Raw genomic sequence first — 144,179 nt, 5'->3', positions numbered from 1 at the left:
GGAAACAGACCCAGTGTAGCCCCCTGGAGCTGACAATCTATCAGGGAAGATAGGCATTTAACAAATCATGACATGGTTAATTAATTAATTTTGATGGTGAAAGTGCTATTAAATATAAGTTTGAAATAATAGAATACCTGATGAGGTCAGGGGTCAGAGGTGGTTTGCTTTTCTTGTCTAGAGGAAGAGATAATTAAGATCCAAATAAGGCCTTAATGAGGTTAAGAGGGTGGGATGGAGATGGACTCCATTTATTTAGAAAGGACTTGTTAGATGGCCTTGGGGGAAGGAATGCAGGAATTTTCCTTTCAGAAATGAAAGAAGGCCAGTGTGGCTGGGAGTCGGAAAGGAGAGAAGAACTTAGTCTAGTAAGGCCTTGTAGGCACAGTAAAGGTTTTCCTACTAGGCCCAAGTACAATGCTAGGCAGTGGGGATTCAGAAACGGAATTGCCATAAGAAACTCACTCTGTGGTGACTCAAAGACATGAGGATAAAAGGAATAGGCAAGAAAGAAAATTTGAACTCTACTTTCAAGGAGCATAGTTAAGACATATATTTGTGGCAAACATGTTCCCAGCAGTTCCAAAGACTTGTTTTTACTAAGTTCACATTGCTGTGCCTGCTCACTTGAACTGCAGTATCAGCTGGGATAGCTTTGGAAGATGTTTGAATAGCACTTTTGAAATATGGTAAAAGTCTGAGACTACAGAGCCAGTAAAGATCCACTGCTTAATATTCTGTAGCAAACTAAGTAAAATCCAACTTTTCAGTGGTAATGTTATTTCCAATGATGGGTACATGGAAAAAGGACATTTTAAAAAAATAGCTTTAACTATATAAAGAACTTTCCCCCAATGCTAGCAGGTTGTAGTTTAACTTGGGTTTTCAGTTCCAGTGGTCATGAACTCTGCATTACTCCTTATTTCTCTTTGTGGGGATTTACTAATGTACTATACAAGAGGTATGACTACACATTATTCGTGATTTACAGTGTTAAGCGCTTGTTCTTCACGGTGATTCCAAGAAGGGGACAAAATCAACTGGGAACACTTCTGGGTCCCTATATATAATTAATAGCATCAAATGTTTTGATTCCTGCAAATAAATTTACCTTGACCTTAAATGTCCTACATCGTCAAAAATACTCTAATCGCTCAAGAAACATTTCTGAAATTAAAAAAAAGTGAATGGTAATCAAGTGTCGTTGGGCTACCTCCGAACTTCGTGTTACAAGCACAAGCATATTTTGTATGACGTAATTTTCTATTTAGTATGTCGGGGGAAGTATTATCTTTAATACTAGTTTTTCTCTTCTTTCACTAAAGAAAGCCAGAATTTCAAATCTGCGAACTGCTTAAGGGCCAAAATGAAAATGCCGATTTTCCCAACGCAGCCTAACGCAGCTCGCTCGCAAACTCAAGACGGACCCACGTGAGGTCTGACACTCAAGAGCGAAGGGAAGATAGGGCTGGAAGAAATATCGCGAGAGATACGTATTAAACAATGTCGCGAGATTGTGATGCCCTGCCCCATCCCGTTCTCTCGCAGAATCCCGGTTAATCTCGCGATCTTTGGGAAGTTCCGTTGGGGAAGATGGCGGCAGCCGCGAGCACTCTTCTCTTCTTGCCGCCGGGGACTTCAGACTGAGCCTTCCCGGGAAGAGTAGGGACTGCTGGTGCCCTACGTCCCGGGAGCCCGAGCTAACTCGGTTCCCCCCTTAGTGGTAGGGAAGGGCTTATTTTCTTGTGCGGCGGACTCAGGCCCTCCCCGCCGCCAGGATGAAGGCTCAGGGGGAAACCGAGGGTGAGTGACTGAGAGTGGTAAAAGGAGGGGGTGGGACACAGCAGGAGGGGCCAGCCTGTGAGAGGGGGTAGGATTCGATGCTCTGCGGGGGCCACTTCCCGAAGGGCTCAGAGTCCCGGAGGCGGGATGTGTGTTAGTTTTGGACTCTTTGCCTTCCCACGTAATGGTGAAGATTCGGATTTGGGGTGATGGGGTCTCCTAACTTCTGGGAAGGTTTCCTGCTCAACTAGGGGCAATCAGTTGGGCCTCAGGACACTTTCAGCCTAAATTGATGAGCGATAAGGCGAGTGAACCTAAAACCTGCCTTACCCCTTGTGAAGAGACTCCTGAGTAGTGACTAGAAACAATACAGAGCATGTGTAAAAGTGCTAGAGGATGATGTTTCGGCGTAAGTGAAATGATTATGTCTTTCTAATGTTAAAAGCCGGCATTTCTCTAGAATGTCAGATCCTTATGCTAGGAAATGTTTTTTAAGTGCTTTGAATTTCATCCTTCCGATGACCGGACTAACGCAGACCTGTTGAGAACCGACTTTTCTGTGGTACTCTACTTAGACCCTCTAGATTTCTGCTGTCCAGTTCAAATGCTTCTTTGGCATTTTGGCCAGCTTACTGTATTACTTCGCCGCTGTATTCTGAGCTTCATAGGTCAAGGACCGTGCCTTGCTCATCTTTGTGTAGTCCCTGGCAAATAATAGTTGCTCAAAAAATATTTATTGATTTGGACATCCAAGTAAAGCTGTTTATTAGGCTTTTCAAGGCAAAGAAGTGGTGTGTTTTGAAGAAAGGAAAGTATGCTCTTTGGGTGTAGAGTAATGGCAAGCATAAAATGGAAACCCTGTGAGGCAGGAGTTTTGCACCTAAAATAGTGCTTGACAGAAAGAGGCTTGAAAGTAGGCTTTGGCAAAAATGTGTCCAGAATTCTAAATTGGCTGAAACAGCCCAAGAACCAGTTTTCCATAAAGTGAGGGCATTGGAAGAAACAGTCTTGATTTAGAAGATCTTTTCCCATTGCCTCAACTCTAATTGAAGACATTCTATTCATCTTTTAATACCAACATCAACTGCCACCCTTTCTGTCATATCCCCACAACTGATTATGAACTTTTCCTCCTTTGAATTTCAGTAGTAATGTGTCTGCTTTTAAGAGCATATCTCACTTTGCTTTGTGTGACTGTTACTTCCACATTAATTTATCCACACCACCTCACATATTTCATCTTGGGGTTATTGTGTGTTTTTGCACCTGCAGGGGTCTCCAGCACAGCTCCTAGCTTAGAAGAGGCAGCTCAGGAGCTAGAGGGTGGTTGGAGGGCAGAGGAGCACATGCTTAGCCCAGGAGCCAATCCTGTTTACATTTCTCTTACCTGTGTTAGAAACTCATCCTCTGGTCATTGATCTCTTCCCTGTCCATATAATTTTAGTTTAAATTCAAGTGGGAAATATGTGAATGGCTAATAGAGCCTATTTTCTCTATAGTACCTACAAACCAATTTCTCAAAATTTTGCCAAAAAATTATGGAAGTCAGTATTTCCACATTGAATACCAACTAGCCATAATAAGGCCATGTTCAAACATAAGCTCTACATTTATCATTCCAGGGACTTTTTGCATACCATGAAATGACTGTGTCACTAAATTGTAGGATTGATCCTGAAACATGATTAGAGATGACTCTTCTTTTGGTCCCCATGAAAACATTGAATAGAAAGCAGTCCTGTTCTACGGTGTTCCTTGGGTCAGACCTATAATTTGTGTTTTCCTACCATTAAAAATACTTTCTTTCTATGTTTTGAAGTAAATTATGTTGAAAAATATTTTATTTGAGTTCTTACCAGGATGAAGTTTTCTTGCAAGAAAAAACTGGAAGATCTCGATAAAAGAGTTTCTAATGTTGTTTTCTGATTTATATTGTAGAGTCGGAAAAGCTGAGTAAGATGAGTTCTCTTTTGGAACGGCTCCATGCAAAGTTTAACCAAAACAGACCTTGGAGTGAAACAGTTAAGCTTGTGCGTCAAGTCATGGTGAGGATTGTGGTACAATGGGTAAAGTGTTATGCTTAGAGAATTGTTAATAGGCTTCTCCTCCCGTGTGGACTTCTTCAAATTAGTTATTATAGTGTGTCTTCAATTTTGTTTATCATAAAACACCTGAGTGCTTGGTGGCTATCAATTTTAAGACTTCCTGGGAAGAAGGTATTTTTATAAAATTCTGTTCACGGTGAGTTATAATACACTAGAATACTTCGGGCAAAGGTGCTAAGAAATGCACCCATGAGGGTCATGTTTGATACACTAGTGTAAAGAGACATTCATTCTTCACTTCCTGTAAAACCCCTTGATTCTAATGTGACATTACTTTCATTGCATCTCTATTATTAGTAGAGGTTGTGATTCATTCTTAATACAGGTGTACTCTATCCACTCAGTCAGATTCTTTCTCAGCAGAACTGTATTTCATTCCCTTGAGATATTCACCATTACAGGTAGGTAGCCCTTAACCAGTTAAGTGGAAGACAGAGGTCCAGTCTCAGAGCTGGATATTAAAAGTCCATCTGTATGATTCCAGTAGTAGTCAAAGTATGCAATGATGTAGGAAAACTTCTGTTTTTTGTTTTGGGCCATGTTTTTATGAGTGTGTTCACTTTGTGCTAATTCATGGAGGTGGTTCCTATATGATTCATGTTCTTTTCTGTATATATGTTATACTTCAGTGAAAGTGCCCCCTCACTCCACCAAATCTTATGTTGGGTACAGAATAAGTTGAGTTTAAGAGATTTATTAGCATTTAAAATGAACATGTCATTGGTATAGCACTAGCAAAAAAACTAAAATTTGCTGTCAGGAGACCTATATTTGGGGCTTGACTCCAACACTTATTACTTATGTGACCTTGGGAAAATTATTTAATCTGAGTCTCAGTTTCCTCATCTGGAAAATGGAGGCACATGTTACAGTTTGCTTTTCTACCTAAGTTTTGTAAAGATCAAATGAAATAATGGATATGAAAATCTGTCACTAAAAGATTTCTGTAACTGTAAATTTTATAATTGCATGTGTATCTTCTGGCTCAGGTTTGCATACATAGAAAGTGGTTTGGTATTTTTTCAATTGTCTTAGTGAATGGCAATTTTTACAGAACAGGAATTGAGAGGTTGTCATTTTTTTATACTCCAAGGTAGCCATATTGTAGTTTGAAATATGTTTTATAAATGATATTGTCATTAGAGAGACATAACGAGATAGGGGAATTCAAGGGCAACTCAGGCCGTCTCTTTGGGTACCAGTATCTTGCTTTAGTCACCATGGCTTCCATTGTCTACTTCTCGGTTTTACAGATTCAGAAGCCTAATTTTGTTGGTGTATAAAGACTTTAAAGAGCTTTCAACATCTGACATCCTAACCAAATCATAGTTTAACATGTATATCAGAATGCCAGTTTATTAATTTGCAGCAGTTACCACAATACTGTTATCTACCGTCCAGGGCACCCCCTTCTCTATTAAAGTATAAGGGAGGATAGATTATTAACTAATCAAATGTTTGTTTCTGAAGGTGGAATTAAAGCAAAGAGAAATGGATTTATTTAAGGCATGGAGAAGCCTGCTAAACTATCCCTGTATCATAATACTGTTCACTCTTCTGGAGACTGAAATGTTTTGCAGAGAGAAGCTTCTTCCTTGGATAGGGATTTTTGTTCTTCGAGAGTTCTTTTTCTGAACAAATATTCTGTTTCTTGGAGAAAGTTTAAAATAGCTGATTGAAATTCAGCTTCAATCTAGTTTTTTTTTTTTTTGTACTTAACATTTTTATTTTTAACTCTGCTTTGCTAGTACAAAAGTCTTGAAAGTACGAACCAGACAGTTAAAAATACATTTAACACTCAAAATGGTGAAAAATACCCTTTACAAATTTTTACACCAAGGAAGTAGCCAACTCATTTATTATACCAAAATGCTATCCATTGTAAGTGTTTTGCATGGTAAGTTCATTGTGGATCCCCAATCCTAAAGAATGAGGGAAAGCTCAAAACCTGTAAACATCAGTTGCTTTGGGAACACTTAAAATTCTCATTAGATAATATAAACCAGTAAGAAGCTTACATGTTGAAAATACTGAATGCTCAATTTTTGGCATATTTGGAAGCCAACCAGACAAAAATTGCTCAAGTATTAGAAAATATTGAAATGTACTCTTGGTATAAATACAATTTTAAATGTTTTTGAGTATTTGCTAGTCTGTTGCATTGCTGTAAAAGGTGCTCTGACCTGAATAAAATTAAAAACTAATTAAGCCTTCAGAATATCTTACAAACCTCATCCCTGTTGAGGACATGTTATTTTGAAAGCAAAAAATGATGATTGTTTTTAACTGGTCTACACTGCACATATATTATTTACACTGATACATACACACACAGATTCCTATGAGCTTCAATCTAGTTTGACTAAGGTTTGGTTGTATTTCTCAGATTACAGGCAAATCACCTTTTTAGATTTAGGAATTGCTAGATCTCCAGAGCCATCCCATTAATTTAACTGACTAAAAGATGTAGTCACTTCTACGAGGCTGGTCTCATCTGTTGCATTTGATTCTTCCCAATTTTTCTACCCTCATGTGTATGGATGGACAGAGTAACAATTAAGTGTTTATAGACTATCTTGAAACAGTACTACTTGAATAAGGTATATATTTACCCGAAGCAGTGTTGGTTTGGTAAATTTTTACCTCAAGTATTTTTCCACTTGATACAGGAGAAGAGGGTTGTGATGAGTTCTGGAGGGCACCAATATTTGGTCAGCTGTTTGGAGACATTGCAGAAGGCTCTCAAAGGTTTGTAAGCACCTTTGAAATATACTGATTTCTTAAAATATCTGGTTTAAGAAATACTGTTTTACACTTAAAATAGAAATACAATTTGAGGTAGTTAACTTCCTATCCTAGGTATTGCTCTTGCTTTCATTTATGGAGTTGATATGAGCCTTTCCTGAACTTTCGAAATATTTATTTTTTATTTTCTTTTGGTGGTCTGCTAGAGACTTAAAAGATAATTAATGAAGGGTAAAGATAAGATAGCAGGGGGAAGTTCTCTTTTGTCCTTCACATGTTCTCTTGTGTTAACGCTCAATGAGAAGATAACATTTTAATTCTTTCTAAAAGGTTTTACAGTGTCTTTGGACAATGTTTTCAGGAAAGCAAACAAAGTTTACATCATGAACATGATTATTCATGCTCATAATTATGAAATTCGATTTGTTTTGGGGGAAAATCAAAGTTAAACAGATTTTACCTTGATCCACCACACAAGAACCCAGTTCAGCTGAGTGTTTTTATGTTGATTTTGATATTAATCTTACTCATTCTTGCACTAGCAGGTACATGTGTCATATTTAAGTTAAAGATAACTTGTCTTAAATAAGGAGTAATGAAAAGGGGAGAGGAAAAAGGTCCAATAATTTTTCAGTGTCTTTCTGTGATCCTTATTACTGCCGGCCATAACTAAACCTTACGATGATCATTGTGCACATTTCAAGCATTTGAACTGTTGAGAAGTGTATGGCTCTGGAAGGATACATAAGTTCCTTAGGATGATCTGTGTTTGAAGAGTGTAATTTAAGTTACTTGGAGCATCCTTTGTGATTTCCCTTTTTTACCCTTTGATAGTAACATCTTTACCAGCAATGACTGACCGTTTGGAGTCTATAGCAAGACAGAATGGGTAAGTAGTCTATCTGAAGGTAGAGATGTTTAACTTGGTGTTGACTTTGGGTGCCTTTATTTATTTGTCTTCTATTAATTTTTGTTTTGATTTGTTCCTGCTAGACTGGGCTCTCATCTCAGTGCCAGTGGCACTGAATGTTACATCACGTCAGATATGTTCTATGTGGAAGTGCAGTTAGATCCTGCAGGACAGCTTTGTGATGTAAAAGTGGCTCACCATGGGGAGAATCCTGTGGTATGTGTTGTTGATATTTCACTGGAATCTATGGGGTTTACTTAGGGACGTTAATTTAAAATTGGAATGTTGGGGTTTTGAATAGCTTGGGTTTAGATTTTTTCATGAGCCACTGTAGAGATGATGTGATGGGCTTACAACATCAGTAGCTATAGAATGGAATTTAGAATAATGTGGGTCCATCTTGGACATCATCTAGGGGCTTTCACAAGTGGAAACACCAGTGGAACCCTTATCATATCAACTAACATGAGCCTCAATTAAACAATACATGCTGGGGATACAAAGATAAATAATTTATGGTTCCTATCCTCAAAGAGATAATCAACTAGAACAGATAATATTGTACATAGTTAACTTCTCTGAAAAACCCTATAATAGAGATAAATGTAAAATGTTGTATAACCAGACAGTTGGATTTGGATTCCAAGGATGACATTAAAGAGAGATCCTAATGTTTTAATCAAGCTACTGAAATTTTATTCCTTTATAAATGATTCTGTATTTTTTTATTTTTAATTTCATGCCTGAACCCCATGGTTTATCAAATAGGAAGAAGATGCTTTTTGCTATCATAATATAAAGATCTTCTGTAGTTTTAATGTTTTTGTTAATAAAGCATGTGCTATTAATAAAAGAGAAAAACTTTTCATGTCTTTAGAGGTTTTAATATAGTTTAATTGTTTTAATGTAATTTCTTTAATTTCAGAGCTGTCCAGAGCTTGTACAGCAGCTAAGGTGAGATATTACATTATATTCCTTGATTTTGGCAGACAGTGCTGTTCCTCATAGCTAGGTTTGAAACTGATCAGAAGTTACTTTCCCCAGAACAAATTTATTTTCTTGGGCCAAGATCTTTCAAGGTCTGTACTTGTTTACTTTCCATATCAACTTAGCTTGATTTCTAGCTTGATTTCTTAGCCTACTTAGTCTATTCCAGGGTTTCTCAGCCTTGACACTATTGACATTTTGAATCAGAAAATTCTTTACTGTGGGGAAATGTGGGGTTGCCTGAGGCATTGTAGGATGTTGAACAGCATCCCCTGGCCTCTCCCTCCTATTTGGCAGTAGGTAAACCTCCACTTGTGATAATCAGAAATGTCTCCCAGCATGCCAAATGTCCTCTGGAGAACAAAAATTGTCCCTGGTTGAGAACCACTTGTCTAGCCCTAGGAAATGTGGTGGAACAAAAACAAAAAGAAATTAATCGTTGAGTTAGAGAGGATTTGAAAAATTGAGCCGGTACCATAAAAGGAACTTTTTTTCACTTATCTTTTGAGGAAAATTGTTATACATTTAAAGTTTGTGTTTGATAAATTCCTGTTATACTATACTATAAGATAAGGCTTGAAGACAGTCTCTTTTAGCAGTTCATGGCTTTTTCCACTGGCTTATCTTTTGCCTTTGAATTGAGTAAAAATTTCCATGCTTAAATTTAAACCCATAATTAACTTTCTGGGAATTTGAGAAAGTCATTACATCAATTTTATGTTTTAAACATAGCAGAGTTCTCAGATACTACATGGGAATGTCTTAGAAATAGCACATTGATACTGAGGAAGTAAGTTTTACACTCATTCTTCCCAATGATCAGTTTAATGTGTTTATAGCCAAATGTACCAAATTTGAACCAGCTTTTAAAAAACTGTAATACAACATCAAAAATAAGTTTTTATGGTTTCCTTAAATTAATAAGTCTAGCAAATGTGTTACCAGAATATTCCACGAAGAGCCAGTATTTCTGGCTCTGAACTGGAGTAGGGAACTACAACAGTTTATGAACTGGTGGTAATTTGTAAACTTGTTGGGAAGTGTTAACTTCAGAAAAAATGTTGAGTTGTACACCTTTACCTGATATTTTATTTTAGTATAGATGGTAATTTTAAGGCAGGGAATATAGTTTGCTATTTTATTGTTGTTCTTGTTTCTTTTTACTGTCTTCATGGCACTATATGTAGGAAGAGCTCAATAAATGCTGACAGAATGCCTGCCCAAAGGTCTGACATTGTCATAGCAGTTTAGCTCTCCAGAGCCATTTTTTTTTTTTTTTTTTAAATTTTGAAAGAGAGAGAAAGGTAGAATAGTTAGATTTGTGTTGAATTCCGAAGTCTGTCCATAAAAGCACCTTTGACTACGAATCCAAACCTGAATATTGAGTCCTATATAAAGCCAGAGGTCATGTTAGTAGTTTCTTTTTTCCTGGGGCGGGTCTGGTCATAGGAGTGTTTTGGAATATCGTAAGGTTTGTCTCCATAGATCCCACTCTTTTTTCTCTAGGTCTCCTATCTATCTCCTGGTATTCATTTTCCCTCTCACTTCTCTGCTGTGATGTTGCCGTAAATACATGCAGGTGTCCTAGCTTCTTGATTTACTTACTTCCCATTAGCTCGCCAATCAAAAGTTTTATTTCCTCAGGACATCTAATCTCAATTACACAATAAGAGGAAAGGAAAATGATTCATTAAAACCAGGTCTGATTATTTAGGAGCTAATGAGTATGTGAATTATCAGGTCTTTTTTACTTTCTTTTGACTTTTATACCTTTTTTTAGCACCTTCTCCAGAAAAGATGGGGCAGAGAGAAAGGAAAACATGTTGATTTCTTTTGCAACTTTTGATTGAGTGTAGAACACCTTGGTTGGAGGAAAAAGATTAAAACAAATTAGTAACTCAGAGTTTTATATAACCGTGAATTTTGACACAATTACTATACAGTTGAGTGATAATTGTAATTGTGTGTTGTATTCTCCCCCTTTCTCCTTCCTTGAACACCCTTTAGGGAAAAAAATTTTGATGAATTCTCTAAGCACCTTAAGGGTCTTGTTAATCTGTATAACCTTCCGGGGGACAAGTAAGTATTTTTATTTTCTTGCTTTCGTTGGAAAAATCAGTATAAATCTATGAATCATTTTGTGCTTAGAAATTTTCCAAATCTGCCCTACCTTATTCATTGATTTCTATTCATAACGAAAATCTATAACTCAGTTTTTGTTTTATGTATTTTGAATGTATTTTAAGTGGCAATATCTGTATTAATGGATTATAATGGCAGAAGACAGACTGTAATCCTTGATATGTCTTCAGCATGTTGATTTTCAGGCTGAAAGGAATTAGTTGTGTAACTGACTTGTTATTTTTGTGATTAACCTACCTGGGATTCTGTTAACCTGCTTAGGTCTTTTAAACAGAGATGAAAATTAGCTCTCATAGACCACTGTTGATTATTTTTAACATTTTAAAGGGTTTTCTTTTTACAGTTCATTGTTATCCTTTAGTGTTTGTGTGTGTGTGTGTGTGTGTATTTTTTTTCACCTATTTTACTCTTGTTCTCATCTACTCCAGCAAACTGAAGACTAAAATGTACTTGGCTCTCCAATCCTTAGAACAGGATCTATCTAAAATGGCAATTATGTACTGGTAAGACCAGCTAATGCATCAATTCTATATAACCCTTCTATGTACCTTGTTTTTTTATCCTTGAGGCTATTAGGGTCCTATTTCACTATATATCTTATTCAATTCCTTTTTCTTCCCAAATGATGATTGCATTCAGTCTTCTGAGTATCCATGTCACTAGCTATTGGTTGGTATTCCATAGGTTTTATCTGAAGACTCATCAAGCCTGACCTTTCAACTGATAAATAGTGGTCTGGCTTTCCTTTTTGCTCATCATATTATATAGTGGTGTGTTTTTGGACATAATCTCTCTACTTTGAAGGTGAAATATGCTTGCTGTATGTCCAGTTAAATGACAGTCATTAGCTAAATTCAGTATCACCTGTGCACTAAGACCTTCCAGGCTTAAATACAAGCAAACCCAGATATTTCTCTTGCAGGAAAGCAACCAATGCTAGTCCCTTGGATAAGATTCTTCATGGAAGTGTTGGCTATCTCACTCCAAGGAGTGGGGGTATGTGATCATATTTTGCTTATTTAGAAAAATATCTAACTTTAGTTGAGGGGATATTACCACTAATTTCACCTTGGGTTTATAAAGATACATGCAGTGGGAGGAAATTACATTTCCTTTGGCATTTATGTAATTTGTAATGATTTCTAAGGTATCAAAACCTGCCTTTTCCCCTCCCCCTCTTTTTTTTTTTTTTAAATTGTGTGAAGTAAATTGTTGCTCAAGAATCAATACTTATGCTTCTGTCATACTTCATACGCTGCTTTGGGGCATGAGTCCTCATATTTGCAAAAATATTTCCTTATGTATATGTTTACAGAAATGTGAATATTTTCTTTATTTGTAATTTACCTGATAAAGATGCATTGATGAGATTTATTTTTCATAGGTCATTTAATGAACTTGAAGTACTATGCCTCTCCCTCTGACCTGCTGGATGATAAGACTACATCTCCCATCATTTTGCATGAGAATAATGGTAACATTTTAACTGTGAAGCAACTGAAGGTTTTGTTTGGTGTTTAAAAATGTTTTAAAAAATTGAATGCCTCAGCCTGCCTGACCTCTGGTTTGCTATTCCCTAATGAGTTTGACATCTGTACCAAGGGGAAAAAAAATCTATGTGCTCTTATTTCCTCATATATATGTTTGTTTATGTATGCATGCACGTGCATATATATTTACATACACACGTGCATACACACACACACATATACATATAATAGGAGCTTAATAAGTGCTTTTGAATAAGTAAATGAGCAAATGAAAACATAAGCCATCTGACCTGAAATAACTATCTTTATTACTTTAAAGGTAAAGAAATTAGTGAGTATATTAAAGAATTACAGTAACAGATGTTATTTTCTATTTGCACTTTAATATGCCAAGAGATAATGAGATATGGCCTATAACCTCATTTGATCCCCTTGAAACTTCAGTCATTGATTCTGTCTCACAATCATAATTTTATTTAAATGCATTCTAAAGTTGGAGAAAAGAAAGAAATATTGGTAATGAGCCTTTTTAAAAAATTTCCTTTTAAAAAATTTGTCCTTGAAATGCATTGTTTCCTGTGTTTTGTTTTACTCGGTGACAAAAGGAACTACTGAACTACTGTTTAGAAAGGTAACTTCTAGCATTTCTAAATTAGATAGGCATTTACAGTATCTGATAAATTATGGCTGACAGGCAGAAGCTATCCTTTTTTTTTTTTTTTTTTTTTTAATGTTGAAAGCCCGATAATTTGTGTTACTTGGGAGAATAACATTTTTCTTTTCTATTCCTAGTTCCTCGGTCTTTGGGCCTGAATGCATCTGTGACAATTGAAGGCACATCTGCTATGTACAAACTTCCAATTGCACCGTTAATTATGGGGTCACATCCAGTTGACAACAAATGGTAAATTAAATATAATTCTAGGGTGGCAAAGTCCATTTTTTCAATTACAAGCTTAGTATAAAACAAGTATTACTTTCACCTGACTACTCCGACTTGAATTTCTAGAGATTGGCTATTTCTTTTATCCTTCTAGTTGCTCTTATTTTTCATTTGTTCAATATCTATTTGAATGTTTCTCTCTGAAGTCTTGCCTTATTACCTTCCTTAAGAGGGAAAGAAGAGAAATATGTGCTAATGTTGCTGGTTTAATGATTGCTCCCTTTTCTATTGGAAGACTTATGTAGATTTGGGTTATGCTGGAGTAATACCTGGAGATGTGCTTTAGGATAAATGTTTGACTAAATACCTTGGGGTTAACAAATAGGATGTTTAGAACTGGGGGAAAGAAGTTCAAAGAGTGAGCTTCTGGTAGATGTTATATGTATCTATGTGATATATTACCTGTCTATGGTTGGGTGTTTGGAGTTTTCATTTTCATATCAAGTCAAAATCCAACTCTTTCCACTCCTTTTTTTTTTGAAGGACCCCCTCCTTCTCCTCAGTCACCAGCGCCAACAGTGTTGATCTTCCTGCCTGTTTCTTCCTGAAATTTCCCCAGCCAATCCCAGTATCTAGAGCATTTGTTCAGAAACTTCAGAATTGCACAGGTGAGTTTTGAACATCCGTAGCTAACAATCACTTGCTGTAAATGTGAAAAGAAAACTTGAAATTCAGATTATCTTAGACCTCTTCCTGTCTTGTAGTCTTCAAAGAAGTACTGATTTGCATGAATGTCATGGTGCTTTGTATTAGAAAATGCTTAGCATGCACTTTTTGAATAAATGAGTTGATGGATGTAGAAATCATGAAGGGAAAACTATGCTGTCAATGTTTTGCTCTAAATGTGACTTCAATGCTTGTTTTTCCAGGAATTCCATTATTTGACACTCAGCCAACTTATGTACCCCTTTATGAATTGATCACTCAGTTTGAGCTCTCAAAGAACCCTGATCCTATACCTTTGAATCACAACATGCGATTTTATGCGGTAAGTAGGTCCTGTGGAGCCTAGGATGTTGTAGGTTATGTTTGGAGCCAAGATCAGACTCTTCCTTCATAGGATTGTTGAGGTCAGGTAACTTTTGAAATGCTGAATCACGTCCTATTTCCTCAGTCAGGCAGGATATTCCAGAAATCTCTGAAACATACTGAAGAAAGGTCATGAGCTTCCAAGTCAGGAAGCAACAATGTGTACATTTCATTGTTTAACTCCTAGATGAAAGCCTCTTAACATTATTCTGAACTTTTACAAATTTAAAGTGGGTGTTAGGAATTCATGTTCTTTAATTCTTTCAAGTTCCATGAATTTATAATCTGGAAAAGTCCTTCAACTGCATACAGAGAAGAAAGTGCTAGAATGAATAAATTACTTATGGAAGGTTCTAAAACCTCATCTGGGCTTGAATTGATTTCAATGTTTGAGGATGGTCTAGACTAAAGTAGTAGTTCCCAAATTTTGGCTGCACTGTAATTATATAAGGTATTTATTAAAATACACATTTTGCACTTAGGGTTTGCAAACCTTTTACACAGATTTCTGAGGTAATTTTTATTTAGGCTAGGGCAGGAAACCATTAGTATGGAGCATTCACTAAAGGGGTCTTTTCAGCATCAGCCGACAAAATAATTTACCAAGGAGTTTTATTATTCCCGAAGAATTTGCTGCTGATTTTTGAGGAGTAGGTTTTCTTTTCAGGATAGTTTGTGACTGGAGTGCGACGGGTGAGTTAATAGAATTTAGTTGCTTTGTTCTTTTTTTTTTTTTGAGATTGATTTTAAATGTTTATTGTGGCAACATATATACAACATAACATTTCTCACTTTAACCACCTTCAAGTATACAATTTAGAGGTATTAAATACATTCACAATGTTGTGCTGCCCTCACCATCATCCATTACCAAACTTCCCTCACTCCCAACAGAAACCTTATATCCAGTCCCCATCACCACCCCTGCCCCCGGTACCCTGTATTTTACTTTCTGTCTCTATGAATTTGCATGTTCTAGTTATTTCATATAAGTGAGATCATCATTAGTATAATAATCTTTCTGACTTGAAAAAGAAAATAAGACTTTGATGGATTAAAATAGAGCCCCAGCAGCTGAGTTGGGAACAAACTGAGCCTCTGTGTAATCTTGGGAGTCAGGAAATGGAGATCTTGGTAGGGGAACAAATGCTCCCTGCATTTGGTTTTTGGCTCCTTCTTAACTTTCTTACTTTCTCCAACTCTTTCTCAAATCCATGTCCTCCTTGCATCTCCCCGAACCTGCACAGATACTGGCACGCAAACATTCACCAGATGCATTTCAGTCTATCATGATTTCCAGTTGGATTTCATTATTAAGCAGCTACTTCCCTTCTCATTTTCTCACATTTCTCTCACACTTTACAGACAGCCAATTTACATGCCAAAAAAACAAACAAACAAACAAAAACCAAAACTTAACAGAAGCACAGAAACAAGCAAACAAGCAACTCCCTTTGAGGCTTGAAATTTTTTTGGTAAATATATCCCACTTCATTCCATAAAGGATTTGAGGTGCTTAGAAAAATACACACAATAAAAGACAGCAATTAAAGAGTTAAAGGAATTGGGGCAAAGGGAAAAGGCTAGGAGCATTCTGGTTAGCACTTGGGTAGGGCAGATCTGCTCCGTTTGAAAACAGGCTCATCTCTTCTCTCCTCTTGGGGAGTGCTGGTAGAACATTCAATCAAAAGGCTGCTTTCTTTGCAGTTGATTCCGTTTCCCCACATTCGCTGAGCTGTCTTTCCAAACAGAACACTCCACATGGGCCTAACTGAGGAAGCTGGTACCTCACCAAGTCATAGACCTCTTAAGAATTTTCTATGACAGCCCTCTCTCAGCCTCAGTCTAGTTCCTCCCAGTAGCACACATTCCTGCTCATTGCCCTTCCTGAGCTTTCCTTTGCTTCAGCCATACAAAGTTTTCTTCTCTTACTTGGGCAATGTCCTGGCTGTGTGAAATCATTATGTTCTTAAGTCTGTTTAAACTGTTCTAGTAGTTACACAGTTTCAAAATTCTGAAGGCATAAAGTACTATTATGTGGCATCAAATGAGGTGGACATTAATTCTGACACAGGGTGAGAGTCACAAATTCCATGGCTGAAGCTTAAGCCATGTTACTTATTATACAGATCTTTCCACTAGTTGGTCCCCCAAACAGGAGTGTTGCTTCCTGGTTTCCCATACTAATTTTTAAAATTTCATTCAAACATGAGTATCTAGATGAGACAAAAACAAATCCAAAATAATGGGGTTGGAGGTGACCAAAGCTGTTACAATCTGTGGTGGGCCCCACATTGGCCAAATGTTTACCCAGTTTTTGGTCACAGCAGACTGGGGGGGACAGACCAAATGACTCCTGCTCCAGCTGCTTTTCCATTTTGATGCTAACATGGACACAGCTGCTTGGCTTGCTTTCTGTTCATTGATTTTCTGACATAGTTTGTCCTTCCCTAAACCAACCACCCTCAGAGGCATCATAACTTTCTCTCTTCCTTCCATGAGTCACCTAAAAGCACACTGGTGGTTTCCTTGATGTCTTTCTAGAGGGTTTTGTTCTTTTTGTGCAGGCTCTTCCAGGCCAGCAGCACTGCTATTTCCTCAACAAAGATGCTCCTCTTCCAGATGGCCGAAGTCTACAGGGAACCCTTGTTAGTAAAATCACCTTTCAGCACCCTGGCCGAGTTCCTCTTATCCTAAATCTGATCAGACACCAGGTGGCCTATAACACCCTAATTGGAAGCTGTGTCAAAAGAACTATTCTGAAAGAAGGTACTGCCTTTTCTTTTGATATATTTACCAGCAGATGGAAACCAGCTACTCCGGTGTTTGTCTTAATTTGGTGGCACATTAAACTCACCTGTGGAGCTTTTGAAACTACAGATGATTGGCTCCCACACCTAGGTGGACTGAATTAGAACCTCAATGGGAGGAGTTGGGAAGCTAGTTTAAGCTTTATAGATGATTTTGATGGAATCAATCTTTAGATTGCCATTTGGGAGCTACTGTTTTATTGCAATGAATTTACTCTCTTTCTGCACATTCAGTGATATAACTTGATACCTTAGGACTTATATCTTGCAGCAAATATATAAGGTAGAATTTGACATGCCATAATGAAAGATTTCTTGATATCTAAATTTTATGTTGTTAGGACAGTGCTTCCCAACCTTAGTTCAAGTACATTTTGGAGAACTTAGTCATATATTTTAAAAAAGGTGAGCACTGTGTCCTACCTATCCATGCATCCCTATTCCCCCCACCCCCCTCTCCAATCCTGCAGTATTCATGTTTTTCAGACACATTTGACCATTAGAAGCCTTGATGTGAATTTTGGCTGCTCTAGCTAACCATAGTTAGTTTTTAACTTTAGTTCTAAGGTACCTCCGTGTTAGATTATCTGTCAGTGCAAGCGGGTAGGCCAGAAGAAAAGAAGAAACAGGGAAGGTAAATCAGAAGATACCTTTCATGGGAACAAGAATTGATTTAGAGATAAGAAATTTTTGAGATTTAGAATATTGACATAGAGCATATGCAAATATACTTTGGCCTTCTATTTTACGTACTTGAATGTAGAAAAATTCTCCAAATAGCTTCTGGGCATCTAAACCCAAATTTTCATGAGGTAGTTCTATATAGGCCATCCTACAGAAATGCACTTTTCCCCCAAGAAAATGTTTTGGGCTGCCAGGACATTTGGCTTAGGAAACTTTGTGACAGATATATGTATATTTGACATAAATATATCATTTTAGATATCAGCCTCTACATCCCTTCTTACCAAGCTATGTGCTGTGTAGCTCACAGCTGCAAACACTGGTAGAAAGTAGTATGGCAGTTGGTCTGGAGGTGTGGTCATCAAAATAAATGAGAAACTCCTCTTGACCACTTTTATTTTCAGAATTCACTTTCAAGGCAGGGTGTTTACATCTGCCAATGTCTTTTTCATCTTAGGATTAAATTTGTGTTCATTTTAGAAAATTGAAAGGTTACTTGCTTTTTTGTTTTGGAGAAGTTTATACCTAAACTGTCATATTCCTTAGAATTGGATTCCTTCTATCATTTCTGTGGATGATATAGTAGGTTTTGAATGTGAAAAATACATGGGATTTCGTTTCCAAGGAGAAAGCATCTTGCCCTGTATATTTAGGGATTATTATTTACTTGTTTCAAGTTGTATATTTCGTCAATTGTTTCATTCTTTTCTTTGCCTTTTAGATTCTCCTGGGCTTCTTCAATTTGAGGTGTGTCCCCTCTCAGAGTCCCGTTTCAGCATATCTTTTCAGCACCCTGTGAATGACTCCCTGGTGTGTGGTGAGTTGTGTGGGTGGCTAGTAGCTCGATCAAGGAAGCGTTTTGGTCCCTTTATCCTTTTTGGAAAGGCAGAAGCTGAATCTATCCCAAATATCTCCTGTATATCTTGTCTTTCAGTGGTGATGGATGTGCAGGACTCAACGCACGTGAACTGTAAACTGTACAAGGGGCTGTCAGATGCACTCATCTGCACAGATGACTTCATTGCTAAAGTTGTTCAAAGGTAGCACTAATCCTTTCCCATCAGAGTCACATTAAGAGATGAACAAGGAGTACTGTTTTCAGTATTAGGGAGAATTGGAAATTAAAGAGAAAGCATTTAGATGCTGCTTTGCATTTACCCTTTGCTTTTGGATTTAAAAGTGATATGAGCTTAGTTTTTTTTTTTAATATCACTGTGAGAGTAATAGGAAGTAAGATAAGTTAGTTCAGGCCTGGCATTAACTGCAGATGATTGGCCCTCACACCTAGGTGGACTGAATTAGAACCTCAGTGGGAGGAGTTGGGAAGCTAGTTTAAGCTCTACAGATGATTTTGATGGAATCAATCTTTAGATTGCCATTTGGGAGCAGTCTAAATGATAGAAGGAATCTGATTCTAAGGAATCTGTTAGTTTAGGTATAAACTTCTCCAAAACAAAAAAGCAAGTAACCTTTCAATTTTGTAAAATGAACACAAATTTAATCCTAAAATGAAAAAGACATTGGCAGAGGAGGAGAAGTGAAATAAAATGAAGATCATTTTCTTCTCTTCTCTATGCCACTTTTTAACAGCTGTAACATGTCAAATGGTAGTGTTTGGGAAGGTACTTAAGCCAGCCAGCTTCCCAGAAATGTTAGTATGTAATTTTGAGATTGAGATTGTTTTGAGATTGCTTTTTTTTTTTTAAATAAATTTTATCAGAACACAGCCAGGCCCATTTGTTTACATACTATCTATGGCTGCTTTTAAGCTAAAACAGTGTAGTTTAGTAATTGTGACAGAGACCATAAGACCCACAAAGCCAAAAATATTTACTGTAAGAAAAAGTTTGCTGACCCATGTTGTAAAACTAAATGTTTTCAAACATAGTGCTTATAAATGTGTTTATCTGTAAAATAAAGAGTGTTCTGCTTTAAAATAAATAATATTTTGTGCTAGTAGTAGCACTTTTCAAAATAGTGTAGCTTTGGGGTATTCTAAGCCATTAAAATTTAGAAATTGGATCAAGATATTTTTCTAGCTGTTCATTAGTTAAAATAAATTATATATCCTATTAATCACCATGTAAACACCCCAAAGAGGGCATTTTCCTACTGAGTTCCATTATTGCCAGTTTACTTTTAGTTCAGTAAGAAAAATTATTTGGGCTCCTGTGTGCATTGTTTTGGGTGCTTCATAATAAGTTGAAGATTGACTACAGGGTTGGATTTTTTTAGAATGAACTTACCCAAACCTCTGGCATTTGATAATGCTGCTTCTGCCTCACAGTTTACCTGCCTCCCCTGAAAACTGCTTCGTGAAAACCTCTGATGGCGTATCCAAATCTTAGGCAAAATTAGGGCCTGTTTTCCTAAATGAAAAATTGGTTTCATTCTGTATTGGTGCAGTGTTAACTTTGTTTTTTCCATTTTATCTTACAGATGTATGTCCATCCCTGTGACGATGAGGGCTATTCGGAGGAAAGCTGAAACCATTCAGGCCGACACCCCAGCCCTGTCCCTCATTGCAGAGACAGTTGAAGATATGGTGAAAAAGAACCTGCCCCCGGCTAGCAGCCCAGGGTATGGCATGACCACAGGCAACAACCCAATGAGTGGTACCACTACACCAACCAACACCTTTCCGGGGGGTCCCATTACCACCTTGTTTAATATGAGCATGAGCATCAAAGATCGGCATGAGTCGGTGGGCCATGGGGAGGACTTCAGCAAGGTGTCTCAGAACCCAATTCTTACCAGTTTGTTGCAAATCACAGGGAACGGGGGGTCTACCATTGGCTCGAGTCCGACCCCTCCTCATCACACGCCGCCACCTGTCTCTTCGATGGCCGGCAACACCAAGAACCACCCGATGCTCATGAACCTTCTTAAAGATAATCCTGCCCAGGATTTCTCAACCCTTTATGGAAGCAGCTCTTTAGAAAGGCAGAACTCCTCTTCGGGCTCACCCCGGATGGAAATGTGCTCAGGGAGCAACAAGGCAAAGAAGAAGAAGTCATCAAGATTACCACCTGACAAACCCAAGCACCAGACTGAAGATGACTTTCAGAGGGAGCTATTTTCAATGGATGTTGACTCACAGAACCCTATCTTTGATGTCAGTATGACAGCTGACACACTGGATACTCCACACATTACTCCAGCTCCAAGCCAGTGTAGCACTCCCCCAACAACTTACCCACAGCCAATACCTCACGCCCAGCCCAGTATTCAAAGGATGGTCCGACTATCCAGTTCAGACAGCATTGGTCCAGATGTAACCGATATCCTATCAGACATTGCAGAAGAAGCCTCTAAGCTTCCCAGCACTAGTGATGATTGTCCACCCATTGGCACCCCTGTTCGTGATTCTTCAAGCTCTGGGCATTCTCAGAGTGCCCTCTTTGATCCTGATGTCTTTCAAACCAGTAATAATGAAAATCCATATACTGATCCAGCTGACCTTATTGCAGATGCTGCTGGAAGCCCCAATAGTGACTCTCCTACCAATCATTTTTTTCCTGATGGAGTAGATTTCAATCCTGATTTATTGAACAGCCAGAGCCAAAGTGGTTTTGGAGAAGAATATTTTGATGAAAGCAGCCAAAGTGGAGATAACGATGATTTCAAAGGATTCACATCCCAGGCATTAAATACTTTGGGGGTGCCAATGCTTGGAGGTGATAATGGGGAGACTAAGTTTAAAGGCAATAGCCAAGGTGACACAGTTGATTTCAGTATTATAGCAGTGGCTAGTAAGGCTTTGGGTCCTGCAGACATTATGGAGCATCACAGTGGCAGCCAGAGTCCTTTGGTGACCACTGGGGACTTAGGAAAAGAAAAAACTCAAAAGAGGGTAAAGGAAGGCAATGGCACCAGTAATAGTAGTCTGTCAGGGCCAGGTTTAGACAGCAAACCAGGGAAACGCAGTCGGACCCCTTCTAATGATGGCAAAAGCAAAGATAAGCCTCCAAAGCGTAAGAAGGCAGATATGGAGGGGAAATCTCCATCTCATAGTTCTAACCGACCTTTTACCCCACCTACTAGTACAGGTGGATCCAAATCTCCAGGCAGTTCAGGAAGGTCTCAGACTCCCCCAGGTGTTGCCACACCACCCATTCCCAAGATCACTATTCAGATTCCCAAGGGAACGGTGATGGTGGGCAAACCCTCCTCTCACAGTCAGTATACCAGCAGTGGTTCTGTGTCTTCCTCAGGCAGTAAAAGCCACCATAGCCATTCTTCCTCCTCCTCTTCATCTGCTTCCACCTCAGGCAAGATGAAAAGCAGTAAATCAGAAGGTTCATCAAGTTCCAAGTTAAGTAGTAGTATATATTCTAGCCAAGGGTCTTCTGGATCTAGTCAGTCCAAAAATTCATCCCAGTCTGGGGGGAAGCCAGGTTCTTCTCCAGTTTCTAAGCATGGACTAAGTAGCAGCTCTACCACCAAGATGAAACCTCAAGGGAAGCCATCATCACTTATGAATCCTTCTCTAAGTAAACCAAACATATCCCCTTCTCATTCAAGGCCACCTGGAGGTTCTGATAAGCTTGCCTCTCCAATGAAGCCTGTTCCTGGGACTCCCCCATCCTCTAAAGCCAAGTCCCCTATCAGTTCAGGATCTGGCGGTTCTCATATTTCTGGAACTAGTTCAAGCTCTGGCATGAAGTCATCTTCAGGGTTAGGATCCTCAGGCTCATTATCCCAGAAAACTCCCCCATCATCTAATTCTTGCACAGCATCTTCCTCTTCTTTTTCCTCAAGTGGCTCTTCCATGTCAACCTCTCAGAACCAGCATGGGAGTTCCAAAGGGAAATCTCCTAGCAGAAATAAGAAGCCATCCTTAACAGCTGTCATAGATAAACTGAAGCATGGGGTTGTTACCAGTGGCCCTGGAGGTGAAGACCCAATGGATGGCCAGATGGGGGTGAGCACAAATTCTTCTAGCCATCCCATGTCCTCCAAACATAACATGTCAGGAGGAGAATTCCAGAGCAAGCGTGAGAAAAGTGATAAAGACAAATCAAAGGTTTCCACCTCGGGGGGCTCAGTGGATTCTTCCAAGAAGACTTCAGAGTCAAAAAGTGTGGGGAGCACGGGTGTGGCAAAAATCATCATCAGCAAGCATGATGGGGGATCCCCCAGCATTAAAGCCAAAGTGACTTTGCAGAAACCTGGGGAAAGTAGTGAAGGGCTCAGGCCTCAGATGGCCTCTTCCAAAAACTATGGCTCTCCACTCATCAGTGGTTCCACTCCAAAGCATGATCGTGGCTCTCCAAGCCATAGTAAGTCACCAGCATATACCCCCCAGAATCTGGACAGTGAAAGTGAGTCAGGTTCCTCCATAGCAGAGAAATCTTACCAAAATAGTCCCAGCTCAGATGATGGCATCCGACCACTTCCAGAATACAGCACAGAGAAGCATAAGAAGCACAAAAAAGAAAAGAAGAAAGTAAAAGACAAAGATAGGGACCGGGACAAAGATCGAGACAAGAAAAAATCTCATAGCATGAAGCCAGAGAGTTGGTCTAAATCACCCATCTCTTCAGACCAGTCCTTGTCTATGACAAGTAACACAATTTTATCTGCAGACAGGCCCTCAAGGCTTAGCCCTGACTTTATGATTGGGGAGGAAGATGATGATCTTATGGATGTGGCCCTGATTGGCAACTAGGAACCTTATTTTCTAAAACATAAAACATGGCCAGAGAAAAACGAATAAGTTTATGGGCAAACTACTATAGGGGTGAGTCAGGTCTGATTTGTGTTTAAGAATCTTAAATGGCATGGCTTTGATGATGAGCTGGGTGAATTTAGAAAGACATAGCCAGACCCCTCTAAAGAGACCACAAGGTTTGATTCTTGTTACAAAGAATTCCTTGTTCCTTTGCCAGAGGAATAAGAAAGTTAATATAGTTGCTTAGGAAAGTGGGTAGGGGGTGGGAGGGTCATAGGGAGAGGGAAGGGTGGGAAACAGTTTTGTGGGAAATATTCATATATATTTTTTCTCCCTTTTTCCACTTTTAGGCCATGTTTTAAACGCATTTTAGTGCATGTATTTGAAGGGCTGGACAGAAAATGAAAAAGCAATACATTCCTTGATGCATTTGCATGAAGGTGGTTCAACTTTGGGTAGTTGTCCATTTGAGGCATGGGCAAATGAAGGACTTTGGTCATTTTGGACACTTAAGTAATGTTTGGTGTCTGTTTTTTTTAGGAGTGATTGAGGAAGGGAAGATTATTTTAGCTATTTATTTGTAATATTTTAACCTTTTGTTTTTATACAGTGTTTCTTTTTAATTCTATGAGGTTCAGGGTTCAAAATGATGGGAGACGGAAGAGCAAGGGTTGTTTTGTGATAGGGGGCTTGTAGCTTGTGCTGACACTGTAGCATTAAGCTCAAGCAGCTTAGTCAGAGCCCACCTTTGGAGTTAAGTGGAAAAACCAAAATATTTTTATTTTAGATTTTTCTTAGGGTTTAGACATCATAGGAATATTAGCAGGTTACCTCCCTGTGGAGGTACTGATTTATATAGTCTCTTTTTCCCTTGAAAAGCTGGGCTGGCTTTTTGGTATGTAAACCTATTTTCAGATGCAACAAAATTTATTGTGGGACAGCCTCCCAACCCAATGGCATGAAAACCGTTACAGAATTAATAGTTCTCCTGTTTCTACAATGTGCCAAAAGTCCATGTCCCAGCATTTTGTTTGTAGGAGAACTGATGCCATTCCTGAGAGCTGGGCTCTGTTTCTCTTCATCACAAGGAGGAGGAGTCCAGACTTGAATCACTCTACTGTATGCTCCCTAAAATAAAATCTTAAAAATTTTGCAGCCATAGTTCACTTAAAACAATTTCAAGCTCACTTGAAGAAGTGGAGGCCTGGAATGCTAGGTGGGCACGAAGATAAATCCTTGCTACTGTGTAGCAACACAGTTGGACCTTTATGGAGAAATAGGTCTGAGTCTGGATTCTGGGGGACATCAATAAGAAGCCCTTTTCTTAAATATAGAAATCCAGGAGACCGTTTTGAGTGCAACACAAGTTCTCAGTATTTGGAGGGTCCTCTCAAAATTCTGCGGCCTTATTTTGATTTTGACACCTGCACTGTGCCATTCCTGATGATTCCCCATTTAGAATCTGTATCAGCAGGATGGGGCATGGTCCCCAGCACAACTCTTCTGGATAAAAAAAAAAGAAAAGAAAAAAAAAAGCCAGGTAATTCATTTGTGTGTGTGTGTCATAAGTGAAGTGGAGTGACTTCATCAGTTATGGAAGAAGAGTTCTATATTCAGCTCCTGCTGTAGATTGAAGTTAGCCTAGAGTGTGAAAAAATCAGCTTTGGCTTTCTTTCCTGGACTGTTTCTGATTTCCTCTAGTGTTCTCCCTTTTCTGGTCATCAGCTCTCAACAACTCTGCCACTTCTGTGTCCCAAGGTAATAAGAAGTAGGAAATGAAACGTTGCAAAATGGAGCAAGAAAAGTTATCAGTTACTGTATCAGAGTCAAATATCTTGGGTGACACTAAGGAGGACATGGGCAAGGTGATACCAGAGTGCTTTATCTTGTGATGCTGATAAAGTAAGCAGCCTCTCAGACATATAATCAGGTTGGATTTCTCACAAGTTTATCACCTAGTTTTGAATTCTATCCCATTGGTTTCTGCAGGAAAAAAGTTATAAGGTTTTTAAGTTTGTTCTGGGTGGGAAAAATCTTGTGGGGGAATGTACTGAGTAGTAGCGGGCTCAGCTCCCCCAAGCAGAGCCATCAAATACCAAAATGAGTAAACTGGGAAGCTTTTTCTCTCTTTCTGTCTTCATCCCAGATCAAAGCATCCCGAGTTAGGATCTGGATGAAGGATAAGCCCCTGAATTGTCGATGGGCACACCCCACACACTGACCCAGCATCTGAACTTGCTTAACAGGGAGCCGGGGCTAAACTGCTTCACCCTGCCTGAGAACCAGGGAGCACTGCATTTCTCCACAGGGTGGAGGAGAAGAGGCAGAATAAACCAAGCCTGGGACACCTCCCTCCTGTCTAGGTGTACTCATTCTCCTGTTTCAAAAGACGGCAAGGACATGAAGTCAACTTCCACCTATCTTCTGCTGCTGGTGTCTTATGTATTCTTAGTTTGACCTGATTCCACTTCTGTCTTTTGGCTTCATGTTAGGGGTTCTTGGTCAAAACCTGCTCTGATGTACATGAAGATTTCAGGTTCAAAATCAATGTGTTTTAAAACAAGTATTTTAGAAGAAGAAAAAAAGCAGGATATAACTTGCCAAAGCCAGGCTTGAGGTTGGTGACTCTTGAAAGGATTTTCTCCTTATGGCCTAGGTCTGAAAATTTAGTTCAGCAATATGAATTCTCAGAAGATACCCTTTCAGGGAGCCAATGAGTCATGCAGTATCCACAGACGAGTCATTTAATCGTAGCAGATGCCAGAATAGGAAACACATTATTCACAATCCCTGGGCAATCTTGTTCTTTTATCTTCCCCACCCCCCCCCCCTTTCTATCCCCACCCCCACCTCTATTTCTCCCCTCAAGTTCGTTTTTGGAGGGCCAGGGGTACTTAACATCTCTGAAGTTTGGTTGGGAAATGTGCTCAGCTGTATGAAGAACTGAGCTTTAAATTTTGAGTTTAAAATGTACATCATGAGCAGTTATGGAAGGTCTTTTCTAAGAGAAAAATAATCTTTCAAATTTGATTTTCTGTGCATTTGGCCGTTCTGTAAATACTTGGAGTTTTTCATTTTTTGAAAGTAGACAAAATCTGTTTTGTGGGTTTTTTTTTCCTGAAACATTACAAAAGAACCTGTTTATTTACATGTGAATAAATTTCTTTGATAAAAAGTGATATGCCTGTGTGTAGTAAATTTTTAACCTTTGAATACTGTCTGTTTATTAAAGCTTTTTAGAAATACAGTCAAAAAGTAGAAGTGTTTCCTGATTAAGTACCACTGGCAATGGATCAGTCCTAGTATTTGGAATGAATAGTTGAAATAGAAAAACAGGCTTGTGAAAAAGTTTGTTAACATTTCATTTATCTGCTCCTGCTAGTCTTACTATCTTCAATTGTTAATCACCAAATTCAGCTTGCTGGGAGGAAACAGCTCTTGGAATGGACTGAACTAAAAGGCTGTTGTTATTCCCCTGACTGAAGTGAATGACATTAAAAGTATCTGGGACAGGAGGAGAATATTAGAGCTGGGTTTGTGGGCCTGAGAGTGAGTTTTGAAAGAGTTCTTCCCTAGGAAGCTCTCTTAAGGATTAAAAAAGCAACAGTAGTTTTGTTTTAAATGCTTTAAGAGTAGGTAATAGGCTTTTTGGTTAAAATATGCCTATTCTTTTAAAGATCTCCAGTGCTGGTTGCTCTCAAGTATGTTCATTACTCAATCAGACAGATTCATAACAAGCCAGTTACTAAAACCACTAATTAAAAGGGGTGTGAAGACAAACTCAATTCCTTTGGAAACATATAATTAGGAGCAGTGGTCCTGCCAGGAATGCTGGAATCTTTGATACAGTTTCTAATATTTTATCTTAGAGAAATATTCCGTAGTTTGTTTAAGCTCTACTCTATGGATTGTCTTAACTGCGTGGAAATTCCGTCGTAAACTCCGGGCTTTTAAGGGCCGGAGTTAAAGATTAATAGTGCGATGACACCGACTAGCTTCTATAGGAAGAGCCAAGGAGCCAGAAGAAAGTCGCAATTTCCGCTCGGAAAACGCCCCCGCCTAGTCGCTGGGACACGCTCGTTTCTCCCGCCAAAGTAACGTCAGGATCAGGTTCTCACCAACCACCGCCCTGATTGGAGGGTGGGTAGACACTGCAGCCCATTGGGTGCCAGCGGCGGAGCGTCAGAGGGGCGGGGGAAGCCAAAGGCTGCCTGCTTCTACCTTGCCTGCCCCAACCCCGCCACGCGCGCCCCTCCCCCAGCCAAAGGAATGGTTGCCCGGCTCCAGGACTGCACCCCTTGACCCCAAGGCCCGAGCTGCGGCTTTGCTGCATATTCCCGGAACAGAGCCCGGCTCTCGGCCTGCTCCTCAACTCAGAGTCCCCTGCCGTCCCGCGCCATGCACAGGAAGACACACGCCCCGCAGCGGCCCCCTAGGCCTCCCTGCAGCAACCTGTAATGCAATCAACGGGGGCGGGGGAAGCGGCAGCAGCGGCAGCAACAGCGGCAGCAGCAGCCCTGCCCCAATCTAGAAACATCCAGAAAGAGGAGGAAAATGGCTCCGAGCAGGGATCGCTTGCTACACTTTGGGTTCAAGGCGACAGTGAGTGATAGGGGACGGGAGTGGGTGGCCGGGAAGGATGTGTGTGCCAGCACTGTCTACCCGGCAATAAGCGACGAAACCTAGCGGGGTGGAGGGACTGGACAGAAAACTCAGTTCCTGTATGGGTTGGTGCATGCTTGTTTGCTGGTGGAGGGGAGGAGGTTCCCGTGCTGGGTGCAGTTCTCTCGCTCGTCTCTCCCTCGCCGGTGGGCGAGCACGCACGTACTCGCACCCTCCCGACATATCACCCCTCACCCCTCACCCTTTACGCCAATACACACGGACATAGACGCTTCCCTGCCTCTCCATCTTCCTGTGGGCTCGCCTGCCTTAGAGGCGAGAGTGGCATTGGTGTCGCCGTCGCTGCCGCGCTCCGGCTGCTCCCCGGCGGACTGTCAGGGGCTGCGCCCGGGAGTGGGGGAGGGGTGGGCTCGCGCCGCCTTCGCCGCGCGCTCCTCCTCCTCCCTTTCTCCCAGCCGTTCCGAGGCCCGAGCGGCTCTGCCCAATGAGGAGCGGCGTTGCTGGCAGGTGGGGAGTGTTTTTGTTTTGGGTTGAAGTTGAGGCTGAGGAGAGAGAGGAGCTAGCGACCAGCAGTCGCCGCCGCCGCCGCCGCCGCCACCGCGGGAGGTGGTGGAGGACCGGCCGTTGCCGAGCGGCGTCCCTTCCCGGTCCGACGGCCCGTGCCCTGCCCCTCCTCCCGGTCCCCGGAACTCCTGGGCCTGCCCTGGGCCCCCTGTCTTTGCACTCCGCACGCCGCAGCGCCCGGCCGCGGCCGCATCCGCCGGCCTCATGAGGAGGGACGTGAACGGAGTGACCAAGAGCAGGTTTGAGGTGTGAGCTCAGAGGGGCTAGGGCGGCGGGGAGCAGGCGATTCCCGCTCTCTTACTCGGAAAAATTCACTCCGTACGGAACCTCCACCTTTGCCGGGCGCTGCCACCCACCCACTGGTGGGGCTGCCCGACTTCTGCCCGCTTTCTCCCGACCCCAAAGCCCAGCGCATCCCGCCTCCCCCGGTTCCCTAGTTCCCCGGACTGTTCGCCTCCTGCCTCTTCCCACCAGCGGCCCCCGGGCCCTGGCTGGGGATTAGCCCTGGCGCCCTAATTCCCCCCTCCCCCCAGTATCGCTCAGCTTTCCATTCTTTACAACAACCCTTGGCTTGCCTCCTTCCAACCGGCAGAAAAAGCATCACAGCTTGGATCGACCAGAGCTTGCTTTTCGTTTTGCCACCTTCTTGGTGAAGCGTTTGTTTTCTGTAGAGGGAGAAATGACGGGCCAGGGGCCCATTTCTCCGAGTTAGAGAGACTTTGATTAAGCTAGGGAAGTGAGGGTGGTAGACTGGAGTGAAAGAGACGACCACGAGATTTTGGGTGCTGTGTTTGGTTTGGGTATTGTTCTGCTACTTCCTCTTCTTTCCCGTTTAGTCTGTACTTTTGTGGCTCATTGTTTCTGGGAACCCTTAGATGTCTATATACCTTGAGATTGGGACTAAGGTCGGAGAGACTAAAGAAAGTCCATTCAGGGATGTTTTTCTGTTGGGAACTTGTCCTCCTCTGGCAAGGGAGGGTTATAGTCACGGAGTTAAGGGATGGATTAGAAAATTCCTGGAAGCGTTTTTAAAGAGTAGTCACCAAGTAGGGAAGTGAAGTACTGTAACTACTGATGAATTACAATAGTTTAGTAATACAAGAAGGTTCATGGAGGAGATGAGAAAAAAAGACTTCTACAAGAAGAGTAAATGTTACTTGGCCTTTTCTGGCAGAGAATCAGGTTGACCCTGGATCACTCACAGTTCAGTGTACATCTCGCTCGGTATTTTTCTTCATTTCCATTTGAAGGATGAAATTGTAAGACGGAGAGACAAACGATTTAGGAAACTCATCAGGTAGGTGCAAGAGGTGAAAATGTTATGTAAGGGTCTTCAGTTTAGCCTATTCCTTGATTTATTTTTTTTATCTTCATTTTATTGAGATATATTCACATACCACGCAGTCATACAAAACAAATCGTACTTTCGATTGTTTACAGTACCATTACATAGTTGTACATTCATCACCTAAATCAATCCCCGACACCTTCATTAGCACACACACAAAAATAACAAGAATAATAATTAGAGTGAAAAAGAGCAATTGAAGTAAAAAAGAACACTGGGTACCTTTGTCTGTTTGTTTCCTTCCCCTATTTTTCTACTCATCCATCCATAAACTAGACAAAGTGGAGTGTGGTCCTTATGGCTTTCCCAATCCCATTGTCACCCCTCATAAGCTACATTTTTATACAACTGTCTTCGAGATTCATGGGTTCTGGGTTGTAGTTTGATAGTTTCAGGTATCCACCACCAGCTACCCCAATTCTTTATCCTTGATTTACTTTTATGCTTATGGGAAAAATTTTGAGTTTATCCTCAAAAATGAAGATAGTCGGAAGTATTTTGGTGAAGTTTAAGTTCAGAGAAAGAATAGTAAGCAGGTATGAAGTGGAGAAAATCAAGAAGTTGATATCCTTAGTGGAGTTTTCACATTGATGTAATCATAGGAAGACAGTATTAAGGTAGATTTGATGTTTACTGTTTTTTTTTTTAATTTTAAACTTTTTATTTTGAAATACTTTAAAACTTACAGGACAATTACAAAAATAATACACACTCCATACAGAGAACTCCCACATACCCCTATCCCTCCAGATACCCAGATCCACCAGTTTTAACATTTTGTCACCTTTTGTCACATCATCCTATCTGTTCATCAGTCTGTCAATCCATCTATGTGTCTATCAATCCATTTTCTGAACATGTAAGTGTAGGTTGTATACATCATGCTCCTTGAACACTTAATACTGTTATGTACCTCTCCTAAGAACAAGAGTATTCACTTATTATCCACCTTAAGTGCAGTTATCAAAGTTGAAGAAGTATAATAGTCTATATTCCAATTTTTTTCGTATGTCCCACTCATGTCCTTTTGAGCCTTCTCCCTTGTTAGATCCCATCCTGGATCATGTATTGCTTTTACTTGTTATCTCTTTAGTTTGGGTGTTTACATTTATAGAACTTCATGTTGCCCTAATGTAGCTAAACCCACCGAGGTTCATTTATGGCGATTTCTTGTTCAGTAGTACTGTAGATGTCCAGACTGTCATTAAAACTGCTGAATAGTCTCTTAGCAGTTGACAGAAATCTGGAAAGGGAAGCCTAAATAGCAAAGGTTTGAATGGAGGATAACATTGTGCTACTCTAAGTAGCTCTTTTTCATTTTGCTTTTCACTCTAGATTGGGTAATTGGTGGAAACAATTCTTTTATAGCATGTGCTTTAAAACTTAATTGATAGTTCCTTTTTCACAGTTTTATAGTTTATTTTTTAATTTATCTGTAGCAGTTGTATACTAACATAAGAATAAAAAATACGTTATTAAGCATATCTGTTTACCTTGATTGATATGTTCAGTATTTATGATTAATGAAGTGTTTAAAAACCTGAAGGTAGTCTTCTATTATGATGTACAGTGTTCCATGCCATAATACAATTGAGAAGGATTGGAAACGATAGGTGTTAATGAGTTTCATTGTCTGAGTATTTCTTAAAATGATTTACTTCTTTTGTTCTAATTTATAAGTAATGAAACAATTTTTTGGCCTCTTATGAAGTAATAAACTTATTGCTGATTCATTGAAAATATTTTAAATATTTACCTTAAGTTGATAAAAGATGTTGGTAAAATAAAGTAAGGTTTTCATGTCTACAATTTATACATAGAATGATTTTTTTAAATCCTCAAAATTACAGAATGCTTTTTAAATGGCTGATAATTTTATAGTTGTAAGAAGACAGCTGATCTCCAAATGAGAATTTTTGTGAGTGCAGGAAATCTTTATAGCAAATAAAAGCTATTTTCAAATTGTGGTTATAGTTAATACAATAAAAGAAAGATTTCTTTATCTTTGCCACAATTTTTCCAGGAGGTGGGGGGTGGTGGGAGATAACTGATGTTTATGATCTATTTATAGTTGATTCATTAACATCCCTTTATAGGGAATATTCTGTGTAGAATGGTTTTGTAACTGGAAACCACATACTTTAAAAATGTCACACTCAGAGGTACAGCTATAGAAAATTATTTTTAAGTTAAAATTAAGGGAGAGTACCTGTTAGTCAGAAATGTAGCATCGCCAAAGTGGATACCTGTTGAATGAAAATAAAAAGTTAAAGAGATACAGAGAAGTGAAAATCTTGTTTTTCTTTACTGTAACACTTCGGCATTAAATCTATGCAATAATAACCCTTTTAGGTTCACACAGTGTATGCTGAATTGTTCTAGTTTCAATTGAAATTCATCATTTAAATACTTTTTATTATATTATAGTGAACTTTTGCTTTGTGGCAAATTTTAATAATTTCTTTTCAAAATTAATAATTGTTACTGAATGCTTACTACATTCCAGGCACTGAGCTAGATGTTTTGCCTCAGTTACTTCTAATTCTCCCAACTCTTATTTTATAGCTGAGGAAAGCAAGGGTCTGAGAGGTTAAGTAGGGTGTTTAAGTTGCATAACCCAGTAAGTGGGGGAGCCAAAATTTCAGCCTACATTTTTTTGACTTACCATCCTGCTCTTTTCTTAGCCTAACTTAGCATAAGAGCTCATAAAATGTGTGGAAAAAGCTTTTCTAAAGTTCTTCAGTATATTTCATTTTTCTTTGCTTATCCAGAGAATCCTTCATTTTAAATGCTGTATACAACATTATCTTAAACTCAGTGACATTAGTGAGAGACTTGTAAATATCTAGGCTAGCGCTTGTATCCAAGTTTAGATTTTTTTCAGTTAAACCTCTCTACTTTGTCATATTCTCTTCTTAGTGACTCCATTATGAGAATGAATAATTATTGAAGGAAAATTCTATTTTATTTGGCTTTATTATGAAGTCTAACTTTAATACCTGGAGATGTTAAGGCTCACATAATTAGGAAGTGATGAGCACCAGATGGGTGTTTTGAATCCATGCTCATGGTTGGTTTTCATTATACCTCACTGCTTCTCTTACAGATCTGTATTACAACCTGTAAAATTAGGTTTTAATATTTCTTTGCCCGTCTGCTTCATTTTATCAATTCAATTTGTCCAAATAATAAAAATCATAAAGTAGTGTTATACGTTATGGCAGAAAGAACATACTGCATTGGGAGTTGAGACCTAGATGTTAGTTAATCTTTATCTTTGCCACCAATGAACTGTAACTTTGGTCATTTCTTTTCTCGTCTGACTTTGTCATTTTCCTCCTCTGCAAAACCAGGGAATTAGAATCAATTCTTTTTTAATAAAATGAGAGGACCATATTTCCTTTGCCTTTTCTTCTGAAACAATCACTCCAGTATTTTGCTAAAAGCTCATTTTCAAAATTCAGTTAAAACTGCAATATTGACCTTTTATTTCCCCTTAAGATTTTATCCTTTAATCTAAAGAAACTTCTGCATGGTAAATAACCATGTTTTCCAAGATAGTGCATGTGGAAAATATATATTTTAACACTCTCTAGTTAGAGGTTGGTTTGAAAGCAATTAGCTAATTTTAATAAAAAACTCAAATTAGAGGTCGAGGCTTTTTAGGCCCATTCAGGGAATTTGTCATTTTTGAATAGTGTTGTTGATGTTTTTACCTTTTGAAACACAGTACATATTATCATGTACTTATATTATAGTCATCCACTATTAAAAAATCAGCATTCAATATGTGTATGAAAAACAAAGTATTGTTTCATAATCTACATAAGATACATTATGTTTTCCATTAAATCATTTAAAAATCTTTAGTTTGGCAAAAACTTTGCTCTGCTTTTTAAGTCCTATGTTCTTAGGTATAATCTATTTCTACATTGAAGATGCTGATTTTTTTAAAATGCAATTTTATTGAGATATATTTGCATAACATACAATGCTCCAAAGCGTACAGTCAGTTGTTCATAGTATCATCATATAGTTGTGCATTCATCACCACAGAAGATGTTGATTTATTAAATCAGTATTTCTGTTGGAAGTATTCGTACTCTTTTTAGCATCCTGTATTCTTACGTTTTAGGTCATTTGTCAATTTTAACTGTTAGTGATGGTGATGCATTTTAACTTTAACATAAAAAGTCCTTCTATTTTCACCCTTAGAGTTGTCTCTTTTCAAATCTAGATCTCATTTTTCTTGCAAGTTAATAATTGCTTTTGTTACAAGATTCCATTCTTAGATCTTAGATTACTGTTTCCCAACCAGTGGCAGATTGGAAACAGAATTAAATATTTCAGTAATCTAACTAGTTTCTGTGGTTTTGTAAGTTTTTTAAAATAATTTTTAAAAGTATTTTTTATTAGACAAGTAGTTTTACAGAAAGATCATGCAGAAAATAGAGTTCCTATATACCCTCTCCCCCTCCCTCAGATACACAGTTTCCCTATTACTAACAATCTGCATTACTGTGATACCTTTGTTACAGTTGATAAGCCAATATTATTGTAATTATGCTGTTAACTACAGTCCATCGTTTACATGAGAGTTCACTGTGTGCTACAATTCTGTCTTTTTTTTTTTAATTTTTATTCTAGTAATATATATACAACCTAAAATTTCCCCTTTTAACCACATTCAAATATATAATTCAGTGGAGTTAATTACATTCACAATGTTGTGCTACCATCACCATCATCCTTTACCAGAATTTTTCTATCACCCCACAAAGAAACTCGGTACCAATTAAGCATTAACTCTCCATTTCCTACCCCACCCTAGCCCCTGGAAACCTGTGTTCTAGTTTCTGGCTTTATGAATTTGCTTATTCTGATTATTTCATGTCAGTGAGATTTTAGAATATTTGTCCTTTTTTGTCTGGCTTTCTTCACTCAACATGATGTCTTCAAGATTCATGTTGCAATGTGTTTCAGAACTTCATTCCTTTTTATGGCTGAATAATATTCCATTGTATGTATATACCACATTTTGTTAATCTGACTAGTCCTATGGTTTTGGAAGGGTATTTTTAGATGTTCAAAATAAACCATTCCCTGACACCAGGAAAATCTAAGGAAGGGAGGCAGAAGGAAGAATGCTTTTTAACTGACCAAATTTAGTTGCTTGTGCATAGTTGTCTTTCCAGTATTTTCTAACTTGACCTTCCAGGCTTAGTAAATTCCTAGATCAGACCCCCACCTAAAAATTGAGTCAGAAAAATAAGGCATCCAACTTGGTTTTGAAGTTTTATGTCTTAATGCACCTTGTAAGGACCCATTGATAAATGGTTTTTCTTTAGTAGCAGCTAACAATAGGTGGTACTGAACCATTCCATAGTATTTATGCTTGATTCATCTTGTTAATCATGTAACTTTAAAAAACAGGAATACATTAAAATGTGATAAAATCAGATGAATTTGATTTAGCTTTGGAAGACTGTTTCTATTAATTAAATGGCTTTGCTATGTAGTTATTTTCAGTAAATATCAAAAAACTATTTAGCAGGCATGTGAGTTATAGCATGGGTAAGAAGCCTCTATTCCTTGATCACATGTCCTCAAAACTTGATTTTATGATATTCTACTGGATTTAATAAGCCTCATATCAGACAGTTGTAGTTAGATAGAAATGGAATTAATGTAATCCAATTTTGCTCAGTCTCTTAAATTCATGTGAGCTTAAAAATCACCTATTAGATCATGGCTGGCAGGGATTTAGTCAACTTATAAGACAGATATTGGCAATTTTGTCATTTTTATCTTTGATCCCAGGAATTTCTAGTAAAAACCAGAAAGGGAAATAGAACACGATTAAAGTGAACAGTAAATTGATCTTATGTATTACTTGTGGTGCGAAGACAGAAACCATGTTTAATAACATGGAAGCGAAGATTGGCAATATATCAAATGCCTGCCCAAATTTATATAATCAGATGTACCAACTACTATGGTATTGATGAGTGTGACTTGCCGATCACTGGATGATGAAAGTGGATGTAATTTCCTTATCATTTAAAAACTGGCAAAGCATTCTCAGTTTTACTTATAATTTGCAATAATAAGAAGATGCCATAGGGAGAACTATTCTGGGTACTTCCTATTTGCTTTATTATCTGTACGTGAGGGAATTCATGTGGCAGGAGGGGCAGGCAAATAGAAAACAGAAAAATTGCAAGATTAGGGCATGTTTTTAAATGTAGAGGACCTGTTCTTAAGTATGTGTTAACCTCTACTGATAGTTAAGGCCCAGGGAAGGTCATTGCCAACTCAGTGTATCCTGATAGCAGTTACCAACAAAGAGTCAGTTTTGTTTTTGTTTTTGTTTTTTCATTTTTAGAGGTGAGGAGAAAAAAAAAGAGAAAGGGATAATTTGCACCTCCCTGCATAAGAACAGTTTAGTGTTAATGTAAGTATCAGCTGCAAGGTTTTCCAGAGTCTTCTGATAGAATGTCATCTTTTTTTGTTGTTGTTATCTTGTTTTTTGAACCAGATCATTATATATTTTATTGTTTTAATTTTGAAATTAATTTGGGTAAGAGAATGAAAGTCATCAGAGTTTTAAAAGGGGGAGTAATTTAGTTCTGAACTATGAAACAAAAGTATTCTATGCAGTTGTAGACTTTGAAGATTTCTAGATAACAGGCTATCACCATCTTGAAATTCAGATTTGTAAAATTCATGTTAAATTGTTCTAGAAATAGTACCATTTAAGAAGCAATTCTGTTCCTATCTGAGGATTCAGTTCTTAAAGTCTCCCTTTATATATACATTGTGTGTGTGTGTATTTTACATGTTCTGGGCACATTCTCGTGTTACTGGTTTCTCTGTGACCTTAGGTAATTTATCTCTCTGGATCTTAGTTGTCTCAACTCTAAGGTTCCTTTGAGCATGGAAATTCTGTGATTCTCTATAAATAAACCCCCCTACTTGCTGTAGCTTAGAGATTAGATACTCAATTTATTGCCCAAGTTCTTAAATTTCTTTGCTATAAAGATGCTAGTGAGGACAAAACCAATTAGCTGCTTATATAAAGCCTATAAGCTGCTTTGGATTCCTGCTTATTTTTGCTCTGACTTCTGATTTAAAAAAAAAAAGGAAGTAAAAAGTAGAAGTTTCAAAATCTGCAGCATGCCTGATCAAATAAACACCTTTGCTGGAGTTTGTTGTGCTGTGATTCCTATTTATTTATTTTTATTCCTTAGAATTTTTATTTCTTATGATTTTATATGGCTCTTTACATAGAACCTATTTAAGAGTATTAGCTTCAGAGTCTGGGTTTGAACCCTGGCTTTGCTACTTACCACATATGTGATCTGGGACAAGTTATTTAATCTCTCTGAGCCTCAAATTTTGAATCTCTAAAATGGGTAATACTAACTGCATTGGGTTATTTGTGAGGATTAAATTCCGTAATGTTTGTGTAGCAGTTAGCAAATTGTCTACCATGTAATAAAGCTCAATACATAATGCCTATTGTACTCCTTTGTGGAACAGAAGTGTTTGTAAATAGACTTTGTAAGTCAATATTTTAAATGCTTTAAAGGAACATACTATGTAAAAGAAAAATCCTATTATAGAGGGAAAAATGCAGCTAATCTCTTTATTCATCTTATTCAGTTTTATATAATGGGTTTGTTAAACGTGGACACCTATGAATTTTAATCAGTTCTAGTTGAACAGTAATATTTTAGTAATAGTTTAGCAGTGTTTCAATCTGGAGTTTATACTGTAACCATTATTGCACTCATTGTTAGATAAATGTAGCTGAATGTCTCCTAGGTTGAGCATCTGGCATCACATTGTGAAATGACATTTAAAATGCTGGATCAGTCAGCTTTTACCCCAGAAACTGGTCATTCTTGCTTTTCTGATTTGTAGAAAATAAAGCTGTGGACAAGTAGGGATACATTTACTGTTTAAAAAGCATTGCATTGCTAATACCCTTCCCCCATCTGCATCCTTAACCAGTATTTTGAAAATTGTTTGCATATCCTTTATGAAAAGAAGCTTATGTTGAAAAAAATCACATTGCAACTCATTTCCACAATCTTCTTATAGAAAAGAAATCTGATATATTTTAAGATTCTACTTGGATATGTTAAACATTATTTAATGCTATAACTTTGCTAACGCATCATGAATGGTAACTTCAGGAACATAAGAAACTTCATTAATATTCAGTATTCTCAGTCATAGCTGACTGGGATTATGCAAAAGAAGCTTCTGAAATACAGATATAATTTTTTTAAGTACAAGAACAAAAAACTACCTTACTGATATCAGCACATTACTTAAAAAGGAATAGTTGTATTTGGATTATGTGTCTCAAAATGTGTATTGTGGGCCCCAAGTGACATAAATTTCATCTGAGCTCATCAGTCTCTGATCCAGACAGAAAAGTTTGGCCTAAATATAGGAATCAGGATCTCAGGGGACCCAGTCTTGGCACTGCTGTGCACCCACACTGAGCCTTGGGGAAAATGGCTTAACCTCTCTTTGTCTTTACAACTCTAAATAAGATTTTCAATATCTGTTTCCCTGTCTGAATGCAAATTGGATTAATGTTAAAGATTAAATTTACACCTTTTACTTTCTAATAGCGTTCCTGTGTTATAGGCACATTATTAAGGTGGAAGGAATGGAACTAAACTTTATTTCAACAGAAGCTAAGATAAATAGGTAGCAACCTGGATGGCCATCAGAATCACCAGGGAAGGTTGCACAATACCAGTTCTGTGAAACCACGCCATTCACCAAATGAGGGTAGATCTGGGCATGTATGCTTCCTAGAAGTTCCGTAAGAGATTCTGATGTGAATTTCTGTTCAAGAAACCCTGGGATGAGGGATACAAAGGTAACATATAGTTGCAACCTGAACTTGGAGGGAAAATAGATTTACATACCATGAATTTGGTATCTTATAAAACCAGTACTTCTTTTCTCAAGTTTCTATCCTATCCTAGATGTTTGAGCCCTGGACAAAAGTATCTGTTTTACAGCACCACATATAGTTATTTACAGCCTGATATGTTTTATTTTATCACATAGATCTAGCTTCACTAATGAAACCACAGACCATACGACACTGCACTGCCTCTCAAGCTACCAAGAACAAATATGCCTGTTTGCTTAGTAGTTTATCTGAACTTGTCTAGGACTAGAAAAATCTCAGGCATGCTATTGGTGGGAGTTCAGTTCTGTTCATCATTAATTTAGCACTCACTAGGTACCAGATATTCGTAAGTGTGAGAGGTACATAGCTGCCCCAAGATATTGTCTCTGCCTCAGAGTTTGCACTCTAGTTAGGAAGAAAGATAAATGAGAAAACAATTTCGTGGGTTTGGTATATGCAATGATAGATATATGGGAGGGGGTAAGAACCAATTTCATGGGAAGTATTAAAATTCCTATAATCCTCACACTGCTTGCTTGAGATACATTAAACTTTATTTAGTGCTTTTTAAAAAGTTTTTAGTAGACTATTATAGAGCAGTTTTAGGTAGTCAGAAAAATTATACAGGAAGTAAAGCAGAGTTCCCAGGTACCTCCTCCTCTCCTCATACAGTTTCTCCGAAATTGATGTCTTGCATTAGTGTGGTACATTTGTTGCAATGGATGAACCAATATTGATACAGTATTATTAACTAAAGCCCTCTTAGTATTATGTAGTTCTTTGAGTTTTGACAAATGCATGGTGCAATGCATCCATCATTACAGGATTTGCAGAAATCCCTGTGTTCTACCTAGTTGTACCTCCCTCCTTCCCTACCTTTCCCTGAACCCCTGGCAACCACTGGTCTTTTTCCTGTCTCCATAGTTTGCCTTTCCCAGAATGTCGTATAGTTGGAATCATACAGTATGTAGTTCTTTTATACTGGCTTCTTTCACTTAGAAATATGTGTTTAAGGTTTTTTAGTGCTTTTAAATGAAAACAAAATCCATTTACCCTGCTCTTTAAAAATATTAGCACTTTACCATTAGGTGTAAGACTTTATTCTAAAAAATATATATTAAGCATGAATTACTTAATATGCTTCTGTTTGACATTCCGTGGGTAAAAGGGAAGACCAAAGAAAAAGGCAATTATTAATTTTTATTAGTAAATTTTTTGGTTTTACTGTTACGTTTTTAAGGAAACAAAGCAGTAGCACTACTGACAATAGCGCTTATCAGAGTAGCTGCTATGCTGTAAAGATGGACTTTCCCCAGAGATTTAAGCAGAAATTAACAGGGTTAGAAAGAATCCCTAGGTAATAGGAAAGTAACCTTTCCACCAGTGGTTCCAGGAATTCATTATATGGTATGTAGTTATATATATAATATTCCATTTGTTTTTAAAAAACAAGTCTTGTTAAGGGGATTTCTGAATGGCTGCATTAGGCTGAGCCTTATATATGTAGGATATCATGCTGACCTTCTATCAGTAGGCCAGATGCTTTTAACCATCTCAAGTAACAAATTAATATAGCTTTACAAATTAATGAGCATGTTCACATTCATGATTTCATTTGAGCTTAAAAAAAAGATTATATTAGGTATAGCTTGTTTCTCTGTTATTTTATAGATAATAAATCAGAGGCTCTAAAGGGGCAGTTATTTTCCCAGCATAAAATGGCTAAGAGCAAGAACTTTAACCCAGTTGACTTGAAGTCTTTTGTACTTGCCTCCATGGTATGCTGACTGAGAATGGGTTGTTTTAAACTATTCACCCATTCTAATTTGTTTTGGTGAAATTTAGTAGGCATTTGTGAGCTGTTTTGTTAGGACTGATTAACAGTGGAGTTTGTGGTCATGGAAGTGAGCATAACTGATTGATTAGTATTGGGATTGAGCCTGTACTTTGACTTATTAGCCTGATATACTGGCCAATTTAAGTAATTATCCTAAACAGCCAAGAACAGATACTCTGTGTAAACCACACCAAGTCAAAATTTTTTTTCAGATACTTGTGCAATAAATAACTGTTGGACCCAAAGCTGTTAGTATATCATCCTCATATATTGAGTGAAATTGATCTGTTGCATTCTTTAGTGTAATTCTTCCTCAGGAAACTAGGAATAAGATATTAAAACAGCTTTATAATATTAATTATTTGTAGAACCGTGAATATGACTTTATAAGGCTTAATCTTTAGCCTTTTTTTGCAAGTTTTCTTCTTAGGTTTGACTTATAAAGTCTTGACTTAGGCAGTATTTTACTTAATTTCAGATAGTATGTTAGTAAAGATGAAAGGTATACCACCATTGAGTTAAAATCATGAAGTTTTAGGCTGTAGTATCTTATGAGTAAGTATAGAAAGACGTTTCTAGGTAAAAGACCAAGTAGGCTTAGTAGAATCAAAATAAAATTTTTTTAAATTCAATTTTATTGAGATATATTCCCATATTATACAGTCATCTGTGGTGTGCAATCAACTGTTCACAGTACCATCCAAAACAAATTTTTAATAGAAGAAATAATATTATCTTCTAAAGTGTTTAAATTATTTCACTAATGTGAAATTTGCGTTTAAACATGATCCCACCCATAAAATAAATGGTCTTTTGGACTTATGGTTGAGCTCTATCTGACCACTATCAAATATATATTTAAATGAAGTATATATTTAACTCTTCACATAACCTTTTTTATCTTGACAGTACTATGTACCTTACTAGCATCCAGTTTTGTTCCATATTTTACATTTTTCAGGCTGTTGTCATTTGACTGGGATTTGGTCAGTATCCCCACTAATGGTATTGTTTCAGAGATTAAGACGAGAGTGAAAAACCACAGGTTCAGTGCAGCATCAGGCTGGGAACCAGTGGAGAATATGCTCCACATTCATTCAGGATGTCTTCATCGGAAACAGTGTTGTTCTATGGGATTAGAAATGGATGGTTAGAACTGCATACACATTCAGATTGACAGTCCATAGCCAGCCAAATAGTATTTGTAGGTAGTTACTATGCTTAATACGAATGGTACTCTTAAAAAAAAGGAAATAATCAGGTTGAAGTCTAAGCAAAACTTAACCAAGAATTAGTTTTGTAAACAGACTTCTTGAAGCTTTCATTCACTGAAAGCAGCTGAATGGACTACGGCTTATTGATTGGTATGTGCAGTCTCTGTAAAGTGTTGCATTATTTTAGCTAAAGGAAACGTGAGCATCAACCTCTTTGGCTGTCCTAAACTAGCCTCAGGTCCCTCAGTTTAATGTGTTTCTGTGACTTGTCCTTCTTCCACCCACTTTGTTTTACAAAAACAAGGCAGTTATAGGGATAGGCCTAAAATGTTGCATATTTGTTCCTGGAAGGGAATTTTCTTTTCTCTTTAAAGTATGTTTCATGTGAAAAGTAATTCTTCCTTGTGCAACTCATTCTCCAGAGGTAACCATTGTTAACTGTTTATTGTGTATCCTTTTGTGCATTATTATGTATCTATTATAATATATTGCTATGTTCAAATTTTATGAAGTTATTTTTTCCCTTTTTAAAAGAAGTAAACATGAATAAATTTTTTATTTAAAAAATCAAAAATTTTATGTATGATAAAAATTCCTTCTGACACTGCCCCTAATCCTGATCCTATCCATACTAACCCTCTCTACCTCAAGAGATAAGGACCTGTCAGTAACTCGGTGAGTATCTTGCAGGTCTTTTTCTTTGCTTTTATATAGCATTGGTTTATTTGTGTGTGTTTACATAATTGGCTTCAAACTGTGCTTATCATTCTGAAACTTTTTCTACAGTAGATCTTGGAAATCTGTTAAATATATTTTTTATATATTCCATAGTATTTATATAGTATTCCATTATAAGACTCTTCTAATTTGTTTAGCTACTTCTCTATTAATGGATCTTTAGTTTATTTCTAGTTTTCAGCATTACAAACAAAAATGTAACATATTCTTGTATGTGTGTCTTGTGTACTTGTTCAAGTGTTTCATTATGCATACTTCTTGTATACATGTGCAAGTGTTTCTTTATGGTAAATACCAAGAAGAGGATTTTCTAGGTCATAGAGAATAAATATTTTTAGATTTATTAGATTTATTAGATACTGTCACACTGCTTTCCCAATTTATGTTTTGGACAGTAGTAATGAGAGAACTTGTTTCCTCACATTTTCACCAATACTTAATGTTTTACAGCTTTTATATTTTTGTCAGTGATAGATGAAAAATTGCATCTCGTTGTTTTAATTTATATTTCCCTCACTTCTGAAGTTGAATGTTTTAATCTTCATGTTTTATTTCTTCCATGAATTGCCTATTTTATCCTTTCCCATTTTTTTTTTTTTTTAGCTTTTTGTTTCAAAATACATTCAAACTTACAGGACAGTTACAAAAATAATATACATCCCATACAGAGAGTTCCAACATACTTCCCCCCGCCACACTGATACCCAGATTCATCAATTTTAACTTTTTGCCACATTTGCCGTATCAGTTCTATCTACATATTCATCTGTTTACTTATTTTATCAATCCATTTTCTGAACACTTCACTGTAGTTAATATACATCATGCTTCTTGAACACTTAATACTGCCATGTATACTTCCTCAGAACAAGGATATTCACTTATGTAACCACCTTAAGTACAGTTACCAAGTTCAAGCAAAATAACATTGATACAAAGCTTACAGCCCATATTCCAGTGTTTTCATATGTCCTGGTAATGTCCCTTTGAGCCTTTTCTCCTCCTTGCTGTATCATCCAGGATCATATATTGCATTTAATTGTCATTGTTTTCTGTTTCTTTGTTTCTTCCTTCCTTCCTTCCTTTCTCTTTCTTTCTTTCTTTCTTTCTTTCTTTCTTTCTTTCTTTCTTTTTCTTTCTTTCTTTCTTTCTTTCTTTCTTTCTTTCTTTCTTTCTTTCATCTCTCTCTCTCGCTCATTTTTTCTTTCTTCCTCCTTCTCTCTCTCTCTCTTTCAACATATATACAACATGAACTCAATCTCAGCCACTCCCAGGCATACCATTCAACGGGATTAATCACATTCACAATATTGCAATACCTTTACCACTTTCTATTACTAAAACTTTCTCATCTCCCCCAGGAGAAACCCTACACCGATTTTGCATTAACTCCCCCATTCCCCCTGCCCCCCACCTGTCAAACTGTTGTCTAATATCTGCCTCTATGAGCTTACATTTTTACCGATATTTTCTTTGTCATTACGATGGGCTTAAATTTAACATCCTAAATAGCAGTCTCATTTGCTTTGATACCACCTTATCTTCAATAGCGTACAAAGGCAACATTTGAGCAGAGACTTAAAAAAAATGTTGGGGCAAGGCATGTGGTTACCTGAGGAAAGAACATTATAGGCAAAGAACAATAAGTCCAAAAGTGAAAGATAGAAAGGTGCTTGATATATTATAGGAGCCATGAGCAAGGAGGTCACTGTGGCCAGAGCATGGTGGGGTGAGGTCAGATGGGAGGAGGGCTGGCTGGAGATCAGGGGCAGATTATGAAGGGTCTTGTCAGCCATTTTACGTGCTAAATTTTATTCTGACAAGGGAAGTCATTGGGATTTTTTTTTTTTTAGCAGAAGAGGGACATGAAATAACATGTTTTGAAAGGATCACTCTTTATGGAGCTGGACTGTATAACTAGTGTTAAAGACTCGTGCCTGTATTAACTTTTTTCTCTTTTATCTCTTTGTTTCTTTAGAGGGAATTTTAAGTTCTCCAACCATGTCTGAATTTGTATGTTTCTTTCTATGGTTTTTGCTTTATGTATTTTGAAATCTGTTGTTAGATAAATCAACTTTAAAGAATGTGAAATTTTCTTTTCGTGGTATATTGTTTCTATATCCGTAAGAAATACCTCTCTTTGAGTCTTTAATGTTTTTGTCCTTGAATTAAATTTTATCTAACATTGTTGATATACTGTGTTTTTTTTCTTGAGCACTGGGCTTACTACTTAGGGTTTTCACTTGCTAGATTTTGGCCTGGTAGTTCTTAATAATCTTTTTGCTCTTCCATGATTGAACAAAGTTTATTGTTAATGTCATTATTTTAAATATTCGACCAGACTGTTTAGTGGTCCTTTGCAGGAATGTTGATCTGAATAATAACATGGTCTGCCACTCCTGTAGGCAGAAGCAGAAATACCTGGTTCACTTTTTTCTTCTGCAAGTTGATCCTTTTAAAGTTCTTTTACTGTAGATCTATGGGAGGTGAACCTGCCTAATTACTCGATCTATGGAAACATAATTTTTTCCCCCTTCACTCCTGGAGTCATCTGAGTTCAACTGGATACAAAATTCTAGGTGGCAGTTATTTTCCCTCAGCACTTTCAACATTCTCATCCATTGTCTTCTAAACTCTGTTGTTACTGATGAGAGAAGTCTGTGGTAAATTTGTTCTTATCTGTCTCCTGCTCTTTGAGTACACTTTTTTTTAATGCTTTTTTTATTGTGAACTTTAACATATATACATAACAGTGATAAGTTTCAAGGTATGATTTAGCAAGTAGTTAGAGAACAAACTTCAAAGAATATCATGGGCACAGTTGTGCAACTTCAGCTATGTCCATTATTGTAAAATATAATATGCATACAGAAAGGTGTTAACATTCGATGTGCAGCTCAACAAGCAGTTATATAGGTAATTTCAAAAATTGTTATGGGTAACAGTTCCACAGTTTCAACTGTTTCCTTATTATGCAATACAGGGTATTTACAGAAAGGTGAAGACTTTCAAAGCACAATTCAACGAATAGCTAAAGAGCAAATTTCAAAGGATATTGTAGGTTACAGTTCCACCATGTCATTTGCCTCCTTCCAGCCATTCTAACACCCTAGCATCTAAAAAAAATATATATATATATATATATATTTATATAAAGTTTCAGAATCCACAGACCTTTGTTAAATCTTATCTTGTTTGTTGCTACCCCTTCCTCTCAATCTCTTTCTCCATCTTCAGGGGTGTCTAGACAGTGAGTACCCTAACTTGTTCATATTGAAAAGGGGTGTTGTCAGTATGGGGAAGGGGGCTGCATCTGATCATTGTTCTTAAAAAGGCTGTTGTCTGTGGATTTTAGGACTTGTCTGGCATAGGAACACTTTGGTAGATTTGAGAGAAAAAACTTAGTGGTGAATATTTGATAGAATCTCAGTAGGGAGCTAGGTATTTGGGGACTACTTTTAGTAAGGGCATGGCATACTGTGACCGTTTGGGATGTCTAGCTGGAACTTGCATAAGAGAGACCGCCAGGATAGCCTCTTGAATCTATTTGGGATCTCTTAGCCACCGTGACCTCAGCTTGTTACCTTTCTTTTTCTCCTTTTTGGTCAAGTAGGCATTTTCAGTCCCTCGCTGCCAGGCTAGACTCATTCCTGGGAGTCATGTCCCACATCGCCAGGGAGATTCATTCCCCTGGGAGTCATGACGCTCGTGGGGAGAGGAGTTAATGAATTTATTTGTCGAGTTGGGCTTAAAGAGAGAACGGCCACATTTGAGCAGCAAAAGAGGTTCCCTGGAGGTGCCTCTTAGGCATAATTATAGGAGGGCTCAGCCTCCCATTTACAACCCCAAGTTTCACAAGAGCAAGCCTCAAGTCAAGGGCTTGATTTATTAAGTAATGGGTTGCTAATTTCACTTAATATATATTCTATCCCAAGATAAACGATCAGTTTCTTACTTTATCTTCACTTAGTTGTATACTCACCTCACTCTCAACTTTAAACAGTTATCATAATATAATACATCCCAGAGCTGTTATCAGCTGGTAATTTTTCATCCCTAGAATTAGTGTAGTGTTGGTAAGATATTTCTATTAAATATAGTCTTTAATATATAATGGGTAGTTTTTCTGTATACCACTGTGCTGGTTTAAATATATTATGTCCCCCAAAATGCCATTATCTTTGATGTAATCTTGTGTGGGCAGACATATCAGTGTTGATTAGATTGTAATTCTTTGAGTGTTTAGATGCACCCACCCAACTGTGGGTGATGACTCTGATTGGATAGTTTCCATGGAGGTGTGGCCCCGCCCATTCAGCTTGGGCCTTGATGAGTTTACTGGAGCACTGTATAAGCTCAGACAGGAGGAGCGAACTTGCTACAGTCAAGAGGGACACTTTGAAGAATGCACAGGAGCTGAGAGAGGAACTGCAGTTTACAGAGACATTTTGGAGACGGCCTTTGAAAGCAGACTTTTGTTCCGGAGAAGCTAAGAGAGGACAAATGCCACAGGAGCAACTGAGAGTGACATTTTTTTTTTGAGGAACTGAAGCCTAGAGAGGAATGTCCTGGGAGAAAGCCATTATGAAACCAGAACGCTGGAGCAGACAGAAGGAGCAAGCTTGCTAGAGCCAGGAGGGACACTTTGAAGAACGCACAGGATCTGAGAAGAGAGGAGTTACAGATGAGAAACAGTTTGAAAATGGCTGTTTAAAAGCAGACTTTTGCTCCAGAGAAGTTAAGAGAGGAAAACCCCCCAAGAGCAACTAAAAGTGACATTTTTGAGGAACTGCAGCCTAGAGAGGAATGTCCTGGGAGAAAGCCATTTTGAAACCAGAACTTGGAGCAGACGTCAGTCACATGCCTTCCCAGCTAACAGAGGTTTTCTGGACACCATTGGAATTCTCCAGTGAAGGTACCTGATTGTTGATGTATTACCTTGGACACTTTATGGCCTTAAGACTGTAACTTTGTAACCAAATAAACCCCCTTTATACAAGCCAGTCCATTTCTGGTATTTTGCATTCCGGCAGCATTAGCAAGCTAGAACAATCGGTTTGCAAATTTCTGTTTGTGTCACTGCTTTCAGATCTTCTGGGTATATACTGAAAAGTGAAATTGCTGAATCGTAGGGTAACTCGATATCTAGTTTTCTGAGGAACCACCAAACTGTCTTCCACAGTGACTGTACCTTTATACAGTCCCACCAGCAATGAATGAGCATTCCAGTTTTTCCACATCCTCTCCAGCCTTTGTAGTCTCTTGTTTGTTTAATGGCAGCCAGTCTTATTGGTGTGAGATGATATCTTATTGTGGTCTTGATTTGCATCTCCCTAATAGCTAGTGAAGATGAACATTTTTTCATGTGTTTTTTAGCCATTCGTATTTCCTCCTTGGAGAAATGTCTTTTGATATCTTGTGCCCATTTTATAGTTGGGCTGTTTGTGCTATTGTCATTGAGATGTAGAATTTCTTTATATATGCAAGATACACATCTCTTATCTGATACATGGTTTCCAAATATTTTCCCCCATTGCTTTGGAGAGAATTCCTTTGAGGTACAGAAGCTTTTAATTCTGAGGAGTTCCCATTTATCTATGTTTTCTTTTGTTGCTTATGCTTTGGGTGTAAGGTCTAAGAAGAGACCTCCTAATACTAGGTCTTGAAGATGTTTCCCTACATTATCTTCTAGTAGTTTTATGGTACTATCTCTTATATTGAGGTCTTTGATCCACTTTGAGTTAATTTTTGTACAGGGTGTGAGGTAGGGGTCCTCTTTCATTCTTTTGGTTATGGATATCCAGTTCTCCCAGCCCCATTTGTTGGAGACCATTCTGTCCCAATTCAGTAGATTTGGGGTCCTTATCAAAATCAGTTGACTATAGATCTGGGGATCTATTTCTGAATTCTCAGTTCGATTCCATTGATCAGTATGTTTATCTTTGCGCCAATACCATGCTGTTTTGACTATAGTGGCTTTATTGTAGGCTTCAAAGTCAGGAAGTGTAAGTCCTCCCACTTTGTTTTTCTTTTTTAGAATGTTTTTAGCAATTCAAGGACACTTTCCCTTCCAAATAAATTTGATAACTGGCTTTTCCAAGTCTGCAAAGTAGGTTGTTGGAATTTTGATTGGTATTGCATTGAATCTGTAGTTCATTTTGGGGAGGATTGACATCTTAATGATGTTTAGCCTTCCTATCCATGAACATGGACTAGCTTTCCATCTCTTTAGGTCCCCTTTTATTTCTTTTAGTAAAGTTATGTAATTTTCTGTGTTGAGGTCTTTTACATTCTTCGTTAAGTTTATTACTTAGGTACTTGATTTTTTTGTTGCTATTGTGAATGGAATCTTTTTTTTGAATGTCTCTTCCGTTAGGTAATTTCTAGTATATAGGAACATTACTGACTTACGTGGATTAATCTTGTATCCTGCCACTTTGCTGAATTTGTTTATTACCTCAAGTAGCTGTGTCATTGATTTCTCGGGGTTTTCCAAATATAAGATCATATTATGTGCAAATAATGACAGTTTTACTTTTTCCTTTCCCATTTGGATTCCTTTTATGTCTTTGCTCTGGCTAGAACTTCTAGCAGAATGTTGAATAATAGTGGTGACAGCGGGCAACCTTGCCTCATTCCTCATCTTAGAGGGAAGGCTTTCAGTCTCTCACCATGTTATGTGTCTCAAGAATATTTTTAATTTAATCAACAGTATCTTTTATTTCCATAAGATCTGCTAATTTGTTTATTTACTCTTGCAAATTCTTTTTTATGCTCTTCTAGTGTCTTCTTCATGTCCTTTATATATCTTGAGCCATGACATTGATGTTTGCATGTACTTCTTTGATTAATTCCTCCCAATTCTGTGTCTCCTCTGGCTTTTTAATTTGAACATTTGGGTTATTCATTTCTTCATATGCTTTGTAATTTTCTTTTGTTTTTACCCTCTTGGCATTTGCTTATCTTGATAGGATTCTTTTAGGATATGTAGGATTATTTGAACATTTATCTATAATTTGGCAGTGCTACAGCTTGGTGGAGTGCACTTTCCCTGACCTACCAGCAGATGGCATTCTTGAGCCACTTCTTCCCCTCAAGCCAGGTCACCCCCAGCTTTGTCTGTGCACCAAGAGGAGGTCCAAACCATGTGGAAGTCCAATCGGTACACCAATTTTCCATGTGCTCTGGGGATTGCCAACCCTGTGGGAAAGGGGCATACCCTGTGCAGTTTGGCAGGGAGTCTGCTCCAGGACACAGTGGTCCCTGCTGTTCCCTGGGCTGCGGGTGGAGTACTCAGGGGCTGCAGAGCTGTGTGTCTCACCTTCCAGCTCATATGCCCCACAGTCCCTGTCTACCATGTGCCCACAGGTCCCTGGGATTGGGGAAGGGCTCCTGGCACTTCCTTGCAGTGCTCTCACCTCTAGACTATGCACACTGTGTGCTTCTGTGGAGGAAGAGTGGATTCTATCACATGCCTGCTGAATCCTGGATTCCCTTAAGGAAGCTCTCGGCCACGGGGCTTTGAAGGGATATCTCCTTAGCCAGCTGCAAAGATGGCTGCACAGAGCATGGAAAGCTGCCCCCTTCTACGCTCATCTGCCTGCTCCAACCTCCAGTCTCTGGCATGGCTGTGGGTTCACAAAGGGTTATCACCCAAGCCAAGTGCTGAGGAGAGTGCCCGGGGCATGGAAGGCTGCTCACCTCTGCGCTCATCAGCTGGCTCCAACTGCCCATTCCTGGGCGGCATTCTGGGCCTATCACTCACCTGTCTTAAATACAGTCTCTCAGTTTCTCTGAGTTGCATACTCTACTGTGGGTAATAGAAGTCCTTGTCTAGCTGGTGGAACCCTGGAACTGCTGTTCTGGAGCGCTTTCTGTCTTTTATCTTTTGTTTTTCACGGAGGAGAGTTTTGCTGTCTCTCTAATCCACCATCTTTCTTGAGTACACTTTTAAAAATATGTTTTTTAATTGAGATATAATTTACATTACATAAAATTCACCCCTTTAAAGAGTATAATTTGGTGGGTTTTAGTATATTCATTGTTTGTGCAGCCATCAACACCATCAGATTCCAGAATGTTTTGGTCATCGTCAAAAGAAACTCCATGTCTGTCAGCAGTTACTCCCAATTTCCCTCTCATCCCTCCCCTGGCTTCCACTAATTCACTTTCCATGCCTATGGATTTGTCTATTCTAGACAATTAACATACAGTTGATACTTATTATTCACAGATTCCATATTTGTGAATTCAACTACTCACTAAAATTTATTTGTAACCCCCAAACCAATACTTGCGGTGCTTTCACAGTCATTCACAGACATGCTCAGAGTGGAGGAAAATTTGAGTGTCCCAGTGGGCATATTCCCAGCTGAGACTGAACAAGGCGACACTCTGCCTCCTTGTTTCAGCTGTACTGCTGTAAACAGGTGTCCTTTTTATGATGGTTTAGTGCCATGTTGCACATTTTTTTGCTTTTTGTTGGTGATTTTTTTTTTTTTTTTTGCAAGGCAACAAAAGCGTTTATTTGGGGTCTTAGAATTGGCAATTACTGGAGCACAGATTCATGTAGCAGCCCAAATAGTGGAGGTCTTGGCACTTCCAGGAAAGGATTCTTAAAGAAAAAGATCACATAAATTGTTTGTGGTATGTACCTAGGAGTTTAATTGTCAGGTCACATGGTAATTCTGTATTTAACTTTTTGAGGAATCGCCATACACATTTCCACAGTGGGTGCACCGTTTTTCATAGCCACCAGCAATGCTTTAGTGTTCCAGTGTCTCCGCACCCTTTACAACAGTTGTTATTTTCCATGTTTTAAATTATAGCTATCCTTGTGGGTGTGAAGTGGTATCTCATTGTGGTTTCGATTTGCATTTCCCTACCGGCTAAATGATGTTGAGCATCTTTTCATGTATTTATTTTTCATTTGTATATCTTCTTTGGTATGTTCAGGACTTTTGCTAATTTTTAATTGGGTTGTTTGTACTTCTGTTGTTGCATTGTAAAAGTTCCTTTATATTTATATCTTAAGCCCTTATTAAATATATGATTGCAAATACTTTCTCCCATTTTGTTGAATGCCTTTTCAGTTTTTTTTTGATGTCCTTTCAGTAATACTTCTTTTAAAACAAAAGTTTTAATTTTCATGAAGTTGAACTTATTTGTTGTTTCTTTTGTTGTTCCTACGTTGGTGTCATATCTATGAATCCATAGCCAAATCCTACCTCATGAAGATTTGCCCATTATCTTCCAAGAGTTTTACGTTTTTAGCTATTATACTTAGGTCTCTCATCCAATCAGAGTTCATTTTTGTATCTGGTGTGAGGTAGGAGGTCAGCCTCATTCTTTTGCAAGTGGATAACCAGGTTTTTGCACATCATTTGTTCAAGAGTCTATTGTTTCCCATTCACATGTAATTGGCACTTTTGTAGCAAATCAATTGCCATGTATGTGTGGGTCTATTTCTGTACTTTCAATTATTTTCCAATTGTCTAATTGTCAGTCCTTATGCCAGTACCACACTGTTTTGATTACTGTAGCTTTGAAGTATATTTTAAAATTGGGAAGTGTTCATCCTCCAACTTTATTCTTCTCTTTCAAAATTATTTTGCTATCTGAGGCCCCTTGCAGTTTCATGTGAACTTGAGGATCATCTTTTCTATTTCTGCCAAAATGGCCACTGCAGTTTTGACACGGGGATTGTGTTGAATCCATAGATTGCATGGGCAGTATTGATATTTAACAATATGAACTCTTTCAATCGGTGAACATGAGCTGTGTCATGCCATATATTTATGTCTTCTTTAATATCTTTCAACGTTTTGCAGTTTTCACTTTACAAGCTTTGCACATCCTTAATTCAAGTTATTCATAGATATTTTATTCATTTATGTGGTGTCGTAAGTGGAATTGTTTTCTTATTTTCTTATTTGAATTGTTCATTGTTCCTATATAGAGAGACAATTGAATTTTGTGTGTTTATCTTGTACCTTGTCACTTTGCTGAATTTGTTGATTCTACTGATTTTCTTGTGGATTCCTTTGGATTCTCTGTATAAAAGATAACACTGTCTGCAAATGGAGATAGTTTTGTTCCTTCCTTTCCAGTTTGGATGCAATTTATTTCTTCTTCTTGCTTAGTTGCTCTGGCAAGAACTTCAAGGACTGTATTAAAGAGGATGGTGAAAATAGGCACACTTCGGACTCGGGCAAGATGGTGGCATAGAGAGGAGTGGAAGCTAAGTAGTCCTCCTGGAACAATATGGAGGAGGGAAAAACCCTATGGAGGGGACAGCGAGCTGACGACTCCTGCTGCTGTGCCGCCATCTTGCTGCTCTTGAGGCCCTGCGACGGCGGCCGAGAAGGGAGAGCCCGAGTGGGCGGGACGAGGCAGTGCCCGAGCATGTGCACCTCTCCCCTGGTTTTTATGGAGGAGGGAAAAACCCGATGGAGGGGACGGCAAGCTGACGACTCCTGCTGCTGCGCCGCCATCTTGCTGCTCTTTCTTTGTTGGTGATTTTGTTGTTTAAAATGGCCCCAGCATAGTTTTGAAGTGCTGTCTAGTGTACCTAAGCACAAGAGGGCTGCAATTTGCCTTTCAAAGAAAATGCATTTGTTAGATAAGCTTTGTCCGGCATGAGTTATAATGCTATTGGCTTTGAGTTCAGTGTTAATGAATCAACAATATATATTAAATAAGGTTTATGTTGCACACATAAAACAAGGTTATGTATTGATCAATTGATGAAAATGTTATGATTAGAGATTTGCAGAAACCTAATCCTGTATTTTCCCTAGGAGCAATTGTTCAGTATTTGCTAATTCAGTGTTTGCAGTGACTTTATACCTACCACGAATAATGACCATTGACTGTAAATGGAATCACGCAAAATGTGGCCTTTTGTGTCTGGCTTATTTCACTTAGCATGGTGTTTTCAAAGTCTACCTGTTTTAGCATGTATCAGTACTTCATTCCTTTTTATGACTGAATTACAATCCATTGCGTGGCTATTTAACACATTTTTTTTGTTTCTCTCTTCTTCGGTTGATGACATTTGGATTGTTTCTACTTTTTGGCTATTATGAATAATGTTGCTATGAATATGTGTGTACAAATTTTTGAGTGAATTTATGTTTTCAGTTCTCTTGGGTGTATAACTAGGAGTGGAATTGCTGGGTCATATGGTAAATCTGTGCTTAATTTTTTGAAGAACCGCCAAACTTTTCCATAGTACCTATACCATTTTACATTTCCAACAGCAGTATATGAGGTTCTAATTTGTCCACATTTTCACCAGCACTTATTGTCTGTTTTTTCTTTTACAGCCATAGCCTTTCTGGTGGGTTACCTTTATTATGCATTTCCCTAATGACTAATGATGTTGAGTATTTTTTTTTCGTTTGCTTATTGTTCATTTGTATATCTTCTGTTAGAGAAATGAGTTAGGATGTGTTCCCTCCTCTTTGTTGTTTTTTTTTTTGGAAGTGTTTGAGAAGGAATAGTTAATTTTTCTTTAAATATTTTGTAGAGTTAACCAGTGAACCATCTGGTCCTGGGCTTTTCTTTGTTAGGAGATTTTTGATTACTGATTCAATCTCCTTACTTGTTCTAAGTCTGTTCAGATTTTTTGTTTCTTCTAGAGTCTGATTTAGTAGTTGTGTGCTTCTAGGAATTGGTCCATTTCAATAACTTACCCATTTGTTGGCATGCATTTGTTCTTGGTGTTTTCTTATAATCCTTTTTAAATCAGTGAAGTTGGTAGTAATGTACCCTTTTAATTTCTAATTTTAGCCTACCTTCTAAAAGCTTACAGCCTAGTAGTTTAGAAGAAAATTAACACAGTAAGACAAAATTTAATCTCTATAGTAGAAGTATAAGCAAAGTGCTAAGGATCATAAAGTATAAAGTAAGATATCTACCTAAGGAATATTAAAGTTTATGAAGAGGCTTCGAGTAAAAGCATCTCTCATCCTTGCTGAAGTTCTGAACAAATTGAGAAGACAGGAGTGCCAGATAGGGGCCAAAATATCACCTTTGTTACTGGCAGAGACTGGGTTGGAGGATATGGCTTTCAGCGTGTGAGCCGCACGGTGTCTGCTAAATGAAGTCCAGTAGGCAGACCCACCGGTTCCAGGCAGTGCTGTACTGGATCAGGCCTCCCTACAAGGGAGAGAGCATGGTCTGAAGAAGTGAACTCTTTTTCCAAAAAAGGTAGGAGCACAGAGCTGAGCAACGTTTGTGTGTCTTTCTTCTGAGCTTTGCCAATCAGGTAGGTTCAGCTGAATCACTCCATTTCTATAGGTAAACAAGTACAGAGAAACTAGTAGTGTGTTTAGAGAAAATTCTTCCTCATAAAGCAGGAGTGGGTCCCCTCCTAACAGAGAGGATCAGGGAAGGGTTCATGGATGATACGTCATTGGAGAGAGCATAGAAAAATGGTTAGAATTCTAGGTAGAAGATATAGAGCCATAGAGATGAGAAGGTATAGTCTATGTTTGAAAAACAAGAAATATTGTAATTTAACCAAGCATTTGAGTTCTTGATTTCAATTGTGTTATCCTTTGGGAGTTAATTAGCAAACAAACATTTAGCCCTTGAACCTTAGTTGGCTCATTCTCAAGGGTATTTGACATAAAAGATTTTAAAAAATTACTGCTTCCTGGTTTTAAGATGGCAAAATAAAAACTTTTTCAAGTTCTTCTCTTGATAATCACCTAAAAACAAGAATGTAAACTCCATCTTTGCTGAAACTGTGAGTCATTTGCAATCATTTCTATATGGGAAGAGGGAAAGCAGAAAGAAATAGTGACTTAGTAGAGCAAGAGGTCAGTCCTAAGTACCTACAGAGAGTAGTGGTGAAAGGTAGGTCATGATTTATTTGCATTACCTGTGAAAAGTTCAGAACCTGGAGGTTCCATGTGCCACAGAAGGCGGAGATAAGCTAGAGGCAGTCTAAAAGTCGTTAATGGGAGTCAGACCTCCAGTACCCTCCCTCCCTCCAAAGCCTCACAGAAGTCAGGAGATGTATTCTCTAGAGAAATTGCATTTGAGAAGTTCAGGACCTAGACCCTTGGCCCAGAGAAGAATGGGTCTAAGATGCCAGACTGAAAATGAGAGGCAGGGGCAGATTGAGAGTGGGACTCTCAGTCTCCTTCTCTCAGCGTAGCTCCAGAAAGCCTATGGACAGACTTTATTTGCCAAGTAAGAGCTTGAAAGGTGTTCTGGATTAAGAGAATGGCCCTAGGGAAAAAGCTGAAATAAAAAAATTTTTTTTGCTTGTGTCTTTAGGCTCATGTCTGTCAGCATGGACTTGATTTATTAACAAATGTAAGCATATAAAATAATTTTTTTTCATAGCTGATGGACAAATTCTTATACTCATTCATTACCAAACTCTTTATTAGAACATTCCCACCCATGAAACATTGGTTCTAAGAAATTCTCAAAAGCCTGGCATTAGTAAAATGGAAAAAAAAAAAAAAAAAAAATAGGGAGAGGGCTAACTAATATAACATTTTAAAAAAACCCTTTATTTTTTAAATAATAATTTTTTTAAAATAATGTCATGACTTCCCTGATATCTAAAGGACAATTATTCAGATATTTGATAACAACTATGATATTCTTCTACTCAAAGACTTTGATTGTCTCTCATATCTTTATCATTTTTCAAGACTTAGTTTTAGAGCCTCTTACAGTCTGGGAGTTCACCCTCTAAATATTTAGTCAGTTTCCTTTCTTAAATGTGGCATTAGAGTTGTTATCAACCACCCACAATATACAGTAGGGTATTCTTCTCCCTTGATCTGGTGCTTTGCTTCCTATTATTATATCCTAGATGATAGTTTTTCTTTCTCTTTATTTTTAAATATATTATAGCAAGTCATATTACTGATTCATGAATAAGTAAAACTCCACATGTTTGTTTTTGAAACAGGTTTCCTGTTTTGTATTTATGTAACTGATAGCTGTTTAATTTAAATGCAAATGTTCTAACTGTTCAGTTCCCTCTTGATACCATACTTTTGATCCCATGTTGAATCCTGATTCTATTATCCAGAGCATTCCTTATCTAAATGAACTCTGTGGCCTCCACAAGTTCAATAAATGTACTTTCTATAATTTTATCTAAAAAATTTTTATCTTTATCTAAAAATGTTGCTTGAGACCTTTGGGATTGATTAGACCCAATACATCTATTTCCTTTTCTTCTTCAGACAGCACTAAAATAATAATAAAAGGAAGCATAAGACCACAGGGACAATATCAGTTTAAGAAGAAACCACAGCTTATGAGAAATTTTAGGAAGATAGAAAATGGGTAAGAATGGTAAGTGATTTAGTCAAGTGGAGGAAGCTATACCCTGGGTTGTCTGCAGAGAGGACTGTAAGGAGAAGCAAACAAGTTTACCCAACAAAATCTTTTTTTAAAAGCTTCAGGACTTGGTGGCAAACGGTCTTATAAAAGATAAGATTGAGGCTTGAGATTAAAAGCAGGGTTAAAAGAGTTTTATGTGAAGTGATTAAATCTTGTGTACCTAGCAAACTGCTTCATCCCTCACTGAGAGACTGGAGATTTTTTCTCCAAGAAAATGGAAGCTGAGGTTTCTGGACATCAGCTAAATGAAGAGGGTAGGGATATGGAGCAAGAAATTAAATGAAAATGTGCTTAATGCCTTGAATATGAATGAACAACCAGAGATAACCAAATAGCTGAGGAATGCTTCCAAAATGAGAAAGGCCCAACAAATAAACAAAGTAAAAAGAACTCAGAGGAAACAGACAAGGCAGAGAGTAGAGGAAAAAATCTGGGAACAAAACATAATAATATCTCCAAGAAATGAGAAGATATTGCATTCTCAAAAGAACAGGATGCTTTGAAAAATATTTCAAAGAATAAGAAATAACCCTTGGAAACAAAAAATTTTATTTACCCGCCCCCCAATTCAGGATAATAGCTGGAAGATAAAGTTGAAGCAATTTCCTAGAAATTAGAACAAAAAGATAAAAAGAAGAAAATAAGAGAAAAAGAATAAAACAAATTAAAGACAGATCAGGAAGTCCAATATTTGACTAAATGCCAGAATGAGAGAACAGAGAAAATAGTGAGAAGTGATAATAATTCCCCCGCCCTAAAATTTCCAGATTGAATGCATAGATTTCCAAATTGAAAGGGCCCATAAAGGAGTAAAAAAAGACTCAGAGAAGAAGGTTGACCATGAAATTTCAAAAAATTGGGGAGAATATACTAAAAGCTTCCAGAAAGGATAACTAGAAGTCATATGCAAAGGACCAAAAATCACAATGGCACTGCATATAACAGCAAAAACACAGGAAATTAGAAATGCATCACAGTGTCTTTGGATGTCTTGAGTAGAAAGGATTTCCAACCTATAGTTTTATTCCCAGCCAAACTATCAGACAAATATGAGGATAGAATAAAGATATTTTTAAGCATGCAGGGACTCAAAAAAAAAATTAAGTTCCCATTAACCTTTTTTTCACAAGCTACTTGGGGATGTGCCCTTATATAGCAAGGGAGAAAATATGGGATCCAGGAAGTAGAATTAATAAGTAGAAGAGCAAAGGAAGAGCCCAAGATGACAGCTGCATAGCAGGCCTAGATTGTAGCAGGAAAAAGAACAAAAGGATCTGGAAAGGGAAAGCTCTGAGAGAAAATGGTATCTCCTGTGTTTTAGTATATGGAAAATATTGATAGACATGTGACAGATGGTGGAACCTTTGGGGCGAAATTAGCAATTGGTATATAGAAAATAGAAAAAAATGAAATAGTCATTAACTTGGGGGGAGGAGGAATGTTTGCAAGAAAGTAAGCATAGTCCTGCTGTTCTGCTTGTCTCAGTGCTGAGTAGTATCTGTCCAGTCATAATAATATTCGTACTGACTCTTGATTTTAGCAAAGATTATGATAAAATTACATAGGGTGTGGAGGGGTAGGGGTAAAGGTTTAGCTAAATACTTACCTTTCATGGCAGGATGTTAGTAGGTTATATCTAAAATTGATAAAACAAGCATATTTAGAAAACGGAAGTAAATATGAGGAGATTTCCTAAAAGATTTGAAAGTGTGGACACAGAAAGGATAAGAAACCTTTTGTAAGGCTTTTTCTCATATTTGACTTTTTATATAAAAATTTACTTAAGTTACATGGCATATTCTAGAGACCTCCTTCCAGCTATATATCAGTTGGAATGATAATTAATAGCGAGCCCAAACACCTAGCCATATTATGTGTCCTTTGTTTATCCGTCTGGTTCACAATAGCACTGCTCTCTTGTTCATATCTTGGCCTAAAAGTCTATTAGATTTCCTTGGTCTGTTAATTTGGTATTGCTTTTTCTGTCTGATTTTCTTTCTAACAAAGTACCTTTGTTTAATTTAACATATTGTTTCTTTTGTTTCCTTTAATCTAAAATATTAAATTCCAGGCATGCAGCTAGGAAGTCTAGAACAATGTTTAGTTTGTTTCTTACATCACCTAAAACATGGAATGCTTTTTCTACAAATAATTATATTAAAGTATTATTGCTTTGGAAATATTTCCATAGCAATAAGATGACTTAATATGTATGTTTGTGACTGAAATGTAAAATTACTATCTGTCATTTGCCTTGGAAAATTCCGCAGATTCTTCCAGTTTTCCATTTCTGACGTATCAGCCAGAATTTGTACACGAGTAAGCCATCAATTTCCCAACTCCTGTAGCATTTTGGAATCTGGGATTGGGTTAAATGTTTACTAAGCTTGAGTCAAATCCCAGTATTGTCTTGCAGTATCTATCTCTTAGTTCTTTTGCGGATGGGTGGGAGCCAGGAGAAGTGGAGGAGGTGAGAGATGGACATACAATTATATTGCCATTTTCAATTTTCAGCGCTTTCCTTTCACTTCATAACTTCAAAAGAAGTTTTCATTAGGGCATGGAAACTTTCCAGGATTGAACTGCCCCAGTTCAACATGAGATCCAGTCATATCCAGAGGTTCTTCAAAGTTCACAGGGGTCCTCAGTACCCTAGAATGTTGCTGGGGATGGGTAAAGCTGAACAAGTAGAAGAAATATTCTAAAGACAACAGAATGAAGTATATAGATGGTTATTTAGGACTGAGAGCAAAGAATTGGTAGTAGATACAGATTTGTGTTAAGTTATCAGAAAAGAAGTCCATGTAAAAGAAAGCTGGGAATATTTAGTGTCAGATATTAGATGTCCAAAGCTGCAAGTCTGACCTATTAAGTAATGTGTCTTGTTTTCTAAATGTATCCCTTCCTTGGAGTTTTTTATCTAGGAATTTCTTTCTTAGGAGAAATTTAGTCATGAAATGGTAATGCACTTATTTCTACTAGGGACAAGATGTTGGGTGGAGGAATTATAAACTTATTTTGTTTTAGATTTATTTAGCCATACAAAACATGTTTTTCTCTTAGATTCTGGCAAGAAAACTAGCCAATTGGAAAAACATCTGGTGTTGGTTGAAGTGAGGGAATGGCATAATCAGTAAAAATTACTTATAGGAAAAAATACTATAAAAATTTTTTGCAACTTTAACTCTAGATTTTCTTATGAAAATTCATTCTTAATATCTCCCTAAATTTTTCCTCTTACCAAAATATTTAACCTATTACAGGCAAACCAGTAACTTGTGTCACAAGTTCTGTTCAAATCTATGAATTTAAGTAGTTATTAAGTAAGACTGTAAGTCAGAAACTTTTCAACCTTGGAGCTTGTTTTAGTAGTCTTTGCGTATAACAATCACCCTATAACTTAGTGGTCTTAGTGGTTTAAAACAACAATTGATTATTTCTCACAGTTCTTTTAGTTGGCAGTGTGTCAACAGCTGACTTTTCATGAAAAACAGTGGAAGCCAGAGCAGTTGGGTGACATATTCAAAGTGCCGAAAGAAAAAAACCACCTGTCAGTCAGGGGTTCTATATCCATGCATCAAAGGATACTATCAAGAAAGTGAAAAGACAACCTATGGAATAGTAGAAAATATTTGCAAACCATATATCTGATAAAGGTCCAGTATACAGAATATGTAAAGAACTCTTAAAATACAACAACAAAAAGACAACCTAACTTAAAAATGACTAAAGAACTTAAATAGGCAGTTCTCTAATGAAGATATATACAAATGGCCAATAAGCCTATAAAATGATGCTCAGAATCATTGGTAAGTAAGGAAATGAAACTTAAAACCATGAGTTACCATTTTAATTTCGCTAGACTAAGTTTAATAAAAAAGACAGACAATAACAAGTGTTGGTGAAAATGTGGAAAACTGGAACCCTCATGTGTTCATTACTGGTGGGAATATAAAATAGTACTTTGGATAGCAATTTGGCAGTTTCTTAAAAAAGTTTGAACTTACTAATGATCCAGCGCTTCAACACCTAGGAATCAACCCAAGAGAAGTGAAGACATATTTCCACGCAAAGACTTGCATGATATGTGCAAGCAGCATTATTTATAATAGGCAAAAATTGGAAGCAATCCAAATGTCTGTCAGCTGGTGAATGGATAAATAAAATATGATACTCCATATGTGGGAATACTATTTAGCGTTAAAAAGAAATGAACTCCTGATACATGCTACAATATGGATGAGCCTCAAAAACATTAAGCGGAGTGAAATAAGTCAGATTATTATTTGATTCCATTTATATTGGTTCCTTAAGGCTAGGGTTAGACATGGGAATTGGTTGCAAATGGGCAAGAAATGATCTTTCCGGGAGTGATGGAAATGCTCTCAAACTGAATTGTGGTTTTAGTTGCACAACTCTTTAAATTTATTTAAAATCATTAAAATGTACCCTTAAAACAGGCGAATCTTATAGTATGTGAATTATATCGTGTAAAAACTGCTGCATACAGATGAAATTCCATGACAGTGAAAACTTAGAAATCATTACAACTTTTTGATTTTTAAAAAATTTATTTTTGAGTGATTTTAGACATGCAGAAAAATTGCAGAAATTATACAAAATGTTCATGTATACCTTTCATCCAGCTTCTGCTATTGTTAACAATTTATATAACCATAATGCTGTGATCAAAACCAGGAAAATAGCACTGATATACTATTAACTTAGATAAACTATTAATTAGACCTTATTCTAATTTCAGCAGTTATTCCACTGATGCCTTTTTTGTTTGTTTGATTTTTCTTTTTTTATTTTGTTTTTTAGTTTTTTTAATTTTTGTGTTTGTCCACTAATGCCTTTAAAATTTTTTTTTTAATTATAGAAGTTGTAGGTTTGCAGAACAATCATGCATAAAATACAGTTTCCCCATTTACCACCCTTTTAATAACATCTTGCATTGGTCTGGTATATTTGTTACAATTGGTGAAAGCAGGAATTTCATCCATGGTTTAACTTAGGGTCACTATTTGGGGCATACAGTTCCATGGATTTTTTAAAAAATATTTATTCTAGTAATTTATATACAACCTAAAATTTCCCTTTTAACCATATTCAAATATATAATTCAGTGCTGTTAATTACAGTCACAATATTTTGCTACCATCACCACCATCCATTACCAAAATGTTTCCATTATCCCAAATAGAAACTCTGCACATTTTAAGCATTAATTCTCTACTCCCTATAAAACATGAATATAGATCAAATTTTTTTAGCTTCCTGTTTCGAAGTTGGTAACTTTTACTCCAATTTAAGCAGTAGGGGTCACTGTTGAACAAGTATTTATTTCTTTCCATTTTCTTCCTTCGAACTATCTACCTATTTCCATCCAGACCCTGGGTTTAAAGTCTCCTAAAAGTTTCTTGGATCTTGTTTGTGTGCTAAGAATTTAAATTCATCATGTTAGTAAACTAATCCTCAAAATGTGCCAAACTGAGATTCTTTTTAAAAAGGTGATCAGAGAAAGTATCAAAGAATATGGTCATAGAGATGAAAAGTAGAGTATGGGTTACGAGAAGTGGGGGAAGGGGCAATGGGGAGTCAATAAGAAATGAGTGTAGGATTTCTGTTTGGGGTAAAGGGAAATTTCTAGTAATGGATGGTGGGAAGGTGATGGCATTGCAACATTGTGAATGTGATTAATCCCACTAAATGGAATGCTTGGGAGGGGTTGGAATGGGAAGATTTATGCTGTATATATGTTTCTACAATTGGAAAAAAGAGACAGTCTAAATAGATAATGACAATTAAATGCCATAGATGATCCTGGATGAGCTCTCAGAGGAGAAGAGGCTCAAAAGGACACAATTGGGACATAAGAAAAAAATGAAATATAGAATGTAAGCTTTATATCAATGTTAATTTTCTTGAACTTCTTAACTACACTTAATGTGATTACATAAATGAATATTCTTGTTCATAGGAAATGTATATGTGAACTATATTATTTGTTCAAGGATGTGTGCAACTTGCTCTCATATTCAGAAGACAGAGCAATAGATGATAGATGATACACAGGGAGGGACGGAGGGAAAGAAAGAAATGGTAAAGTGACAAAATATTAAAGTTGGTAGATTGGGGTATCGGTGGAGGGGGTTTGGGGTATGTTGGAGTTCTGTGTATGGGGTTTGTATTATTTTTGCAACTCTTACTGTAAGTTTGAATTTATTTCAAAAATTAAAAAATATATAAATAAAAAGGTGATCAGAAAGGTTAAAATAATAGCAAAAATATGCTTGTTAATTCAGGAACCCTCTTAGCTGATGTAATTACAATTTGGAAAAAGTGATTTGTAAGCCATATTCCTCAGCTAAATAATCCATCGAAAAACAATTACAGTTTTATACAAAGCAACAATCTGTGCTAATTTATGACTTTGATTTTTTAAAACTTGAGTACTTAAGAATGTCCACCCTAGAAGTCAAGACTGTTGCAGTGTCTGCTTGCTTGTTTAGGTGATGGTAGTCCTACCTTGAAACAATTATACTGGGACAGAACAGTGCAATTGCTCCCATGTTGTTCACCTGACCACTTTCTTATAATTGTGGATACGTTGTAAAAATACATGATGAGGAGAGGCGGGGCAAGATGGCAGACTGGTGAGCTGTATGTTTTAGTTACTCCTCCAGGAAAGTAGGTAGAAAGCCAGGAACTGTGTGGACTGGACACCACAGAGCAATCTGACTTTGGGCATACTTCATACAACACTCATGAAAACGTGGAACTGCTGAGATCAGCGAAATCTGTAAGTTTTTGCGGCCAGGGGACCCGCGCCCCTCCCTGCCAGGCTCAGTCCCGTGGGAGGAGGGGCTGTCAGCTCCGGGAAGGAGAAGGGAGAACTGCAGTGGCAGCCCTTATCAGAAACTCATTCTGCTGATCCAAACTCCAACCATAGATAGACGGAGACCAGACACCAGAGAATCTGAGAGCAGCCAGCCCACAAGAGAGGAGACAGGCATAGAAAAAAAACAACACGAAAAACTCCAAAATAAAAGCGGAGGATTTTTGGAGTTCTGGTGAACATAGAAAGGGGAAGGGCAGAGCTCAGGCCTGAGCTCAGGCCCTGAGGCGCATATGCAAATCCCGAAGAAAAGCTAATCTCTCTGCCCTGTGGACCTTTCCTTAATGGCCCTGGTTGCTTTGTCTCTTAGCATTTCAATAACCCATTAGATCTCTGAGGAGGGCCCTTTTTTTTTTTTTTTAATCCTTTTTTCTTTTTCTAAAACAATTACTCTAAGAAGCCCAATACAGAAAGCTTCAAAGACCTGCAATTTGGGCAGGTCAAGTCAAGAGCAGAACTAGGAGAGCTCTGAGACAAAATGCAATAATCCAGTGGCTGAGAAAATTCACTAAACACCACAACTTCCCAAGAAAAGGGGGGTGTCCGCTCACAGCCATCATCCTGGTGGACAGGAAACACTCCTGCCCATCGCCAGCCCCATAGCCCAGAACTGCCCCAGACAACTCAGTGTGACGGAAGCGCTTCAAATAACAGGCACACACCACAAAACTGGGCGTGGACATTAGCCTTCCTGCAACCTCAGCTGATTGTCCCAGAGTTGGGAAGGTAGAGCAGTGTGAATTAACAAAGCCCCATTCAGCCATCATTTCAGCAGACTGGGAGCCTCCCTACACAGCCCAGCAGCCCAGAACTGCCCTGGGGGGACGGCACTCACCTGTGACATAGCACAGTCATCCCTCAACAGAGGACCAGGGGGTGCACGGCCTGGAAGAGGGGCCCACTTGCAAGTCTCAGGAGCCATACGCCAATACCAAGGACTTGTGGGTCAGTGGCAGAGACAAACTGTGGCAGGACTGAACTGAAGGATTAGACTATTGCAGCAGCCTTAAAACTCTAGGATCACCAGGGAGATTTGATTGTTAGAGCCACCCCCCCTCCCTGACTGCCCAGAAACACGCCCCATATACAGGGCAGGCAACACCGACTACACACGCAAGCTTGGTACACCAATTGGACCCCACAAGACTCACTCCCCCACTCACCAAAAAGGCTAAGCAGGGGAGAACTGGCTTGTGGAGAACAGGTGGCTCGTGGACGCCACCTGCTGGTTAGTTAGAGAAAGTGTACTCCACGAAGCTGTAGATCTGATAAATTAGAGATAAGGACTTCAATTGTTCTACAAATCCTAAAAGAACCCTATCAAGTTCGGCAAATGCCACGAGGCCAAAAACAACAGAAAATTATAAAGCATATGAAAAAACCAGACGATATGGATAACCCAAGCAAGCCCAAGCACCCAAATCAAAAGACCAGAAGAGACACAGCACCTAGAGCAGCTACTCAAAGAACTAAAGATGAACAATGAGACCATAGTACAGGAGACAAAGGAAATCAAGAAGACCCTAGAAGAGCATAAAGAAGACATTGCAAGACTACATAAAAAAATGGATGATCTTATGGAAATTAAAGAAACTGTTGACCAAATTAAAAAGATTCTGGACACTCATAGTACAAGACTAGAGGAAGTTGAACAACGAATCAGTGACCTCGAAGATGACAGAATGGAAAATGAAAGCATAAAAGAAAGAATGGGGAAAAAAATTGAAAAAATCGAAATGGACCTCAGGGATATGATAGATAATATGAAACGTCCAAATATAAGACTCATTGGTGTCCCAGAAGGGGAAGAAAAGGGTAAAGGTCTAGGAAGAGTATTCAAAGAAATTGTTGGGGAAAACTTCCCAAATCTTCTAAACAACATAAATACACAAATCATAAATGCTCAGCGAACCCCAAATAGAATAAATCCAAATAAACCCACTCCGAGACATATACTGATCACACTGTCAAACACAGAAGAGGAGCAAGTTCTGAAAGCAGCAAGAGAAAAGCAATTCACCACATACAAAGGAAACAGCATAAGACTAAGTAGTGACTACTCAGCAGCCACCATGGAGGCGAAAAGGCAGTGGCACGATATATTTAAAATTCTGAGTGAGAAAAATTTCCAGCCAAGAATAGTTTATCCAGCAAAGCTCTCCTTCAAATTTGAGGGAGAGCTTAAATTTTTCACAGACAAACAAATGCTGAGAGAATATGCTAGCAAGAGACCTGCCCTACTGGAGATACTAAAGGGAGCCCTACAGACAGAGAAACAAAGAAAGGACAGAGAGACTTGGAGAAAGGTTCAGTACTAAAGAGATTCGGTATGGGTACAATAAAGGATATTAATAGACAGAGGGGAAAAATATGACAAACATAAACCAAAGGATAAGATGGCCGATTCAAGAAATGCCTTCACGGTTATAACGTTGAATGTAAATGGATTAAACTCCCCAATTAAAAGATATAGATTCGCAGAATGGATCAAAAAAAATGAACCATCAATATGTTGCATACAAGAGACTCATCTTAGACACAGGGACACAAAGAAACTGAAAGTGAAAGGATGGAAAAAAATATTCCATGCAAGCTACAGCCAAAAGAAAGCAGGTGTAGCAATATTAATCTCAGATAAAATAGACTTCAAATGCAGGGATGTTTTGAGAGACAAAGAAGGCCATTACATACTAATAAAAGGGGCAATTCAGCAAGAAGAAATAACAATCGTAAATGTCTATGCACCCAATCAGGGTGCCACAAAATACATGAGAGAAACACTGGCAAAACTAAAGGAAGCAATTGATGTTTCCACAATAATTGTGGGAGACTTCAACACATCACTCTCTCCTATAGATAGATCAACCAGACAGAAGACCAATAAGGAAATTGAAAACCTAAACAATCTGATAAATGAATTAGATTTAACAGACATATACAGGACATTACATCCCAAATCACCAGGATACACATACTTTTCTAGTGCTCATGGAACTTTCTCCAGAATAGATCATATGCTGGGACATAAAACAAGCCTCAATAAATTTTAAAAGATTGAAATTATTCAAAGCACATTCTCTGACCACAATGGAATACAATTAGAAGTCAATAACCATCAGAGACTTAGAAAATTCACAAATACCTGGAGGTTAAACAACACACTCCTAAACAATCAGTGGGTTAAAGAAGAAATAGCAAGAGAAATTGCTAAATATATAGAGACGAATGAAAATGAGAACACAACATACCAAAACCTATGGGATGCAGCAAAAGCAGTGCTAAGGGGGAAATTTATAGCACTAAACGCATATATTAAAAAGGAAGAAAGAGCCAAAATCAAAGAACTAATGGATCAACTGAAGAAGCTAGAAAATGAACAGCAAACCAATCCTAAACCAAGTAGAAGAAAAGAAATAACAAGGATTAAAGCAGAAATAAATGACATAGAGAACAAAAAAACAATAGAGAGGATAAATATCACCAAAAGTTGGTTCTTTGAGAAGATCAACAAGATTGACAAGCCCCTAGCTGGACTGACAAAATCAAAAAGAGAGAAGACCCATATAAACAAAATAATGAATGAAAAAGGTGACATAACTGCAGATCCTGAAGAAATTAAAAAAAATTATAAGAGGATACTATGAACAACTGTATGGCAACAAACTGGATAATGTAGAGGAAATGGACAATTTCCTGGAAACATATGAACAACCTAGACTGACCAGAGAAGAAATAGAAGACCTCAACCAACCCATCACAAGCAAAGAGATCCAATCAGTCATCAAAAATCTTCCCACAAATAAATGCCCAGGGCCAGATGGCTTCACAGGGGAATTCTACCAAACTTTCCAGAAAGAACTGACACCAATCTTACTCAAACTCTTTCAAAACATTGAAGAAAATGGAACATTACCTAACTCATTTTATGAAGCTAACATCAATCTAATACCAAAACCAGGCAAAGATGCTACAAAAAAGGAAAACTACCGGCCAATCTCCCTAATGAATATAGATGCAAAAATCCTCAACAAAATACTTGCAAATCGATTCCAAAGACACATTAAAAAAAATCATACACCATGACCAAGTGAGGTTGATTCCAGGCATGCAAGGATGGTTCAACATAAGAAAATCAATCAATGTATTACAACACATTAACAAGTCAAAAGGGAAAAATCAATTGATCATCTCAATAGATGCTGAAAAAGCATTTGACAAAATCCAACATCCCTTTTTGATAAAAACACTTCAAAAGGTAGGAATTGAAGGAAACTTCCTCAACATGATAAAGAGCATATATGAAAAACCCACAGCCAGCTTAGTACTCAATGGTGAGAGACTGAAAGCCTTCCCTCTAAGATCAGGAACAAGACAAGGATGCCCGCTGTCACCACTGTTATTCAACATTGTGCTGGAAGTGCTAGCCAGGGCAATCCGGCAAGACAAAGAAATAAAAGGCATCCAGATTGGAAAAGAAGAAGTAAAACTGTCATTGTTTGCAGATGATATGATCTTATATCTGGAAAACCCTGAGAAATCGACGATACAGCTACTAGAGCTAATAAACAAATTTAGCAAAGTAGCGGGATACAAGGTTAATGCACATAAGTCAGTAATGTTTCTATATGCTAGAAATGAACAAACTGAAGAGACACTCAAGAAAAAGATACCATTTTCAATAGCAACTAAAAAAATCAAGTACCTAGGAATCAACTTAACCAAAGATGTAAAAGACCTATACAAAGAAAACTACATAACTCTACTAAAAGAAATAGAAGGGGACCTTAAAAGATGGAAAAATATTCCATGTTCATGGATAGGAAGACTAAATGTCATTAAAATGTCAATTCTACCCAAACTCATCTACAGATTCAATGCAATCCCAATCAAAATTCCAACAACCTACTTTGCAGACTTGGAAAAGCTAGTTATCAAATTTATTTGGAAAGGGAAGATGCCTCGAATTGCTAAAGACACTCTAAAAAAGAAAAACGAAGTGGGAGGACTTACACTCCCTGACTTTGAAGCTTATTATAAAGCCACAGTTGCCAGAACAGCATGGTACTGGCGCAAAGATAGATAGATCAATGGAATCGAATTGAGAATTCGGAGATAGACCCTCAGATCTATAGCTGACTGATATTTAATAAGGCCCCCAAAGTCACTGAACTGAGTCATAATGGTCTTTTCAACAAATGGGGCTGGGAGAGTTGGATTTCCATATCCAAAAGAATGAAAGAGGACCCCTACCTCACCCCCTACACAAAAATTAACTCAAAATGGACCAAAGATCTCAATATAAAAGAAAGTACCATAAAACTCCTAGAAGATAATGTAGGAAAACATCTTCAAGACCTTGTATTAGGCGGCCACTCCCTAGACTTTACACCGAAAGCACAAGCAACAAAAGAGAAAATAGATAAATGGGAACTCCTCAAGCTTAAAAGTTTCTGCACCTCAAAAGAATTTCTCAAAAAGGTAAAGAGGCAGCCAACTCAATGGGAAAAAAGTTTTGGAAACCATGTATCTGACAAAAGACTGATATCTTGCATATATAAAGAAATCCTACAACTCAATGACAGTAGTACAGTCGGCCCAATTATAAAATGGGCAAAAGATATGAAAAGACAGTTCTCTGAAGAGGAAATACAAATGGCCAAGAAACACATGAAAAAATGTTCAGCTTCACTAGCTATTAGAGAGATGCAAATTAAGACCACAATGAGATACCATCTAACACCGGTTAGAATGGCTGCCATTAAACAAACAGGAAACTACAAATGCTGGAGAGGATGTGGAGAAATTGGAACTCTTATTCATTGTTGGTGGGACTGTATAATGGTTCAGCCACTCTGGAAGTCAGTCTGGCAGTTCCTTAGAAAACTAGATATAGAGTTACCATTCGATCCAGCGATTGCACTTCTCGGTATATACCCGGAAGATCGGAAAGCAGTGACACGAACAGATATCTGCACGCCAATGTTCATAGCAGCATTATTCACAATTGCCAAGAGATGGAAACAACCCAAATGTCCTTCAACAGATGAGTGGATAAATAAAATGTGGTATATACACACGATGGAATACTACACGGCAGTAAGAAGGAACGACCTCGTGAAACATATGACAACATGGATGAACCTTGAAGACATAATGCTGAGCAAAATAAGCCAGGCACAAAAAGAGAAATATTATATGCTACCACTAATGTGAACTTTGAAAAATGTAAAACAAATGGTTTATAATGTAGAATGTAGGGGAACTAGCAATAGAGAGCAATTAAGGAAGGGGGAACAATAATCCAAGAAGAACAGATGGGCTGTTTGGCGTTCTGGGGATGCCCAGGAATGACTATGGTCTGTTGGTTTCTGATGGATGTAGTGGGAGCAAGTTCACAGAAATGTTGCTATATTAGGTAACTTTCTTGGGGTAAAGTAGGAACATGTTGGAAGTAAAGCAGTTATCTTAGGTTAGTTGTCTTTTTCTTACTCCCTTGTTATGGTCTCTTTGAAATGTTCTTTTATTGTATGTTTGTTTTCTTTTTAACTTTTTTTTCATACAGTTGATTTAAAAAAGAAGGGAAAGTTAAAAAAAAAAAAAAGAAGAAAAACAAGGAAAAAAAAAAGATGTACTGCCCCCTCGAGGAGCCTGTGGAGAATGCAGGGGTATTGGCCTACCGCACTTCCATGGTTGCTAACATGCCCACAGACATAGGGGACTGGTGGTTTGATGGGTTGAGCCCTCTACCACAGGTCTTACCCTTGGGAAGACGGTTGCTGCAAAGGAGAGGCTAGGCCTCCCTATGGTTGTGCCTAAGAGCCTCCTCCCGAATGCCTCTTTGTTGCTCAGATGTGGCCCTGTCTCTCTAGCTAAGCCAACTTGAAAGGTGAAATCACTGCCCTCCCCCCTACGTGGGATCAGACACCCAGGGGAGTGAATCTCCCTGGCAATGTGGAATACGACTCCCGGGGAGGAATGTAGACCTGGCATCGTGGGACGGAGAACATCTTCTTGACCAAAAGGGGGATGTGAAAGGAAATGAAATAAGCTTCAGTGGCAGAGAGATTCCAAAAGGAGCCGAGAGGTCACTCTGGTGGGCACTCTTACGCACACTTTAGACAACCCTTTTTAGGTTCTAAAGAATTGGGGTGGCTGGTGGTGGATACCTGAAACTATCAAACTACAACCCAGAACCCATGAATCTCGAAGACAGTTGTATAAAAATGTAGCTTATGAGGGGTGACAATGGGATTGGGAAAGCCATAAGGACCACACTCCACTTTGTCTAGTTTAGGGATGGATGAGTAGAAAAATAGGGGAAGGAAACAGACAGACAAAGGTACCCAGTGTTCTTTTTTACTTCAATTGCTCTTTTTCACTCTAATTATTATTCTTGTTATTTTTGTGTGTGTGCTAATGAAGGTGTCAGGGATTGATTTGGGTTATGAATGTACCACTATGTAATGGTACTGTAAACAATCGAAAGTACGATTTGTTTTGTATGACTGCGTGGTATGTGAATATATCTCAATAAAATGAAGATTAAAAAAAAAAATACATGATGATATATCCCCTTGTTAGTAGAAAACTAGATTACCTAAGGAGAGCAAAAGTTTGAACAATCACTTATTCCACAACTATTATATCCAAAATTCTTCACAGACTTGGTGTAATCTATCATAGTCTTAATCTAATTGGTCCTGACACCCTTTGTATTCTTGCATGAGAAATCATGCAGCTGAAATAGCATGGATTCAGCTGCAATAGTAAAATATCTGAGGCAAATATATTGCTTCTATGAAACATTTGGATGTAATAGCATGAACTGATACAGAACTGTAATTTCTTGAGTACTGAAATCCTCAATCTACTCTATCTGGTTCATTGGTTCTCAGACTTTAGGGTGCATCTGTATCATCTGGAGGGATAGTTAAAAACATCCTGCTTTTCCCCCTACCCCAACCTCAACCCAGTTTCTGTAGATCTGAGGTAGAGCTGAAGAATTTTTCCAACAATTTACCTGTATTTGCTGATGCTGCTAGTCCAAGGACCACTCTTTGAGAACCACTGCAAATTTGAAGTAAGATACTTGTGTGTAGAAGGAAGGGTGGGGTGGGGGGGTGTGTAAAGCTGGACAAGTGCCCTGTATACATGGTGTTTCCCAAATCCTACCAGTCGCTGTCTGTTCCTTTTCCCCTTCATATACATTCATATTCCTACAGAGACAAAAATATTTAGTCTATGTAGATTGAAGCAGGGAGAGAAATCAGCTGCTGAGTGTGATTTTTTTTGTTCAGTTTTATATCTAGAGTTGTAGAAGTCATGAGAACAACTTCTAGGAGGTTCATTTTTAATTAATATACATCATATATTCAAGTGAAATATATATTACATTTAATAAAATATTTTCGAGTATAGAGGATAAAGAGCTTAGCATTTCTAATATAAAAATGATTGTCTTACTTTTTGTGGATTTGAGTTGGGCTTGTTCTAGTACATTGGGTCTTTAGCGATATTGTTTTACACTTAGAGACTTCCATTTTTCCCAAAGAACTCAAACTTAAGTAAGGGTGTTGTTTGCTATCCAACTCTGAATAGTCTCCTCAGCTCTTGTCTTACTAGCTGTCTTTGCAAGGCATTATTTGTATCAGCAACCTTTAATTATTCAGCTTTTTAAATACATTACAACTTCTTCCTGCATTCTTACCTGCTATTATACCCAGAGAAGAATGTCCATGATGGAGTATAGTCTTAGAAACTGTTGTTTGAGAATCCCAAGCTTGTTTAGGAGGAAATGTGATGGTTTCATTTTGAAAAGCTGCCTTATAGAGGAAGGGTTGGATCTTTTCCCCGTAGCTTCTACTGCTTGGTAGATATTTAGGGAAATGGATTATTCTTTGATAGCTTTTTTCTTTTTAAGAAAATTGTATCAGGCAATAGCATTGCTTCCGTTGTAAGATAGTCTGTTTCCTGCACTGAAATTTGCTAGATGATCCAACATTGAGTCTCCAAGTCCTGTTGTTTCTACTTTAAAAATCCCTCATCTCCAATTTCTTTCCTTCCTTCCTGCCTTTCCTGCAATCTTCTTATAATTGGACTATAATTCTAGTACATTCCTAACGAATCTCCTTGCCACCAGCCCAGAGTTTAATTTCTTTAGGTTCCTCTTCCCTGTAGTATTGTTTAAAATTCTTTATCATGGTATACAAGTTTCCCTCTTGACTTAGCCTCACTATCCATTTACCAGTTCATTCAGCAGATACTGAGTTCCTGCCATGTGTCAGGCTCTGTGCTCAACCTTGGAAATGTGAAGGCAAACATGGTAGGCATTGCCCTGTCCTTACAGAGCTGTCCTTTTAGCTATTTTTAACTATCCGCAATTGAGGGGGAAATACACACACACACACACACACACACACACACACACACACACACACACTACACACTGCTTCCCCTCCATTACTTATTCCACTCTGAATCTCCATGAAATGCCTTTGTCTGACTCCATGTTTTTTTTTTAATTCAGTTTTATTGAGATATATTCACATACCATATAGTCATCCATGGTGTACAGTCACCTGTTCACAGTACCATCATATAGTTGTGCATTCATCACCTCAATCTACTGTTAAGCATTTTCCTTACACCAGAAAGAATCAGAATAAGAATAAAAAATAAATGTAAAAAAGAGCACCCAAATCATCCCCCCTCATCTCACCCTAGTATTCATTTAGGTTTTGGCCCCATTTTTGTACTCATTCATCCATACACTGGATAAAGGGAGTGCGATCCACAAGGTTTTCACAGTCACACTGTCACCCCTTGTAAGCTACATTGTCATACAGTCGTCTTCAGGTGTCATGGCTACTGGGTTGGAGTTTGGTAGTTTCAGGTTTTACTTCTAGCCATTCCAATACATTAAAACCTAAAAAGTGTCATCTATATAGTGCATAAGAATGTCCACCAGAGTGACCTCTTGACTCCATTTGAAATCTCTCAGCCACTGAAACTTTATTTCGTTTCATTTTGCATCCCCCTTTTGGTCAAGAAGATGTTCTCAGTCCCATGATGCCGGCTCCAGATTCATCCCTGGGAGTCATATCCCATGTTGCCAGGAAGATTTACACCCCTGGGTGACTCCATGCTTTTATACATATTATCTCCTCTTTCTTTCCTAGTAAATATCTGTCCTTTCTTTAACACCTGGTTTCAATATCACCTCCATCCTTTGTTCTCAAATACCTCTTATCATTTATCTCTAATAATAAATTATTTGCTTATATCTGTTCCCTTTTTTGATCAGGAGCTGCTTAAGAACAGAGATAATATCTTGTTTTCTTTGTATTCCATCATCTAAGAAAGTGCCTGCAGCTTACAAAATGTTCTGTAACTGTTCATTGAGTGAAGTTAAGAGATAGCAGGGACCAAACATATTTGCTTTTTGCTCTCCCTTTATTGGGCATAGATACTTGGTGTTTTGTTTGTTTGCTCCTTTTTTTAGAGAAGTTGTGGGTTTACAGAACAACCATGCATAAAATAGCAGACTCCCATATACCAACCACCCCAGCACCAATACCCTGCATTGGTATGAACACCTGCCACAACTGATGACAGCACATTTTCTACAATTGTACTGTTGATTAAAGTCTACAGTTCAACTCAGGGTTCACTGTTTGTGTAGTGTGGTTTCATGGATTTTTTTTTTAACATTTTTATTCTGTTACCATGTATGCAATCTGACATTTCCCCTTTTAATCACATTCGGATATATGTTTCAGTGCTGTTAATTGGGCTCACAATGTTGTGCCACCGTCACTACCATGCACCATCAACACATCTCCATCACTCCAGTTAGGAACCCTGCACATTCCAAGCTTCAACTTCATTTTCCCCATCCCCTGGTATTCTGTATTCTAGATTCTGACTCTTATAAGTTTGCTTATTATAATTGTTTCAAATCAGTGAAATCACACAATATTTGTCTTTTTGTGTCTGTCTTATTTCACTCAACAGGATGTCTCCAAGGTTCAGCCATGCTGTTTCATGGATCAGGACTTCATTCCTTATGGCTGAATAATATTCCACTGCATGTACATACCACATTTTATTTACCCATTCTTTGGTTGATAGATGCTTAGGTTGCTTCCATCTTTTGGTAATTGCGAATAGATACTTGTTTTTGTATGTAGTTTACTAAACAAGCTTACAGTCATGTTCCTTTTTTGATGGCTCTGTCTAAAAGTACCCATTGTGAGTAACTTGATTAATTTGTTAAATGATTACTTGGGTGCATCAAGAATGCTTATGGTGGTGGCTATGAAGCATTATGGGTTTTCTGCATGATGTATAAAACATGAAAGAGAATGTTACCTCTCCCAAGTTTCTCAATACCTCCCTGAACAAGTAAATGTGAAGGAAGTTTGAGGAATTATCTTATTATTTTAATGGCATTTTAAAAGTCACTCTGTAGTGATGTGACCTTGAGCAAGTAAACCTCTTTACTCAGTTTCCTTATCTGTAAAATGAAGGTAATAGGGATGGTTTGAGGATAAAAAGCATTGATGTGAAAAACATTTAAAATACTACCTGGCATATAGTCATCCTTCTGACTGTTATCTGTTCTTTTTCTGTGAAGACAGGGAATGCTTTAAATGCTTCAAAGATGTTTTTCAGCCTGAAGGGTCTCTGAAAATGTGACTGGCTTATAACATTCACTGTACTTTCCTCTCTGCTAAGAGGGTTGCTTCTAAACTGTTTAGTCAAACATAATAAAATGTTAAGTAACACTTGACACAGTGATCTTGTTTTTGCAGATGTTCTCAAACAACGATGAAGCTGTAATCAATAAAAAACTTCCCAAAGAACTCCTATTACGGTAAGTCTGTGTATGCTAATTTTATGGGGTGTTTTTCGTATGTGTATATTGTATTTGCATGTTTTTAAATTCTGATCATTTCTCTATTACTGGTATATGTCACTTGTCAGAGGTAAATTTATTCTGCTACATTAATTGTAATTTTATTTTGTCAGTAAACTGATTACGTATGTAATATTTACTGATTGCTTTATTTATCAATTTTAAAACAATTTTACTCTATATTTTCTAGATGTGAATGAAGATATTCAAAAGTTTAGTAGCATTTTTCTCCCTCTCAACTTGTACCTATGTATAATTTCTTTTACTAGTTTTCTCTTTGGCCTATTCTTGTATATACTATGAAAGAGATAGTATTTTTTTAATCTTATTATAATATTGAGTCTTCTGAGGAGTGGTTCTCATCCATCCCTTTCCCTCCTTCCCATTCCCAGTGCCAAAATGTGCCTATAATGTGATTTATATTTGGAACAAAATACTATATAATGAAGAGCTGTGTTCAAGAGTTAACGGCCCTTTATTTTAAAAGGCAAATGTTATTTGAAACGCTTTTCCTTCCTATATTACACACAACCACCCTCCGTTGACAAACATCTGTCTTAGGAATCATCTAGGAAGAAAATGACATTAGGGGATTTACTTTCAGAGCCCCTGCGTTATTTGGGAATTTAAGTATAGCATTTTTTGTTCACATATGTAGAATATCATGCCTAAGAAAAACAGATACATTCTTTTTTGCAAATGTTGGAAGTTAACAAGTTACTGTGCCCACGGGCATCTGCTTCCTCTTAGGAGCTATTGCAGTCTATGCCATAACAAGCCAATGCCTGCTTCAGGTTAAAAAATAGTCTCCACCGCTAATACTGGTAAAGGAGGAAGTATTCTTGGCATGTCTAGATATTTACATGTGTGAGTCTTCAACTAGATGGTAAGTTCCTTGCAAACAGGAACCATATCCTATAAATTTGTATGGTGCCTGTAATACCTTACGCATTGGCAATAATAAGAAAAAATAACTGAATTGAACTTGGAATACATTTTTCCAAAGAAGCAATGCATACATGCTGATTGGCTATAGTTGAAACAATAACATTAAACCATGGAATACCCAGAGACATTGAAGACTTTGTCCTTCTGAGTTACATCTTGAGTAGTTCTAAAATATTAAGAGAAATATTTTTAAATGGATTATATTCTTCACTATTACCATAAACTAAGTACACAAAAACATAATTTAATTTTTGATGATAGTGCCATTATTTTGGATATTAAGTATTATTTTATACAATAGTAGTTTACCTTTAGATTCACCAGGATTTAGGGAAATTATGTAACTCTCTGCTAACTGGCCCCACCCTGCTATGGTTTACATTTTTATATTTTACTGCTTCTTCTAGTTTTTTTTGTTTTCACTGTATAACCCAAATTCCTTACTGTGGCCTACAAGTCCACTCAAGATCTGGCAGGGGAATAAAATGAACTGGTTTATATTTTTAAAAGATTGATCTGGCTACTATGTGAAGACCAGATTGGGGGACAGGAGTAGGGAGCAATAAGAAGGCTATTAAAGAAATCCATACAAGAGATGAGATAACATAAATAATATTTTCTGTAATTCTTTAAACTGCAACATTGCCTACCCCTGCCCTTTATAGCTTTGGTCACCATTTTTAACCTCACTCTAGTACTTGTTCATGAGCTGTAAGGTGGCCAGACAGGTGGCATTTCAAGGGAATTTGGATGAAGAGAAATTCCTGTATGAACCACCTTTTGCTACCACAAAAAACTCCTGAATCTCTGGCTTTTTTGCTCACCATTACATGAGGCTGTGGGTTGGCTATGACTCTTTTTCCAGGAAGTGAGTCATCTGTGGTCCTCTTGCACTTAGCTCTCTCTTTTGGACACAGACTAAAGGAGCAGCCTCTACCTGAGGCTGAGGGCAGTGCACAAGGGACCAAGCCAGATTACCAGAATGATTTTAAAAGCTTCTGCTTGGATATGGCATATATCATGCCCACCTACATTTCATTGGCTAAAGCTTGTCCAAGCCTTAACACTGATGAAGCGGGAAATTATATCAGGTATACAGCACTACAATTGAGCATATATACACACACCCATATATGAAACTTCTCTCCTAAGTCGTGTCCTTCCTCTTCACTCTTGGGCACTGATTGCTGTGAAGAGTTAGGAAACTGTATCCCAGCACAAACTCTGCCACTCAACACACTACCATGCTAGGATTTAGGAGTATGAAAAGTTGGGAGTTTCCAGCTTCATCTCTAGGGTACATAAATGAGTAGTCATGAGTTGGGACGTTGGAAAAAGGAAACTGAAGAAGGAAGATAGATGCCTGACTTCTCAAGTTGGAACACTAGAGATATTTTATCCATAGCAACATTTTTATCACTGATAATTTCATTCTAATTTTTATGTGTTATATTGGAATTGACCCTTGAGCACTTTATAGGTTAAATTAGCTCCTTTTTTAGGCAAAGCAGGAAATCCGAATACCACTTACAATATTATTTCTATGGGGAAATGGGCGTGAGTTCCAAATAAGTGCTTTGGAACTGAACATTAGGGACTGAACATTAGGGATGAGTCCCTTCCTAAACTGGAGACTGAAATTGATATCCTGGGAAGGAAGAAAAATGATTTGACACCATGAAACATACTGCTTATGAATGCTTTTAAGTGTATAAAGCATGGACTTTGTTTAAACAAATCCAAATAGGAAGGAGGTTTTCTTAATACCTTTGACGTAATACTGGACAGATAACAACTTATTTGTATAAATATTAATAAATTGCATTTGGAATATTTGTAGTTTATTGAAATTTATAGAGTGTAATATTACCTTAAAAGTTTAAATTTGGTTTAAAGTGTACAGCTCAAGACTGAAAACAGCAGATGCCTCTGGGAAAGGAAACTGGGTAGTTGGAAGAGAGGAATAGAAGAAAAACTACTTTTTAGTTTGCTTTTCTGTATCTTTTCTTTAGACGTTTTTATTTTTAACTTTTCATCTTGAAATAATTTCATAATTTTAAAAAGTTGCAAAAATAGCATGAAGGTTTCAAATATACCCCTCATCTTGCTTCCCTAAGTGTTAACATTTTACATAACTCAGTAATACAGTTATCAAAATCAGGAAATTAAAATTGATACAATGCTACTAATTGACTTGTAGACCTCATTCAAATGTCATCAGTTGTCCTACTTCTGGCACTACAATTGAGCATATATACACACATCCATATCAATCCAGGATCACATGTGGCATTTAATTCTCACACCTCCATAATCTCCTTTAATCTGGGATGGTTGCTTAGTCTCTCTTTGCCTTTCATGATCTTAATACTTTTGAAGAGTATTGTTTATAGAACATCCTTCAATTTGGCTTTGTTTAATGTTTCTTCATTCTTAAATTGAGATTATGCATTTTGGCAAGAATACTGCACTAACAATGTTGTGCTCTTCTCCCTGTACCATATCAGTGGATACATGGTGTCAATATGCTTATTACTGATGATGTTCACTTTGATCATATAGTTAATGTAATGTTGTCCTTCTAGTTTCTCCACTGTAAAATTATTTCTCTCTTTGTAATTAAGAAGTGTATTGTAGGGAGATGCTTTGAGACTGTGTAAGTCACTGATGTTACTTGAAAAAGTTACCACGTGGTGTGTACTAAGATTTTCTATTTCCATAATTCTTTCTATGTTTATTAACTGGAATTCTACTGTAAGGAAAAGTTTTCCTTTCTCCCCATTTTCTTATTTGTTCAATTATTTATATCAGTATAGACTCAAGGATATTTGCTAGTTGTTTGACTTATATTCTGTTACTATCATGGTTTATTTTGTTCAGCCTTTTTTTTTTTGTCTTTTAAATTTGTGTGTCTTTTGAATTTCATATCATGTCTTTGTATTAGATATTTTTTAAATGTAGTTTAATAAAAATCTTACAACATTTGGTTTGGTTAGTTTCAGAGTTACATATTACATCATTTGATCTAGCATGTATTAATGTGCAAGGATAAATATTGTATTGTTAGGACCATACTCATCCCCTCGTGTATGCAAGGCCACAGCCAAGTTACCAATGAATTAAGTAAGTGTTCTTGTTTCCTCTTAATTTTAACTTACTTACTGATTCTCTTTGTTCCCTTTTGAAACAAAGTTTACTATTAATGGTTTAGTCAGCTGGAATCCACTGTTTGTATAATGGGAAATTCAGTTAGCAGGATTGACAGTACTCCTTTTCATAACAGGACCATATGCATTTATTTAGGTTTATCTCTTGAAAAATGAATGGAAATGTTTATAAGACAAAGACTCGTGTGTTTTTCAAGAACTGCTGTGAAGTAGCTTGTTTCTCAAATATTCCTTCTGAGAATGATATTGACAACCACAAAAATGATGTGAAATGATAAGACTGATTAAACCCACACATGCGCTTTTAGAATGCAGTTTCAGAATGAGGATTATTATTACTGGTAAGAATCTGAAATTGTTTTCATTATTTTTCAACACTAGTGGGGGTTAGGTAATAAATGTATAATATTCATGGGTAAGTAGGTAGGAGATAAACTTCTTGAACTTAAATGGAAAGAATTTAGCTGGGATATTGTTCTTACCCTTTGTCTAAAATAGTAGATAACCATGCTGTGTTGGGGGGTTCCCAAGAGTACGTCCACGTTTGGTGATTCACTAGGAGGACTCATAGGACTCAGTATATAATCATATTCATGGCTGTGATTTATTACAGGGAAAGGATACAAAGCAAAATCAGCAAAGGGAAAAAGGCACGTGGGGCAAAATCCAGAGGAAACCAGGTGCAAGCTTCCCAGAGTCCTCTCCCACTGGAGTCGTATGGAAGACGCATAATTCCTCCATAATGTATGAAATGTTGTCTACCAGGGAAGCTCATTAGAGACTCAGACCTAGGGTTTTTACTGGGGACTGGTTACAAAGGCACCCTCTGTCTAGCACTTACCAAAATTCCAGATTCTCAGAAGGAAAGCAGGTGTTCACCATAAACCATATTGTTTGCAAAAACAGTTTAAGCACTATTAGCCATTCTTGTCAGAAAATGGTGGAAACCCTACCAAAATCCAGGTTCCTGGATACCATCCAAGGGCCAGCCTTACAAGCAGCTTTTCTAAGGATAGCAATCTCAGGCCTGCTTTATTACCTCTTTTCTGTACACATACTATCTTTTCTTTTCTAGGAAGCTCATAGAGTTGATGATTTAAGTAGCTTTTCCTTCAGTTTAATTGTCAGGAGTTCCGGGTGGATAGGAGTGTGTGAGTGTGTGTTTTTCTTCCCTTCAAAGGCATATAATGGTTAAAAACATGATCTCTGGAATCTGACTACCTGGGTTTTGTCGTTTACTAGTGTGCGGTTTGAAACTATTATGGACCCCAGGAGAGCCATGATCTTTTAACCCAGTCTTTTTGGGTGGAACCTTTTGATTGTTTCCATGGAGATATGACTCACCCAACTGTGGGTGAGACCTTTGATTAAACTATTTCCATGGAGTTGTGGACCCCGCCCATTCAGGGTGGGTCTTGATTCATTCACTGGACTACTTAAGAAAGCTGGAGCCAACATAGACGCTGATGCTTGGAGACGCTTGGAGATGCAGACAGAAGGACATTTGGAAATGCTATGCTAAGAGATAATGCCCAGAGTTCGCCCTGGAGAAGCTAAGGGAGGACCCCCAGATGCTTAAAGAGAAATGCCCTGGGAAAAAGAAGCAAGGGTGCACAAGAACTGAGAGAGAGGAGCGAAGACAGAAGCTCAGAGGCATTTTGGAGCAAGCCATTTTGAAACAACCGAGGAGCAAAGGATGAGCAGATGCCAACCACATGCCTTCCCAGCTGACAGAGGTGTTCTGGACACTATCAGCCATTCTTCAGTGAAGGTATCCTCTTGTTGATGCCTTAGTCTGGACACTTCTATGGCCTTAGAACTGTAACATTGTCACCTAATAAATCCCCTTTTTAAAAGCCAGTTCATTTCTGAAATTTTGCATAATGGCAGCATTAGCAAACTGGAACAACTAGCTATAAATTGAGGGTAATATTAGTACCTACATACCTCATAGATACTATAAGGATAGGTATCAAGTATCACAGGTATCAAAATGATAAAATGAGTTATTGACACAGGTAAAGTACTTAGAAGAGTGCCTGGCACACAGTAAGTGCTATAAAGATGTTAGGTATATATTATTACGATGATGTGATCAGATTCCAAGACTACCAAAAGTGACCATCTTTCAACTTTATGTTGCAAATTGGTAGGTGTTTCTGTATCAAAGAATGGGACACCAACATCACTGTTATCCAGCACTTAGTTTTCTTACTTCCTCAATTATCCAGCACAAAGCAAAAAAAAAAAAAAAACAGGTAGTAAGCAGAAAGCTCAAGTGTGCACTTTACTCAGAGGCTGCATGCCAACCATTGCTCGGGTCCTATTTACTTTTTTTTTTTTAAGCATGGTTTTTATGAATTTGGTATGAGAACCAGTAAACTAAAATGGGATCAGTAGAGTAATGCCAATCGAAGGTCTGCTGAGTTTTAAGAAATGGCATTCTTACAGTAAAGGAGTATATACAAAAACGAATAAATTGAAACATTCAAATTATAGCAGTCCAGGGCTTATTTAATCAAGAGACAAACAGATTTTTAGTTACCTGTAATGATTTCATTATATAATACAGTAATTAATGTTCTTTATGAAGGCCATGAGATGTCAAGAAATAAATTATCTTCCTCTTTATCTGTAAATATATGAGCAAATATTTACTGAGTGCCTGCAAAGTGCCAGACATTATGTTGGATATAGAAATAAAAGTCACTGTCCTTAACAAGCTCACAGAGTGGTAGAGAAAACAGATAAAGAAGTACTCAATGTAGAACTATAATGGAGATTTGCCTTTGGCATTATAGAAGCTCATATATAGGGCTTTACCTAACTTGGAAGATTCAGAAAATGCTTTCAAGAGAATGAGTCATATGAGCTGAATCTTAAAGGGTAAGTGGTAATTAATAAGACAGACAAGGGGGGATGAGGGAGAAGGACATTTCGGATGAGAGAGCTTGTGATACTCATTCATAGAAACTGCAAGTAGATTGGTGTTATGGATTGAATTATGTCTACTTAAAAGATATTAGAAGGTCTAATCCTCATTACCTCGGAATGCAACCTTATTTGGAAGGCGTTTCATTACTGATGGAATTAGAAGTTAAAATGAGGTCATACTGGAGTACGGTGGACTCTTAATCCAATATGACTGATGCCCTTAAAGAAAAGGAAATTTGGACACAGAGTCAGAGGGGAGAACAAACACCATGTAACAAGACCCGGGAATGCCAACAAGCCACTGCCAGAAACTAGAAGAAGCAATGAACATATTCTTCCCTGTGGAAGTCTAAGGAAGCATGCCAACACCTTGATTTCAGGTTTCTGGCTTCCAGGACTATGACACGACACATTTCTGTTGTTTCAAGCAACCCAGTTTGGGGTGTTTTGTTATAGCAGCTCTAGCAAACTATGACAGTTGGTATGGCTGGAGAGAGAAGTACCTGTGAGGATACAGGCTAGAAATGTACTTATGAAGGATCTTTTGTATAGGACTAAGGAGTTTGAGCCAGAAAACAATGGCGAGTCAGCATTCAGATTCATATTTTAGAAAAATTACTCTGGTATCAGCATAAGGTTGGATTAAGGTGACACTGACAGTAATGTGACCAATTAGTAGGTTCTCTAAGATTCAGGCAAGAAATAATCTCTGCGCTAAGGCAGCAATAGTGGGGTGGACATTAAAGGGACAAATTTTTAAATATTTAAGAAGAAATATCCATTGGTAATCTATAACAGGATTAGGAGACAGAAATTGAGAGTTACTTTTAAATGAAAGATGATACTATTTATTGAGAGAGAAAATACCTGAGGTAAAAGGAAGGAGTTCAGATTTGGACCTATTGTGTTTGAGGTGCCTTTATTAATACTTAGGTCAGAAACAGTGATTTGGAGTTTAGGAAAGAGCTGAAAGCTAGAGATCAGGTTTGTGAATCATCAGGATAAGTGGTAGTTGAAGCCTGGATATTTAAGGAAGTATGAAAGTATTTTTTATATTAGAAGTATTTCAGCCCCAAATGATTAAAATAAAAAGATTTTGGCATTCAGAATGGTGACATTCAGTTACCTCAAAAATCTGTGTATGCCATATTGGTAGTTCCTAGCTAATAGTTTATTAATGATCTATTCCTTAAGTAACCTCCCACCCCCAACTTTTGTGGGCCGAGCCTTCTCTAGAAAGGATTTTGATTCAACTGTACTTGCAGGCTCCTTACAGCAGTATATAATATTGTAGTTTTAGCTTTTTTTTCTTTTTTTTTTCTTTTTTCTTAAGATTTATTCACATACCATACAGTCATCCAAAGCATATAATCCATTGATCACATTACCATCATATAACTGTTCATTCTCACCCCGACCAATTTTTTTTTTAACATTTTCCTTGTGCCAGAAAAAAGTGAAAGCAAGAATAAAAAAAGCAGGAGTAAAATCAAAACACCCAAATTGTCCCACCGTCCCCCCGCATTCTTCCTTGAGGTTTTTGGTTTGTTTGTTTGTTTGTTTGTTTGTTTTTGCCCCCGTTTTTCTACTCATCCATCCATACCCTGGACAAAGGGGAGTGTGATCCTCATGACTTTCCCAATCACATTGTCACCCCTCATAAGCTACATTTTATACAATCGTCTTCAAGATTCTGGGTTGTAGTTAGATAGTTTCAGGTATTTACTGCTAGCTATTCCAATTCATTAGAACTTAAAAAGGGTTATCTATATTGTGTGTTAGAATGCCCACCCAAGTGACCTCTTGTCTCCTTTTGGAGTCTCTCAGCCACTGAAATTTACTTCATTCCAATTCACGTCCCCCTTTTGGTCAAGAAGATGTTCTCCATCCCACGATGCCGGGTCTAGATTCCTCCCTGGGAGTCATATTCCACATTGCCAGGGAGATTTACACCCTTGGGGGTCAGATCCCACGTAGGGGGGAGGGCAGTGATTTCGCCTGCCAGGTTGGCTTAGCTGGAGAAAGAGGGCCACATCTGAGCAACAAAGAGGCATTCAGGAGGAGACACTTAGGCACAATTATAAGCAGGCCTAGCCTCTCCTTTGCAGTAGCAGTCTTCCCAAGGGCAAGTCCCGTGACAGAGGGCTCAGCCCATCAAACCGCCAGTCCCCAATGTCTTTGAGCACATCAGCAACCATCAAGGTGGGGAAGCCCAACACCCCTGCATTCTCCTCCAGCTCCTCAGGGGGGCTCTGCATATTTTTTTTCATTTTTTTTAAATTAACTATTAACTATATCAAAAAATTTTTTCTTTAAAACATACAATAAAAAAACATTTCAAACAAACCAGAACAAGGGAATAAGAAAAAGACAACTAACCTAAAATAGCTACTTTAAAAAAAAAAAAATTAAGGCTTGCTTGGCAAGCTAATCATCATTTAAAATATTGTTTCTATTAGAGGATTTACAAATTTTGAACACAGTTCATTAGTAGATTGGATGTTGCCTGTTTATAGAACTTCATCTACTCCCCAATTTGCTTGTTTCTTTATAATTGCCATTAGCTAATTTAATATTGCCAAACTTATTCTGTTGCTCTGGGAAGGAAAAAACTCGAGTAAATTGAATGTTTTATTTTGGTTCTGTCAGGAGGAGACCTCAGCCCCCATGTGGCCCCAAATTCTTTAGCCATTAGTATCTTCGGTGTTGCCCTAATATGTTGGTAGTGATAGGCTATTAATAAGATACATATTACTCAAACTGCATCTGTGTACATACAGATTTGTGTGTGTTTTGAGACTAAGAGGTCCCTGGCAATATCAAAATGCTACTGTGTTAAACAATTTTTTGTTTTCCTGCCACTAAACATTCTAAAACCATGAACTAGTATCCTACCAGTTTCAGTTTGATAATGTGGAACTAGTTTAATAGCCCCAAAGTTGTGTCTCGGTTAAGGCTGTCTTGTAGACAAGGGGATGTGAGTCGTAACATTTTCCTTAGAAGAAAACATGTTTTATTTAGAAATAATCTTAAGAAACAGGTCAATTTTGTGAAAAGTACCTAAAATTATTCTTTCAGAATCATTTTGTTTCGTGAAGTTTGTGTGTTTCCCTATGAAAACTATAGTATTATTCAAGGCTTAGAAGTAGGAATTAGCTTGCAAAATACAGGGTGACCCTGTATTTTCTAAAGTGACTGATACTAAGCCAGTAGCTATTGTTTGTATTCTTTCTTTCCTACTCCTTTGAGATTTTAGCATGTTAGTTTTTACTTCTGTTTTAAAATGTTTTATTTTTAAAGAATTTCAGATTTACTGAAAAGATGTGAATAGTTCAAAGAATTCTCATGTACCTTTCACATGGATTCCGACTTTTTCTTACATAACCACAGTGCAATAATCAAAATCAGTAAGTGAGCATTGATACAATACAATTATCTAATCTATAGACTTTATTCCAGTTTGGCCAGTTGTCACATTAGTGTCCTTTATAGTAAAAGGAAAATTTAAAAAAAATTTTTCTTTCTGATTCAGGCTTCAATCCCGATCACAGATTGCATTTAGTTATCATCTCTCTTTAGATGCCCTTAATCTGGAACAATCTTTCTTTGTCTTTCACAGCATTGACAGTTTTGAAGAGTACAGGCCAGTTACTTGTAGAGAGTCCCTCATTATTAAATTCAGATTATGCATTTTTGGTAGGAATATCATAGAAATGATCTAGTGACCTTCTTTCTCAGTGCATCATATCATAGGCATAAGATGTTTATTATTTGTTCCATTTCTGGTGATGTAACATTGACCATTTGGGTAGGGTGGCATCTGCTGGGTTTTTCCACTGTAATGTTGCTATTTTTACCCTTGTAATTAATAAGGATCTTGTGAGAAAATATTAAGACTATGCAAATATCTTGTTTCTCATCAAACTTGGACCCACTAGTTTTAGCATCCATGGATGATTCTTGCCTGAAACAGTTTTACTACTGTTGTGATTGCCAAATGATGATTTTCTAATTGTATTGTTATTTCTGCATTTTATTCATCGGAATTTTGGTATAAAGAAGAGCTCTTCTACCTATTTCTACTAAATAAAATTTATCAGTATGAACTCATGGATTCCTATTTTATTCAGTGGGTTGTAATCCCATTGGGTTATCACATTTTAATGCTCAAATTGTTCCAGACTTAGTTGGGTGAAGCCACTTCATGCTCTCTCCTGTGTTCTTTGAATAAATCCCCATCATTCTTTGAGTACTTCCTTGCTTTCTGGTACAAGATAGTCCAGGCTCTTCTTGTATTTCCCTGACCCAGTCCTGGAGTCAGTTGTTTCTCCAAGGAGCCCTGGGTTTTTTTAGTGGTAAATGGTATTTTGAAGCTAAGATTGTAGATGCCAGGTGTACACATTGCTTCTGGGATGCCCTTGCTTCTAGACCCTCTCAGCAGGCAAAGCTAAGAAATACACATTTCTTTGTGTATGTGTCGGTACATAAATACACATCTCCATGTAATTCTGTGTGTGTTCATATCTATATATAGATAGTTGGCTAGGAGGGAGATTGAAAACCATGACATGTCCCTTACCTAGCCATATTTAACCAGTTCATGCTGATATTTCTAATCCCAATCCAATTCCATAGGATACATTCTGGCCCTCCCCTTTTCCACATTTATAACTTCTTTCTCCAGGGTAGAAATTGGGCTCTGTCCCCAATATGTTTACTGATTTGTTCAGTCCTACAATAAAGTGCTTCTGATTTGCTACCTCATAACACTGAAAAAAAACAAACAAACCTACTAATTAGATTCATTCTTGTTAACAGTTTTTTTGTCTTTAGCCTGGTGATGGACTATAAATACTTAGTTCAGATGTCACTTAGGTTAGTTCTTTGTTTTAAATATTATTCATTTAAAAATACATTTCATTTTATTCATTTGTTTGTGTTCTGTTGGGGATTTTTCTCCCTACCTTTATTGAATGTATTTGTTTGCTTTTAGCAGATAGTTAACTTGGCTGAACCCAAACTGCAAACTTTGCCTCCTCTGTTGAAGGTGTCAGCTCAAATACAAGTTCAGTTTTTTTACTGTTAGCTGCTGAAGACTGCACCACACATGCAGTATTCGAGGATCAGCCAGATTTAGACAGAATTTGTGCTTGCCCTCTCTGTTCTCTCCTCACTATCCAGTGACTGTGGTTGCTTCAAACTCTGTTCCTTGGTTCTCCTTCGCAGTTTTCTATCCAAGTTCTGACTGCTCTTAGAAGAGAATGAGCATTACTATATTGAAAAATAAGATTACTCATTTTTTTGAAAAATTATTTTTAATTTTTAAAAAATTATTCTGACTAAAGTAAAGGCATCTACATGTGCAATAAGTAACATTAGATACAGAAAGTAGAAAGGAAAGAAACAAACACACCTGCTGACTGATCCCTTTATATATTCAAAGAGGAAACTTTTGGGGGAGCTTGACTAAAAACAAGTTTAAAGACATTCTCCTGTTAGACTGATATTTTCGCTAAGAATTTATTGTGAGTGGAATGAAGATTCAAAACTACCAGTGTGTACATCAGAATAGAAACTGCTGCTGAGAGCTGGAATATCATCTTTTAGTATTACTTCAGATTCTGCTGAGTCATCCTTTAGAAACTGTCATCTCCCCTAACACGATAAGATAAAAAAGTGTTTTTTGGCATTTGCACTGGTGCTACCTCATTCTTGGTAAGAATGGGCAGCATAGGTTGGAATTTGGAGCCAGATTGTCCAACTTCATTTGTAATCAGCTTTAATAGTTAAAAATAGAATTAGCAAAGAAGTAATGGAATGGCTAGACTAGCTAGACTTTGGGACTTATGGTGGTTTTTGACATTGTTGTAGGGTTTTAGGCTCAGTACTTGTCGTGAGACATGAGTAGTTTAGCATTCTGCTACTTTTTTTTTTTTTACCCCTTTCAACTTTCAGACCTACAATCTTCTCACCATTATTTAGCCACTTTAAACCACTTATTTTATTTTTAAAATGTGGACAGACAGTTCTCCAAAGAGTAAACACAAATGGTTCTTAACATAAAAACTTTACCTTTCCAATTGGCAAAGAACAAAACAGTTTTTTACCATATATTCTTATGTTGTGAGAAATGAGCCCTCGCCTGTTGTTGGGCAGACTGATCCCTGCAGACGGCAGTCTGCTGACAAATGCCTTTTGACCCAGCAGTTCCACTTCTAGGAGTTTAACATGTAAATACACTGGCACATAAGCAAAGTGATGTGTGAAGAAGGATATTTATTGCATCATTATTTGTTAATAGCAAATTAACCTGAATGTCTGTTACTGAGAGACTGTTAAATAAATTATGGTACCTCGAGGGGTACCATGCAGTGAGGAAGTGCTATATATTGTCATAAAGGATGCTTTCCAGAATACATGATGTGGAAGAAGGCAAGATGCAGAACAGAGTAGACAGTACACCAACGTTTTGTTTAAAAAAAAAAAATAAATTGAGAGAGATAATATTTATGAATTTTCTTTTATATGCTAAAATATTTCTAGAAATATGCATAAGAAAATGACAACTGGGCAGATGTAAGATAGGGGTAGAAGCAAACATTTTGCTGAAAACCTTTTAAATTTGAACCACATGAATATATTACTTATTCAATAAATAAAAGTTAAAAATAACTGTTGTTGAATAATCAGATTGCAGTGGTATTTTTATAGGTGTTTATTTAAATAGTGTTAGTCTATACCAGTACTGTCCAATAGAAATGTAATGCAACCCACATATTTAATTTTAAATTTTCCAGTAGCCATATTTAAAAAAATAAAAAGTTGAAATTAATTTCAGTAGTAGATTTTACTTAATCCTGTATATCTAAAATATTATTTCAACATGTAATAAATATAAAAATTATTAATGAGATAAATTACATTTTTTCATACTAAATCTAACTTCTTTAAATATGTGAGTTTATTAAATTGTGTTCCTCCTGGTGCTTTCAACCATGGGAAAGGAACAGGGTGCCTTTTGACCCCATTGGTGGAAAAGATTAGTATCTTTCAGACTCCACAAGAGTGGTAACATTGAGGTGGCTTAGTGCAGGAGCAAATATTATAAATACAAATAAATAATCAGGATCAAGAAAAATTTGAAAAACTGAAAGAAAGCAATTGTGCCTTTATATGAACCTACATAGTTGCTATAGTTGAGTCTCAAATTTAGCTTTAAACTTCCTGGTGGCATAAGTGAAAAACAATTCTTAACAGAAAAGAAGAAATATATGTATATTACTCCATGAAAACAGAGCTCCTCCCAGCACTCATTTCTAAATGGAACTGTACTAAGTTTTCATGGTTAAAGTTCCATAGCGAATTCAGTCACAGCTTTTATATGGTCACATCTTATATCATCCCTTATAATAGTTAAGAACAAGATAAAAGGGGTCAGACATGCACGTTTCTGGACAGTCCAGTTGTCTGAGGTTGCTTTTAACTGCAGGTATTAGAAACTCCAACTCAAATTGGCTTAAACTGTAAAGGAGATTATCCTACATAAAAGGAAGTACAGATGCAGGCCAGGTGCCTACCTCCCAAGGTTGATTGTTTCAGGGGATCAGCAGTTTTCTGTCTGTGCTCTGCCATGTGTAGCATCAGCTTCGCAGCTTCCCCTTGAGGGCACGGGATGGATGCCAGCAGAACCTGGAGGATCAGGTGCCTACCCCAGATAGAATATAGCACACCTGAAGGAGTCATGGATATCCTTCAGACAGTGTTTTCTGAATACCACTTCTCTCAGCTGGACTTTTAATAGGATTTAGCGTAGCACAAAGACCATTTTTCTTATGGGTTCCAAGAATAGAAATATTCTTAGCTATTGCTTGAAGGTCAATTACTGTACTTCAAATTAGGTGAACAAATAGTAGATTTGTCATTCTTTGATGAAAAATATAATGCCTGTCCATGACTTCCACCCTAATAAAGCACCATCCTGCTTTTGTATGGAATTTTTTAATTCTATTTTAGTGAGATACATTCACATACCATATAGTCATCCAAAGTGTACAATCAGTTGTTCACAGTACCATCATATAGTTGTGCATTCATCACCCCAATCTATTTTTTGAACATTTTCCGTGTACCAGCAAAAGTGAGAATAAGAATGAAAAAAATAAAAGTAAAGAACAACACCCAAAACACCCCCCCCCCACCCGATTTTTCATTTAGTTTTTTGTCCCCATTTTTCTACTCATCCATCCATACACTGGATAAAGGGAGTGTGATCCATAAGGCTTTCACAATCGCACTGTCATCTCTTGTAAGCTACATTGCTGTTTTGTATGGAATTTTAATTCCTCAAGAAATTATTCTAAATTATTTCCAGCAGGTAAACAGGTGGTTAATGTATTGCTCAAAATTCTATCCCACAGATGCTTTTTGCCTGGGAAATGTTCACAACAGGTGATTTTGCCAGTTACCCAACAGGGTCAAAGAAAAATCTCATTCACACTTCTGTAGTGAATCTAATGTAGAGCAGCAGAACTTCCCAGTTAATAATAGTTAATAATAAAGTAGCTGTGAGTTGTACACCTAAGTAACTAAATGATTTAATGTGCTATATGGGATTACTAGACATGATCTGATAATGTTTATGCGATATCTGCTAAATATAATTTTGGTTTCAAAATAATAGATAACTGAAAATAGCTGGATAGCAAGACCAGTTGTTTGCTGTGGCCTCTCCAAATTTGTGATAGTAAGATCATTTACAAAACATATAGTATACTTATTTTTCTATTCTTTATGGCTGGGGTATACATCTGGTTTATTTAAGAGTATTTTCACTTTGAAATTCAAGTTAAAACAGGAAGGGGGAGCCACTGTACAGCCCTAATTTAAGAGGTTGGAGATTATCTCATCTTTCAGAGTGTGTGTGTGCCAGCTCCAGTTCAATTAGTAGTATGAAAAATGTGGTCTTTGTGTTCACATTAATAAGCAAGCATGTATGGAGCACTCTTACAACTTAATTCATAACATGCTCTTGTCTTCAAAGCTCAAATAAGTCCATGATAGCTACAAGTAACATACTTTGCTTTTAGCAGAGTTTTCCACAGAATCATGGAGAATAACCATAATGACTTAATAGGTCCCTATTTTCAATAAGGGTGAGAGGATTTCACCCTTATTTAAAATAGGGACCTATTAAGCACACTTCTGTAGTTTAATAATAAAGACACTAACATACAGTTTTTTTTTTTTAATCATCATTTTATTGAGATATATTCACATACCACGCAGTCATACAAAACAAATTGTACTTTCGATTGTTTACAGTACCATTACATAGTTGTACATTCATCACCTAAATCAATCCCTGACACCTTCATTAGCAGACACACAAAAATAACAAGAATAATAATTAGAGTGAAAAAGAGCAATTGAAGTAAAAAAGAACACTGGGTACCCCTGTCTGTTTGTTTGCTTCCCCTACTTTTCTACACATCCATCCATAAACTAGACAAAGTGGAGTTTGGTCCTTATGGCATTCCCAATCCCACTGTCACCCCTCATAAGCTACATTTTTATACAACTGTCTTCGAGATTCATGGGTTCTGGGTTGTAGTTTAATAGTTTCAGGTATCCACCACCAGCTACCCCAATTCTTTAGAACCTAAAAAAGGTTGTCTAAAGTGTGCGTAAGAGTGCCCACCAGAGTGATCTCTCGGCTCGTTTTGGAATCTCTCTGCCACTGAAGCTTATTTCATTTCCTTTCACATCCCCCTTTTGGTCAAGAAGATGTTCTCCATCCCACGATGCCGGGTCTACATTCCTCCCCGGGAGTCATATTCCACATTGCCAGGGAGATTCACTTCCCTGGGTGTCTGATCCCACGTAGGGGGGAGGGCAGTGATTTCACCTTTCAAGTTAGCTTAGCCAGAGAGACAGGGCCACATCTGAGCAACAAAGAGGCATTCAGGAGGAGACTCTTAGGCACAAATATAGGGAGGCCTAGCCTCTCCTTTGCAGCAACCGTCTTCCCAAGGGTAAAACTTATGGTAGAGGGCTCAACCCATCAAACCACCAGTCCCCTATGTCTGTGGTCATGACTAACATACAGTTTTAATGAACATATCCTGCAAACTGATGATCTTTGGTGAGGAATAAGAGGATTACAGTTTTGAGAATGTGATTATATTCTCTGCTTGATAGTAGGCAAGCATTGGAGCCCTACAGTCAGTTCAGGCTTTAACACCTCAAGTAGCCAAAGCTCTTTGACCAAGTGCCTTTTTAAAAGAAGTATAAAGTAATAAACAAATAGCCTCCTCCTTCCCCTCTCTTTACCACCTTTTCCCCCCAGAATAGCCTATTCTTTCCCCAGAGATAAGAGATTTATCCTCTTATATCTGTGTATATGTACATACATACATGCTATAAATACTGTTCTACAACTTGGTTTTGTTTCTGTTTTTTCCTTCTTCATTTAATAATAATTATTTTTAGGTTAGTTCATGTAGCTCTGCCTCATTCATTTTAATGGCTGTTAAGTAAAGTATTCCATTAAATGAATGTACCATGATTTGTTAAAGCATTTCTTTCTTGATATATATTAAAGTTGTTTTTAGCTTTTTGATATTTCAGATGCTACCATAAACATTCTGATAGCCATTTTTACTCACTTTTGTTTATATAGGATGTAGTATGTATATTTTTTATTTTGGGGGGCACTGTCAAATTACTGTCCAAAAAAGTTGTGTCCAAAGATAGTTCTACAGTATGAATGCAGTTACCCATTTTGTTATGCCCTCTCCAGAACCACTCTATGCCTTTTTTTTTTCTTTTTAAGAACCATATTAACAGATATTGCTCAAGGTTTGGGATACTTGTCATAAGACTATCAAGCCAAGGGAATTAGGAATAAGTCTTTTCCAGAACCGTACCATGGGTAACCATATCTCAAAATGTACTCTCAATATTGGTTGTAACAGCCAACCCCAGGTTCACCTCCAAGGATTTAATATTAAGGTTTTCTTTTTTTGTACAGTAATATTTAGATATAATTAGACATTGTTAGTCTTCTATATGATGTCTCAGAAACCTGCCAAGGTTTTTTTGCTTCCTCATATTCCTTATCATATCAAAAGTAGGAAAATTGGAGGCCTAGGTTTTCTCAAACCAGGGGCAGGCTAAAGCTAGACCAGTTTATCAACAATCTGTTGATAAGAGAAGAGAAATTTTTTTTTTACGGAATCAAGCAGGTATTTAGACAGTAGCAACTAATAGAATTTAATAGCTCTTCATTCCATCTTGGTTATCATATCTCTTTATTCTTAACTGTTCCAGTTATGGATGTAAGTATCTTCAGAAATAATTATGTAAAGGTGGAGAAAAGAACCACTTTAAACACCGTCTAAAATACCTGGCCTAAAAGATGATGAAAAGCAGGAAGGTGCTAAGTATCATATAGCTTATTTCTTCCTGATTTATCCTACAAATGTATATTTAAGTAAGTGTAGTGATGTTTTCTATTTAAGTTAATGTGACTGCCCTTGGAAGAATGAATGGCTCATGTGACAAAAAAAAAAAAATGGCACCAGCTAAAACCCTGGCAGCCTAACACTAATTCTTTTTTTTTTTTTATTAAATTCAGTTTTATTGAAATACATTCACACACCATACAATCATCCATGATATACAATCCACTGTCCACAGTATGATAACATAGTTATGCATTCATCCCCACAATCTATCTTTGAACATTTTCCTTACATCAGAAAGAATCAGAACAAGAATAAAAAATAAAAGTGAAAAAAGAACACCCAAATCATCCCCCCATCCCACCCCATTTGTCCTTTAGTTTTTATCCCCATTCCTCCACTCATCCATACACTAGCTAAACGGGGTGTGATCCACAAGGTCTTCACAATCACACTGTCACCCCTTGTAATCTACATTATTATATAATTGTCTTCAGGAGTCCAGACTGCTGGGTTGGAGTTTGGTAGTTTCAGGTATTTACTTCCAGCTATTCCAATACATTAAAGCCTAAGAGGTGTTATCTATATAGTGCATAAGAATGTCCACCAGAGTGACCTCTCGACTCCATTTGGAATCTCTCAGCCACTGAAACTATTTCGTCTCATTTTGCATCCCCCTTTTGGTCAAGAAGATACTCTCAGTCCCATGATGCCGGGTCCACATTCATCCCCGGGAGTCATACTCTGCGTTGCCAGGGAGATTTACACCCCTGGGAGTCGGGTCCCACGTAGTGGGGAGGGCAGCGAGTTCACCTGTCGAGATGGCTCAGTTAGAGAGAGAGAGGGCCACATCTGAGCAACAAAGAGGTACTCAGGGGGAGACTCTTAGGCACCATTACATACAAGTTTAGACTCTCCTTTGTGGTAATGAGCCTCATAAGGGCAAGTCCCATGCTCGAGGGCTCAGCACATCAAACCGCCAGTCCCGATGCTCGTGACAACATCAACACCAGTCCAGGTGAGGATGTCCAACACATCCGCACCTTCCCCCAGATCCTCGGGGCTGGGGAGGGGGAGGCTGTAAATATATTTTTTATTGTCTGCCCAAATTACTCTAGGATGTGTCACTATTTCACTCCAGCCTATACTAACCTACCGTATCTCACTTCCTATTCAAAGTTCCATGCAATTGTGGTGTCTGAACAAATCGACTGTAGAGTTGTACCGTTTAGAAAATTTAGATCCTATACCAAATAGATATCTGTTCCCTTGGTCTCATATGAAAGTTGAAGTTTTAAAACACAATCAGTTTCAACCTTTATCCTTTAGCCTGGCTTGCCCTGGTCTTAACCAGACCTGCTTCATTCATATCACTAATTGAAGTTTGGGCTCTTTTTCAGCTTTTTTTTTTTTTTTTTTTTTTTTTTGACAGCTAACACTAATTCTTATATTTGGGTTTCTGAAGATATTTATCTCCATTGTCTGGTATGTAGAATACATAGAAGTCAAAGAGTTATTGATTAATAGCCAGATGTTTAGACAGATTACTTGTAGAGTGGTAGAAGGGATTCCACATCCATCTTACTAGGGAACCAAATCAGGACTGGTTTGGTCTTACTACTTGAGTAGAGGAGTACAGTGACTGTAAAGTCTTTTCGCCTTTTTTTTGTGTACATGTCAAAATCCAGGTGAAAAGCTAACTCATTGGGATACTGACATTTAGACACCCACTCAGTTACATTCTAAGGATGGAATTATCACTGTTGGGATCTGTGCTTCAGAGAGTCTCCTCAGTCTGCAAACATTTGACCACCAGCCCCATGTTTCATGTCTATCTACTGTGCCTTCTTCTGTAAAGAACCTTTCTGTTGAAAGGTTACTAAAGTCTAGCTAGGATCGATACCTGTGAAGCCTCTTACCTGTGCCCTCCAACCATATGTAACATTATATCTATACAAATTGCTCAGGGGCTAGTGATGATTTGGCAGATGTTTATGAAATTCTGCATCAAAGTACTGCAGGTGGATGACAGGTAAAAGCTGCAGCATTTCAGCAATGCAGGAATGTTTGTTGCATTCGATAAATTTAATGTTTCAGGAATTGAGGTATCTCGATTGGGGGTTCATATGTTTCTTTGGTTGTGGAGATGGTGATCAATATTGAAGAAGATGCGAAATGTATTCTATGAAGAGGAGCCATCAGGATGGTGATGAGGCTGCCTCAGGGAACGAGAAAGGTATCCAACCTCTCCTGTTCAAGTTTATACTGTCTCCCTTGCCTGTCGTTTAAAAACTGAAAAGGCAAAAAAGAGATAACAGATAAGCCAGGTAAGACGTGAAAGTGGAGAGATGAAAAAAGAACAAGAATCAGAAACAGTTAAAAAGATAGTAAAGTGTAATAAAAGAAGGGAAAATAATACAAAAAGTGTCAAGGAAAATATTACCACAGCTATATAAAAAGGTGAAGATTTTACATCTCTAGTCCTGTCTTCTATATCAAACTGTCTCCTTGGGATCCCCACTCAAATATAACATCCAAATCAAAACTCTTGATAAAGCTGCAAACATATTCATCTTTCAGTGTTCCTCATTTGAGTTAATGGCACCATTAACCACTCCACTCTTTCTACCAGAAATCTATTCCTCTCTTTCCCTTGCCTTCTCATCGAGTCCATCAGCAAGTCCTATGAGATCTGTCCACTTCTCTACATCTCCTGTGAACTGTCCTGGCCGAAGCCTCTCTCCCTTAGGCGAGAGCAGTCAGTGCTCTCCTAACTGGTCTGTTTGCTGCTCCTCTTGTGCCCTAGCCACCTTTGTTCCACACCACAGCTATAGTGGTCTCTTCTAACATAAATTAGATCGTATCACTCATTGACCTAAAACCCTCCTTTGGTATCCCCTGGACTTAGAAGGCAATCCAGACGTTTCACTGTGACCACAAAACCTTCTTACATAGTCTGGCCCCTTGCTAACTCTCCAAACTTTACTCATTATCTTCAACGGTAAAATGGGAATGATAATATTACCTATCTCCTAGGACTGTTGTAAGGAGTCATTGGTTTAATTCACATGAAGGGCTTAAAATAAGGCCTGACATAGGAACTCAGTAAAGGGTTGTGCTGCTTCTGCTATACTCCAGCCTCACTGCTCTGTTCCTTAAGCAAGCCTTCATCATACACTCACTGTTTTTTTTTGCCCAGAAGTCCCTCTCCCCACCTCCGCATCCTGGCCTCCCTGGTTCATTTGGTCATTTATGTCCCAGATCGAATGTCTACTCCTAGACACTCTTCCATTATATTACTCTGCTTTATGTTCTTCATAGCACTCATCACTATCTGAAGCATTCTCGTTTACTAATTTTGTGTCTACCTCCCACCCCTACACCATAAGCAGAACAATGGTAGGGACCTAACAATGCTTATAGATAGAAGATGGTAAAACTATTTTTTTGAATGAATACAGGCAACTCACTCCCTCTGACAATGAATGCTTTTCCTTTCCTTTCTGGCAAGCTGAGGAAAGCTGACCAGAGTTTTCAGAGAGGCTGCTCATCATTGTAACTAGGCTTTCCCCTTCCTATTTGCCCATATGATCCTCCTGAGAGAATGTAGTCTCTAGACATAGGTTGCTTACAACCACCTATTTTAATTTTATTATTTGCACCATAATTGTTCTCTAGGCTTTTGTTCAGGGACTTCCCTGCCCCTCGCTGAGATTGCAGAATATAAATCAGATACATTTACTCACCGTGTTGCCCCTAACTTAATTCTTCTAACTCATTTGATTTGTTATCAGTTTTAATCAGTCCCTTACATGGGCCTCTCTGTAGTTGGAGCAAATCAAGAGGAAGTAAATGTGTAAGAAAGTATTAGGGAGGTTTTTTATAACCAGTTCAACTGCTATTACTAGTTTTCTGATGTTATGCAACTGTTTCAATCACAAAAGCACCTTCTGCTTCAAAACTGAAAATACCTACCAAATGCACATGACTTGCCATCTGATGTAATTACTAGCACAGCTTATTTCAAGTTCCAAAATGTGCCTGATAACCTCTTATCACTAAACAACAAAATTTTGTTCTTTTAAGCTGACTCAGAAGCTTTTTATATTTAACTGTGGGATAGTAAGTTTTCCAAACTAATGCTTTCTGACTTCCATTTTATAGATTCCAGTTATGTCCAGTTATTTCAAGGGTTGCCATAAAATTCTTAAAGCAAGATTAATTTTTATCCACTTAAATCTTTAAAGCACATACTATATTTTACTTTTTGCCACTCGCATACGAGCCTAGTCTGTTATTCAGATCAAGATGACTTTTAAGGGTGTGTTCATGAGCAAAGAGGGCTTCAAGCAGAAGTGGCTCTTTCACTTTATTTCTGGGATACCCTAACATATTTATACAGGTGACTTTTGGAGAGAGTTTGACTTTAAGCAAATAAATTTTTCGTCTACTTCAAATCAAATATTTATTTTTTAAAAGACTGATAAGAATTCTAGGCAGTAAATGTTTCCTAACATTGATGTTTTAAGTTAAATCAGTTTTGTAATTTCCTAAATTTGAATTAGATTGTGATTTAACATTTTATATGATGCTGTTTTATACTTATTGCATTATTATTTCAGGCTGCATTTTCTTTGTAACTGCAAAACTCTAAGATATCTCTCACCTAGCCTATTTCTTTTTTCTTTTTTCTTTTTTTTTTGTGATTTCTTTTTTTGCAACTCAGAAATGAAATCTTGTTTAACAATCATAAGACTTTAAATTTTTCCAGTTCTAGCACATATATAATACCATTTAATTCCTTGTGAAGTTTTTATTTATGATGCTTAATATTCAAGGAGGAAATTGAGGCTTCATGATATCAGTGGTTTCATTCAGTAAGTAGCAAAATAGGATAAGAACTCAGGTCATCTGATTGCAAGATCAGTACATATTCAGGATTTTTTTTTTTTTTTTTCTTCAATAACTATTAAAAAGCTGTTTTATGCTAGGTACTTTGTCTGAAGTAGGGATACTATGGTGAGTGAGATGGACAGGTAGCTTATGACCCAATTGCCTGTATTCACTCTAATTGTCCCCCAATCACTTTGCATTTCCCTTATCCTAGCACATAGTAAGGTTTTTTTTTTAATTTTATTTTGAAATAAATTCAAAGTTATAGGAACAGTTGGAAAAACAATACAAGCCCCATACACAGAACTCCAGCATACCCTGATCCCCCTCCCCCGATACCCTGATCCACCAACTTTAACATGCTGTCACACCGCCATTTCTTTCTTTCCTTCCCTCCCTATTTATCATCCATCATCTGTTGCTCTGTCTTCTGAACATATGAGAGCAAGCTGCACACATCTTTGAACAAATACTATAATTCACATATACAATTCCCATGAACAAGAACATTCTTTTATGCAATCTCATTAAGCACAGCTAAGAAGTTCAAGAAATTCAACATTGATACAAAGCTTACATTCTATATTTCCTTTTTTTTTTTTCCTTATGTCCCAACTGTATCCCTTTGAGCCTCCTGTTCTCCATCCTCAGATCCCATCCAGGATCATCCTTGGCATTCAATTGTCATCTGTTTAGACTGCCCTTTTTTTTTTTCCCCTCAATTGTGGAAACATACATACAGCCTAAATCTTCCCATTCCACCCCCTCCCTAGCATTCCATTAGTGGGATTAATCACATTAGAATGTTGTAATGCTATCACCTTCCCACCATCCATTACTAGAAATTTCCCTTCACCTCAAACAGCAACCCTACACTCATTTCTTAACTCCCCATTGCCCCTTCCCCCACTTCTCGGAACCCATACTCTGCTTTTCATCTCTATGGTCATATTCTCTGATAATTTCTTTGTGTTTACTGTGGGGCTTAAATTTAACCTTTTAAGTCCATAACAATCTTGTTTTACTTTGATACCAACCTAACTTCAATAGGACACATAAACTATGTTCCTATACTCCTCCATTCCCCCACCTTTATATAGTTCTTGTCAAAAATTACATATTTTACATTGAGTCCAAAACCACTGATTTGTCATTAGAGTTTATGTATTTTATATCATGTAGGAAGTAAATAGTGGAGTTACAAATCAAAAATTATTGACTTCATTTGTATTCCATTGTGGTCAGAGAATGTGCTTTGAATATATTCAAAAATTTTTTTTAATTTATTGAGGCTTGTTTTATGTCCGAGCTTATGGTCTATTCTGGAGAAAGATCTGTGATCATTAGAGAAATAATGTGTGTCCTGGTGATTTGGGATGTAATATGTGTCTGTTAAAATTTTCTATATCTCTTTCTCCTTACTTTGTTTCTCTGTTGGTAGGGCTCTCTTTAGTATCTGAAGTAGGGCAGGTCTTTTATTGGCAAAATCTCTCAGCATTTGTTTGTCTGTGAAAAATGTAAGCTCTCCCTCAAATTTGAAGGAGAGTTTTGCTGGATAAAGTATTCTTGGTTGGAAATTTTTCTCTCTCAGAATTTTAAATATGTCATGCCACTGCCTTCTTGCCTCCATGGTGGCTGCTGAGTAGTCACTACTTAGTCTATGTTGTTTCCTTTGTATGTGGTGAATTGCTTTTCTCTTGCTGCTTTCAGAACTTGCTCCTCCTCTTCAGTGTTTGTCAGGATATGTCTTAGAGTGGGTTTATTTGGATTTATTCTATTTGGAGTTCGCTGGGCATTTATGCTTTGTGTATGTATATTGTGTAGAAGGTTTGGGAAGTTTTCCCCAACAATTTCTTTGAATACTCGTTCTAGACCTTTACCCTTCTCTTCCCCTTCTGGGACATCAATGAGTCTTAAATTTGGGCGTTTTATTTTATCTGTCATATCCCTGAGATCCATTTCAATTTTTTCAATTTTTTTCTCTGTTCTTTCTTTTGTTCTTTCATTTTCCATTCTGTGGTCCTCTAGGACACTGAGTCATTATTCAACTTCCTCTAATCTTGTATTTTGAGTATCCAGAGTCTTTTTAATTTGGCCAACAGTTTCTTTTATTTCCATAAGATCTTCTAGTTTTTTATTTGCTCTTGTAGTTTCTTCTTTATGCTCTTCTAGGGTCTTCTTCATGTCCTTTATATCCTGTGCCATGCTCTCATTCTTTGATTGTAGTTCTTTGATTAATTGTGCCAAGTACTGTGTCTCTTCTGATATTTTGATTTGGGTGTTTGGGATTGGGTTCTCCATATCGTCTGGTTTTATCATATGCTTTAAGATTTTCTGTTGTTTTTGGTCTCTTGGCATTTGCTTTGCTTGATAGGGTTTTTTCAAGTTATAAAAAATACCAATCTAATTTTTTAGTTCTACAGCTTGTTGATGTACACTTTCTCTAACTAACCAGCAGATGGCGTCTGCGAGTCACCTATTCCCCTCAAGTCAGTTCACCTCAACTTTGTCTTTGTGGTGTGTAGGGAAATGATTCTTGTGGGGTTCAATTGGTGCACTCAGTTTGGGTGTGTTGTTGGTGCTATCTGCCCTGAATGTGGGGTGTGTGTCTGGGTGGTTAGGGAGGCAGGGCAGCTTTAATAATCAAACCTCCCAGGTGTTCCCAGAGATTCAAGGCTGTTGCAAGAGTCTAAGCCTTCACTTCAGTCTTGCCACAGATATTCTCTGCTGCTGACCCATAGGTCCCTGGCATTGATGTAGAGTCCCTGGGTTTTCCGAGCGGGCCCCCCTTCTCAGCTGTGATCTTCCAGGACCTCTGCTGAGGGAAGGCTGTGCTATGTCACAAGTGCGCACCGTCCCTCAAGGGAAGCCACTCCCAGCCTGATGCAAAGATAGCTGAATGGGACGTCTCAACCCCCCCACCACCACTTTTCGCACAGCTCCGCCTTCCCAGCTCCAGGACAACTAGCTGTGTGTGCAGCCAAGGCCACTGTCCACAGCCGATATTGTGGCATGTGCGTGGTGCCGTGGGATACACTCCCCATCATACTGGGTTTCTTGGTGCGGCTCTGGGCTGTTGGTCCGGCCCCAGGCAGGAGTGTCCCCAGCCCGCCAGGGAGCCGGCTGCAAGTGGCACAGTTTCTTTCTCCTTTTGGCTCTCCCCTCTGCCGCCCTGGCCCTGAGGGAATCAGCAGCAGTCTATCCTCCATGCCAGACACCGAGAGGTTGGCACAGCCCACTCCTGCCGTGCTTCACTGCACGGTTTTCACCATCGTTAACTGCAGCCGCTCCTGGGTTTTTTTTGTTTTTTGTTTTTAAAGAGCTAGTCTGTCTCCAAACACCAACCCCTGGTTTCCCCACACCACAGCGCTGCCGCTGGACCTTCAGCCGGCTCACTCACTAGTTTCAGAATGCAGACTCCCGGTTTCACCAAGTGCACAGTCCCTGTGGTTTTAGCAGACCTTGTCCAGCTGGTGTATCGCTGGAACTGGTGTTCTGGGTCACTTTCTGGTTGTTATCTAGTATTTTTCACGGAGGTGTTTTTTTGCCCTCTCTCACTTAGTGGCCATCTTAGGTTCTTTCCCATAGTAAATTTTTGATACATTGTGGGAGCCCCTGGCCCCAAAGTGTCTTGAAAACTGCACACAGCAGTTTGCTTGACCTAGGACTGCTGAGGTTTGACCTATCCTATTTCTTTTGATAACCAGAGGTGGGGGAAAATGTTTTTTTTTTTCCTTTTAAAACATTGTATCAGAAATCTTTTATCATCCTTTGATGTAAGTAATTGAACTTGTGGTACTTAAATATTTACATAATCAAGTGAAAGATATACTCCCCCTATGTTTTATATGGCAGTATTATCTTTGTAAATTGCTAAAAGTTTTTTTGGGTGTTTGTTTGAAAGAACTTCTGCTTTCTTTTTTTGTTTGTTTGTTTGTGTTAGCATAATCAATTATTTACAGGAAAAATCAAGAGAAACTACTTTATCATATAATAAAGCTTGTCTCCCTCTCTTTTCTTTCTAGAATATTCTCTTTTCTGGATGTGGTTACCTTATGTCGCTGTGCTCAGGTCTCCAGGGTAAGAATGACTGGCATGATGATCACAGGGGGACCCTTTCCTGACACTGATGATGACAGAACAGCCTCTGGAGTAGGCAAACCATTTACATCAGCATTAGTTGAATGTTGTTAGGTTTCAAAGGATGTTATTTAACCCATGGCATACCCACACCCATGTAATTCTACAATGGGATTCTCCTGTATTTGCTGTCTCTAACTTTAATTTTTTATAATTCTTGACTATTTGTGTAATATAAACAGAAGAAACCTTTTCAATGAAAAAAGCATTAAACATGCAAATTAAAAGATGCCTAGGCTCAACTCAGAATTGTAATGAAATAGTGTTTCATTATGTTTTCCTGGATAAGAACCTTTTGTGCATATAACACAATTACAGGAGCTGCAAGGATTTCTCAGTATATGAGGGAAATGCAAAACCACTCACTAATTGAGCATATTTTCTTCTGGTACCATCAGAACATTTTGTGGGGAGGGCAGGGAAGAAGTAAGGAGACATGAGATAGTTTTGTTTTTATTTTAATGCTTTTGTGGTCATTAGCGAATGGTTGAAAAGAATCATTAAGGTTCATTTCTATTTGTAAATATAGGGTACAGGTTAAATGTCCAATATTATATTTCTCTTTATACAATTGAAACAGGAAATGTGGTACCAACAGAAATTTCCATAAGTGGAAACTCATTTTTACCCTAATCATAACAGATACAGGATTTAATCGAAAGAATACCTGGGATGAAGAGACACTACCCAGCTAACTCTTAACCTTTTTCCTATTATATCTGTCCTTTTTCTCTTTTCCCTGGTTCTGGGGTGTTTGGTTTCCAGAAATATCGCAAGACTGGTTTAAATAGTCTCTGGCTTCAAACCTCCCTAAGAGGTCTAAAGCCTATTCACCTTTATTATTGTTTTGATTTTTAGCTGTCAGTAATCATTTCTTTAATAAATAGCTTTGTGGCATTAATGAAGGCTCTTGTAGATGGCTTTGTAACAGGGTATAATTCTCATGCTATCTCCTCTTTTTCTTTCCTCAAAAAATAATAGCTAGATTGTTTGAGGTGATGAAAAAGTTCTGGTAATGGATGGTGGTAATGGTTGCACAACATCTTACATGGTAATTAATGCCATTGAATTGTGCACTTAAAACTGGTTAAAATGGCAACTTTTATACTATATATATTACCACAATAAATAAAATGTTTAAAAAATAAAGATAATAGCTGCAATTTATAGGAAAAAAAAAAAAAAAAAGAGTAGTAGCGCAAACCAGATTTCATTCCCAGAATCAGTTTCTACATTACTTTTATCTCTCTTTGTCAGTTGACATTACTGTGACGAAACAGTGAATTATCCTAATCTTACTGGCTGCCACTGGATACAAACTGTAGAATCATTGTTATGGAAAAATTACTTTATGAACCATTCCTAATCTCTTTTGTAATACAAATTTATAGTAATTAACAGAGTGAAATTGAGACCTATAATTGCCTTTTTTAAAAAGAACTGAACAGTGGCTTTTTGTTGCTCCTTCGTTTAACAAATGTTTATTGAAAACCTACTATGTGGTAATAGATGGTGGTGATGGTAGCACAACATTGTGAATGTAATTAACAACACTGAAATATATATCTGAATGTGATTAAAAGGGGAAATGTTAGATTGTATATATGGTAACAATAAAATAAAAAAAAAATCCATGGAACTGCACTACACAGTGAACTCTGAGTTAAACCATGCACCATAGTTAACAGTACAATTATAAAAATGTGCTATCATCAGTTATATCAAATTATCCACACCAATGCAAGGTGTTGAACATTAGGATGGTATAAGGGAATCCTGTACTTTATGCATGATTGATCTGTAAACCCACAACTTCTCTAATAAAGGGGGAAAAAACCTACTATGTACCAGGTGCTATCATAGGTGCCAGGTATGTAATATGGTTGTATCTTAAAGTGTTGTGTTATCATGGTGCTATCTTTGTAGGTCTATCCAAGTGTCCCTTTAAATCACCATCATCACCACCACCACCACCCTCAAAAAAAAAAAAACAAAAAAAAAAATCTAATTTTGGAAATTCACCTTGATTTCTGCATCTCAAAGCTGTACTAAATCTCTGTATTGGTTATTTTGAAAACAACGATAGTTTTTTGTTGATTTTTTTAAATGACATTTCTGTCCCTAGTACTTGTTTTGTCTCTGAACACAGCCATTATATTGCTTTTATAAGTGAGTGGATTTTCCTTTCTGTCTCCATATGAAGCTGAGGTCATTATTGAGAAACAAAATACCCAGACGCAGTGTCTAAATCTGTTTAGTTGCTGAGTATCATCCCAGGAATGTTGATTTTTAGTGAGTTTTAATTGTTTTCATTGCAGGTTCCTTTTTCCGTTTAATACATGTTAAAAGAATGGAAAGCACAGTGCCAGTTTTCATTAAATCTGGGTAATTGGTACATCAGTAGTTATTCTATTATTTTGTGTACTGGAAGTGTTTTTTTTATTTTTAAGTCAGATTTTAGAAAGGAATCTGTCATCCCTATTTTTAGTCTGAGTTGTGCATGCTTACTGCTTTCTTACAGTTAGAAAACAGTATAAGGAAATAAGAAATGTCATACAAAATCAGAGGTATAGTTAGCCCAAGAATCTGTTAAAGACATGATTTTTACAAGTTTTATCTGTAGCCTCCCACAGCTAGCCATTTTAAAAAAACATTGGAAAAATATGAAGCTATGAAAAGAAAAGTAACACTGAACTCGTGACAAAACCCAGACGTTTCTAGAATGATAACTGCTTGCTTACCCTTGTACCTCTGACATCTATCTTTCCCACTGATTGTGTGATAATTATCTTGGAGCTTGCAATTATAGCCAGAATTTCTTTTGTAGAAATTGTACAATTTCAGAGAAATGGCTATAAGTAATATTTAATCTGTTTTTTAATTTGTTATAGTAAGAGATAATACTCTAAATTTATAACTCTAGTATTAAGACTTTGTTTACATTTTTAATTTAGTAGGGGAAACTTTTAAAAGCTTTCTGTTTAAAATATAGAATGATCCACAACAAATTAACTCTACTGGAGTCATTTCTCACCTAATCCTGAAAGAGAAAAGCTTAGAAACATTTCTGCCTCCCTTTAGCTTCTTTGAAGAGATGTATATGAAGTGTTAAAACATCTACTTTTTTCAAATTATTGCTGAATCAAGTTGGAGAGAAGAGATATCAATTGAGAAACAGACCTGAATGAGCCAGTTGTTGAGGAAGAAAAGCATTAAGGCCTTGTCATGTACACAGAGAGATGATCATGTCTTTCCTTAGTCCCGGATCACTGTATCACAGTTTCAAGTCTGGCCAAGTGACGCAGAGGATAATAAATGTGTATTGAATGAGCCAAATTTCGAGTATTGTCCCCTTTCTTTGGTTTCACCCTCATCCTTTTCCCAGTTTAGGGATAGAGCAAGAGACTTACATTCCATCAGCTCGAGTTCCATCTCATTTTGGAATTGGATACTAGGATATTCCAGTTAGAAAACAGGTTCTGGCTTTGATACTTACCAAAATCTTGCCCCTTCCCCAACTTCCCTAATCTAAAATTCTTTTTTCAGTGTTAGTTTCTGAAGCCACTCATTTATCAGATGATCTAATTGGACAATAAAGTACAAATCAGGAGTAAGGCACATCTTTTAGGAGTTAATGGTGGGGATTTAGAAATTTTTTGGTCCATTTCAGTCTTTAGTTGTTGTCATTAAGTTGAATTGTCAACTTAACATCACTGACTTTGCCTCTTCATTTCAGCTCCCACTCATTCTGTCCCTTTTTCTTCAAAATAGGCCTGGAATGTTCTGGCTCTGGATGGCAGTAACTGGCAGCGAATTGACCTGTTTGATTTCCAGAGGGATATTGAGGTATGATTATGTGGTGTGCAGCCCCTTTTCTCTTGTTAGAGTATAATTACAGCATGGAACAGATGAGCTCCAGCCATGTAAAATATCCTTTTCCCTGGAGGTAGAACCTGTTAATATTAGTGCATCTGAATTTCACAGGAGCCTCAAAGGGGTCTTCAAAACTCCCCGAGAGCTCATTCAGTTTTTGAGTGAACAGAATTATTTCACTGTGAAACGGCACTAAAACTTTTTAGGGTTTGTTTGTGCAGTGGAAATGTGCACCTGAACGTCATTTTGTATTTGTTTATTGAAGAACAAGTGGAGTTACAACTTGTTAGAAGATGATATTTGCGTTTATTCTTCTTGAGATGAATGAACGTTATGGTTCTTAGGGAAGCTACAGATGGTTTTTTTTTTTTGGAAAATGAAAAAAATAAATCCACAGTCATTTGTTGAATTGATTTTGCTGGGGAGAAGTTGGTTTTCTTCTCCTCCCACTTTTCTCCTGTATTTCAAGGTCAAATAAACTTAAGCTTAAGATCAGGCTTACGCTTAACTTACTTTAACCTGAATTTAAGCTCTCTGGTCCTTGGTTTTTTCATCATTAGAGTGAAAATAATAGTTTCCTCATAGTCTCCCCCCCCCACCCCCAGTGGAAATAATTCTTTTGAGGCTGCAAGTTAGACATTTAAGAAAACCTTGCATGAACTTTCCATTTTCAGAAAGTACTTTAAAAATAATACCTAGTAACATTATGCTAGATCTTTGTTTTTCACAGTTCCCTAATCTTCATGGATATAATCTTCCCTAAGCTTCATGCAAAACCATTCAGCAAGCCTTTGTTAAGTGTTCAATTACTGTCTTGTAGTACCTACAGTTTTAACCAGGAAGAGCAGTACATAGCACCATTTCCTCAAATACAGAGTATCTTACAAATTTAACAAAACAAATAAAGAGAGAGAGTTTAGGCATGTTTGAAGTAGGTGGGTTAGTCAGGAAAGCTTTCTTAGAATAAGTAAGTTGAAATTTTGCTAATTAATTAGTTAGGTCTTTACAATGAATAGAAACCTTTTCTCTTTGTTCATACATTGTTGAAAATCAGGATGTGTTCTTTTCAAAAACAATCAAGTGACTTATATTTTTGTTTACCTGTCTTTTTTTACAGGGCCGGGTAGTGGAGAATATTTCTAAACGATGTGGGGGCTTTTTACGAAAGTTGAGTCTTCGTGGGTGTCTTGGAGTAGGAGACAATGCGTTAAGGTTAGAACATAACTGTTAACTAATGTTGACTGAAGAAAGAATAGCACCACCCCATCCAGAAAATACTTAAATAGTTTATAAATTCCTAAGATACTTAGAACTCAAATACCACATACATTACTTATAACACAAAAATAACCAATATGCAGCCACTGTTTGGCACTTTCTCAGAAAGTTGAGTATAGAATTATCATATTACCTGGAAATCCCACTTCTGAGTATTTACCTGTAAAATTGAAAGCGGACTCAGAGAGATATTTGCACACCAGTGTTCATGATGACATTATTCACAGTTCGAAGAGATGAAAACAACCCAAAATCCATCAACAAATGGATAAACAAAATGTGGTATATATACACAGTGGAATATTATTCAGCCATAAAAAGGAGTGAAGTTCTGATACATGAGACAACGTGGATGAACCTTGAAGCTGTTATGTTGAGTGAAATAAACCAGACACAAAAGGACAAATTGTATGCTCTCACTTATAGGACGTAATTAGAATAAGCAAATTCATCAAGTCAGAAACTGGAATACCCAGGGCTAGGGTGGGGTACAGAATGGGGAGTTAACGCTAAACTGGTACAGAGTTTCTGTTTGGGGTGATGAAAAAGTTTTGGTAATGGATGGTGGTGATGGTAGCACAACATTGTAAATGTAATTAATTCAACTGAATTATATATTTGAATGTGGTTTAGAAAGAAACGTATATACAATCTAAAAAAAAACAAAACCATAGGATGTACAACACACCCTAAGATAAGCTATGGACTATAGATAATAGTATAATAGTATTGTTTCATCAGTTATAACAAAGGTGCCACACTAAATAGGGGTTATATAGGAACTCTTTTATTATTTTTTTATGCCTTTCATTCATTTGAAAGCTTTTACTTTGTTTGTTTCCTATAAAGGACTTTTGCACAAAACTGTAGGAACATTGAAGTACTGAATCTAAATGGGTGTACAAAGACCACAGATGCGTAAGTATTGCATGTTTTAGAAGGGTAAGTCATAGTTCCATGTGTCTAGCCTACAATAACTTTAAAGTCAAGCTACTAATTATATTTAGCAAATTTCATCTTGGTTTTACAATGGAAAAGTATTTTAAAAGGAGAAAGCTAAATGAAAGTAGAAATAGAATAAGAAACTTATTTTGGAATCTAACCCATATCTTATCTTGATACTTAAAGTGAAACTGTAAAAAGTTATAGTGAATGTATATGTAGTAGGAATACTAAAATTATTGATTACTAGGATTATTTATATTTCAAGAAGATAGTAGCTACCCTTCAAAAGCTCCTGTAAACAGGCAACTTTATAAAAAGATGTAAAATCTAAACCGCTTATGATAAGCATACTAGAAAGCATTTATTAAATGAACTTTTAAATGTGCTTTGTCTTTGTCAGGCACAACATAAAGGATATTAGACATAATCTTCCATCCATGAGAAGTTTACAAGCACAGTACATAAAATGTAGACAGAAAAGTCAGGCTGAGAATATAACACTGGTAATAACATGTATCAAATAACACTTAAGAACTATGTAGGGGAATTGTTGTCTATTGTGAGGTCAAGTGAAGCCATTGAAGACGTATGTTTACACAGTGAGGGGCCAGCGTTATTCACCAAGCCTTCCTGCTCAGAAAGGGCTGAAGAGAGAGAGAGAATCTATGGAATTGCTTGAATGAAAGAAAATAGAAGACACTCCAAGCACAGGGTGCATAATGTTTATTTTATTCCTTTCTTTGAGGTTACAACATTGTTAACTTTTAATATAAGAAAGTGTCTGAAAAATAGGGACAATAGTTATTAATTAATTCTGCTAAAAAAGTACTATACATATGGATTAATTTGGAAATGTTTAATATGAGAGATAGATATACTAAGCCCCCCTCTTCCTGTTAAATTTATACTGGTATCCTACATTTACTTTATAGAGTTAAGGATTTGACGACTTGGTATCCAGAAGAGTGGCATATAACACCTATTTTTTTAAAGGAATCTATCCTATCTCAAATATATGCTGGCAAAAATAAAATATGGTAAATGTACACAAGGCTATTAATTTGTACTGTTTGTAATAACAAATACTACATTATGTTTTTAATAGCAAAAGACTGGAAATGACTCAAATGACTGTAAGTAGAGGACTAGTTAAATGAAAGGAATGAGCAAAAACTCTGTATATAATACTCTTGAGTGATCTCCAGAATGTATTGTTAAGTGAAAAGAGCAAATTGCAGAGAAGTTTGTATAATGATACCTCTGTAGGGACAGGGGACTTAATACATACATATATATTTATATATATATTCATATTTTCAGAAAGAAACAATGGAAAAATCAGTCATAATACAAATTATTGCTTATGGGGGCAGGAGAAAACATGAAGTGACAGTCATGAAAGCAAGACCTCTGAAATATTGTGTTTTATAGTTTTATTTTAATAGCCAAGTAAATGTTTTACATAATTAAAACACAAATTAACTGATACAGAAAAAAAGCAAAGCAGTCCTTAAAAATCTGTAACAAAACACGTGAACCAGCCTTATCAAGTTGGAGCTATAACCACACAAAGAAAATTTTCTTCTATTTATTTTTGTTTTCTTCTGGAAATTTTTAAAACTTATATGGAAGTAGACAGAATAGTATAAGAACTTATCACCCGGTTTCAACTACCATCAACTTACTGCTAGTATTATTTCATTTATACACCTCACCCACTTGCTGTCTCTCATTATTTTGAAAAACGTCCCAGACATCATATTTAATCAGTAAATATCTCAGTATGAATTTCAGAAAGGTAAAGGCTTTTAAATAAGTTTATCACTCCTATAAACATTTTAATAACATCTTAATATCATTAAATAATCATTTGTCAGTGTTTGTTTCCACTCTTCTAGTGACTTCTAAAACACAGTATTTTAAGCATAATATAAAGAAAAATGATACAAATTAAAAAATCAAAGAAGTAGACTTTGGTTTCTGACCACGAGAAAGTAACTGATATCGGACTTAATTCTGCCATAAACACTAGAGAATTGGAAAAAGTGTAAAATAACTGGTTTGAGATATTGAGCAACATGCAACACAAGATTGTGAGCACTGAGAAAGGGGGAAAAATATAAGGTGAGCACTATGATTATCCTGGCTTTCTGCCTGGAGGCATTTTCCAGACAGTGGAACAAGGAGAGGCTCTCCAAGCATTCCACAAAGGTCTTTCTGGTTTGAAAAGAAAGATGAGAATTCAGTGAGACTGTGGTGACTGGAATTTGTAACTGGAAGGAGGGAAATACTGAAAAAAAGGGGGGCAATATAAATCTGCATAGATTTGGCTGAATACTAAACTTAAGCAAAGCCTGAGACCTCACAAAGCTGGACAAAAATTATCTAACCAGTAAAGAATGATTACTGGGAAGCTATGAACTGAAGAATTGCCAGAGCTCAAAAAGGCTGGGAGAGGTTCCAACCACACAGTGGGGAAAGCTCAGTGACTGCACGGACCTTCCGTCGAGACTCCAGAAAGGCCACCCCTTAGTCATTGGGCTAAACTAGACCTATCCTAACAATTAAGGTTAAAAACAAACTTCAGAATAATCCAGTTGATCCAAACTAACTTAACTACCTTCCAAAGTACAACACCCTATAAAGGAAGATAACAAAATTCAGACAGTCAAGAATGTAGCATCTTGAATATCTAGCAATCAAAAATTACAGGACATGCAAAGAAGCAGGAAAATGTGACTTAGAATCAGAAGAAAAGCCAGTCAATAGAAACAGACCCAGAAATGTCAGCGATTATAGATTTGGCCAATAGAGAGTATTAAACTAGCAGTTATAAATATGCTCAAGAATTTAAAAGAAAACCTAAACATATTGAGTAGAATGATGGAGGAAGATACACTGTTACAAATACTCATCATAGGAAAGTTGGAGTGGATATTAATATCATATGAAGTAAACTTCAGGAAAAACAATTAATGGAAAAAAGGTTATTTCAAAGTGTACCCCCTCCAGTAACTGATAAACAAGTAGACAGGAAAGCAGTAAAGACATATAAGACTTGAACAATACTATTAATGAACTATAACTAATTGACATTTATTGAATGATAACCAAAAAACATAAGAATAAGCATCCTTTTCACTTGTGCTTAGAATATTCACTAAGATACTCCAAATAATGGGCTCTAAAACAAGTCTTGATAAATTTAAAAGGATTGAAATCATACTGAGTATGTTCTATTGCCTTAACAGAATTAAAATAGAAATCATTAACATATCTGGAAAATTTGAGAATTAATGACACACTTCTGAATCTACCTTAAAAAGCTAGAAAAAGAGAAATAAATTAAATCCAAAGTAAGCAGAAGGAAAGAAATAATTGAGATAACAGTAGAAATCAGTGAAATAGAAAATCGACCTACAATTGAGAAAATCAGTGAAACCAAAAGGTGATTTTTGAAATAAAATCAATAAACTTGATCAACCTAGATTAGTCAAGAAAAAAATGACACAAATTGCCAATATCAGTAATGAAAAGAGAAATATCACTACAAGTCCTACAAATATTTAAAGGATAATAACGGGAAAATGTTCTTTCATAAATTCTAACAAAAGTAACTGCACTAATTCAAGGTGTTAATAGTAAGGTAGTATATGGGAACTCTGTATTTTATGCATGTTTTTCTGTAAACCTACAACTTCTCTAATTAAAAAAAAAAGGATTATAAGGGAATATTATGAACAACTTTATGCCAATAAATTTGACAATTTAGATGAAATGGACAAATTCCTTGAAAGGCACAAATTACTGAAACTGACAAGAAGAAACAGAAAATCTGATTAGCCCTGTGTCTTAGAAATTTGCATTGATAATTTAAAATCTTTCCACATTAGCCATTAGAGAAATGCAAATAAAGCTACAATGAAATAAGAAAAACTAAAAAGGAAACAATAAACCTTGAAACCACACATACGCTTACAAGGCATGACATTGTGATTGTGAAAACCCTTTATCCAGTGTATGGATGAATGAGTAGAAGAATGGGGATAAAAACTAAATGAAAAATAAGGTGGGATGCAGGGGTGATTTGGGTGTTCTTTTTAATTTTTATTTTTATTCTGATTCTGATTCTTTCTGGTGTAAGGAAAATGTTGAAAAATAGATTGGGGTGATGAATGCACAACTATAAAATGGTACTGTGAACAGTTGATTGTACACCATGGATGATTACATGGTATGTGAATATATCTCAATAAAACTGAATTAAAAAAAAAAAAAAGAAACCACACACACAGGCACACACACACACAGACCTACAATAGGATACCACTTCATATCCAGTAGGATAGCTATTTTAACTGAAAATAAAAAATATTCCTTACGATGTGTAAAATGGTGCATTGTTGGCGGAAGTGTCAACTGATGCAGCCACTGTGGAAAATAGTTTGGCTGCTCCTCAGAAAGTTAAACAGAATTACGATATGACCTGGCAATTCTAATTCTAGCTATATACCCAAAAGAAATGAAAGCAAGGACAGAAATTTTAGACCAGTGTTCACTGCAACATTATTCACAATAGTCAAAAAGTAGAAGCCACCCAAATGTCCATCAACAAATGAGTGGATAAACAAAATGTGGTCTATCCATACAGTGAACTATTTTTCAGCCATAAAAAGAAGTGAAGTGTTAGTACATGCTACAACATAAATGAACCCTGAAGACATCATGTTGAGTGAAATAAGCCAGAAGACAAATATCAAATGATTTCTCTTATATGGAGTACTTAGAATAAGCAAATTCATAGAGAGAAAGCAGAATAGTACTTCCCAGGGGTGGGGGAAGATGAAATGGGGAATTATTGCTAAATAAATGAGTTTTGGTTTGGAATGATGAAAATAGTTTGGAAATAGGTGATGGTGAGTATTGTCATTGTACTTAATGTCAAAGGATTGTCCTCTTAATGTTTAAAGAAGGTTTTAATACCAATTCTTCTCAAATTCTTCCAGAAAATATAAGAAAAGAGATTACTTCCTAACTCCTTCTATGAGGCGAACATTACCCTGATACCAAAGCCAGATAAAGACAGCACAAGAAAGTAAAATTACATACCAGTATCTCTTACGAATATAGGTACAAAAATCCTCAATAAAAAACAGCAAACTAAACCCAACAATATAGTGAAAGGATTATACAGCAAGACCAAGTGGAATTTATGGTTCAACATAAGAAAATCAATCACTGTAATACAAGACTTTAATAGAACAAAGGAAAAAATCCACACGATCAACTCAGTTGATCCAGAAAAGGCATTTGGCAAAATCCAACACCCTTTCATAAAAGCATTCAGAGACTTGGAGTAGAAGGGAACCTTCTTATCATGATAAAGGGCATTTATGAAACACCCACAGCAGATATACTCAGCAGTGAAAGACTGAAAGCTTTCCCCCTAAGACCAGGAGTAAGAAAAGAATGCCTGCCATTACCACTGTTATGTAACATTGCACTGGAAATTCTTGCCAGAGCAATAGGGCAAGAGAAAGAAATAAAAAGCATCCATATTGGAAAGGAAGAAGTCAAATTATCCCTATTCATAGAGGACATGATCCTAAATATAGAAAATCCCAAAGAATCCGCAAGAAAGCTACTGGAACTAATGAAATTCAGCATAGTTGCAGGGTGCAAGATAAATAAGCAGAAGTCATTTGGGTTTTTATACACCAATAATTAAGAATCTGAAAAGGAAATAAATTATAATTTATTAAATTAAAAATTCTTTAAAAAAATGGATTATAGACTTAAACATGAAAGTTAAAACTATAAAACTCCTAGAAGAAAACATAGGATAAAGTCTTTTAACTTGGAGTATACAAAGATTGTTTAGGACTTAAAAAGGAAGCACTGGCCATAAATTTTTTTTTTGATAGATTGGACTTAATCAGAATTTTAAAATTCTTCTCTTTGATAGACATCATTAGGGAAATGAAAAGGCAAACTACAGGCTGAGAGGCAAGAATTGCATAATTTATAGTGAATGAAACCCCACCCTGGAAATAACCAGATGACCAACAACAAGGGAAGAAATAAACTAATTGTGGCATATTCGTACAATGTAATACCACTCAGATTCTTAAAAAGCACACAATAAAACATGCAATAACGTGGGGGAATCTCAAAAACATGGTGCTTGAAAAAGCCAATTTACAAGAGTACATACTGTATAATTCCACTTATTTCAAATTCTAGGGCAGTATATCTATAGGCAGTATATCTATAGTGATAGAAATCAGATCAGTGGTGGCCTGGGGCAGGGCGGGGGTGGGGGAGATTGACTCCAGAGGGGTTTGGGGAATGTAGGGGGGTTATAGAAATGTTCCGTATTTTGATTGGAGTCATGGTTATACAGGGTGTACATTTGTCAAGACTCATTTAATTGCACACTTAAAATGGGCATATTTTATTGTTTCTAAATTATGCATAAAATAAAGCTGATTTTAAAAGAATACATATTGTGTTTCAGTTAGTTTGGCCACCTCAAAACTTAGTGGGGATGTTGAGCCTGCTTATAATTGTGCCTAAGAGTCTCCCCCAGAGAACCTCTTTGTTGCTCAGATGCAGCTTCTCTCTCTAAGCTTACACAGCAGGTGAACTCACTGCCCTCTCCCCTACGTGGGACTTAACTCCCAGGGGTATAAATCTCCCTGGCAACGTGGGTCATGGCTCCTGGGGATGAGCCTGGACCCATCATCGTGGAATCGAGAAAATCTTCTTGACCAAAAGTGGGAAATGAAATGAAGCAAAGTTTCAGTGATCGAGAGATTTCAAATGGAGTCGAGAGTTCACTCTGGAGGGCACTTATGTGCTACATAGGTATCCCTTTTTAGTTTTTAGTGTATTAGAATAGCTAGAAGGAAATACCTGAAACTGTTGAACTGCAACCCAGTAGCCTTGATTCTTGAAGACAATTGCATAACTATGTAGCTTATAGGGTGTGACTGTGTGATTGTGAAAACCTCGTGGCTCACACTCCCTTTGTCCAGTGAATGGACAGATGAGTAGAAAATAGGGACAAAAACTAAATGAAAAATAGGATGGGGGGGTGGAATGTTTTGGGTGTTCTTTTTCACTTTTATTTATTTTTTTTTATTTTTTGGAGTAAGAAAAATGCTCAAAAGTTGATTCTGGTGATGAATGCACAACTATTTGATTGTACTGTGCATAGTTGATTGTACACTGTGGATGACTGTAGGGTAAGCAAATATAGCTCAGTAAAACTGTATTAAAAAAAACTTAGTGAGTTAGCATCAGCTTTGGTGCTGTCAACAGAGCAGGCTCACTTGATTTGGAGCATTGTAAGTTAAAGTGACAATAAGGCCAGTGGCTCTGCTAGCCTAAGGTTGTGGACCAGTGGAGCCCAGGATTTAACAGAGAGTTCCTGGAGGTGAGACAGCCATAGCAGGCTTATAGGCTTATCACATAACCCAGGTTGACGAAAGGCTGTGCTCACACACAATAGGCACTGGAGTGGGCCGAGACAACCCCATATCTCTCGCCAGCAGTGCTTGCATGCATACACAGAAGAGACACAAAAGAGCCCAGCAAAAAAATAAAAAGCAGGGCCAGGCTGGGAAAGAGCCAGAACTTTGTCTTCCCCAGCCCACACAGACATCTCTGAGTATAGAATTTGGAAGCCTTAGTTACTTTGGCTGAACGCTAAACTATGAAGACTCAGGATTGACTCCCAGGAAACTATGCTTTAAAATAACATGAAAAAAAAATTACTGAACAGGAACATCAGTGGTCACACATTATGAGGAAGATAGATTTCCATCTATGCAAGTTACTGAACAACAGCAACTAAATAATAATAAAAATCCCCAGCGTGGGGAGGGGAGATGCATAGAATCCAGAGCTGCAAAAATCCACTAATAAAAAAAGACAAAACACACCAATAAAGAGGTAGCAGCTATTTTTTTAAAAAAAGAAAATTCTGGAGTTGAAAATATAGTAACTGAAAAATTCCCCAGAGCATCTCAGTAACAGATTAGAAATAACAGATCACCAGTGACCCTGAAGGTAGATCAGTAGAAATTATTCCAATCTGAAGAACAGAATGATAAAAGGTTAAAGGAAAATAGAGTCTCAGAGACCTGTGGTACAACATCAAGAGAACCAGCATACATGTAATAGGAATCCCAGAGGAGAGGAGGGAGAGAAGGGGCAGAAAACATGTTTAAGGAAATAATAGCTGAAAGTTCTCCAAATGTATTGAAAAGCACTAATCTTTAGATAGAAGCAGCTCAGTGAACCCCAAGTAGAATAAATACGGAGAAATCCATACCTGGACACATGAGAGCTAAGCCAAACTGTTGAAAGGCCAAAACAAAAAGAAAATTTTGAACGCCCCATGAGAAAAACTACTCATCATGTACAAGAGAGGAACATACAAATAGCGGGTAACTTTTCATCAGAAACATTTTCTCATAGTTGACATTTTCAGAGTCAACTATGACATTTTCAAAATATTGAAAGAAAAGCTGCCAAACTAGAATTCTATCTAGCAAAAGTATCCTTTTTAAATGAAGGCAGAATAAAGACCTTTTCAGATAAACAAAAGCTGAGAGAATTTGTTGCTAGCATGTGTGCTTTGAAAGAAATATGGTTAAGTCCTTCAGGCTGAAAGGAAGTAAACACCAAATGGTAACTATAAACCACAGGAATCTGTAAATGAAGAGCACCAGAAATGGTAAATGTAAGTAAATCTAAAAGATGCTATAAATACAATTTTCTCCTATCTTCTGTTAAAGAAATAGGCTTGTATAAAAGGATAATAATAACACTGTTTGTAGGTTTTATTATATAAAAAATAATATATATGAAAATAATAGCACAAAGGAAGGAGTAGAAAAAGATAAATTGGAGCAAATTTCTTGTGTTTTACAGTAATGAAGTTGTTATTCTGAAATAGTTTGTGATAAAATAAGATACGTAATGTAATCCATAAAGCAACTTGTAAGAAAATAACTAAAAAATACATAGTAAATGGTGTAGAAAGGGTACACTTGTCACAAGAAGGCAGAAAAGGAGAAACAGAACAAAAAACATGAAACAAGTAGAAAACAGCAAAATGGAAGACATAAATCCATCCATATCAATAATTGCAGTAAACAGAAACAAAACTAAACATTTCACCCAGAAGACAGAGATTGACAGTATGGATTAAAAAGTAAAATGCAACTTTATACTGTCCACAAAAGATGTACCTTAGATGCAAAAGTTCAAATACTTTGAAAGTAAAGGGATGGAAAAATCATGTTATGCAAACAGAACATTCCACCTGATGATTACAGAATACACATTCTTTTCAAGCACTCTTGGAACATTCTCCAGGATAGATCATAGGTTGAGCCAAAAAAACAAGCCTTAATAAATTTTAGGAGATTGGCATAATACAAATTATGTTTTCTGACCATAAATGAATTAGAGATCCACAACAGAACAGAATCGATGAAAACTCCAAGTAGTTGGAAATTAAGCAACCCACTTCTCCATAACCCAAGGGTTAAAGAAAAAAAAGGGGGGGGGGGTTTAAATATTTTGACCTGAATAAAAATTAAAGTATGACAAAATTTATGGGGTGCAACTAAGACAGTGATGAGAGGGAAACGTATAGCTCTGAATGCCTACATCAGAAAAGAGTAAAGGTAGCAAATCAATAATAAAACTTTCAAAAAAAATTAGAGAAAGAAGAATCATCTAAGCCCAAGGCAAACAGAAGTGTGGAAATAATAAAGAGTGGGGTAGAAATCAATGAAATAAGAAACAGAAAAACAGTAGATAAAATCACTGATGAAACCAAAGTTGATTCTTTGGGGAAAAAAAAATCAAAATTGACAAACCGATATCTCCCATAGCTAGACTGATTAAGAAAAAACAGAAGATACCAATTACTAAAGTCAACAATGGAGAGGACTAAACAATTACAAGGGAATATCATTAATATGCTAACAAACTAGAGAACTTAGATACAGTTGACAAATTTCTGGGAAGGCACAAATACTAAACCTTACTCAAGGGAAAAATGTAAAATCTGAATAGACCTATAGGAAGGAAAGAAATTCAGTGAGTTTTAAAATCATCCCACAAAGTAAAGCTCAGGCCCAATGGCTTCACTGCTGAATACCATCAAATGTTTAACAAAGAAATAATAGCAACATTTAACAAATGTTTTCAGAGAATAGAGGACGAAGCACTTCTCATCAAATGAGAGTGGTATTACTCTGATACCAACGTCATACAAACATACCACAATAAAAGTAAATCTACAGATGACTGTCCCTCAGGAACTGAAATGCAAAAATACTTAAAAAAATTTTAGTGAACTATCCAGCAACATATAAAGAAGGATCATAAAACGTAACTAAATGGGATTTTTCCCAGGAAGGTTGGTTTATCATTGGAAAATCAATTAACATAATATGCCACCAGAGCATAATAGGTAGAATAAAGCAGGGGTCAGATAAGTCAGTATTTTAGGCTTTCTGGGCCATATGGTCTCTGTCATAACTACTCAACTCTGCCAGTGTTGTGCAAAAAAAAAAGCAGCCATAGACAATATATAACAGATGAGCAAGGCTGTGTTCAATGAAACTGAGTGCTGAAATTTGAATTTCAGGTAATTTTCATATCTTACAATCTATTATTATTCTTTGGTTTTCTTTCAACCATTTGAAAACCACAGAAACCACTCATAGCTTATGGGCCATCTATAAACAGTCAACAGACCATAAATTGGTCTGCAGGCTGTAATTTGTCAACCCTTTGAATAAAGAACCAAAGTCACATATTCATCTCAGTGTGCCGGATAGCCTCTAAAATGGCTCCAGATAATCCCCACGCCCCTGGTGTTCACACCCGTGTGTAATCTTTTTCCCTAGAGCATGGACTGGACCTAGATATATGTTCATGGATTGGAACACGTAATATCATTCAGTTATCAATTCTACCTTGTTCTCTAGGGAAACAGAATTAATGAGAGGTATCTATGACTATAAAATTTTATAAAAGTGACTCATGCAACTGTGGGTATGCATGAGTCCAAATTCTGTAGGGCACTCAGCAAACTGTCAACTCCAAGGAAGATGTCCGATGAACTCCTCAGGAAACAAACTGGCAACTTTGACGAACTCCTCAGGAAATGAACTGGGATCTTCGACGAACGTGTTTGATGGATTCCTCAGGAAAGGAACTGGCAACTTCGATGAACTCCTCAGGAAATGCTTCGCTGGGCAGCCAAAGAAGAAGTGAGGGTCCTCTATCTGTCTCGCTTATAAGTCTTCAGCTGATTAATTGGATTAAATCCAGCCAATTGCATTCTCTCATTGTGGAAGACACGCCGTTCGGTGAGTCATCAGTCACAGCTGCAGCCTACTGACTGATAATTTAATAAACCAGCCTGTTGGTTTATTAACCAGCCACAAATGTCCTCGCAGCAATTGTTAGGCCAGTGCTTGCTTGACCAGACAGCTGGGTACTATCAGCTGGCCAAGTTGACACATGAACCTAACCATTACACTACCTGAAGTGATTTACAGATTCAACACAATCACAATCAGAATTCCAAGAGCCTTCTTTACAGAAATGGAAGACACAGTCATCAAATTCATACGGAAGAGCAGGGGTCCCCGAATAGCCAAAACCATCTTGAAAAAGAATGAAGTTGGAGTACTCACACTTCCTGATTTCACAGCTTATTACAAAGCTACAGTAATCAGAACAGTGTAGCACTGGCACAGGACAGACATTATAGACCAATGGAATAGAATTGTGAGTTCAGAAATAAACCCTCACATCTTTGGCCAATTGATTTTTCACAAAGGTGCCAAGTCCACTTAATGAGGAAAGAAGAGTCTCTTCAACAAATGGTGCTGGAAAAACTGAACATCTGTATGCAAAAGAATGAAAGTAGACCCCCACCTCATGCCATAAACAAAAATTAACTCAAAATGGATCAATGCCCTAAATATAAGAGCTAAAACTATAAAGTTCTTAAAAGAAAACATAGGGAAATGTCTTTTGGACCTTGTATTAGGCAATGGATTCTTAGACTTTACATAAAAAAACAAGAATAATGAAAAAAATAGATAAATTGGACTTCATCAAAATTTTAAACTTTTGTGAATCAAAGGATATTTTTAAGAAAGCGAAATGACAACCAACAAAATGAAAGAAAATATTTGGAAACCATATATATGATAAGTGTCTAATATCCAGAATATTATAAAGAACCTCTACAACTCATCTACAAGAAGACAACCCAATTTAAATAATGGGCAAAGGACTTGAATAGACATTTCTCCAAAGAAGATATACAAATGTCCAATAAACACATGAAAAGATGCTCAGTATCATTAGCCATTAAAGAAATGCAAATCAAAACCACAATGAAATATCACCTCACATCCACTAGAATGGCTATTTATTTAAAAATAAAGAGCGGAAAAAGCAAGTGCTGGCAAAGGGTGTATAGAAATAGGAATCCTAGTACATCGTTGGTGGCAATGTAGAACAGTGCAGCTGCTGTGGTAAACTGTTCAGCAGTTCTTCAGAAAGTTAAACAGAACAACCACGTGACCTGGCAATCCCACTTTATACTGAAAAGAATTGAAAGCAGGCACTCAAACAGGTATTTATACACTAGTGTTGATAGCAGTGTTATTCACAAAAGCCAAAAGGTGGAAACAACCCAAGTGTCCATTAACAGATGAATGCATAAGCAAAATGTGGTATATACATATAATGGAATATTATTTAGCCATAAAAAGGAATAATGTTCTGATACACGGTATGCTACATGGATGAACCTCAAAGACATGTTGAGTGAAATAAGTCATACACAAAGGGACAGATATTATATGATTCCTCTTATATGGAATAATTAGAATATGCAAATTCCTAAAGACAGAAAGTAGAATACAGGTTACCGAGCTTGGGGGTTGGAGAGGTAAAATGGGGATTTAATGCATAGTGTGTGCAGGGTTTCTGTTTGAGGTGATAGAAAAGTTTTGGTAATAGATAGTGGTGAGGGTAGCTCAACATTGTGAATGTCATTAATTCCACTGAATGGTATGCTTGGGAATAGTTGAAATGGGAAAGTTTGTGTTGTATACAAGTTTCCACAATTTAAAAGAGAGCGGGAGTGCTGCCATCAAAATGGTGCTTTTTCTAAAAGAGAAAGAAGCTGTGATCTTCAGAATGTGGTAAAAGCATCCTTAATAAGACATGGCTTCCTTGCTTTTCAGTGTATTTGGGGTCTGCTTTGTTCATCTAGTGCTTGTCTTGGAAGTGAAAACTCAGAAGGGGACACTTGCAGCTGAGCTATTGGCAGTGCAATCATTGGAGTCAGTGACCTTCATAGCTATAGCTCAGTACTTCACCCAGGAAGAGAGAACCCTGTTGGACATCCCAGAGAAAGTCATTCAGAGACATGATGCTGGAAAATATCAATCATCTGGTTTCAGTGGAACATCAGGTCTGGAAATTGGGTGTGCTTTCCCAGTTGGAGCAAGAAGAGAAACTGTAGAAAGAAAGAATAGGATTTCTCCAAAACTAGAGTCCAGGAAAAGGGGCCTCAAAAAACAGGAAATGGTATCCATGCAACATTTCTGCAGAAAAGATATATCTACCGTCAGATCATTGTCTCTCATCTACTTTCCAGAAGCAGAGATCTCACACTCAAAAGAATCCCTTTAAACATAATGATTTGCAAGAAGGTTTCAATCACAGATCCACAGTGACGCAACATGTGTTAACTCATAGAGGAGAGAAACCCTATATCAACTATTTGGGAGGGTCCTCAGTGACCAGTCATCTTTTAATTAAGATAAGCAAATTCACACCAGAAGTAAATCATATGAATGTCATCTAAGTGGTAAAACTTTTATTCAGAGCTCTGGTCTTAGACAATACATTGGAACTCACTTTAGAGATAAACCATATAAATGCCATCTATATGAGAAAACCTTCAATAGATGGTCTGAAAGTGGAAAAGTCTTTATATACCACTCTGACAAACCAACTAGAGAAATGACATGTGAGAGAAAAATTCTCTGTATTCACTGCAGGAAATGCCTTAATTTGTAAGTTGTCCTTTAAATGAGCAACCTCCACAGGAGAGAAACTCTAGATCTGTAACCACGGTGCACTTTCAGCCAGGCACCAGCCTTGGTGTGCAAAAGAATACTCAGTGTAGGAATAACCACTAAATAGAAAGGAAGAAAATTCTAGGAGGACAAAACCCCTAGGGGGAAATGCCAGATAATTCATGTCTTAGAAGTTCACTAATGTGAACTTTGAAAAATGTAAAACAAATGGTTTATAATGTAGAATGTAGGGGAACTAGCGGTAGAGAGTAATTAAGGAAGGGGGAACAATAATCCAATAAGAACAGATAAGCTATCATGGGTAAATTTAACGTTCTGGGAATGCCCAGGAATGACTATGGTCTGTTAATTTCTGATGGGTATAGTAGGAGCAAGTTCACAGAAATGTTGCTATATTAGGTTACTTTCTTGGGGTAGAGTAGGAACATGTTGGAAGTAAAGTAGTTAGCTTAGGTTAGTTGTCTTTTTCTTACTCCCTCGTTATGGTCTCTTTGAAATGTTCTTTTACTGTATGTTTTTTTAATTTTTTTTTTTTTCATACAGTTGATTTAAAAAAAAAAAGTTTTTTTAAAAAAAAAGCAAGGAAAAAAATACACAGAGCCCCCTTGAGGAGCTGGTGGAGAATGCAGGGGTATTGGCCTGACCCACCGCGATGGTTGCTAACATGCCCACAGACATAGGGGACTGGTGGTTTGATGGGTTGAGCCCTCTGCCATAAGTTTTACCCTTGGGAAGACGGTTGCTGCAAAGGAGAGGCTAGGCATCCCTATGGTTGTGCCTAAGAGCCTCCTCCCGAATGCCTCTTTGTTGCTCAGATGTGGCCCTCTCTCTCTGGCTAAGCCAACTTGAAAGGTGAAATCACTGCCCTCCCCCCTACGTGGGATCAGACACCCAGGGGAGTGAATCTCCCTGGCAACGTGGAATATGACTCCCGGGGAGGAATGTAGACCCGGCATCGTGGGACGGAGAACATCTTCTTGACCAAAAGGGGGATGTGAAAGGAAATGAAATAAGCTTCAGTGGCAGAGAGATTCCAAAAGGAGCCGAGAAGTCACTCTGGTGGGCACTCTTACGCACACTTTAGACAACCCTTTTTAGGTTCCAAAGAATTGGGGTAGCTGGTGGTGGATACCTGAAACTATCAAACTACAACCCAGAACCCATGAATCTCGAAGACAGTTGTATAAAAATGTAGCTTATGAGGGGTGACAGTGGGATTGGGAATGCCATAAGGACCAAACTCCACTTTGTCTAGTTTATGGATGGATGTGTAGAAAAGTAGGGGAAGCAAACAAACAGACAGGGGTACCCAGTGTTCTTTTTTACTTCAATTGCTCTTTTTCACTCTAATTATTATTCTTGTTATTTTTGTGTGTCTGCTAATGAAGGTGTCAGGGATTGATTTAGGTGATGAATGTACAACTATGTAATGGTACTGTAAACAATCGAAAGTACAATTTGTTTTGTATGACTGCGTGGTATGTGAATATATCTCAATAAAATGATGATTAAAAAAAAAAAAAAAAAAAAAAATCCCATCAAAATCAATTTAGGCGTGGTCAGTCTTAAGGCATAATTCCCCTCTAGCTGTGAATCTGTGAACTTAGAACAAGTTATATACTTCCAATATACAAAGGAGGGACATTCATAGGGTAAACATTTCCATTGCCATAAGGAGAAACAGTAAGGAAAACAGGGTTAACAGGAGCAAAACAGTTCCTAAAACCTGCAGGAAAAAAAAAAAAAAATAGGGGAAGGAAACAAACAGACAAAGGTACCCAGTGTTCTTTTTTACTTCAATTGCTCTTTTTCACTCTAATTATTATTCTTGTTATTTTTGTGTGTGTGCTAATGAAGGTGTCAGGGATTGATTTAGGTGATGAATGTACAACTGTGTAATGGTACTGTAAACAATCGAAAGTACGATTTGTTTTGTATGACTGCGTGGTATATGAATATATCTCAATAAAATGAAGATTTAAAAAAAAATTAGTGAAATATAATAAGAAATTTGGTTACTTTAAAAAGTTGGGTTATATGTAATTTTTACTTTTTCTCATTGAAACTTTTATATGTTTTCCAAATTTTATTCAAGGAGCATATATTTGTGTTGTAATCAGAAAATAAACAATAAACATTATTTTTACTGTTATCTCTCTAAAAAAAAAAAATTAGTATTGTTGATATTCTACCTTTGCATCATGCTCTTAAATGGCTTGGCATGGCACCATTACCAATGTTATCTGTATTTGAAATTTTGATATTTTGTTCACCATGGACTTTTTGCATTACTTTTGATTTTTTAAAACCTTGCATTCAAATACTATTTCCTGAGTTTTTTGGTGCCCCTTAAATTTGGGGCCCAAGATAAATGCCTCACTATCCTTCCCTGCTTTAAAACCTGAAGCACACTTTTTCACTTTAATTATTATTCTGGTTATTTTTGTGTGTGTGGTAATGAGGGTGTTGGGGATTGATTTTGGTGATGAATGTACAACTATGTAACAGTACTGTGAACAATCGAATGTATGATTTGTTTTATATGACTGTGGTATGTGAATATATCTCAATAAAATGAATATTAAAAAAAAAGAGAGAGAGACAAGGACAATTAAATGCAATACAGGATCCTGGACTTGATCTAATAATGGAAGAGAAAATGCCCCAAAAGTAATTATTGGGCCAGTTGAAAAAAATGGAACACAGACTGTATGCTTTATATCAATATTTAACTTCTTGAATTTGGTAAATATGCTTAAGACAGTTGCACAGCTATAACTTATTTCCTTGTTCTTAGGAAATATATGTGGAAGTATTAAGTATTCAGGGAGCACAATATTTGCAACCTACTAAAATGTTTAGAAGATAGATGAGGGAGGGAAAGAATGAACAATTGTGGCAAAATGATAAGGGATGGTAAATCTGGGTATCTGGGTTGGGTAAGGGGGTACTGGGGAGTCCAGAGTTGGCAAAGGTATAGAGAAACAAGCCCTCATACATTGCTGGTGGGAATATAAAGTGTTACAGCCATTGGAAAAGTTTGGATGTTTCTTAAAAAGGATAAATGTGCTATAGGACCTAACAATTCCACTCCTAGTAATCTACCTAAAAGAAATGAAAACATGTATCCACACAAATGCCTAAGAGTTAAATCAGCCAAATATAATGTATGGATCTTGTTGAGATCCCAAATTGAACAAACCAGTTGGGCAAAGGCATTTATGAAACAATTGGGGAAAACTGAACACAGACTGGGTTTCAGGTGATATAAAGGAATTACTGTTAATTTCTTTGGTTATGATCATGGTATGGTCAATTGTGTTTTTTTAAAGTCCTTATATATTAGAAATATGTATTGAAATACTTACAGGTAAAATCATATCTCTGGGATTTGCTTTAAAATACTGGGAAAAAAGGGGGAATAGATGAAATAAAAATAGCAGAATATTGACACATATCAAAGCTTAATCATTATACATGTGGGTTTTATTAACCCTTCTTTTGTACATATTTGAAATTTTCCATAATAGTACGGTAAAACTAAAATAAACTCAGAACTTGACAACTGTGCAAAGAGTACCTTTAAGATATTCATTAAGGAAAGTGAGTAGCAATATTTGATAATTTAGCTTGTTTCAGCCCAATACCAATCCATCACCAGTTTGTATACTTTGTAAAAAAAATCCAGTCCTTTCATTACTGCCATGAAAAAAGGTGGTCTTGAACAGAGATTTAAGTGAATGAGCAGGCAGAGCTTTCAGTCTTCATTGTTGACCACAGGCTAGCAGGTAGTAGCTAGCTTTCTGGTGTTCCTGGATTTGTAAAATGCATGTAGATCTCTTAAAGCACACATGAGTAGTGTGCTGTTGATAGCTAATATTTCCAAATGTGAATCAAGCACCACCTTCCCCTTATGTAAATTCTCATACGCAGCACAGCCTGTCTTCTCCGTTTTGAACGGAACCTGCCTCTTCCTAAATGTGAAAGGTCCCAGGATTTACAGCTGCTTTTATTGGGGGTATGAAAATTTTAGAATTCTTATATAAACACATGTTTGATGAGAGCATGGTATGGTATACTAGGTATGTATTCTTATTTTATTTATTCATTTTTTTTCTCCTTTTTCCATTTTTCAGTACATGTACTAGCCTTAGCAAGTTCTGTTCCAAACTCAGGCACCTTGACTTGGCTTCCTGCACATCCATAACAAACATGTCTCTAAAAGCTCTGAGGTAAATTTCTTATGATAAGCATGTTCAATCATCAGAACAAATATTTTTTTCAATAACTGAAATGAAGTTGGAATTGAAGGTAGCTATGTTTTATGTATATGTACTGTAGTTTAAAATAGATATTTTGTCTTACCACTTGCCCCAAATTCAGGAATATCAAGGTGAAATGACTAGAGATAACTAGGATTCCTGAACATAGTACAGCTACACATGAAAGACTAGATATTTCTGAGGACTTGTTTTTCCCCTCCAAAAAAATGGTTCATATATTGTAACAAACTGATTAAAAACAGGGTTCTGGAGTTGGGTTATTAACCAGTTACCTTGAGCAAATATAACCCTTTTGAACTTTTCCTATCATCTCATAGTGTTGTCATTAGGATTAAACTAGATGATATATTAGGCTCAACCATATAAAGTTGCAATATCCAGCAGTTTTTGTCTTACAAAAGTGGCAGCTTCTTGTGATTCAACCTAATATCTATAAAGTGCTTGACATGGTGCCTGGCGTATAGTAAGCCCTCAGTAAATGTTAATTACTTTAATGCTACTGTGTTTTTTACTTTACATGACAGAAGATACATCTTAAAAGGAGGGTGACATGCTCATTCAAGAATAAATACAGGTTTAGTTAAATAGAGCAAAAGTAATTAAAAATGTGGCTACTTCTAGACCTCCCTTATGGATATTGAACACATATGTGTGTAAGGCTAATAAATATAATCATATATGGTTTATAAATATTGTCACATACATTATCTCAATTATATGAAAGCCGTGGGTAGATAGAACAGACATTTTACAGATAAGAAAATCTTGATTAAGTTTTCCAGTGCCAGTGCCAGATACTGTGCAACCTTGGGATGTAACTGAATGAAATATTGTTGCTCAGAATCTAGTGGGAGAAAAAAAATCACTAAACATTGTCATATTACAATGCAAGATAAATGCTGTGATAAGAGTAAGTACATTGATTTTCGGAGAATATAGAAATAGTACTTTGGCTAAATTTGGACTAAGGGAGGTCTGGACAGGCTTCCTGAAGTGACTTACCTGACGTCACAGCATTCATGTTGAAGAATGAGCTTGAACCTAGATCTCCTTGCTTTATTTTCTGGATCTTTTCTATAGGCAGAAATATTGAAAACAATTGAAGCAGTGTTTTCAAAAGAAAATGTCATAGAAAGCTTGGGATTCTTCTACAGTCCCTGTGTGAATCTAAACTGATAAGAGTAAAAGGGACAAAAGAGAAGCTAGTATTTGATAGAAGGCAGCGATTGAGTACAAGATATCCTAAATTCAATCCTATAATAACATATGGAAATATACAGATCCTTTGTAATTTTTTCAGTAAAAGTTGAAAAGTCCTCATTATAACTTTGATAAGTAATAAAATTAATTGATAGAGAATCTGGATTTGATTCTGAACTCAATTACTCTCTGAAGTTGAACAAGTCACTTAATTTCTACTTCCTATCTAAAGACCTTTGAGATTTGTGTTAAGTATAAAGCTCCATAAAAATCTAGTATAGCTGAAAACAATATTGTGCTGTGGGTGAAGCTGGATTTGAGATGGCCCTGCTAGTGATATAGTCCCATGTGAACTCTGCAAACTGATGAATCGGCTTTTCTTTTGCTATGGGATTACTTAATATTCTAAATTTACATTGAGTAAGTATATATGCTTGTGGGAAAGATTGGGATTGCAATTCCCTGACTAAATAGCCAATAAAATGAGACTTTGGTGCCTTTGGAATTGGACTTAGTCATATGTTTCTCTCATTTTGTTTTACCTTAAGTGAGGGATGTCCACTGTTGGAGCAACTGAACATTTCCTGGTGTGACCAAGTAACCAAGGATGGTATCCAAGCACTAGTGAGAGGCTGTGGGGCTCTCAAAGCCTTATTTTTAAAAGGCTGCACGCAGGTAATACTCCATGTAGTGCTTCTGAAAGTCAGAGGAATCGTGACCTCATGGTAGGCAGCTGCAAGGTGTTGGCTTAAGGGAAATGTTACTTGTTTGTTACTGACCAAAGACACATGCTTGCTGAAAATTGAAGTGTTCTCTTTAGAGTAAAGTATCTGACTAAAGATAAACATCTTCTTGCAGAATTGATTTTGTGGGGAGGCAAGAGGGAGAGATAAGATCACACTGAGGATGCACCACAGACGAGAAGGGTTTCGTGCAGTTCATCACGTCATTGCCTGAGACTTTGAACTGGTATTTATGTGCAAGGAAGGCAGTCTTGGCAATTTTCACTAGCTGCTTAACCACCAGGAATTTTTCTTATATGTGCCAAGTACACTGCTACCTACATTTTATAGTGCTGATGCTTATTTCCTGTCAGTCATGTTACAAATCCAACATATTTTGTCAATTAAAAGCTTACCATCTCAGTGTTTTGCAGTGAAAAAGAGCATCTGGAAGGAAGATCAAGAGTGAATTTAGAAGTGACTGACAAAGTAGGGCTAGGTTTTTATTGTTTTATTTTATTAATGGTTACTCAAACCATACCTTGGATTGAATTAAAAATACCCTCATTCTTTTACTATGGAGGGAGGGGTCCCACTGTTTGAAGTAGAGCTTCGCAAGTATGACTGCCTTAAAACAACAGCTTGAGCTTTTGGATATTTACGGAATCTTGAAAAATATTGATTGAAATGAATCATTATAATCAATTGCTTGCCATCTGTTCTCAGCACTGTAAGCATGGCACTGATCTTCCAGCACCAGATAAACTCTGTGGATTCCTTTCTCAGCTCCTTCTCCCAAAACTTTGTTTATAAAAAACTTTATAGGGGTTTTAGAAATAAATTATTTTAACCTTATAATCCCTCTGTAAAATGCCGTGAGGCATATTTGATTTGTCACAAGTAAAATCTGTAAACACTAGGCAATGTTTATTTCATCTTTTCCTTGATTTGCTGGTAATAATATGAATTTGATATGGTCAGAACTGATAAAAATGCTGATAATATACTAATAATATGAATTATACCATTATGTGATCACAGTCACTGTTTCTGGTTCATTGTTCCTTGGAAACTTTGCTGGCTATGTTTATAATGTATTGATGAATGTGTTAATTCTTAAAAATTTCCCCTCTGAAACTATGTCAATAATTATTTTCTCTCCCTTTTTTAACCTTTCTAGCTAGAAGATGAAGCTCTCAAGTACATAGGTGCACACTGTCCTGAACTGGTGACTCTGAACTTGCAGACTTGCTTAGTAAGTGGCCCTTCCCATGACTCTACTGTGTTAGGAATTCATTTCAGTATTATTGCAAGAGTTTCCATCATCAGAGCCAGTGGTTTTTCTACTATCAAAAGCCTGGGGACACAGTGGACACACAGATGACTCTTTCATACTTGACAGTATTCGCTCCCAGGGGCTTTGACATAGATAAGATAAAGGATGGATTGTGCAGAATTCTAGGTGAGCTAACTGTACACCCCTTTCTTTTCTACTTAAGAAAACTGCCAACTTTTTAAAAATAAATCATTCACACACACTGAAGTACTTAAGATATTTTTGTTAATAGTTCCAAATCACACTTTATAACCAATTAAGATGTGCCAATATGTCACAACCCTATCAAGAACCATTAATCTAAACAGATGACAAGTGAAATTATTTAAATTGTTTTCAAGTAGTATTTCTAGTTAGCATTTGGCTTGTTCAAACTATAAACTTATCTACTCCAAACCCCTGAATTTCACTCAGATAACTGCCTAAACTTCTCAGGGGCCTAGAACATCAACAGTATACACCTTTAGTTGTTCTCTCTTCTTTGAAAATTACACGTGGGTATTGCCTTTGAAAGTCCCTTGTACCAATGAAAAAAAATTGATGAGGGTTTTCCTTCTTTGTGCGAAGCTTTCTGCCTGTTTTCCCCTCCCCTTCTTGTTTGACCACTTGAACTTGAGAGCATACTGATTGTTTAGTTTAAGGCTGATACAAAAAGGGCCACATTTTATGGAGTTCTAGCCTTTGAGGGATGGTGCTTAAGAGGCACCCAGAGATTGAGTTAAAGTGATGACATTCTTTCCTTTTCATTCTGATCACCACAGTTGCTGACTATCAGAATTTGCCTCATTTCATTTATGGGCAAATATGGGAAATGTTTGCCCCTAGAAAGTAAGCATAACTATATGTGAACATAAAACCATCATTTTACAGTGCTAAAAACAAAACAAAACAACCTGTAATTCTTGGATATATTCAGATGATGTGAATAGTCTTAATTTTATACATATGCATATATATACCATATACAATCAATCCTTACTATACAGTATTCCTATTTGTGAATTTGACTACTTGTTAAAATTTATTTGTAACCCCATAATCAATACTAGCAGCACTTCTCTGGTCATTTGCCAACATATGCAGAGTAGGGAAAACACACATTCCCAGGTGAGGTAGAACATGGCAGTGTTCTGCCTTCTTGTGTCAGCACTCAGTATTACTAAGTCCCGTTTCAGGTGTCTTTAGTGCCACATTTTTCATATTTTTATGCTCTGTGTGTGTGGGTGTGTGGGTGTATATGTGTGTGTGATTTCACTGTTTAAAATGGCTCCCAAGCGTAGAGTTGAAGTGCTGCCTAGTATTCCTAAGTACAAGAAGTTATAATGTGCTTTACAGAGAAAAACACATTTGATAAATTAGCTTCATTCAGATATGAATTATAGTGCTGTTGGCTGAGTTCAATATTCTTTCAATATTCATGAATCAACAATATATATTAAATAAGTTGTCTTTAAACAGAAATACACCTAAAACAAGGTTATGTATTGGTCACTTAACAAAAATATTATGACCAGAAGCTCATACGAACCCAACCCTGTATTTTCCCTAGGAGCAATGGCTCAGTATTCACTAGTTTAGTGTAAGCAGCAACTTTATAGAACATAACTACCACAAATAATGAAAATCGACTATGTGCATGTGCACGTGCTAATTACACATGCACACATACATTGCATTTGGTTTCTTTTACCTTTCTAGCAGGGAGAAATCATAGTGGGTATTTTATTGTTTGCCTTCCCCAAATTTTCATGCATGTCATTCCTTCCCTACAATATGATGAAATGATTTTCAATGAGACTTCATGTTCTGCCCAAACTATTGAAGTGACTTAAGTCACTTTGATTTTTTGATTCATTCTTTTTCTAATTTTAACATTTAGATTAAAGTATTGGCAATATATCTTTCCTCATTTTTATCCTTCAGTAATCCCGTATAGATTTTAAAATATAAGAAGGAAAAGTCAGCACAAGCCTACAATATTTTTCTAGCTTTATATGGCATAAGTTCCACCAGCCTGCTAAAATGCATGCTTATTGATTACTCCTCCTCCTTTTACATCTGAACTATCCTTGCCTAGTAATAGAGATACGTTGCAAATATGTGTCAGTTTTTCAAGTACTTTATATGTGTATATACCTCATTATTTTATCCTCAGAACAAATGTTGCATCTGCCTTAGCATCCATTTTTATCTATATTTTATTTCGGTTGCACAATATTGAACACATGCTGATTTAAGCAGTGAGTGTTAAAATTTTTGCCATTTGTTGTGGTTGTTTTTCAGTTGTCTTTGCAAAATTAGTGAATCTGGCAGGACAGATTAAAGTGCTGAATGTATCCAACATGTTAAAATGTTTATATGTAATATAATGATATGTTTTATTTTTCCATTATAAAATAATTTAAAACACATGCAAGATTACATTTTAGTTGCACAGCTAACATCCTGCTCAATGGTGAAAACTGAAATCTTTCCCTCTAATAGAGCAAAACAAGGATGCCCACTATGACCATTGCTATCCAACATTGTCCTGGAAGTGCTAGCTAAAGCAGTTAAGCAAGAAAAAGACATAGAAGGCATCCAGATTGGAAAGGAAGAAGTAAAACTATCCATATTTGCGGTTGACATGATCCTATTTAGAGGAAATCCAGAAGAATCTGTAAGAAAGCAATAAGAGCTAATAAGTGAATTCAACAAAACGATGGAATACAAGATCAATACACAAAAATCAGTGGTGTTTCTATACACCAGCAATGAACAATCTGAAAAGGAAAACAAGAAAATAGTTCCATTCACAACAGCAATTTAAAAAATAAAGTATCTAGAGACAGATTTAACCAAGGATGTAAAGGACTTGTAAACAGAAAACTACAAATCATTACTGAAAGAAGTTAAAGACAACCTAAGTAAATCTTTAAGATGTCAGTACTAATCAAAGTGATTTACAGATTTAACACAATTCCAATGGAAATTCCAGTAGCCTCCTGATAACTTGCCACTACATTGATGAACCTTGAAGACTTGTTGAGTGAAATAAATCAGACACAGAGGAACAGCAGATACTGCATGATTCCACTTACATGAACTAGTTAGAATGTGGACATTCGTAGAAGCATAAGGTGGAGTGTAGGCTGCCAGGTCGGGGCGGAGGGAGCAGAGGGAGCGGATGTGTTAATGCCTAATGTGCGCAAGGTTTGTGTTTGCGGTGATGGGAAAGCTCTGGTAACGGATGGTGTTGGTAGTGCAATGTTGTCGGTGTGGTTAGTCCCACCGCACTGAATGCTTGGGAGCACTTGATGTGGGAGAGTTCCTGTTGTGTATGTGTTTCTACGATTTAAAAAAAAAGAGATCATGACAATCAAATGCATGACCCTGTACGTGGGAATATTAAGCATAGATGGATGCTGCGGCTGATACAAATCATCCACAATTTGTTTCTTTTTCCCACTAACTTATCAGTATCAATTTGAACTTGTAAATATGTTTACACTATTAAGATACTGCTGTTCTTATTTGTTTTTTAGATAGGGGTTCTGCTTTAGAGGGGGAGAAAAACAGTTTTAAAATCCGTTTAATGAACCTGATGTGTTGTGTGCCATCCCCAGTCCTACTTAAGTTAAAAGAATCCCATTTTAGCTTCTTCCCTCTATACCACAAATAAGCACCAATTCTCTTACAAACTAAATTACAAGATCTGGAAGGAAGAAATAAGATGTTTTTGTGTTCTTTTAGGTCTGCTACCCAACTAATATTAAAGCTGCCCTGGTTTCTTTTTGGTGTTTATTTTTTAAAATGTAACATTTTTTCTTCTTTTTCTTCCGCTAAATCTTTTGCTCTTATTTTTTAGCAAATCACAGATGAAGGTCTCATCACTATATGCAGAGGGTGCCATAAGCTGCAGTCCCTCTGTGCATCCGGCTGCTCCAACATCACAGATGCCATCCTGAATGCTCTAGGTCAGAACTGCCCGCGGCTTAGGTAAACATTTCTTATTTAGCTCAAAAATCCGGGGAAAGGAACAAAAGCCTCCTTCACCCCTATTTATTTCTTTGAACCTTGACATTTGAAGGAAGATACTACAAAACCACTATCTTTTTAGATGCCCACCTACTTGCTATGTACCTCATTTGATTACATGTAATTGGAATGTACCAAGGAGGAACAGACCTATATTCTACTTCTTGCTATCCATTCTAGAGAAAGTCAACATTTTGTTTCATTACTTAAGAAAGTAATCAATGTTTTCATATGATTCCTTTCTGTAGGAAGTTTTAAAAGGCCCACCTTGTGGTCATTTATATTGTAGTAACCATGCTAGGTACATAGCAGGGGTGTTTTGAAAGAAAATATTACCCTACAGGAGGACCTCTTTTGTGCTGCTGGTCTTTCTTAAAACGACCCTTATTTATCTATTGCTCCTCATCTCTGCTTAGATATGGGTTTGGTACTGATATCATATTGGCTCTGTAAGAGCACATAGTACACTATTTTGTAATGAGTACAAAATGAGTAGGGATGATCCCTATTTGCCTTTTTGTTTTTTAAAACAAAACTTATATAATACTTATTATATGTCAGGCATTATTTTAAGTGTTTTGTAAGTATTAATTCATTTAATCAGCATAATATGATATAATCACTAGTAACATGTCCATATTATAGATTGGAAACCACATGCTGCACAGAGAGGTCAAGTAACCTGTTCAAGGTCTCACAGCTAGTTATTGGAGAAATGAAGATTTCATCCCAAGCAGTCAGGCTCCAGAGTCCATGAAACCACTTGTCTTACACATAAAAAGCATTATAAACGAGTAAAATGTTCTTTAAAAAAATTGTGATCACCCTATCCATGTGCCTAAACGTAATGGTTAAAATAAGATTTGCTTACAGTATTAAAATTCTTTTATATAGATCATAGACTTGATCAAAATTAGTAATGTCAGAAGCCTAGAGTAGAGTACTTCTTAGGAGCTAGGGAGGTAACCAAACTCACTGCTCTCTCAAAGTATTATACACTATATTTTTTCATTTTAATGAAAGGGGTCTTCGCATCCATCTTTATTTATTGTTCATTTTATTGTTAAAATGGCAAAAAGCTCTCAAACGTGATACCCAAATGTGTTTCAGTCAGACTGTGCTTTCCCATTAGCTATAACAGTCATTTCTAATTGATTTTCAGTTGATAATGATTTCTTGTATGTTATCTTTAAGTTTTTTCAACTTCTGTAGTAATTTGAAAGCAAACATTTAAATCTTCTTTAGTACTGTGGTGCAGAGATTACCAGACTTTTCATGGAAAAGAGCTGCTTTTGATTCCCCAGTCTTGTGTTGGTATTTAGGTTGATGTTTTGCAGTCGTGGAACAGGAAAGTGGCTGCCAGCTCAGCTTCCCCTCTCCACTGGGCCCTCCCAGGAGTCTGTGGGAGGAAACAAGAAGCTTAAGGGTATTTTTTTATTAAGTGTGGAATTTTATGTTTAGGACAGACCTGTAATTAAGCAGCCACTTCATAACATTTTTAAAAAGCTTTGTAAATATGAGTGAACCTACATGTAAAATAGGGAAAGAGAATAACTTACTTAGCAACTGATTAACTGAAACATATTTATCTCCATTTCCTTTGTTTTCTAGGAACAGGGTGCCCTCTGGGGGTGAGCAGTATGCCATCAAGAAGGCTTTTAGATGCATTTCTCGTGCATTTTGACATTAACTACAAGTTTCCATTATGTTCTTCTGTGTTCTTTGATTGCATCACCTTGAAATAGGGTGGTATTTACAGGACCACTGTATAATGACTATGAAAATGAATGGAGAGATCTTTATACAGAATTGCTTAGTTGTTAATGTTACTCTGTGTTATGTAGTCCTTAGGGAATAGGAGATTGTTTTCTTAAATTCTTGCTGTTTTAGTAAACCCAGTTTTCAGTGTCCAAGGGCTTGACTTTCACTTTGGTTTTTTAACAGAATATTAGAAGTGGCAAGGTGTTCTCAGTTAACAGATGTGGGCTTTACAACTCTGGCCAGGGTATGTATTTTCTCTAGGTTTCATAGGTTTGTTTGAGGGTTTTATTTCAGAAAAGTAAGCAGCAAGGGAGATGCAGAATGGCTGCAGAATTGGGCCTGGGGGGTGTGGGAGAACTGCTGTAGGGCTGGTTTTCCTGAGTATTCTCATGCCACAGCTACAGGTCTGCTGATGCCAGTAAGAATGCATACCGCTCTGGAAATGCAGACACGCCTTGCAGTACGTGACACTTGTCACAAGACTTGATTCTCCACAATTTCTTAAAATGATAAATTAGACTAAGCAGGAACTTCCTGATGTTTTGTGAAAGAAATGGTCAAACATCTTACTTAGTTATTTGGTACATGACTGATGGATAAGAGTAATGTTTAAAGAAACATAAAAGCCTGGTTTTGAAAGGAGAGGTTTAAAGGGATTTTTTGTATTCTCAGGAAGCTTTTAGTACTTGGAGTATCACTATATAATAATAGTATTTAAAATCATGCTGTCTTTGACCAGTGTTATGGAACATGGGGAAGGACATTTGCTTTCAGGCACATTAATGGAATGTCAGTTGGGTAGGGGCAAGTACATGGGATAAAAGTGTGTAATTAATGGAGTAAGATAGAAAATGGCATTAGAATGACACCAACTGTAGAACTCTCTGAGATTGCATCAGTTTTGAATACTCCCTCTTAGTTTTCTGGCATTACATTTTTCCCACATTGTAAATATTTGCATTGCAATGCTTGGTTTTTGTACTTTGTAGAATTGCCATGAGCTTGAAAAGATGGACCTGGAAGAATGTGTTCAGGTAAGACTGTGGGATTTTACCCAGAAATTTAGTTAGGTGGAAACCTGCATAATGATTGCATATCAGAATGTCCTTAGACCTGAAGATTTATGCTAATAATAACCTTAAAAAGCCTCATCCCCTTGATGTACATCTCTGCCCTTTCTTAAGCTTTACTGGACCCCTTACATCATTAGCCCCATAGACCTGACTCTGTATGGAACTCTGCCCTTAGGACAGACTGTTTGGATACCTCCTCTTCGGCATTTTCTTACATTACCAATTTTAAGTTCTTTCAGATTGTATTATTAATTGTTTGGGGGAAAACCTTTGGCAGGGGAGTCTCCAAAAAGAAGACAGGGCACTGAAAAATGGAAGTTATTTCTGTGACTGTAGAGGCCACTTTCTGTTTTTTAATTAATTATTTGCTATCCACACTCTACTTATCAGCTATTAGTTCTTACTAAACTAAAACTAAAACTCATTCACATCCATCTGTCTCTTGCACCTGCCTGAGCATCCTCTGCATCCTTTCCAGTGTTAATCCTTCTGAGTCACGTGCATACATTCTCCCCCCTCCCCCCCATTTCTTGGTGCCTATGAAACTAGGGTAGTAAAAAAATAATCTCAAGTTAGAAAAATTTTTTAAAGAAGCACTGATTTACTTTCACTTCTAGGAAAGACTGTCCATCCTGTCTGAATGTTCATAGTTAACCAAGATTCCAGTTGCCCCATCCTTGGTAAAATAACTTCCAACCAAGTTCTCAGTCCTGAGTTGTGGCATGGCTTGCAGAATATAGGTCAAATATCTGAAAATGTGAGAATGTTCCTACATTACTTTTTTCATGGAGCAATACCTTCTGATTGTGTTTCCAAACAGGTAGAACAAAGTCCAGTGGGTAGAGGTTACAAGGGAACCTGTTACTCGTTTTAAAAAGCAAACAGAACTTTGAATGGGTCTGTCCAAAGATGACACTACAGATGGCTAAATGTATTCAAGCCCAGCCTGTGTGTGTTCTTGTAGAACAGTTTAGTCTCAAGTAGCCAGTGGATTTTCAGACTTAAGATTCTGTTACTTGATAATTGATTATTGGAGGATGGAGGGGGTAGTGACAGAATAGAAATGTAATCAAGAACGAGGTATAGGGCCCTGATTTTATTTGGTTTAAATGTACCTAAAATAAACATTTGTGTTTCTTTCAGATAACAGATAGCACATTAATCCAACTTTCCATACACTGTCCTCGTCTTCAAGTACTGGTAAGTTTGACTTTCAAATTTCTGTGTGTTCATTGGATTTACTCAAAACCCAGTGCTATAGTTAACTCTCACTTTCCTCTTAGGGTCTGGCTGCCATTTTAGGATGGATATTTCTCCAAATTGCCAACTTAGAGTGAACCAAGTAAAGACCTGAGTGAAGGGGGAAACTGAGATAGGAACTGAAAAAGTTAAATGTTTTCTGTACCAAAGCTTAAAAACTGAAAACTGATAAGGGAGTATATGAGTTCCCCCTCCCACATGTTACCAGAGGAGTTCTTGCTGCTGCTTCCAGTGACACTCTAGGAGGGCATTTTGCTTGGCTGTTCTGTATCCAGACTCATTTTGGTGTGTTTGGTAGCACAGTAACTATCCAAAATGGGGTTGAAGGTCCTGAGTTTCATGTGGAGGAACCAGGGATTTAAGGAAAATTGATAAAGTAGGCTAGAAGAGATGATGTGCAGAGATAACCACACCTGACAGCTATAAGAATATCTTCAGTTAATTAATTATTTGGGCATGCCCCTGAACCAAGTATTCAATATTTAATCCAAATTCCAGAAAATTTTGTGCAGGAAAAGACTGAACCAAACAGATCCCTGTAGAGAAGAAAAGTATTAATTTTAAGTCCATCTTATTTTGCTTATGAACTATCTCACAGTCATTACATGAATTCACAATGTATATTCCGAATCACACACAAAAGAGTCAGTTACTGATTGCCAAAAACAACCCCAGCAACTCTAATTTACTTTCTTCTTTTCATCCCGTGAATCTGGTGGTGGCTCCATATTCATCACAATCAAAGCAGAAAGGTTAGGCCTCTGGCTAGAGGAATGCCATAAAATATTTCAACATCCTTCCATGCTCTGTTTGGCTGCAGAGTCTGTCTCATTGTGAGCTGATCACAGACGATGGAATTCGTCACCTGGGGAATGGGGCCTGTGCCCATGACCAACTGGAGGTGATTGAGCTGGACAACTGCCCACTAATCACAGATGCATCCCTGGAGCATTTGAAGAGCTGTCACAGCCTTGAGCGGATAGAACTCTATGACTGCCAGCAGATCACACGGGCTGGAATCAAGAGACTCAGGGTAAACATGAGCGCATCACTCCCCGGCTCGGTGTTCTCAGCACGCTTCCTTTCCTTTTCCGTTTCCTTTTCTTTTCTCCTGGGATTTTCATCTTACTTGGACATGTAGGAGGGAGAAAAAACTGGAGAGAAACTTAAAAGTAGATAGTTTTTAGCTACGGATCCACTTGGAAATTTAGTAGGAAAATTCACACTCTACAGAAGTAGGTCTCCTCCCAGAAGACTCTGTCCAGTAATGTCTAGGGTAATGACCTAGGGTCAAAAAAGCACATGCCACAAAGAAAGGAATAACATAAAGAAAACATTTGTGTCAATGGGATTTAAGAAATTAGTTTGTATTTGCCCTTTTCCTGAGGTTCTTATTTTTTAAGACGTCACCTGGATCAATTAGAGTTCTACCTTTTCTTTTTGTCCCATCCTCCATAATAGGATTCTCATGCACAGCCAAATGACTGGAAGATTGGTTGCAAGCAAAGGGGTTGTAAAAGGCTTGATGAAGCTATATGTTAGATTATTCACTTTAACAATCATTTATTGGAGCATCTTTTTGCATCTGGTGAGGGAAAGGCACTGTGCTTAGTTAGGTCTTTACCACCAACCTCTGAAAAATCCATTCTGGCCCTATAGCCTCTGAGTGCATAAAAGAGCTTCAGACCTCATCTAGAGTTCCTCACCTCCACCTCCACCTTCAGATGTAGTGGACAGAGAGCATAGCTGCAGTGGGGGAGGCTTTGCAGCCATATTTCTCCCACACCAACAGAGAAGGAGACTCCAGGTCAACCAGAGCCTCTTATATGGCCAACTTACATTGTGGTTCCTGGACCTGCCTGCCTATCAGGAATCTCCTCCATCTCTGAATTCCAACAAGGCTTTATGTGTTCTTCAAGTCACTTTGCACTTTTCCACTTTGGTTTAGCTATTTATGTGCATGTCTACACTATTAGCTCTCCAAGAGCAGGATCCCTGTCCTGACCATGTTTGTACTCCTCTTACTTAACAACTAGCACAGTACCTTCAACATAGTAGGTATTCAGATGCTATCTAGGTAGTAAAGACTAGAAGAAGCATGTTGTTAAAAGATAATGAGGATTTTTTTAATATTAGAAAAAAACATTGTCCACAATGACTTGAAAAAAAAATTTTAAACTTACATAGCTTCTTTAACCTCTAAGAAGCCCTGTGGGACAGGTTTAGAGGTTAGTATGATGTTTTCCTCCAGTTTTATAATTATGAAAGCAGGTGCCAAACAAAGTTAAATGAGCTTGATTTGGTCATTTAGAACAGCCTGACACAGTACAAAGTGGAACCCAGGCCTCTCAATTCCCTGACTGGGGCTCTTCTCTGTCCTGCTTTCATGGCCATTCATCCCCTTAGTGGTTTTTTTGAAAAGCAACATTGCTATTTCTGTTGCAGCCCTGTCTCTTAGTAATGTTTCTGTCTTGTTTCAGACCCATTTACCCAATATTAAAGTCCACGCCTACTTCGCACCTGTCACTCCACCCCCCTCAGTAGGGGGCAGCAGACAGCGCTTCTGCAGATGCTGCATCATCCTATGACAATGGAGGTGGTCAGCCTTGGTGAACTGAGTATTTAATGACACTTCTAGAGTTACCGTGGAGTCTCTCCAGTGGAAGCGGCCCAGTGTTCTGGGCAAGGTGTCCAGAACACTGCCCCAAATGAGGGCAGTGTCCAGATCCCCAGAGCCACACATACATATGCATATACACCCTCACCCCCACCCTCTCTAGCTCTGTAACCATGGGACTGAAGTCTGTGCTGGCTTATTTATCAATTGGATTGGTAAAACGTAACCATTCCTGTGGGACATGCCCAGAATAAAATCATAGGCCAAGGTAGAGGAAGGGAGCTTTCCAACAAACCCAGTGTTGCTGCTCCTGCAGTTTCTTTTGTTAAGAGGTTTCTTTGGGGAGCTTGGAAAAGCAACTGCAGTCCTCCATGGTTAAGGAAAGTATGGAAAAAACAATATATGATGTAACCAGGGACCAGAAAGGAAATGTCTTTGCATCCTAGAAATGGCAGCCTTCCATTGTGAGATGACGACAGAGCTTCTGTGCTTCCTTGTTTCCATGCCAACATGCTGAGCATGCTCACAAAGAAGGCGTGTCCATTCCTCCTGTGTTTCGGTATTTGGCCCAGAGGTTTCCTAAATATTTGCATTGAAATCGCTGTGGTTCAAACGTGGTTACTTACTCACTCAAATTGTCACTCTGTAGCACATTGTGCACCTGTCTTCCATTCTCTGTCGCTCCCTCCCGCACTCTTGCTGTCTGTCACCCATTCATAGGCTGCTAACTCGCACTCAGTTGTTACTCTTTTGCTGTTGTGTTTACAGTTTGCATTTTGGATGAATAGTCGGGTTTACCAGACATTTTTAAAAGAGACATTATCAATAAATATTTTTTTAATTCTAAATTTTGCCATTAGGGGATCCTGCCTGAATCTTTGCCAGTCTGAAAGGAGACTGTAACAAAAGCAAGAAAGGTTATGAGAAGAAATCAAGCTAAAACTATTTTGATGAAAACAACCTTTGCCTTTTGATTTCTATTACATCTCGTGACATACAATATACGCATGATATGCCCAATGTTTTCCCTGCACATTGTTCCTTCTATCTAATTTAATAAGGAAAGAGGGAAATGCATTGTTAGTAAAGAGTAGAATGGTAAATTCCAAAATTCAGCCTGAAAGCCCCCACCACCCAAGCTCAGACATAATGAATAACTTTATCATATGATCACTGAAATGTCAGTATGATCAATGGCATCTCTGACCTATATCTGTGAGGTTATTTTGCTTTAGCAGGAATATTGCTGGATGAGCTGTGCAGTCCAACCTGTTGGTTTCTCTTTTTGCCCCCATGTTAGCCTATCAGAGATGCAAGAATGGCCCTGTAAACAGCTGGGTCCACTGTATTTCATTGTTGACAGTATCATATCTAATGTTGGAACCTCAGAATACCAGAACCCTTTCAGAACCCGTCAGCCATAGCTTCTGCTCCAGGCTCCCCTGAGTGAAATACAAGGGTAGCCAGGTGAGGGCACTGGGGCAACCGTGAGAGTGTTGAGGAGGAAGCAGGTGTTTCCTTTTCGCTGCCAGTCCCGGTCACATGAGCATCAGAGCCGAGGTGGTGAGGTGCTTGGTGCCCAGGACTCAGAGTCCAAGGAGAAACCACAAAGGAAATCACAAAGGATGAGTGAAATAAAATGGTTTTCTAAAGCACAAGAAGTAGATTTCTAAACCCTGAGATTAGAAACTTCATATGATTTTTTTAATAGAGTGACTTTTTTTTTTTTTTTTTTTTTGGTGTTTTAGGACTTAATGTGCAATCCACCATGCTCTTGGATCATCATCTGCATGATCCAGGCTATTAAAGGGCTTGTTTTAATGCTGCAGGTGCTGGTTCTGCCAGCATGTGTAAGAATAAAGTCTGATTTCATTCTCCACTGATTTAGAAAACAATCAGATGAAGGGTGCTAGAAGTCTGTATTACCCACCATTATTTAGTGTTAATTTTATTTTAAATCATATTTTATTAAGCACCTCTCAAAGCTAAAACTACTTTGTTTAATTTTATTTTTTGTTTTTTTTTTCCACTTCCCCTTCCCTTATTCTCATTTCAAATTACCTTATAAGGAATATGCTTTTTAAAGTGAGATTCACTCTCTTGCTATACATACAAATTCTTACACACACATATTTCCAGGTGTAGTTGATAATATTCACATCCCCAGGTTACTCATTCACACAAAACTAAAAGAAATATTTAGGGGCAATCTGCTCTAAAGTATAATTTTTTTTTTTTTTTTTTTAGTGTCTGAACAATTTGACCATAAAACCCTGAGTGAATTCGAATTGTCCAATAGTTGAAGCTTTAAGGTACTTCTTTATTTAAAAGAAGAAAAAAGGTTTAAA

The 144,179-nt window shown here is 37.3% G+C and overlaps 2 protein-coding genes across 3 annotated transcripts; both read left to right on the top strand.

The window, feature by feature from the left end:
* The first annotated feature begins 1,585 nt into the window (after positions 1-1,585).
* MED1 (mediator complex subunit 1) lies at positions 1,586-23,556 on the top strand. Of its 2 annotated transcripts, XM_037809014.1 has the most exons (17): positions 1,586-1,803; positions 3,721-3,827; positions 6,557-6,635; positions 7,467-7,521; positions 7,626-7,758; positions 8,468-8,496; positions 10,537-10,608; positions 11,100-11,174; positions 11,594-11,667; positions 12,056-12,145; positions 12,954-13,065; positions 13,588-13,712; positions 13,974-14,092; positions 16,701-16,902; positions 18,349-18,444; positions 18,562-18,667; positions 20,067-23,556. In XM_037809014.1, exons 1-17 carry the CDS (start codon positions 1,779-1,781, stop codon positions 23,296-23,298), a joined length of 4,731 nt encoding a protein of 1,576 aa, XP_037664942.1. In that variant the 5' UTR covers positions 1,586-1,778; the 3' UTR covers positions 23,299-23,556. The 2 variants fall into 2 exon arrangements, with proteins under 2 accessions (XP_037664942.1, XP_037664943.1); XM_037809015.1 differs by lacking the exons at positions 1,586-1,803; positions 3,721-3,827; positions 7,626-7,758 and having other exon boundaries at positions 6,564-6,635.
* Positions 23,557-28,335: 4,779 nt separating this feature from the next.
* On the top strand, positions 28,336-142,679 carry FBXL20 (F-box and leucine rich repeat protein 20). Its single transcript, XM_037807986.1, has 15 exons — positions 28,336-28,734; positions 75,660-75,721; positions 103,193-103,247; positions 107,079-107,153; positions 108,298-108,392; positions 109,308-109,376; positions 127,699-127,794; positions 129,594-129,720; positions 130,948-131,022; positions 134,951-135,081; positions 137,065-137,125; positions 137,871-137,915; positions 139,098-139,154; positions 140,035-140,247; positions 141,695-142,679. The coding sequence occupies exons 1-15, from the start codon at positions 28,693-28,695 to the stop codon at positions 141,800-141,802; spliced, it is 1,311 nt and encodes a 436-aa protein (XP_037663914.1). The 5' UTR covers positions 28,336-28,692; the 3' UTR covers positions 141,803-142,679.
* The last annotated feature ends 1,500 nt before the right edge of the window (positions 142,680-144,179 follow it).

This window comes from Choloepus didactylus, chromosome 18, assembly GCF_015220235.1.
Source record: "Choloepus didactylus isolate mChoDid1 chromosome 18, mChoDid1.pri, whole genome shotgun sequence".
NCBI lineage: Eukaryota > Metazoa > Chordata > Mammalia > Pilosa > Megalonychidae > Choloepus > Choloepus didactylus.
The sequence above is the reverse complement of the archived record's forward strand: the minus strand, read 5'-3'. Positions and strand labels throughout refer to the sequence as shown.

Coding starts and splice junctions, on each gene's coding strand:
- MED1 (XM_037809014.1), top strand. CDS start 1,779: ATGAAGGCTCAGGGGGAAACCGAGG. Junction 10,609..11,099: donor TATAACCTTCCGGGGGACAA/GTAAGTATTTTT, acceptor CATCTACTCCAG/CAAACTGAAGACTAAAATGT. Junction 13,066..13,587: donor CATCCAGTTGACAACAAATG/GTAAATTAAATA, acceptor TTTTTTTTGAAG/GACCCCCTCCTTCTCCTCAG.
- FBXL20 (XM_037807986.1), top strand. CDS start 28,693: ATGAGGAGGGACGTGAACGGAGTGACCAAGAGCAGGTTTGAG. Junction 131,023..134,950: donor TGAACTTGCAGACTTGCTTA/GTAAGTGGCCCT, acceptor CTTATTTTTTAG/CAAATCACAGATGAAGGTCT. Junction 137,126..137,870: donor GCTTTACAACTCTGGCCAGG/GTATGTATTTTC, acceptor TGTACTTTGTAG/AATTGCCATGAGCTTGAAAA.